The following is a 113,236-nucleotide window of genomic DNA, read 5'->3' as shown; positions in this document are numbered from 1 at the left end:
TTTAGTGATCACCATTCTAACTGGTGTGAGATGGTATCTCATTGTGGTTTTGATTTGCATTTCTCTGATGAACAGTGATGATGAGCATTTTTTCATGTGTCTGTTGGCTGCATAAATGTCTTCTTTTGAGAAATGTCTGTTCATATCCTTTACCCACTTTTGGTGGGGTTGTTTGACTTTTTTCTTATAAATTTGTTTAAGTTCTTGTCGATTCTGGATATTAGCCCTTTGTCAGATGAGTAGATTGCAAAAATTTTCTCCCATTCTGTAGGTTGCCTGTTCACACTGATGGTAGTTTCTTTTGCTGTGCAGAAGCTCTTTAGTTTAATTAGATGCCACTTGTCAATTTTGGCTTTTGTTGCCATTGCTTTTGGTGTTTTAGTCATGAGGTCTTTGCCCATGTTTATGTCCTTAATGGTATTGCCTAGATTTTTTTCTAGGGTTTTTATGGTTTTAGGTCTAACATTTAAGTCTTTAATCCATCTTGAATTAATTTTTGTATAAGGTGTCAGGAAGGGATCCAGTTTCAGCTTTCCACATATGGCTAGCCAGTTTTCCCAGCACCATTTATTAAATAGGGAACCCTTTCCCTATGTCTTGTTTTTGTCAGGTTTGTCAAAGGTCAGATGGTTGTAGATATATGGTACTAGTTCTGAGGGCTCTGTACTGTTCCATTGGTGTATATCTCTATTTTGGTACCAATACCATGCTGGTTTGGTTACCGTATTCTTGTAGTATAGTTTGAAGTCAGGTGGCGTGATGCCTACAGTTTTGTTCTTTTGGCTTAGGATTGTCTTGGCAATGCGGGCTCTTTTTTGTTGGTATGTGGTCTTTAAAGTAGTTTTTTCCAATTCTGTGAAGAAAGTCATTGGTAGCTTAATGGGGATGGCATTGAATCCATAAATTACCTTGGGCAGTATGGCCATTTTCATGTTATTGATTCTTCTTATCCATGAGCATGGAATGTTCTTCCATTTATCAAATGCATTTTTTAAAAACCAGTTCAGCATGAACACTTACCAAACCAAAGCACCTTTACAGACCTGGATGGCCTCTACTGATTAATACTTGCTGTACATCAGGCCTAGCGTTCTCTTTTGTCACAGATGAGAGTGAGAAATTCAAATATCTCAACTATTTAAAGAAGTGATATTACCGTTAACTCAATTGTCTTTCAGTGCCAAACCAAATAGAGATTCTCTTGGAATCTGATCTTACATATCCCTGATCTTTAAAATTATTTTTCTAAGTACCTTAGGTTTAATTTTTCAGAAAATGGAATTGATAGATCTACTCTGTGTTTACTGAGCTTCTGTTCACCACGTAAGAACTTAAATTTCTGTCAAAGGGGAAAAAGCGATTTATTTCATTTGATGTGACTGTTATACCCATCATAAAATCAGCTTGCAGTGGTTCAGCTCTTAAAAGGATTTTCTAAAAGAATCTTGATAAGTTAACAAGACTACTTTTGCAGTTTTGTCTTTTTAAGAATTAAAGGGATTTTTAAGTTTTTCTTTGAAATGCTCAGGCTATTTGAAGAAAAAAAATGCTTAATTATAAATTCAATTTCTGTGGGAATGAATAATACTTTAATTTCCAGTAGATAAAACTAGATCTCATATTCTTATAATTTTAGCTGATACCAACTATAAATCTAAATTTTTGATGTTGTTGCTTCAGAAAAGCAGGGCATCGTAAGGGGATGTTTTTAGGCAGACCAGAAATATACAATCTATTAAATAAACCAGAAGTTATTAAGCAGCTGCCACATGCAAATTATTGTGATAGATGCTGTTGAGATTATAACAAAAGAATGAATGTTCACAAAATTCTCCCAATCAAGTTTACACAGATAAGATTTTGCTTGCAATAAATGACTGTGAAACATATTTCATACGAGAAGTGATTTCTGAAGTTTTGTTTGGATTTCATTAAAAACAAAATTAAATCAAGAACAAGTAAACCGATTTTTAAAACATGTAAGTATAAAAAGCTTTGCTTTTTTTTTTTAAGGTATTTTGGGGTGCTGCAATGATACTTAAATATTATTTAAGACTGTGACCAAGAAAGAACTACTCTGAAATTCTTCATTTAGATGTTTCTGACACTATTAAATAAAGAATAAAACACAACAAAAATTCTCCACGTATACAACAAAAATATTCTTTTAAAATTAAATAAATCAATATATTCTGTTATTAATGCCCGAAATATGTCAACTTGGTCAATTTTTAAAAAAAAAAAAAAAAAAAAAAAAAATACAGTGATTTAAGGAACTTATCTGGTTATTTTTTGTCATGTGGTATCTCCCTGGTAATCCCCAAATAATGAAATAATAAATTTAGTCATAGTCACTTTTTAATTTTTCATCTGATTAATGTGGTGTCTCATACATGCAAACAAAGTACCTTTTTCTGTTGCCTTAATGCCTCTTTGCAATGGACCTGATGGGAGATAATCAGACATTAGACATACAGGCTGATGAAATACTTATGTAAATATAGTAAAACAATGTTGAGACCAAATATTTGAGAGTGTCATTATTTTTACTGGTTACAGCAAAATACCTGGGGAGCATTTTGGAAATTAACATTTGGTCATTGTAAGCCAGTATAGATTCCATTACGGTAACTTCCATTGTTTTGGGGCAGACGTTTCATCTATGACAGTTTAGTTGACAGTACTGAACGTATTTCAGTTTGCCAAAGTAAGATACTCCTGTTTTCTTGCACTGTCTCCCTATGTGCATCAGAAAAATATTACCTTTTTCAGAAAGTTTGACCTAATGGTGTTTGATATTAGGCATTTTTTTTACACTTAACAGTTATTCAGTGAAAACTAGTTCTAATCATTTTTGTCTCAAGATATTGAACATGAAAATTTCAATAGGCACCAGCACTCTGGTTACTTAGGTGAAATCGATTTGTGTGATTTTTATTCCTCTGTTATTATCTTCCTTAATCTATTAAATTATCTTATTATCTAACATTTAAAATATGTATTTTCTAGGGAACTGTCATGACTACTAAGTTATCAGATACTTACTCTATTCAAGGTATTTACAAATTATGTTCGTACAGTACTCACCGCCATCCCATGTATACGTATGTTCCAGAAAAGGAGTTTTCCTTCCAACTCCACAATTGAATTAGAAGGAATAGTATCTGTGAGCTTTCTGCAGTCAATCAAAAATATTGGTGTGCTAAGTGGAAACATAAAAATAGATCTCCTGCCTTCAAGAAGCAAATGGTAAAGCTAGGCAATGCTAGATTAAGTGCTACAGGGTGAGGAGTCCAGCTTCAGGTCGAAATGCCATGTGCAATATTTCTGGCCCAAACATAGGCAGTTATAAAAGTTTTACTTTGCAGATTTTAGCAGGGAAATCTTCCCTCCACACATACCACATCTGTTACACAGCCAGCACATTTCAGTCTCTGAAGGAGTTGCAGTTAAGGACTCAGCTCTCCCTGCCTGGCCATGTTCTTATGTATAGCTGCATTTTTAGCCCAAGTGCCTTCATTGGGAGGTGTCTTTACTGAGGAATTCAGCAGGGGCCTTCCTCGGTCGCCTCTATTGAGATCTCATGGGTAAAAGGAAACTTGACATTTTTAGGCTACTCTTACTCAGTTTCTTTCCACGTCTAGCCCTTTCTTGCTTTCCCTCTGCTCTTCCCTGTGCCCCCACACCATCTAGGCCCATAACACTGTAAGATCCTTTTGTTTCAGGCTCCTTCTGCAGTGGGATTACCCTCATGTCTTTTCTGCCTATGCTGATCCACCTGATCTTGAACTGGTGCTATTCCGTGGGGGAAAACTGAAACAGGGGGCAATTAGCAGTTTCTCCACTTTATCCCATCAACAGTAAGTACGGAAAAGCTTAAATGCTACTTCCATTTTGCGTGTTTGTCTTAAGCAGCTGCTCTGACATCCAGAAGCTGGGTTCTCTTTTGAGTTTAGCTGAGCTTCTGACACAGAGAAGAGTATACATGAAAAATACCTGTGTAGCCTAGAAGTCAGGGAAAATGCAGGAAATGGGGAGGAGACTAGCATATAAATTATACGTGTACATAGGTCATGAACAAATGGCGTCAAATGAAGCTCAGGGATCCTGAGAGACATTAAGAATTTAGTGAGGATATGAACCTGTTCAAATGAAAGCTTTCAGTTGGGGATACAGCAAGAAATGTTCTTAATAAATCAAGTAAGGAGATTTTTTTTCTTTTCTTTTTTTTTTTTTTTTTTTTTTGAGACGGAGTCTCGCTCTGTCACCCAGGCTGGAGTACAGTGGTGTGATCTCAGCTCACTGCAAGCTTCGCCTCCCGGGTTCACGCCTTTCTCCTGCCTCAGCCACCCGAGTAGCTGGGGCTACAGGTGCTCACCACCACTCCCGGCTAATTTTTTTTGCATTTTTAGTAGAGACAGGGTTTCACCATGTTAGCCGGGATGGTCTCGATCTCCTGACCTCGTGGTCCGCCCGGCTCGGCCTCCCAAAGTGCTGGGATTACAGGCATGAGCCACCGTGCCTGGCTAAGTAAGGAGACTTTATATTAAACTAGAATTCAAGAAAATATAATTAGTTTTTATCCTCTTTAGACAATAAGAAAGTTGTGACATGTTTGAGCAGAAGAGTAATTAATAAATCTTGTGTTTTAGAAGTGTTTTATCTAGCTTTCTGGCCAGCCTAGCCAAACATTTACTGGGGCTATCCTCTTGAAATATTGTGCAAGATGTCAAAGTGTCTTTGAATAGCTCAAGATCTAGGAATATGTTGCATGTTTAAACAAAGCTGAGAATTACCTAACAATGTGACTTAACCGAGACAGTTTACCAATATTACGGGAAAAATGAAATGTAACCAACTAACTCAGTGGAAGATATCACACAGTGAATGATGATTAAGCAGAATTTTTTAAATGTGTAGGATTATGAGAAGCGGGCAAGTACTTATGAAAAGGTACCATCAACAAAACCTATTTTACTTCAGACATTCGCTAAACCTATTTCAACCTTTAGAAACTGAAAAATTACATTTGTCCTTCAAAGTTATATAAGGGGCTATTTTGCCATATAAATGAAAGTATTTCCAATTCCACAAAAATGTCTTGAGATCAACAAATGAATCTTAGCATTTATAAAGTTCTGGTTGTTACTGATACTTTATAATCTGACATAGCTTAACTGTCCAGGTTAATTTTCCACTAATTTTCAATAGGCACATTTCATTTTGACCAAACCAGGTTACAACTGAAACTATCATATCGTAACCAATCTGTAGTAGTATTTAATTAAAAATATTTGGTAAAACAGCAAATTAAAAATTATACTTAGGTGCTACAAGCATTGCATTTAACATGAACCGTACCCATAGATATTCATTGGTCAGACTTTTCTTGTAGGGTCATTTTTCTTTGTGTATGGTATTGCTGATGCAGTTTAGTACTGCATTACTTCTAAATTTTCATAATAAGCTAGATTCTCCAATTGTGGTTTCTCTAAAGAAAAACAAACATTCTGAAGATGGTTTTCCCAGATTTATTCTAGATATCGATGATTAACTTTGGAATGTAAGACTATTATCTTTTCACACATAATTTGACTATAAAATTTTAAATGGCTCACCTTTGGCAAGTATTTACAAGTAATTTATTTATCATAAAAACTATTCATTTGGAACTCATGTAGTTGATGTATTATTCAAATTAACTACATAATTATCATAGTAATTGCAAGTGGCATAAATAGGATTAGAAAGAAAACCCACTGCTTTTGATGATACAACTTAAAATGAAAAAGAAAGCATATATACCAACGGACCTGAAGGGAGAAAAGTATGATTTAGCTAGTTGTGAGCATTTAACATGCTATGAGTACTCCTCAGTATCTTTTTTACAGTGAGAAGGTTATCAGTTAATCTGAGTAAATGGATTGGATGGATTTTCCTATAAATGTCTGCTATAATTATCATAATGTTCCAAACTCTCATCTATTTACCTTTTCACATGTTGCCCTCTCTGCTGAAATGCCTGCCCACCTATCATTCTGGGAAATTACTACTCATTTTTTAAAGCTCTAGGAGAAGCAATTTCCCTGGAAATCATTTTCAAATTATTTTTCACTAAAGAGCATCAGGCAGCCTTACATTTGTGTTCCATCTCTGAATTGCTGTTGTTACTCTTTTTACACAAGCGTTAATTATAGCTAATAATTGTTAACCACATTATTCTTTTATGCTAAGCCCCGTTTTCAGCAATTTATTAGTATCAACTTATTTAATCCTCATAACACCTTATGAGATTGATACTATTATTGTTCTTCATTTATAATTGTGAAAAGTATATAGAGTTTGAGCAATTGTATAAAGCAACATAGTTATTAGGTAGATGTGTCGGGATTAAACAAACACTCTGTCTTCAGAAGTCATGTTTTTAGGGTCTGTGCTAGTTGTCTTTCAATCATGCATTGCACTTTGGTCGTTGGTACTCACAATAAGCAATTGGTTCTTGAGATTAGAATTATTTTTCATTTACATTTTTAATATGGAGCACAATGTCTTGCAAATAGTACAGTCCTCACATTGTTTTAGAATAAAATGAGTGAGAAATCAAATGGAAATACATTTTAGCCATTTGAACTATAGAGGGCTGTCTAATCTTTCACAGCAGATATGTCTCAGGAAAAGTAGATGACAGTTGCATGTTTCTCATATTCTAGCTCCTCTGTTGATTTGTTGATTTGAACATCCACTGAAGCTTATTTTTCACCTCAGAATAGCTTCAACATTATTTGAAATTTGATTGTACTTTCTCATTACATTAATAAATCATGGAAGTTGAGAAAATTGATGTATCATTGAATGAATCTAAATGATTTTTTCTTCTTTTCTACCATTCTGTCCATAAAGTTGAAAGCATTGGTTGTCTGAGTTCATAAAACATCCACTGGATGGATTGGTTAGAGTCACTCTATAGAATCAATGTCACACAAACCATGTGGGTTGATGGATATTTTCACATCAAACTGTCATCTTGTCTCTGCTATTACATTATATTTGCTGCCTCAACAGTGACTCAAATTGTTATTTTTTACAGCTAGTGTCCCAACTACAAAATAGCCCAGTATATTTTTGACCACCCATTTAACTATTTATTGATGTCTAAAGGCTTTAGTTTTTTATCGTAAATATAAATCTAAAAAGGGTCTAGATTTTTTGATGGTGGTACATATTTAAAAACACATCTATGCATAGTATTCTCACTGTGAATAGAAATTATTTTAGAAATCAGGGTTGACTTGTCGATACAACATTTTATTTTCATTACATTAATTTATTTATACCAATTACCACTCAGCTTATTGGAATGACATTTTATGATGACTACTTCCTGATGCTCCAGGAAGCCTCTAGGGGATTGAGAATTGTTTCTAGGGGACTGGTTATTAGTGTAGGCATTTCTGGTCACAGCCAGAGGATCACACCCATATTCACAAATACATATTAGAAGACAATTTTCTGTTAAACTGAAGGATTCTGAGTTCTGAGAGATGATTTTACATTCTGAAGGATGTTCCACCTTTAGATAAGAATGCCAGGCTCTCCCAAAGATTGTTGAAGAGTCTGCCTGAAAAAAGAATGTAAATAACAGTGCAGGCAGTGGGAACTATGATTTAAGTTACAGAGAGAGAACAAAGGAAAAACTGATCTGGGAATAGAGTCATGCACAATTGGAGTTGCATGTGTGAGCAAGTGTGTCTGTGTATGTATGTGGGTGTGTGTTCCTGTTTATGTTTTGGAAATGAGGTTGAGAGATGTAAAATTAATAAAGATGTAAAAATTAACAAACATACAAAAAAGAAATATCTTCAATAAGGAAAAATTGTTTATATTTTATACAAAATCTACTAACAAATTTTTAATAGGGTATATGCAATCAAATGTCTGTTTTAGAGTGTTTAGCTGTATAAATATGGAAGGAGGAAAGAAATGGCAGAGAGACCAAATATATTATTCCTGTAACAATTGTGAGATATCTTGACCCTGTCCTGAGGCTGTAGTAGTGAAGATAAGAAGAAAAGGATTTGAAAGAATTTAAATAGAGAATTAATAACACTTGGGAAATTAATATACAGGAGGGGGAGCAGAATGTCAGGAAAAGGGACGATGTGAAGAATGATGGCCCAGCCTCTGGACTGTGCATCTGGGTAGAGAAGCTCACTGAGATAATGAAGGGAAATGTTTAAATATGTTGGTGAGATGAGGGGAGAAAGAGTTTGAGGTAGACAATTGTTTATGGCATAATTTAAGGTTTTTTTAATTATATATTTTACAATAGCAGAGCAGTACAGAGGTATCTGGAGCTCAGGGAAATATTTGAACTGATAGTGTAGATTTGCAAATCCTCACCATATACCTGGTCAGAACAATCACAGGTGCCAGGCAGATCATGAAGACAAGTCTCAGAGTTGTAAATGAACCACCAAGTAGGTAAAAAATACAGCAGAATAAAGTCAACATTTCTTGCACTCTGAACATCTCACTGTACTTCACAACACTCACTCTTTCTTAATTCCTCACTTTTGAAGATGCTGTTTCTTGTATCTGGATTTCCTACTTTAGGCTCTATCCCATTCTCTGTCTGGCATCTCCTTCACTGGCATTAACCACTTGTACCTGATATGCGAGTTAGACAAGGAATCTGAAGGTGGTACAGCATTTAATTTGATTCATCCTTAGACACTTATGAAGACCAAGTTCAAATGATAACTGTTCCTTGGCTCTCCAGGATGACATCCCTTTGTTGCTTGAGCAATCTGGCCATATAATTTTTATGGTACTCAATTGCTTTATATTCACCTATTTGCATGTCTTTTACTTCTCGTGGTGTAACAATTCTTCACTGTCCTTGGGGGTTATTTTTGGTCCTCTAAGAAACAGATCCCCCAAATAGGATTAGACATACAAGGGATTTACTGGGGAGGAATACCTATGAAGAATAAAGCAAGTGAAGGCAAGAGAATATGACAGTGCCTTTAGACCATGACACAGGTCTGACGCTTGTGAAAGGAATGCGGATAAAGTAAGCAGGATTAGGAAAGAATAGGTTCATACCTCAATGCAGTTTTCTGAAAGTCTCCAGTGGCTTTGGAATGAATGCTGTGGCAAATTTGAATGAGCAGCGATATCCCTCGTGTAGGTGCAAGAAAGAGTATGTGTGCACACACCTTGCCTGCCACACTTTCTATTTTAAATGCTACCTGGAATAGGTATGATATACAATCAATAATTATTATATGAATTAATAAATTTAATGAATAACATTGTATGGAGTTTTCTGGGAGTTGTAATGAGTTTCCTTTCTTGTACTTAAGAAAAAAAAAGGCTTTATTTGCTTGTCCTTTTAAACCCAAATGCATGTATTGGAAGATAAATGGTGAGGGAGAGGTTAACTGACAGAAAGACTTTGATTTTATTAGGATCATATACTCACCAAATGAGATTACTAGCCAGATAAATTACGAAACTGGTAGTTGTATTCTGAAATCAGTAAACATATTTTGATATTACTACATGTCTATTTGCTTCCCTTTTTACACCTCACATAGACTTAATTTAGAAGCTGTGGTTAGTCTCTGCTATGTTATGCCCTCAAATAAAATTTTTCTGTTGTTGTTAGTCATGTTTCTATTTATTTATTTATTTATTTATTTATTTATTTATTTATTTATTATTTATGTTTTTGGAAACGGAGTCTTGCTCTGTCGCCCAGGCTGGAGTGCAGTGGCACTATCTTGGCTCACTGCAATCTCCACCTCCCGAGTTCAAGCAATTCTCCTACCTCAGCCTCCCAAGTAGCTGGGACTACAGGTACACGCAGTCACGCCAGGCTAATTTTTTGTATTTTAGTAGAGACAGGGTTTCACCGTGTTGCCCAGGCTGATCTCAAACTCCTGAGCTCAGGCAATCTGCCTGCCTCAGCCTGCCGAAGTGCTAGGATTACAGGCGTGAGCCACCGCGTCTGGCCTATTAGTCATTTCTATACTATTTATAGGGATACCGCACCTGGCCTGTTAGTCATTTCTATACTACTTATAGGGAAGGGAAATTAGCCACACAATAACATTGTTATCATAACAGTAATGTCGGACACCTATTGCTTCAGTAGGAATTATTATTGGAAATGAATGAATGAACATCTTAATTATTTTTAAGAAATTTTTTCAATTGAATTGAAGCCCTTTTACTTAAACAATGCAAATTGATGGGTTTTCAATAATCTGTTATTGTTCACTGAAATGATAGAATAAATTTAAGATGTTAAAGTAAATAAAATTCGACTAAATTTTAAAAATCTTGCATTTTATTTTCACTTGATTTAAATTTTATTTAAGTATCATCCTTCATCTTGAAATAGAATAATGACATGGTTTTCTATACAAAGTATGATATAACATACTATTCTTCCTAATAACTTATTTTCAGGATTTTTTTTGTGTATATAAGAATGTGCTATTTTTAGAAATAAATGCATATATTTCTAAATGTGAGATTGTCTGAAGACATGTAAATATGACATATTTGACCAGACTGAAAGTGAAACATGATTATTAATCTGAATAATAAAATTAGTAATTTATGTAAAAGCATTGTGATTTCTTTTTGCATGCTAACCAAACATTTTACATTAAATACATCAGGTCAAAAATAAAATTTATTCGTGAGTTAAGTTCAAAATTACAGATTTATTTTAAATAAGATTTTTTTTAAGACGAAAGTATGATAACATTTTACATTAAACAGGTACATGCATTAGTGTTCTAGGGCTGCCATAAGTAAGTACAACAAACTGAGTGGCCTAAAAGAACAGAAATTTATTCTTTCACAGTTTTGGAGGCTGGAGATTTGAAATCGAGTTGTTGACAGAGCTGAAGAATTTTTTCTCTGAAGAATCTAGGGGAGGCTATTTTCTTGCCCCTTTCCAGCTCCGTAGTTTCCGGTCATGTTTGGCATTCATGGCTGGTCAATATATCACTGTGATCATTGTCTCCGACTTCCCTTGGCTTCCCTTCTTTGTGTCTTTGATCTCTCTCCTTGTAGTTATAGGGATGCCAGTCAGACTGGATTTAGGTATGTCCTCTACTTAAGTATGTCCTCCTAACCTAATTAATTGTGTTTCTTAAGATCTTATATTCCAAAAAAGTTGCATTCTGAGTTTTCAGGAAGGATTTGAATTTATTAAATCCTTTAAATATATATTTTATACTTTTTAATGGCAGGGATAAAGTGTTTAGACAGTTTATTAAATGCTGTTGGAGAAAATTATACTGTTAGTCTAAAGAAAAATAACCAAATTGGTCACTGTTGGCCCAAACTCTAATTAATATACACATATACCCACTTATGTGACTGTATCATGATTACAGAGTGATCAATCAAGTTAGTGCTCTGGGGTTGTGGGGCTGTATCCCAAACTGTATCATTTGTAATACAGACATTTCCAGTACTTAATTTTTTAACACTTGTTAAAAATTAAAACATGTAGCTAAAATACACTAGTTACAAATAATGTGATATTATTCTTAACAGTCTTCATTCCATTCTCATTGAGAATGAGAAGCAAGAATTTACCTAAAACATTTATGAAAGCATGAGTGGTGGAATAGGACTTGTGGTACAGGGAACAGATCACCAAGAGCATCAGTTGGGAACCCGGAAGGAAACAGAGAATAAGCTCCATGTGAGTTATTTGCAGAGGGTTTAACAAATGAATTCTTTTAAAAGATAGGCACAAGGCGTAGTGGAGCTTTAAGGTATCCAGTACCCAGTAGCCAAGATCTTTCCTTTCCTTGACATATATGGAGAAGGGAGGAAGCAGTTCCTTGGAACTCAGAGACAAGCTAAGGAGAGAGGATCACCTTATAGATGCTGGAAGAGTGGGTCATGTATTCAATCAAATGAAATCAACCTCAAAGAGTGGAAGCTAGAGTAATTAATATGACTTATTAAACTTCCCCCCTCCACACTCCTGCCAGTGTCTTCATTGTCAGATTATAACCAGAAGCCAGAAGCAAGAAAGCCCATTGATGTGTCCACACAGAGCAGTCTCAGAGCACAGACTTGGGTGGACAAGGATGTACTGTAGAGCTGAAAGTACAGCCAGTTTAATTTCATATCAATCCTACAACGTTGTTTGTACTTTTTGATAAAAGTTAAATAATACTTCTATTTAAACTTTCATTTTTCATATGTTTTCATCCTAATGTCAATCTTCCTTTTTGTTTTATAACTGAAAGTGGAGGTGTAGGTGGATCCTGTAATCAAAATGGTAATGGGAGTAGGGAACTGCTATGTCATTGTTTTTTTGTTACATGTAGAAGCAAGTACTCTACAATTGTCAGTGACATTACACGATGTTTGCGTAGTAGGCAGCAGGTCCATTCTAGCATGCTTTACAGCAGTTGCTGCCATTTGATAAGTAACTCTGTGTGGACTGAGGCTGAAACACTAAATCATTGTGTCTCCTTCGTGCCAAGCACTGATTCATTGCAGTGTCTTGCACTGCAACTTATTGCTACTACATTTTAGAAAATATACTTGTTTTCTCTCAAACACGTTATATTTAATTTATTCTTGCTCTGGTTGAATTTGACTGTGCTTGGTATTTTAGCATCACCATGTGCATGGTAAACTATTTTTAATCAGACATCTACTTATAATCATATCATAGTTTGAAGGGACCTTAAAGGTCATACAATCTTACTTTTCACCACATGTACACCATCCTCAAATGATAGTCATATATCTGGCTTCTGCTTGAATAATTCCAATGACAAGGAACTGACTACTTGAGATGCAGCCTTTTCTATGCTTGGCTAGCTTTCATTGCTAAAAGTTCTCCCTTATGTTGAGTAGAAATTTATTAACTCTATTTTCCACATCTTGATCCTAGATTTACTCTCTAGAACAGTAAGTTTAACTTTATATTCTTTTGTTAACTCTTAAATATTCACTACTGCAGGCTTTTTTGTGAAGCACACATTATTTGAAGTATATACAGTATTACATAAAAATCATATTGATCAAATTTATCCTGATCCCTGTTTTAGGAAGCAGTGGGCCTTTTTAAACTCTATATGACAATTCAAACTAAAAATCAAGCTATAATCATAAAAGTGTAGAACTCAAAGGACTGTTCAAATGTATATAGTGATATCATGGTTCTCTTTTGGACTCCATGATGTAAGTAGTATATGTAGAAATTTAAGGAAAAAAAATTCATTTTTATATGAATGGCATTGTTTATGAAGAATTTTAATCTCAAAGCCTAAACTTGAAGTACAAAATGACATAAAGATGGGAACAACAGACACTGGGGACTACTAGAAAGGGAAAGAAGGGAGACAATTATGGATTGAACAACTGAGTACCATGCTCACCACCTGGGTGAATGCACCCTCCAGATCCCAAATGTCAGTATTGCTGAATATACTCATGTAACAATCCTGTACATATATCCCCAGAATCAAAAATTAAAAAAAAAAAATGAAAAAATGAAAAACAGAGATAACATGATAATCCTTGTAAAAAGTCTGGTGGAACCTATTAAAAATTACTAGGAATTAGTAAGTGAATTTTGCAAAGTGTCAACAAGCAAAACTCTATTGCTTTTCTACATGCTAGCAGTGAAAAATCAGATATAGAAATAAAAAGTATTTTTATTTTCTTTTTCTTTTTTTTTTTAATTGTACTTTAAGTTCTGGGGTACACGTGCAGAATGTGCAGATTTGTTACATAGGTATACGTGTGCCATGGTGGTTTGCTGCACCCATCAACCCATCATCTACATTAGGTATTTCTCCTAATGCTATCCCTCCCCTTGCCCCCGACCCTCCAACAGGCCCCAGTGGGTGATGTTCCCCTCTCTGTGCCCATATATTCTTATTTTTCAACTCCCACTTATAAGTGAGAACACGCAGTATTTGGTTTTATGTTCTTGTGTTAGTTTGCTGAGAATGATGGTTTCCAGCTTTATCCATGTCCCTGCAAAAGACATGAACTCTTTATCTTTTATGGCTGCATAGCATTCCATTGTGTATATGTGCCACATTTTCTTTATCAAGTCTAACATTGATGGGCATTTGGGTTTGTTCCAAGTCTTTGCTATTGAGAGTAGTGCTGCAATAAACATACGTGTGCATGTGTCTTTATAGTATAATTATTTATGATCATTTGGGTATATATTCAGTAATGGAATTGCTAGGTCAAATGGTATTTCTAGTTCTAGATCCTTGAGGAATCGCCACACTGTCTTCCACAATGGTTGAACTAATTTACACTCCCACCAGCAGTGTAAAAGCGTTCCTGTTTTTCCACATCTCTCCAGCATCTGTTGTTTCCTGACTTTTTAATGATCGCCATTTTAACTGATGTGAGATGGCATCTTATTGTTGTTTTGATTTGCATTTATCTGATGGTCAATAATATTGAGCATCTTTTCATATGTTTCTTGGCCACATAAATGTATGTCTTCTTTTGAGAAGTGCCTGTTCATATCATTTGCCCACTTTTTGATGGGGTTGTTTTTCTCTTGTAAATTTGTTTAAGTTCCTTGTAGATTCTGGATATTAACACTTTGTAAGGGGGATAGATTGCAAAAATTTTCTCCCATTCTGTATGTTGCCTGTTTACTCTGATGATAGTTTCTTTTGCTGTGCAGAAGCTCTTTAATTAGATCCCGTTTGTCAGTTTTGGCTTTTGTTGCCATTGCTTTTGGTGTTTTAGTCATAAAATCTTTGCCCATGCCTATGTCCTGAATGGTATTGCCTAGGTTTTCTTCTAGGATTTTTATGGCTTTAGGTCTTACATTTAAAAATTTAATCTATCTTGAGTTAATTTTTGTATATGGTGTAAGGAAGGGATCCAGTTTCAGTTTTCTGCATATGGCTAGCCAGTTTTCCCAACACCATTTATTAAATAGGGAATCCTTTCCCCACTGCTTGTTTTTATCAGGTTTTTCAAAGATGAGATAGTTGAGATGTGTGGTGTTATTTTGGAGGTTTCTGTTTTATTTATATATCATAAAATATATTAAATAATCAGTGATGGATCTTCCAAAAATATAAAACAACTCTACACTAAAAACTGTAAACATTATTGAGAGAAATTAAGGAATACCTAAATAAACAAAATCTATATTGAATTCATGTGTTGAAAGACTAAATTTATTCCTCCCAAATTGTTTATAGATTAAGATCATCCCAATAAAATTCCAGCAATGTAGGAACTGAAAAATTAATCCTAAAATTCATATGGAAACACAAAGGACCCAAAGGAGCCAAAACAACTTCCGAAAAGAACAAAGTTGGAGAATTAACATGACCTGATTTCAAAACTTAGTATAAAACTACAATAATCAAAACAGTGATGCTGATACAAAGGCAAATACATCAGTGGAACAGAATGAAAAACACAGAGGAAGACTCACTCATACAAAAGTGATTGATTTTTCACGAAGATGCTAAAACAAGTCAGTGGAGAAAAGATGGTATTTTCGACAAATGATGCTGGGAATATTGGATGTTCTCACACACACACACATACACACACACATCACACACACATAGAGAAAATAACTTCCCTATACTTCACACTACATACAAATGTACAAAAAATAATTCAGAATGGATGTGTAAAACTTTTAGAAGTAAATGCAGGAGAAAACTTTTATGACCTTAGGTTAGGCAAAGATTTTTTACATATCACATCAAAAACACAAGCCATAAAAGAATTAAGTGGACTTCCTTAAAGTCACAAACTTTAGCTCTTCAAAAAACACTTAAGGGAATGAAACAAGCTGCAAATTAGGGAAAAAATTACAAATTGTGAATTCCATAAGGGACTTGTACTTAGATCTTATGAAGAATTTACAAAGAATTATATATTGCTGGTAGGAATGTAAAATGGTATAATCACTCTGCAAAGCAATTTGATAGTTTCTTAAAGAGTTAAACAAACACCTACCTTATGATCCATTCCTAGGTATTTTACTAAGAGACAAAAAAGCGCATGTCTACATAAATGCTTGTAAATGAGTGTCCATAGCAAATTAATATGTGATAGCCAAAGACTGAAGACAACCCAGCTGCCCATCAACAGGTGAATAAATATACAGACTAGCATATCTGCATAGTGGAATTCTCATTAATGGAGATAAATAAACCTACTACATTCAGTAGTAGGTGAAACCCACTACATCATGAATGAATATCAATATAATTATGCTGAGTAAAGAAAAACAGTCAAAAAAAGAGTGCATACTATATGATTGCTTTTTTATAAAATTCTAGAAAGTGAGAACTAACATGTAGATACAGAAAGCAGATCAGTCGTTGCCTGGGGTTGGGGCTGAGGGGAAGGAGAGATGAGAATTCAATATTACAGAGGGGCATGAGGAAACTTTGGGGCATGCTTCATCACCTTGCATGTGGTGATGCTTTCAAAGATGCATATGGATGTCAAAACTTATCAAATTGTATCCTTTAAAAATATATAGCTCGTCTTATATCAGCTAAATTTTAATAAACCGTTCTTAAAACCTAAGAAAATGAATCTGAATTTTTAGTATTGCCCATTGTTTTGCATTTTCTATCTAAATCTGAAAAATAGAAGAGAAAAAGTGAATATATTAACAAGAATGCTGAGAAAACATAATCATTGGCTACATATTGATCATTCATTAAACATTCTGAACGTATATACTTACATGCTATAGCCAAAGTGCAGTTTCCCTAAAATGTAATCCTCCAATGTTCCCTTCTCCACCATCCCTCTTTCCTTTTTATGCTACTCATTCCCCTGCTTCTTGTTCATCTTCTCTCCCAAGCTTTTCTCACCTTTGCCTGCTAGGCAATTGTCTTTTCTGCTAAGGTAGTCTTACCATGGATTCAAGGCAGTGTAGTTGATTTACTTATTGATAAATAATTATTTACACTGTCAGATGGCGAAAAAATAAAAAAAAAAAACAATTAAAAAAACCAAGTCATCGAAAGCTATGGAAATAACTTTTTTCCAGGCCTCAGTTCTGTACATCACACTCTGCCTACATTGTGTTTCTAAGCAGTAACGTCTTGCAAATAATGGTTTTAAATTGTCATCTAATATTATCTATCTTATTTGAATTTCATTCTACTAAAACTTGTTGCAGATATTTAGATTTTGGAAATGTCTCTGAGGTATGCCCTTTAATGTAGCTGGAATCTAATTTCGTTCTTAAGATAGCTAACCTTCATATAGTATCTTGTTCAAATTTCTTTTTCATTTTGTCAATTAATAAGGCAGAGTCTGAAAAGTAGAATCTTATTGAAAATATTCAGATAATTCATTTTGCTCATGTAGGTACTACTATGGCTGAGATTGTAAATTCTAAAAATTTATTACATATAAAAATTTAAATTCTCAGCTCATCCAGAATATTTAATACTTTCTGTAATGTTTCATGCATACTCTAAACTTTAAGACACTCATTTCTTTTCTTCTGAGTGATGTACTTAAAATTAATGTTTCCACATAAAATCATTCAATTTAACAAATCATATAGCCAAAATAAAAATATTATTTAGTATTATATAAATTATTTACAGTCAAATGGATTACTAATCCAGGATAATCTATATATTAAGTAAGTAAATAATATAGCTATAATAGAATTGGGTTAAGAAATAATAAAATTTAATGGTATCACCTTTATTTATATTCATAAGAATGCTTTAATGCCATTTTTACTAATTTGCATCTCTAACTAGGGCTTGTTAACAAAATATAAGGCCATCAGCAAGCATTAGGGAAAAAACATTCATTAAGGTAAAATGACATAATCATTTCCCTGTAATAAGCAATCCTTAACATACAAACTGTATTTAAAGACAATTTTTATAAAGACTATTGTTTAAGTCATTTTTTGGTACCTGTGCTTAACTATAAGGTTTCAAAACCAAAATGATTTTGTACACAAACCCTAGAATAATTAGTTTTAAATCCAATTTTGGATAATGGGTAAACATTTTTTCCTTGGAACAGAACAGCTGTGTACTTTAGGTAATGTCAACATATTTATGGAACTATTACATCATTTTCCCAATGCACTCTGTATGCTGCATTACACAAATGAGGTGCAACCAGCAGGATATTATTTATGTTGCACTGTAGTTTTGAAAGCGACACCACAATCTTTTTAAAGTTATTAATTTAGCAATGAAAATGTAGAATTCTTTTTTTCCTGACAGTCATAATATCCAGGTTCTTAAAAAAGGAGAAAAGTGTACATGGCATGCTTGAATCTTTATTTGTTTGCATTTTAGCAACAGATAAATACAGCACAGAAAAAAAGGAAAAATTTCCCGTGGTTCAAAGTGCAGACTATTTGATCAACATGTTTTCAACCATTTTGAAGATATGTGACCTCTAGATCATTTCTACCAAAAAGTGAATTGAACTGGAATAATTTAGGAGTTTGGGATTTCAGCAAGGCTTCCTGAGCTGTGTCAGTGATTTATTACTTACTGAGACCCTTTGGAGATCTGTCATGAAAGAAAAGGTTCCTCTCTGAGCTCTGTTTTTCATGTCTTGATATATAGCAGTGTTTTTATTTTTCCCATGTTTGCAAACTGTAGGCTTCAGTTACCAACTTCCTGGTCTGACAACACTGTCCCAAAGCACAAATGAGCAGCTAAAACACTATATTACCCAGCACCCCATGTTGGGTTCCTCCTAGCTCACACACATGAGAAGCAGTAATGTTTTTCCTCCTATCCTTATTGGCCCTCACTCTGTTATAGGTTCTTGGTAGTTGCAGAGTAATATTAAGCACAAGTAGAATGGGAAGAGAAGGAAACAATATTTACTGTATGGATAATTAGGCACTGTGTAGGTCTTCACATATTTTATTAATCATTTCTTTTCTAAATATAATGACTCTTTACATATCTCTACCAAAGTATTCAGATTCCTGATTAGATCTTCCAGTGAAATGTGCAGTCTTGATTGCCGGCTGGTCTTTTTTCCACACTTCATATTTGTTTTATTTTACTGGCAAACAAAAGAACTATGCATTCTTTATTTCTTTCTTTTTTGTTCATCTCCCTGAAAGCCTAAATTCCAGCCAAGTCTAAGAGGCAAGTTCCAATTATTGCCCATTTTCCTGAGTCTCATCCTGGCTGCCCTTGCCTTCCAAAGTGGAAGGTACCAGCATATTACTTGTCTTTTATTTTTATTTTTTAATATTGGAAAAACAGAAATAAATACAGGAACTCTGAGCATCACTTTTCTTTTCTCTTCAAAGGCAGAAATGAGACTTGAACTCTTAATGTATCTTAGGTATATAAACATTTAATCTTCATTCCATCTAACTTTTTGGAAAATAATTGATATTATTGGAAGGTTATTAAAACAGAATGGGTAGAGTTTTGTTGTTTTTTTTTTTTTTCAAATGGGGCCAAATTTGGTGTTTTTGATGTCATGCAATATGATATGGTGCAGCCAAGAACTTACCAATATCAGAAATTTGAGGTGAAACAGATAAGAGTAAGAGTTAACCTCCTTCGTCAACACAACCCTACAAAGTAAGCAGTCTTATTTAAATGCATAGATGACAAAACTGAGGTTCATGCAATGTTAGTGTTTATTTATTCAAGCAGTCAGAAAGGCAATGTTTGGACCCAGATCTGTTTAAGTACAGATCATAACTTTGCATTACAACATGATGTCTTCACAGCAGAAAAATTTTATAGATGAAGCTTATCTGTGATTTATAGTAATTATTCTATATTTCTGAAACAGGGCACAACCCAAAGACTTTATAGTTTATGTTTATCACACATCATGTGATATTGGTGACCTGACAAATGGCTGACAGAAACTTAATGATGTCTTTTTATATATAAACTATATTTACATAATTTTCATACAATTAAGTAACTATTTCCAGGTTACATTTCAAAAAGTTTTGATAAATGTATGTACTTATGAAACTACTATCCCAATGAAAATCTAGACTATTTCTATAACTCTAAAAAGTTCCTTCAATCACTGGTGAAGTCAAGCCACCTCAAACTCCCACTCCAGGCAACACTGATCTGATCTCTATCAGAGATAACAGATTAGTTTAAACAGGTTTATCTTTTCACTTAATCTAACATATTCCCAGGTTCCAGGGATTAAAATATGGACATCTTTGAGAGACTATTATTTTGCATTCTACAACCAGCATGTTTATGGTACATCTTAAAATAGGTAGTAAACTTTCCTCCAATTTTGCTATTTTAAATTATTTTTGTCTTCTGTGTGTGTATATGTGTGTGGGCTTTCTTGATCTTTTTATTTCCCAAACATTTTTGAATAATTTTACTAATTTCTAAAATAATAATCACAATAATGATATTAAAATCACCTTGCTGGGATTTTAATTTAGATTGAAAGTTTCCATTTAATTTTTTTGGATTCTGTTAAATTATGTTTTAGTATTCCATTTTCGTCCTCTATTCCCTTCTTTGGATATATTTCTATTTAGTATTTTCTATTTTTAGGTTTCATCCAGGATTTACAATATGTAACTTTAGTTTATCACACTGCACCTTCAAATAACACTATACTACTTTACCTAAAATGTAAAAAAGAAATCATAAAGTATATTTTTATGTGTCTTCTCCTGTCCTTTATTCTGTTGTGGTCATGTGGTTTATTTTTACTTATGTTATAAACCTCATAGTATGCTTGTATAGCTTCTGCTTTAAAGGGTCAGATATATTTGGAAGCAAGTTTTATTTTTAAAGTGTAAATATCTTTCATGTTATTCACATTCTTATCATTAGCAACACTATTTTTTTGTAAAAATTTTAGTTTCTATCTATAATTATTTTTCTTTAGAATATATAATGTTCCTTAATATTTCTTATGTTGTGATGTTTTTCAACTTTTGTCTGAAAATGTCTTATTTAACCTTTGGTTTGAATAAAATTTTTTCTAAATATAAAACTTCCAAGTTGGGGGTTTTAAAATTTTTTCTTCAGTTCTGTAGCTAATATCCTCTACTGTCTTTTGACTTAGGCTTTGTTGTTCTTGCTGTTGTTGCAAAGGAACGTTTTTGACAGGGAAGTTTTTTATTATGGTAAAATATATATAGTGTAAAATGTATGACAGTAACTATGTTTTAAATGTACAATTCAATGGTGTTAAGTATATTTCCATTATTGTATAACCATCACTACCATTTCCTTCCTCAACTTTTTCGTCATCCCAAATAGAAGCTCTACCCATTTACACTATAGCTCCCCATTTCTGTTTTGTCCCAGCTCCAGCATTTGCTATCTACTTTCTATCTTTATGAATTTGGCAATTTTAGGTACTGCATATGAATTCAATCATAGATTTTGGTTTTTGTGTCTGACCTGTTTCACACAGCATGTCTTCAAGGTTCATTCACATTATAGCATTTATCAGAATTTCATTCTTTTTAAAAGACTGAATAATATTCCATTGTGTGTATGTGTGTGTGTGTGTATATATATATCATATTTTGTATATGAATTCATCTGATTTTTCAATTGTTTAAAAATGGACAGATAGCATGGTATGTTTCTAACATGTAGAACACGATGCTTTGAAGTATTTATATGCTTTGAAGTATATATGTATATATACATATATACATACACACACATTGTGGAATGGTTAACTAGCTAATTAAAAAGGTAATTCTTCACATAGTTATGGTTATTGTTTTTGTGGCAGCAGCGTATAACATCTACTCTCTTTATATTTTTCAACAACACAACATATTATTATTAATAGTCGTAGTTTTACTAAACAATAGAGATTTTAAAATTCATTCTTCCTAACTGTAATTATGCATTCTTTGACCAACATCTCCCTATTTCTACATTCCTTCTCCCTAACCTTTCCAGCCTCTGGTAATCACCATTGTACCCTTTACTTCTGTGAGATCAACTGTTTGGCTTCCATATATTGATGAAATCATGTGGTATTTGTCTTTCTTTGCCTAGCTAATTTCACTTAACATAATGTCTTCCAGGTTCACCCATGTGTCATTAATGACAAGATTTATTCTTTTTTATGGCTGAGTGATATTTCATTGGGTATACCCAATATCTTACATTGTGAATTTTTTCAACTTTTGTCTGAAAATGTCTTAATTCACCTTTGGTTTGAATAACCAAAGGTTATATATATCTGTGTGTGTGTGTGTGTGTGTGTGTGTGTATACACACACGTATATATAATTTTCTTTACCCATTCATCCTCTGATGAGCACTTGGGTTGATTCTGTATGGTGGCATTTCTGATTAGTGCTTCAATAAACATGGGAGTGCAGATATCTCTTTGACCTAATGATTTTATTTCCTTTGGATATGTCCCTAGTTGTCGGTTTGGCAGATCACATGGTAGTTCTTTATTAATGTTTTGAGGAATTGCATACTGATTTCCATAATAACTGTACTGGCTTGGACTGTCTTTAATGAGAAGTAAGCTTTTATTTTTATATTTGCTTCCCTGTATACACCTTTTTCCTTTGCTGCTATTAAGATTTTCTTTGAATTATTAATTTCCAGCACTTTAATATGACATTTTGAAGTGATTGTCCTTAGGTTTATTTTACTCTAATTTTGCTGAGTTTCATTGATCTGTAGGTTTATCTAAAAATGGAAAAATATTTGCTCATTATTTCTTCAAATATTTTTCTCCTCACCTTGCCCCAAGACCCAATTATATACTTGTAAAGTTGCTAATGTTGCTTCAGATTAATGAAGTTCTATTTATTTTTAGATTTTGTACCAGCTGTTTCATTTTGAATAGTTTCTATTAATCTGTCTTCAAGTTCTTGATATTTTTTGTTTATATAACCTAATCTGCAATTTTACCTATGTACTATTTTTTAAATTTCAGAATAGTGTTTTCTAATGTGTAAATTCAATTTTTGTGGTTTTCTGTCGATCTCTATACATATTTACTATAGTTGTTTTTAAGACCTTTTTGATACTTATATTAATTTTTCTGATATGTGTACTAATTTTTTCCCTGGTCATGGGTGATATTTTCCTGTCTCATACATTTTTATTAGATGCTAGATGATGTAAATTTTATAGTTGAATTTCTGTATCTTTTTGTTTGCTTCCAGAATGTTTAGTTTTGTTTTAGTTAGCAGCAAATAAATTTTGTCTCAGTTTGAATTTTTTCATCTTAGAATGTGGGTCTAGACCAGGTTTCAGGGCCAGTTTAGTTACAGTCCTAAAGCATGACAGGGGATCTTCATTAAATGTTGGGTACCCTGTGTAATCTTTTGTTTCTGATTCTTTCAAATATAACCATCACCTAAGCTTATACAAGTTCCAGGAGGTTTACAGCTAAGAGTTCTTCAGTATTTGTTTCTTCCTTGGTCTAATGAATCTTACTTTATGACATATATCTTACAAAACCCAAATTGATGGAACACTAAAACAGATTCCTAGTCTTTGGCATTCTGCTCTGCAATTCCAGCTGCCTTTGACTCTCTGAATTTTGATTCCTGTCTTCCAATCTCAGCAAAGTCACTGTGGTCAGGCATCCCTACACAAGTCTCTAGTAAATGTCTCAAGACAGAAAGCTGGTTTCGTCAAAGGACTCACTTGACCAGTTTTCCTAATCAAGCTGAGACAATATCTTTAATCAAATAAAAACAGTAAGAGTAGGAATAGTAAGGTAAAAAAGAGGTTGGTGTTTTTACTTTCTCTATTTAGGTAAGCCAGTGGAACTGAATACAGATAGTCCCCGACTTAGAGTGGTCTGACATATGCTTTTTTTTTTCCAGAGTGTTGCTCTGTCACCCAGGCTAGAGTGCAGTGGCATGATCATGGCTGACTGCAACTTCTGCCTCCCGGGCTCAAGCGATTCTCCTGCCTCAGCCTCCCGAGTAGCTGGGATTACAGGTGTGTGCCATCACAGTCGGCTAATTTTTGTATTTTTAGTAAAGACGGGGTTTCACTCATGTTGGTCAGGGTGATCTCGAACCCCTGACCTCATGATCTGACTGCCTCAGCCTCCTAAAGTGGTGGGATTACAGGCGTGAGCCACCACACACAGTCTGACATATGCTTTTTTGACTATGATCATATAAAAGCTAAACTCATTCAGTGCTCATACAACCATTCCATTTTTCACTTTCAGTTCAGTATTTAATAAATCATGTGAAATATTCAACACTTTATTATAAAATAGACTTTGTCTTAAATGATTTTGCCAGATTGCAGGCTAAGGTAAGTGTTCTGAGCACATTTAAGGTAGACTAGGTTAAGCTATGATGTTCGGTAGGTCAGGTGTATTAAATGCACTTTTGACATATAATATTTTCAACTCATGATGAGTTTATCCAGACCAATCCCATTGTAAGCCGGAAGCATCTATACAATTTCTTACTTGTTTACATCAGTGTTAATGTTTTTCATTTCTACAGTTCTAATCTACTAGGATATGAATGGGCACATTTGTTCCTTTTATTCTGTGAAACTACCTAGATCTCTCCAAACTAGCATAACTTAGTGAAGAATAACTATTTTTTAAAATCAAATTTTTTCAAAAATAAAATTTTATAACAGAAGCAATACAAATTAGATATGCCATTCTAGTGATAACAATTTATAGAAGAAAGAGAGTATCTGTGAATTTGACCAAACTAACAAAAGCAAGTTATCTCAATTAATTCAAGTAAAAATATATCATACAAACTGCTAAGAGAATATATACTTTGTGTTATTGTAAATGTTTTTTTAATATAAAAGTTCAAATTTAACTGTCAATATAATTTAAAATCAACAACAAAAAGTAAATATGAACTCTAATGCTTCCAAAGCAGTGCTACATAACAATTAAAATATATCTGAAATTCTGCACCTCATATATATTTTTTTCTTTTCTTCACTCTACTAGGTAGACAGGTACTAATACAATAAAAATAATTGATAACAATGAAACCATAATATCAGTGAAAATTAAGCCTAAATAACTCTTTTTAATACCCATACGATTTAATAGATTATAATTGACATCATAGATTATATTTTTATAAGTATAATAAGGACATTTAGTCAATTCCTGAAATATAATTAAATGTAAAAAAAGAAATAATTTGGATTTACTGATGCAGACTGAGCATCCCTAACCCTAAAATCCCAAATCCAAAATGCTCCAAATTTTGCAACACATAAGTACTTAACACAAACTTTCTTTTATGCACAAAATCATGAAAAATTTTATGAAAATTACCTTTGATCTATGGGTATAAAGTGTATATAAAACAATAATGAATTTTGTGTTCCATCTCCCACTTATTTCATAATGTATATACAAATATGCCAAACACTGGAAATATCAGAAATCCAAACTTCTGGTTCCAAGCATGTCAGATAAGGGATATTTGACCTGTGTGAATCCCAACAACAAATTGTTAATACAATTATTTATCAGTATTCTAAAGGATTTTCTTAAAACTTGTGTGTGATTTACATTCACACTTACCTCTATGCTATAGCCTAAAATAATATAAAAAAATGAAGAAATGATGTCAAAGTGCCAGAACAGCTTTGATAGTCTACATGGTGTTACTCTGTACTTAGTGAGCATGACACAATAAAGCAGTCTGTGTGTTTCACATTTGCAAGTCTTTCCCAATAGCGTTACAGCGTTTTCCTTCCCGTGTGTGTGTATGAGTGTGCTTATGTGCATTCATGGGTATTATATTCCTTTTTTATAAAAAATACAAACATTTGATTTAGAAAATAAAAGAGTAAAATCCCCAAGCAACTTGACCCTAAGGAGTTAAAAACTGGATTAGTTATGTAAGAATAAATGTAACATTTTGGGGGGGACATGCAATAATTGATACAGCATTTCAGAATTATTTCTTGAATCATGTAAGTTTTTAAGTGAGTGAAGGCACAGAGAATTCAAATAATTATGTCCAAGTAACTTGTGTTAGGGCCTTGGGAGGTCTAAAAGTTATTATAAGGAAAGACTTTTAATGATCAAAGAAAGAAATGTTAGAATTTGGAAAATAACTTGAATTATCCCTCAGTTTGTCACTGTGGCATAGAAGTAATACAGAAAAGAAGTCCCTACAAACTATTTTAATAGGAGTTACTGAAGAAATTAAAGTGTTTAGCATTGGGAATAACCTAATTTGCTCACTCTTTTCTAGAGTTTCTGGGACAGTAAGCTCATTACAGCTGAAAGGCCAACGGAAGGATTTTTTTTTTTTTTTAATGAGAAGACTGTACTTGTCATGACCAGAATAATTGGTAGCATTTTATTTAGAAACTTTTTTTAAAGTAAAACAACAATAATTCAGCTATATTGCTATAAAATCTACACTAAAATTAAGCATTTAAATATATGGCATTTGATACCTTTTAATCTTAGGAAAAATAATAATATAAAAATTACCTTACTTAAGAGTAAAATTGCCATTAACCAAGATTAATAATAGAGATAAAAGTATTAAATGCTAATTTACAGAAGACATATGAGACTTTCAATACACAGATAGCTAATGCCAGATTGTTTTAATAACTTTTTAATTGTGTGTTAATTATTTATTCATTAAATTGTTTATTCTAGTACTTCATCCAGAGTCCCTGGTGGTCCTGGATGAAGGAATTTAAGCCCTTCCTTGCTTTTAAACAACCAAGCAGGCATTTTTATTGCATCTAAATTAGTTGTGATGGGAAAACATGTGAGAATAGGCATGGAATTCTATCAGACTTCATGAGCTTACACTTATCCCTGAATCATAAATCTCAACATTTAAATGTTAGCTCAAAAATTAATATGATTATGTTGACTTCATTTTTGGACTGAAATTAGATTATATGAATTTATAGTAAATGTATGTCAGAGAACTGGGCATGGTGATTCACACCTATTTTCTCAGCTACTCAAGAAGGTGAAGCAGGAGAATCACTTGAGCCCAGGAGTCCTGGGTTGTAATGCACAATGATCACTCCTGTGAATAGCCATTGCAATCTGGTCTGGACAACATAGTAAGACCCTGTTTATAAAAATACATAAATGTGTATCACTGGGAGATCAGGGCATATTATTTATTATCAGAATTTTCTATGACATGGAACCATAAGTAAACAAACAATATATCCTTTATTTTACAATTACTTACGAGCCAAGGATATGGACTAATACAACATGATCTCTTTCCTTGATGTGATCTTGATCTAGTGGAAGATATAGTGGTGAAAATAAAGTACTAAAATATGATGAGATAACGGTAAAATATTGTGAATTTACAAAGGAGAAGGCAGAGTTTAGAGATTAATATTTAAACTAACTTTTGAAGGATCACTAGGATTTAAGCAAATTAAAGAAGTTATTCCCGAGGAAATGTCCAGCAGCATTAGAAGATGTTTTAGGAGCAGCAAGACCAAAGGGAATAGAGTAGAGGGACATATAGACAGAGAAGAAGATAAAACTGAATGTAAGTGTGAATTTCACTAGTAAATAGTACTGTTCATCTATATTACCTTTTTAATTTTATTTGATAGATAGCAAACTATGACTCTCAGTTTGCTACCTGCAAAATAAAATTTTAAAATATATTGCAAAAAGTTGATAAATTGTATTTTCCCTTTGGAAAAATAGTTCTGGTATCAAAGGAAAATAGGGATGAAAACGCTGATTTCCTTGAGGATAAGGAGAATAGAGAGAATAGATAAACACTATAGATAAGAGATAGTTAAGGTCTGAGCAAGGAAATGGCAATGGGGTTGAAAGGAGCAGGGTAATTTCAGGGAACTGCTGAGGTTGTTAACTGATTCTATGTGGGTGCAAAGTGGATAAACTGCCAAGAATAATTATTAAGTTTTTAGCTTTGGGTTATAATGAAGCTATTAACTAACATGAGGGATTACACAGAGGTGGAATTAATTTTAATCATGCTGGAGGTGCTTACTTTTTTGTGTCCTAATATATCCAAGGACTTTGATGTGCCTTTTCTTTTCCAATGGATCCTGTTACACTTGGAGCGCTGGGCGGGCAGCACTAGAATTCTAACAAGGACTTTGACTAGTTTTTGGAGTCGAAAAAGTCCACTGGGTCATGTACAATTTACAGAATGGGGAATGGTATTAGAAAAAGATCTGAGATTTAGATTTTTGACAAACTTGTGAAATTACCTAACCTCAAGTTTCATAGGGAAGTTAAATTTTTCAGTATATCAATTTACATCTGAGAAAGTAGAAAGTCAATTCCAAAGAAGTTCTTCAGTCATGCAGAAAATTCAGGAAACATTCAATGTAAAGTGTATACGCAAGGGTCCAGAGATCAGGAGGTCATAGGAGGCAATGAGAAAAGCACATACCCGTAAGGTGAATGCCAGTTACCTGGTCAGTATGTTTGACCTTTGTACTGTCTGATGCTGCACTCAGCACCCAGCAGAGGTGATCATGCACTTTAGAATATCATTATGCTTGTTTTTATACACTGTGACTTTAATAAGTTATGTAGGAACTATGAAAGAAAATATTTTTAAATGTATTATTTAGTTATCAGGGAATAGAATACAACTACTTCTAGGATCATAAACTTCAGAAAATAATTCCAATTTGTGTCAATTAGATGAGAGCAACCTACATAGCTCATGAATTATTGAATAAAGTAACTTGAGAATATATAAAGTATAAAAATTCATTTAAGTAATTGCTAATACAATTTAATTTCAAAATAATTGTCATTGAAATATACTATTTTTACTATCTTTTTTTGTGTGTGTTTTAGGCATTTTATATCATCCCAGAAAACAAATTATATGTTAAGAACAGATTTTACAAAAATATGTTTTTAGATATTGTCAATTAGGTTGAGATGCTAACCTCAAATTTTGTGGAACTAAGGCATTCATTTAAAAAGTTACAATTAACTTAGGTTATTTTTTAGATTACAAGTGTTTATTAAAGTATTTTGTTCTCCTACACACACACGTGTGTGCGTGTGCACACCCATGCACAAACACACGCACACATTATGTAAGTATATAAGCAAGGTCCAAATGGAAGTTCTGAAAAACAAAATTTTAAGGAGTCAGCTAATATTCATTTAATTTTGAATTTGTAGAATCTATGTCAATGCTTTGGAAGCATTTATTTTTTCTCAAAATATCAGCCCTGGAAGAGCTCCAGATGTATGAACTAATATTCCACGTAATTTTTTGATGTAAAAGAATTAACTTTTTAATGCAAGGTGATTTATTTGGGAAAAGTACTTATTTTGAAATTAAGAATAGTTCACTACAAAGGTGTGTGAGTCCAAGCCCATTTTGCATCTAGTCTCTTGGGCATTGATGATTATTTCTTCTTTAAGCTGAAAAAGAAAAATAAAAATGAAAATTTTAATTTGATTGCTAAAAGATATTTACATTGAAAAACTCTAGGAAAAGAGTAGTTCTCCTTAAATATTTGATTATAAGTGTAATCACATTCCTTGCAAACAGGAAACTTAAAAATATAAAACAGTACTGCCATGAAAATATATCGCCATGTAGATTGAAATATTTGTCTCGCTACCAATTTGGACATTGGAAAACTGACTCTATAACTTTGTGCTTTGTTTTGTTTTCTATTTGGCCAATAGAAAGAAAAGAAACCAACATCTAGAAGTGAAATATGTTTATTTATTTCTGATCACAGAGAATATAAAATTTTTGTAATAACTTCTAAGAATGTTTTGTTAGCAGTTTCTAACTTCGTTATTTACTGCATCATTTTTAAACACTTTGGAGCTAAATGATATTCTAAATGTCCATGAATACAGAAAACATCTCAGATAAATGATTGGAGACATGCTCTCTTTCCTGTAAGTCATTTAAGTGTTTTTTGAACAATTATATAGTATTTTTATTTATTTCTTCAAGTAACAAAAAATTGTTTCTCATATTTCTGGTTGCATCACCATCAACAAGTACTACTTTGAATGTACTACAATTACTGGAACTAATATTAGCTAACATATATTGCTTCCTCTTCTGTGCCTAGGTCTTAATTTATGAAGGTGACTGAATGACAACTGGGAGAGATCAATGCCATGAAAGTTTAATGTTACTCACATTCCCCCTAGAATCTCGAGGTGCAACAGACCATGCAAGATCACAAGGGAAGCATCAGATTTTGGTCAGGAAACAGAAACACGAGTCAGGTGAAAGGCTTAAGCCAGAGCCTTTAGCGGGGTTTCTGCAGGAATACACAGTTTAGGATTGGCCACTTTGAATAATTCTGGCAGGCTTTGGGCTATGAGAGTGGTCTCTATGAGAGTGGTCTTCTATATAAAAGTGGTTTGGCACCTGGCACTGAATTGATTTACTGCAGGGAAGATAGTGGTTAGTTGTGTGGGAGATAAGCAATTGAGGGGATAAAGAGCCAGGTAGGGGCCTGGCCTTGGATTAGCTGGTTTGGTCATAAAAGGCATGCTCCAGGCAAGTTGTCTACCACCCTCAAGAATTAGCTAGGAGAGCTAGTCATTCCCCAAGTCTGGAAGGCCCCCAAGAGATGTCAAAATATCATAAAATGTAGAAAATAAAACATAATGAATATACTTATTCAGTGCAGATACACAGTACCTTATGGGAATTCTCTCTTTGATATTCATTTTAAGTGTATACTCCATTATAGTATATAAATATTACATTTCAATTTCAATTTTCCAATTAAAAACTGAGGCCCAAATAAGTTACCTTATATGTTCCAGTCTGCACAGTAAGTATGGTGGAGGAGCATGGGTTCAAATCCTTACCTATGTAGCACAAAATTCAGGCTCTTTGTCACTACACTGTGTTGCTTTCCCTAACTATGTAAACAGAATATTCTAAAAACAGAGGCAGATAAGAAATAGTCAATTTGTGGAATATCTCATAGTAAAATTAATAAATAAGATCTAGAAGAAAAACATCCTCGATTGATATTATTAAAAATCCATGCATAAATTCCTCTAGGCATAGGAACCCATGGGGATTCTCCTTAGATTATCTGTGTTTTGGAGTAGATACAGCAACCTGAAATAATCAGTTTAGACTCTGGCATACAGTTCTTTCCATGTTTTTTCATTCCTTAACCTGGCTATCATTAGTATGTTGGGAGGTCATAATTTATATAATTAAAATTGCTTCCAAAAGCATTTTGACATATGAGAAAATGATCATGGCTTAATGTTTCCCATGTTAATACATATATTTATGTTTACAGAAACACAACATATGCACACAAACTCATGCAAAAACTAAGAATAACTTGGACTCATAAGAAACTGACACATGGGGCATACTTACACAACTTTAATAAAACTCTATCTTGAAAAATATTGACATAAATATTTACAAATATGAAACATTTTTAATCCTCTCTGTTTTACTTGGCAGGATCATCAATCAATAATGACAATAAATAAATAATTACATTTCACATATTCATAGAAATTTTTCATTGATGTGAAGCTCAAGTAATTTGATTATTACATAATTTCCTGTTTCAATCAGAATAGGCTATGTTATACCAAAGTTGCTTAAAAACAAGATTTATTTATTATTTATATTGTGTGTTGATTATGAATTGTCTGAGGCCTCTGTTTTAATTCCATCTAAATGCAATGGGATGTGACTTGTACCATTTGGAATAACAGTCACCTTGGCAAGGGAAAAGGACCTGATGAGTTCTCCATGAACGCTTAAATATTTGTACTTGCAAGTTACACAGAAATTCTGCAGTTATTCCGTTGTCCAAAGAGAGTTACATGGTCTTGCCTAACTCAAAGATGTATGTTGAAGTAAGGGAGATTATTTGTGAACAGTCCTAAAAAATACAACATTTGCCTTTTCACCAAATCAAAGAAGAAACATTAATGATAAATCAAATTTAATGTTAAATTTGTTAAAACATATAAATATATAAAATTCTATTTAAGCATAATAGTAATGCTAAATCCAATGAGGAGTTCTATCTTAATATGCTTTCTGGTGACAAACAGCACTTAGGACTCAGGAAAAATCTTCTCCACATCACTTGCTTTATATTTGAAAAGGAAGTTAATTAAATGCAAATATCTTGAAATGTGGGTAAAGGTGCCACCAGTATTAGAGATAAACACTACTTCAAGTTACAAGAATGAATAGCAGAATCTTTTAAATTACAGAATTACAAATTTATGAATTTATCAAAGTCTTTCTCTCATATAGCTGAAAGACCTCTACAACTTATTATTTTTCAATATTGTGAGGCACCCTTATTTATTTATTTATTTATTTTTGCTTCTTCTATGTTCCAATTAATGGTACTAATTCTGGAAATAATATGGTTTAATGCAATACATGAAAAATTGTACCATACAACTGCAGAATACACATCCAGTAGAAACCACACTTTGAATTTTGATCTTTTACTAGACTAGTGATATGCAATATGATACAGTTTCTCAGTGCTGGGCAGTGGCAGCAAGCCATTCTCTTTTTCACTTCTTTTAGTACAGTAATCAATAAATTACATGAGATATTCAACACTTTGTTATAAAATAGAGTTAGTGTCAGTTTTCCCCAATGGTAGGCTACTGTAAGTGTTCTGAGAATGTTTAAGATAGGCTAGGGTAACATACGATGTTTGATAAGTTAGGTTTATTAAATGCATTTTTGACCTACAATATTTTCAACTTATGGATTTATAAGAATATAACTCCATTGTAAGTTGAGAAGTATCTGTGTAAAAACAGTTGATACAACCAGTTGATAATTATTTTTAGTTAAAATTTATGGAAAATTTATATAGTCAAATATCAATAAGTTTTATGTATAGATATTTATATTATTATCAAATTAATCTAAATGTGAAAAATTATTACTACATAATTATTGATTTTGTTAAAATGAAGATAAACATTTTATGGAATGCATAATGACTTGTTAAATGCAGTATTTTTTATTTGCTTATTCAATAACATGAACAAATCATCAACAGAACACAGGCATATTTTATAATAATTAATGCTGCCTTTATATTTGCTTACCAACAGATAAATCAAGCTTTACTCAAGTTTTTTTTTTTAATTTTGTCAATGTAGTTCATATTTTCATGAGTAGATAGATATGTCACCTTTTATGTAACTGTTATTTGATTTTTTATATTTTGAATGTTTGGGTATATTAGGTGATCACATTGCATGCTTTGGCATGCATCTATACAAGCTAGAAGTCAAATTATCTCTTTGCTGATGACATAATTTTATACCTAGAAAACCCTAAAGATTCCTCTAAAAGCTACTTGGGACTTGGGCTTGATAAATATCTTCAGTAAAGTTTCAGGATACAAAATTAATGTAAAAATATCAGTAACAATACTGGATATCAAATTTTGTAACCCATATTTTTGTATATTCTTAAGATATATATATAGTTGTTTTAAAAAGGAACATAAATACAATGGAAATAAATAGATATTACCTCTATTTAACAAAAAATAACAATAAGTTTATTTTTGCCTCATGATATAGCAAGATATTTTACTCTTTGTTTTTCTTTTCCAAAAACACTCCTCTGAACTGTATCATGTGTTTAGGATATCCATCTTTTTCTTGATGTATTGGGAAATTTGAATGGGGTCAAAAGTAAAATTCAATCTGACTTGCAGCTTTGCCGTTTTAAATCCTACATTACACTGATTTCTAATGTCAGTGTAATATGAGGACATTAGTTAAATCTCCTCTGAACAAAAGTGTTTCAACATGGACTACCTAGACTTTTAATTACTGGCAACTGCAGGTTTTTAAACTTGCATGAATTCATTTCTAGCTGTCCAAAAATGTCCATCCATTTAAACATAAAGGCTTTTTTTGCAGTACAGCTGTTTCTGAATCAGGTTGTTTGCATCTATGAATTCATCAAATACATTATCCATGTCTAAAATACTCACTTCTCATCTTTTCTCATATTACATAACACTTTTTAGTCTTCTATGATATATCCTTCTGTTACTCAAAACCTTGAATTATTTTAGTTCCACTAAGATGAGATTTTGAATACCATATCTTTATTTATATTCATCACCTAGAACAAGAATTTAGTCAAATAGGATCCACCATTTGTTTTTGTAAGACCTGTGATCTAAAATTGTTTGATGATCTTTGAAAAGGCCACAGGGAGCCTGGAAGATCTGCAGTGACTTCATCTAAGTTTTCTGCGTTCTTGGTATGTTTTCACAAAAACTCATTTTGTAAATAAAATGACTCATTTCTTGAAACATTACTACTTCAGAATTCAAAAAATTTACCCACAATGTTAAAGGAATTTCTCACTTTCTTTCTTTCTTTTTTTTTTTTTTAACTAAAACTGTTGCTAATTTGGAATCCAACTTTGATTTCACAAGTTCAAATTATCTCTATGATTTAAAACTATTTTCTCTGAGAATAGATGTTTTATTTATCATGACATCCAATGTGCTTCAGAATATTTAAAAATGAAGATATTTTGGACATGGATAGACTATTTGATGAATTCATAGATGCAAACAACCTGATTCAGAAACAGCTGTACTGCAAAAAAATGTCTTTATGTTTAAACGGATGGACATTTTTGAACAGCTAGAAACGAATTCATACAAGTCTAAAAACCTGCAGTTGCCAGCAATTAAAAGCCTAGGTAGTCCATGTTCAAACACTTGTTCAGAGGAGATTTAACTAATGTCCTCATATTACACTGACAGTAGAAATCAGTGTAATGTAGGATTTATAAGGGCAAAGCTGCAAGTCAGTGAATTTTACTTTTGACCCTATTCAAATTTCCCAATACATCAAGAAAAAGATGGATATCCTAAAGGCTTGATACAGTTCAGGGGAGTGTTTTTGGAAAAGAAAAACAAAGAGTAAAATGTCTTACTATATCATGAGGCAAAAATAAACTTATTGTTATTTTTTGTTAAATAGAGGTAATATCTGTTTAATTATTTCCATTGTATGTACGTTCCTTTAAAAAAGACGTGTGTGTGTGTGTGTGTGTGTGTATATCTTAAGAATATACAAAAATATGAGTTACAAAATTTGATATCCAATATTGCTACTAATATTTTTACATTGATTTTGTATCCTGAAACTTTACTGAAGGTATTTATCAAGCCCAAGTCCCAAGTAGCTTTTAGAGGAATCTTTAGGGTTTTCTAGGTATAAAATTACATCATCAGCAAAGAGATAATTTGACTTCCTCTTTTCCAACTTGGATGCCTTTTATTTTTTTCTCTTACCTGATTGTTCTAGTTAGGACTTTCAGTACTATGTTGAGTAGATGTGGTGAGAGTGAACATCCTTGCTTGTTCCAGATCTTAGGGGAAACACTTCTAACTTTTGAATATGTTGTTGGCTGTGTGTTTTTCATAGATGGCTCTTGTTATTTTGAAGTATTGTTCCTTCAGTGCCTAGTTTGTTGAAGGTTTTTATCAAAAGGAACGTTAGATTTTATTGAGTGCTTTTTTCTGCACCCATTGAGAGGATCATGTGGTTACTGTTTTTACTTCCGTTTATATGGTGAGTCACATTAATTGATTTGCCTATTTTGAAGCATTCTTGTGTTCCTGGAATAAAACCCACTTGATTGTGATGAATTATCTTTTTGATGTGCTGCTGAATTTGGTTCACTACTATTTTTTTGAGGATCTTTGCATTTATGTTCATCAGGAATATTGACCTGCAATTTTCTTTTTGTGTTGTGTGTTTGCCTGATTTGGACTTCAGACTGATATTGTATTTGTAGAATGAGTTAGTGAGGAATCCCTCTTAATTGATTTTTTGGAATAGTTTCAGTAATATTGGTACAATCTCTTCTTTGTATGTCTGGTCAAATTAAGCTGTGAATCCATCTCATCCTGGAATTTTTTTGTTCGAAGATTATTCATTACTAATTCAGTTTAGTTACTCATTATGGGCCCGTTTAGGATTTCTGTTTTTTCCTGGTTCAATTCTTGAGAGGTTGTACGTTTCCAGGAATTTATCCTTTTCCTCTAGGTTTCCGAGATTGTGTACGTAAAGGTGTTTATGGTAGTTTCTGATGGTTTTTTGTATATCTGTGGTATCAGTTGTAATGTCTCTTTTATCATTTCTATTGTACTTATTTGAATCTTTTTATCCTGGTTAATCTAGCTAGTGGTCAATTTTGTTTATCCTTTCAAATAACCAACTTTTCACTTTGTTGATCCTTTGTATCATTTTTTTGGTCTCACTTGTACTTGGTTCTGCTGTGTTCTTTGTTATTTCTTTTTTTCTGCTAGATTTGGATGTGGTTTGTTCTTGTTTTCCTAGTTCCTAGAGGTTCAACATGATGTTGTTAATTTGAGATCTTCCTATATTTTTGATGTAGGCATTTAGCACTATAAACTTTCTTCTTAGCACTCACTACTTTTGCCGTATCCCAGAGGTTTGGGTACGCTGCCTCTGTATTTTTTTGTTTTTGATTTTTTTTTTTAAATTTCTGCCTTAATTTTATTATTTATCTAAGAGTAACTCAGGAACAAGTAACTTACTTTCCATATTCTTGTGTAGTTTTGAGTGTTATTCTTGGTATTGATTTTTAATTTTATTCCATTGTAGTTCAAGAAGGTACATGATATGATTTTGATTTTTTGATTTCATTGAAACCATATGCTTTGAATGTTCCCTGTGCAGAAGATAAGGAAGTTATTTCTATGGTTGGTGAGTAGAATGTTCTGTAAATGTCTGTTAGGTCCATTTGGTCTACAGTCCAGTTTAAGTCCAGAGTTTCTTGGATAATTTTCTGCCTTGATGATCTGTATAATAATGCCAGATCTAGTATATTTACTCCCTCACTATTCTTGCATTGTGATCAATGTGTTTCTTAGGCCTAGCAGTATTTGTTTGGTGAATCTCGGTGCTCTAGTGTTCAGTGCATTTATTTTTATGCCTGCCAACACAACATTAACTCTGCAGCCCAGGAATCAAGGAGTAATTTCAATTTTCAATCTTATTATTTAGGACATACATGTTATAAGATTATAGGTGTCGTAGAGAGTTATTTCTCTGATGGATCTCAGAAAATTCAATTGAAAACCTTCCAAGAAGGATTTATGATTCTAGAGGCCATAAATAACATCCATGTTTTATGGGAGTAGATCAAAGTATTAACATTAACAAGAATTTGGGAGAAATTAATCCTGAACCCAATAGATGATTTTGAGGGGATAAAGATTTCAGTAGAGGAACCAGCTGCAAAGAAATGGAAAGAGAACTAGAATTAGAAGTAGAGCCCAAAGAGGTGACTGAGTTGCTGCAATCCCATGTGTAAAACTTGAGTGGATGAGTAATTGCTTCTTATGGATAAGCAAAGAAAGTGGTTTCTTGAGATGGAATCTACTTCTGAAGATGCTGTGAACATTGTTAAAATGACAATGAAGGACTTAGAATATTACATCAATGTAATTGATAAAGCAGTGGTAAAATCTGAGAGGATTGACTCCAGTTTTGAAAGGAGTTCTACTGTGGGTAAAATGCTATCAAATGGCATTGCATGTCACATAGATATCTATCTTGAAAGGAAAAGTCAGTTCATGTGGTAAACTTTATTTGCTTATTTTAGGAAATAGTCACAGCCACCCCAGCCTTAAGCAACCACCACCCTGATCACTCAACAACAATGAACACTGAGGCAAGACTCTCCACTAACAAAAAGATTATGACTTGTTGAAGACTCAGATAATTGTTATCATTTTTTTAGTAATAAAGTGTTTTTAATTTAGATTTTTATTTTTTATTAGACCTAATGCTATTACACATTTACATATCTATAGACTATAGTGTAAATGTAACTTTCATATGCACTGGGAAAACAAAGTATTTGTGTGACTTGGAACCAAACCTATCTCCACATTATGCCTATAGATAGATAGATATTCATGAATATCTATCTCTCTATATATATGTGTATATATACACTATATATCTATATATAGATAGCATTTATATCCATATATGCATGTTTATATATAGATATACATGTACATATCTACATATATTCTATATATGTGTTTATAGATATATATATAGCTCTCTATGTATTCAAAATAAACTCAAGTTAATATTTTATAGGTATATATGGTTGATGGATGTGTGAAAAAAATAGTAAGGAAATGCATACCACAAAAATAATATTACAGTTACCTATATGTGAAAAAAACAGAGTAGTAGGGAAATGAGTACCATAAAAATAATATTACAGTTACCTATATTGGCAAAGAGACAGTTCTCATTAATAAAGGACAAAAATAGAAGTTTCTGGTTTGTAGTGATGTTTTATTTTTTGACATGGTTGTAGATATGTAGAGTTTTTGCACTATAAACCTGCATTTATATGTTTATGTAATTTTGTATATATTTTCCACATTTCTGCATATCACATTTCACGTAAAATTTTCGTGACAGAAAAAGAAGGAGTCAAAAGTAGTCCCTTGGAAGCCAAGTAAAGAAAGTATTTCATAAAAGGGAGAGAGGTGTAATTATTGATTATCTGTAGGTTATATTATATTGCTGCTATTTATGGAAAACTGTACTTTCTAATAGAAAGCACGGAATTTAACATATATATTTATCTTCCCTGAATGTGGGTAGGTCTCTGCCACAGACAGACCTATCCCTGGAGAAGAAAGAAACAAATTTCCCTCTCTGTGGGCATAGTATTTTAGTAATACAGAGCAAGGGGTTCCATGCTTAACATATTATTCCAAACTTATTAACCTCTTACCCAAAGAGAGAGAGTGGGCACTAAGAGAACTACAGCTCATGGTAGCACATTTTCAGGACAGTAACTTCCTAAAATTAGTTATTAAATCAATAGTCAATGGAAAATATGGCCAATCTCTCAAGAGAAAACAATGTCAGAAGGTCATGGGAACCCTTAAGATTTATTTTTATTTTATTATCCTCTGAGTAAAATCAGATGAGCTATGACTTTTTTTTTTTTTTTTTTTTTTTTTGAGACGGAGTCTCTTTCTGTTGCCCAGGCTGTAGTGCAGTGGAGCAATCTTGGCTCACTGCACTAGAATTCTCCTGTGTTCAAGAGACTCTCCTGTCTCAGCCTCCCGAGTAGCTGGGACTACAGACGAGTGCCACTACGCTTGGCCATATATATATATATATAGAGAGAGAGAGAGAGAGTATTTTTAGTAGAGACAGGGTTTCACCATGTTGGCCAGGCTGGCCTCGAACTCCTGACCTCAGGTGATCTGCCCACCTCGGTCTCCAAAAGTGCTGGGATTACAGGCGTGAGCCACCATGCCAGGCCCAGATGAGCTGTCACTTTGTCAAGGCATAGATTTAAAAACATGAAATATTTTAATATTTTTTTCTGATTTTTGTTTAGAAATTAATTGTAAATAATGTGTGTTTCTTAATTAATTTTAGGTCTTATTATTATTAGCATTCCTAATCTACCCCATATACAAATCTGTTAAGCAAATGGTTACACATTTAACTGTATTATTTTTTATTCAATAATATTTATTGAACTGCTAATATAGGTCAAGAATTACTCTAAGTATTGATATAAATACCACCAGCTTTTTCTTCTCAAGTCAACATTACCTTACTATAAATTATACCAGCGCCCTTTTGCTAACACATTACTGCTTTAGGTTTTGTGATTCATAAAACATATGTGAAAAAAAATCAATGTGATTCTAAAGGTGAACAATGCCTCTCAATCTAAGCTACCATCACCACATGAAACCCATCCTTAAAGCACAAGATTAAAATGTCATGAAACTAGTAAGTCTTATTTTATTTTTTTCTTGGGACACAAGGAAAATAATAGAAAGGATTGAAAAGCCATGATTTCTTTTGATAAGTTACTGCTTTTCAAATTAGGTTCATTCTCCTCTGATAGTCTAAAATGAGGTGATTATTTTTACTGTTATTTTAAATTGTTTTAATAGAAATGTTCCCCACTATATCTCTAGAGAGATGAATCAGTATTTTAAAATATGAATAACTCTTGTTACATAATATTTAATGCTTTACATGCTAGCCAAGCATCAGATTGCCATTTTCTGAATCCTATCTTATGAATATTGTTTAAACTTTATATTTGGACATCATAACAGTTAACGTAACAACACCTATGTAGTAATAAAACTTAAATAAATCAGTGTATTAAGATTTGTTAACTTTCCCACAGTTGAGTAAAAACACACTGTTTACTATAAAGGACCAATAACTCTAAATATTTTGAATAGATTTTTTTAAATGACTTTACTTAATAACAGAATCTAGAGCTGCTCTAGATTTCTGAGCCAATATTTGAGTTCCATATTCCTACATTTTTATTTCATTACTCTAAGACTGAAATCTGCATATTTAGTAAACATCACAGGTGATTCAGTTGCAGGTGTCATTTGGAACACAACAGGAATGCAACCTTAATTATAATTTCCTTTCTATTCAACAATTTTACATAGAAAATGATTGGTGCAGACACAATGGAGGGGATGGATTTGATGTGAGATATATCTTATAAAAATAGTTGCTTTATAAAGAAAGGAATCACAATAGTATATGTTATAGAAAATCTTGATTTCATCTTTCTCAACATCCACCTCAATTTATAACAAACTTTTCTAATCTTGCCAAAAAATTATTTGCTCACAAATTACCAATCAATTAGCTTATCCTGAACCTCACCTGCGGTGATTATCTATGGAAAACTTCTAAGGTTATCTTTTTAAAGTTTTGTCACCTGAGAAAATAATGTGTTCTTTGACATAAATATTGATCTATGCCAGATATTAGGCATACTGAAAACAAGTAGGTATAGATGCAGAGAAAATATGTAATTATTTGTCTGTGGTAAAGCAAAATATCACACAAATGTTTACTCAATAACAGGAAAAAGCTGTTAAGCCTATTAGAAAACAGTTCCAATTATGTTCACATCTATAAATTAATCATAACTGGTGATTTGATCCTAATTTCATTTACATGTGTCAATATGGAAGTTCAAATTCTGAACATGTACTACAGATTCATTAAAAAATCCATGTTCATGAAGCCTCTTATCATTGTAGACTCCTTTCCATTTATATTGACACATGCTTCCACCTGAATCTATAGGCATATTGAATGATCCACCTGCTTACAGTGCCACATACCTACAGAACTAAGTTACACTATTAAGATACTCATAGAAATGACCATATTTATAAGTAAATATGCAAGCATATTTTGAAAACCAATCTATGAAAGTCTAAATAGAAAGGAATAATAAATGTACATTAAATTATAGTTATGTAATTTAACAACAATTTAGAGAAAGATTATATAAAACAATGAATACACTGTTCGACAGCAGTGGTTCTCAATTTTAACTTGACTCTGAGTCACCTGTAGAGCCTTTTAAAACCGGATTCTTCATCTCACCCTCAGAGTTTCTGTATCTTTAGTTCAGGTTTGGGGCTCAAAAACTTGCATTTCTAAAAAGTTCCTAGATAAGGTTGAAGCTGCTAGTTCAATAACTGCATTTTGAATACCACTGCTTTAAAAAATTCAAACTGTGATTCTATTTTTAAAATGTTGCTTTGCATGCAACTGTATATAGAACATGAGCCACGAAAAAAAATAACTTACAGATAATCCTGAATAGTATTCCATATTCTAACTTTCATTTTAGATATTTGGAAACTGAGACACAAGGTTATTAAGTGAATCATTGAGCACATAACTCAAGGCATTTTACACTGAAAATGAATTGTTGGATGTATGAGAAGATTCATGGCTATGTGGGTTGAAAAGCAGAACAATTTGTAGTAGATAAGAGAAATATCTTGGGAGACAAGAGAAGAGTCAGTGGGCTACTGTAACTACAGAATACCAGTAAATAGATTCTAAATTAACAATAAAAATATTATTTGAAGCTGACTTTTAAGTTTCAGCTTCTACATGTAACAAGATTGAAAACATCAACTGCATCCTTACAGAAAGACAAAAGCTGAGCGAACGAAAAATCAAAGACGTTTTCTTACTCACTGGAGAATTGAGGACTCTGGACAAGCCACCACCCTGGGATCTATAGAGACAAGAGAATATATAAAATCACAGTCAAAATCGGCTTATTTGGACCAGAATCCACTGGAGTCCTATACTAACTGGAACACTTACATGATTCTTTTCATGAATTCTGAGGATTGTAAACTCGTATGAGAGTAAGACATTTCTGGGGACCACAGTCTTTGAATACATCTACTTTCATGAGTTCACTTTCAGGAAACCGATCAGGTTCTTAAACCAAGTAAAATCAGAAGCAGAGGAATGAAAACAGTAACCACAATGAAATAAACCTGTATACTCTCGATAACAAAGGCTTGCCCTCTAATGTAAGCACTATAAGAGCCTTATTGGACATAGGCTGAAGGACAATAATTCTGCTTATCACAATGACAACATCAGTTCCTGGGGAGCATATGGAGCACTGAAAACTCTTAATTTATTGTAGGAATATAAAATGGCCTAACCACTGTGGAAGACAGTTTGGTAGTTTATTCAAATGTAAACCAAGTTTTACCGTATAGTCTTGCAATCGTGTTCCTAGGCATTTACTTAAATCATTTGAAAACTATGTCTACACAGAATATATACAAGAGTGTTTGTAGAAGCTTTATTCCACCAAAAATTAAAAGCACAAGATGCCCTTTAATAGGAGAATTAAGAAATAAAGTATGGTGCATTCATGCAAGAGAATAATTTTCAGCAATAAAAATATGAATTATTAAGCCATTAAGATACATAGGAGATTCAAAGTTCATATTTCTAAGTTTAAAAAGCCAGTCTGAAAGCCTACCTACTGCATATTTCCAATTATATGACATTTGCATTCTGGAAAAGGCAAAACTATAGAGACAACAAAAATTGGCTTAACTTCCCTATAACATCACCTTGGAGCTTAGGATATCAACATGAATTTTGAAGGGACACGAATATCCAGACCATGGCATTCTGTAAGTCTGAAACTGTTTAAAAATAAAATATATTAAAAATGTCTTAAGCCTTTAGGAAATGGTTACATTTCATAAATATATTTTTTATCTGAAAATCTTATTACTCATGTCAAGGTTAAATTGAAATCAGAATCTCACCATTTCCCTAAATACCTGCCACAAATGATTGTAAAACCTACACCCAGATTCTGTAATGCATCTTTAAATTCTCCTGTATTCAGGAATGAATGGTTAATGGCTTTGCTTTGTGTGGCTCAGTGTTTTTTAATCCTTTCTTCTTTCATCCTAGTCCTCTAACCCTTTTAGAAGCTAAATTTTGTCATTTTAATATGATGGTAATTGCTATATGCTACTCTATTCAGCATCAGACAGGATTGCCTCAGGGAAAAAAAAGAGATAAGTGCCCTGTTGAGTTTAAATAGATTTGTTCTGCAGATATGCCAAACTACATTTTATTTTTAAATCTCTATCAAATGAATCTGAATCTATTTCAATTGTTGCGTTTTATTGATGGTAAGACTTTTGAATGAGACTTTTTTCTGTTCTACATTTTAAAAAAATGAGAAAAAACAACCTTTTGGTATCAACTACACACATTTTATGTCTAATTTTACTGGAAAGTTTATTTAACTAAGCATTTGTGCAATCATTTTCCTGAATTAAATGGCGATATCCAAATAAAAAACATTTGTATGGTGACCAGTAGCAATTTCTTCTCTAAAGAAAGATGGTCACAAATTTCAAAGATAAGTATATGTGTTGCAATTATTGAAGCTGTATACTATGCTAGATTATTACATTAACAGAACATATATTTTAATATATTTAATAATTGAAAATAGTAGAAACAGAAATGAAATCAATGGAATATACTCTCTTTTATTAAAAAGTTGGTTAAGATTGAAACCAAAGGCTTTTAATCTTAATTATGGGTCAATTTCACCTAATAAAACCTTAATAAAAATAAACAGGAGAAACTAGTTATTGGATTATACTTTTCGTAAAATCTATTTTCTTCCAATGTTGTTTTATTTTTTTAAATTTTATTATATTTTATTTTATTCAATAGTTTTTGGGGAACAGGTGGGTTTTGGTTACATGGGTAAGTTCTTTAGTGGTGATTTCTGAGATTTTGGTGCACTTGTCACCAAAGTAGTATATACTGTACCCAATGTGCAGTCTTTTATCCCTTACTCCACTCCCACACTTCTCCCATAGTCCCCAAAGACTATTATATTTTTCTTATGCCTTTGCCGTATCATAACTTAGCTCCCATGTATAAGTGAGAACATACAATGTTTGATTTTCCATTCCTGAGTTACTTTACTTAGAAAAATAGTGTCTGACTCCATCCAGGTTGCTGCAAATAACGTTGCTTGTTCCTTTTCATGTCTGAATAGTACTCCATAGTGTGTGTGTGTGTGTGTGTGTGTGTGTGTGTGTGTGTGTGTATCACATTTTCTTTGTCCACTTGTTGGTTGATGGGCGTTTAGACTGGTTCCATATTTTTGCAACTGCAAATTGTGCTGCTATAAATATGCAGGTACAAGTGTCTTTTTCATATAATGACTTACTTTTCTTTTTTTTTTTTTTTTTAATAAAAGAATTTTAATTGACTCACAGTTCCACATGGCTGGGGAGGCCTCAGAAAACTTACAGTCATGACAGAAGGCAGCGGGGAAGCAGACACGTCCTACATGGCTAGAGCAGGAGGAAGAGTGAAGGGAGAGGTGCACACATTTTTAAACCAGATCTCATGAGAACTCACTATTATGAGAGCAGCAAGGGGGAAACCTGCCCCCATGAGCCAGTCACCTCCCCACAGACCCCTCCTCTAACACTGGGGATTACCGTTTGACATGAGATTTGGGTAGGGGCACAAATCCAAACCATATCAACTTCCTATGGTTTTAAATGTTTATTTCAATTCAAATACATAGTATTTCTCAAGAAGAAATGACATTAACGTATTTCAAGGGTTACTAGCATTAGTCCTGACAATGATTTCCTTCCTTACTGAGACAATGATCTCTAATAAACAAAAATAGAAGTATAATTAAGGACTAAGTTATGTGTGTTAATTAGTAGGCATATGTCACTGTATATAGACTGGTCAATTGTTACTGTCCCACTGTTCTTTAATACAGATGCCTCTGGTACCTTGCTTGACTCTGTCATTAGGAATGTCAAATTGTACAAAAGTATATACCTTGACATTATTCTTTCACTTTTCCTAGACTTTCTTATTTTAGATCATAGCTGGCCATTTGATGACTTCTTGTAGTATTGCCTACTAGCTTTATCTACGGGTTCATATCAGGCAGACCGGAGCTCTCTCCCTAGAGCTGTCACATATATTGCGTCCTTGGGTAAGTGTATTAGTCCATTTTTATACTGCTGTAAATAACTGCCTGAGACTGGGTAATTTGTAAAAGAAAGACGTTTAGCTGACTCACAGTTCAGCAGGGCTGGGGTATTTTTGCCATATTTTTAAATGATGCATTTATTTACTTCTTATGGATTAACAGAACTGAAGAAAGTGGTAGGGCCTCAGAGCTGTGGTAGTGAGCCTCTGGAAGAAAGACGTATGTGTCCTCCATGAATAAATATGCAACTCACAAAAAAAAAAAAAAAAGAAATTTTTTTTTAAATGCAACTGAGTGGCACATTGGGAAGAAAAAAGTGAAATAAGGTACATCTTTCAGTTCCAAGGTTTCCAGATATCATAATAATTTCTTTTTATGTCATATAAATTCCCACATATATCTTCCCCTCCTTGTAAACAAATTTCCCTTTTTTTAAGCTTTTCTTGTAACAAATCTGTTTATCTCCCTTGCCTTGCCACTTCTGTTTTGTATTTTACATGCTAATCTCCAGTTCAAAGATTCCTTTAGTATTTTTTCCCTGTGTTCATCCTGTTCACTTACTTGTATTGAATAAAAAGGCTCAGGATAATAGATTAGCCATTTCTATCATGCAATGCATCCCCCTTTATCTGGAGAATTAAAACATTGTTGTTCCATATCAGTTTCTTATTTACATCTTTTGAAAAAGCAATGAATGATTTCTGCACAAATTAGATGTAGGTTAAATTTTAATATGGCACTTGGCATTATTTCAATTCATAAGAAATTAATTCCTTTACTGCAAACCTCAGAATTTGTTCCATGTTTGATCATGTTCACTTATGCTGTAATAGACATATTTATGATGACCTTTTAAATTATAATGATAATGAAATAGTTACAATTGGGTACTTAAAATGTGGCAAGGTTTGTGCTAAGTGTTTTAATAGCATTATCTAAAAAAATCCTTAAAATAACAACTTAAAGTAAACACTATTGTTATTTTCTTCTTGTGGGTAAAGAATGTAAGTCTAGATAGGATAGGTAATATCAGTAAATAGTCAGGCTTTGTGTCCCCACCCAAATCTCATCTTGAATTGTAATCCTCATAATCCCCACAATCCCCACGTGTCAAGGGAGAGACCAGGTGGAGGTAATTGAATCATGAGGGTAGTTTCCCTCATGCTGTTCTTGTGATAGTGAGTGAATTCTCAGGAGATCTGATGGTTTTATTTTCCCTTTGTTCAGCACTTATCCTTCCTGCCACCCTGTGAAGAAGGTGCCTTGCTTCCCCTTCTCCTTCTGCCATGATTTTAAGTTTTCTGAGGCCTCCTCAGCCCTGCTGAACTGTGAGTCAGCTAAACGTCTTGCTTTTACTTTTCTTTGAGTAGATAGATACCCAGTAGTAGGACTACTGGGTCAAATGGTAGATTTACTTTTAGTTCTTTAAGAAATCTCCATACTGTTTTCCATAGTAGTTGAACTAGTTTACATTCCCACCAGCAGTGTAAAAGTGTTCTCTTTTCACCACATCCACATCAACATCTGTGATTTTATTTTTCAACTGTGGTCATTCTTGCAGGAGTAAAGTGGTATCTCATTGTGGTTTTAATTTGCATTTCCCTGATAATGGGTGATGGGCATATTTTAATATATTTATTAATATAATTAATATATTTTTATTTGTTTATATTTTTATTGTATTTGTTTTATGTCTTCTCAAAATTGTGTATTTATGTCCTTTGGCTATTTTTTGATGAAATTATTTGTTTTTTCCTTGCTGACTGAGTTCCGTGTAAATTCTGGATATTAGTTCTTTGTCAGATGCATAGTTTGTGAATATTTTCTCCCATTCTGTGGGTTGTGTTTACTCTGCTGATCATTTATTTTGCTGTGCAGCAGCATTTTATTTTCATTAGGTACTACCTGTTTGTTTTTGTTTTTGTTTCATTTGCTTTTGGATTCGTGGTTATGAAGTCTGTGCCTAAGCCAGTGTATAGAAGAGTTTTTCCAGTGTTAACTTCTAGAATTTTTTTATAGCTTTAAGTCTTAGATTTAAGTATTTGATCCATCTTTAGTTGATTTTTATATACAGTGAGAGATGAGGATCTAGCCTTATTCTTCTACATGTGGCTTGCCAGGTATCCCAGCACCATTTGTTGAATAGGGTGTCCTTTCTCCTCTTTTTTTTTATATTTATTTATTTATTTATTTGATTTGATTTGTCAAAGATCAATTGGCTGTAAGAATTTGGCTTTATTTCTGGGTTCTCCATTCTGTTCTGTTCATCTATGTGCCTATTTTTACACCAGTGCCATGCTGTTTTGGTAACTGTAGCCTTCTAGTATGGTTTGAAATCAGGTAATGTCTCCAGATTTGTACTTTTTGCTTAGTCTTGCTTTGGCTATAGGGGCTCTTTTTTAGATCCATGTGAATTTTAGGATTTTTTTTTACTACTTCTGTGAAGAAAGATGATGGTATTTTGATGAGAATTTGTTGTTTGCTTTTGGCAATATGGTAATTTTCACAATATTGATTCTACACATTCATGAGCATTGTATGTATTCCCATTTGTCTGTGTCATCTATGATTTCTTTCAGCAAGATTTTAGTTTTCCTTATAGAGATATTTCATCTCCTTGGTTAGGAGTATTCCTAAGTATTTTATTTTATTTTATTTTATTTTATTTCATTTCATTTTATTCACAGCTGCTGTAAAGGGATTAAGTTCTTATTTTGACACTCAATGTGGTTGCTGGTGGTGTAGAGAAGTGCCACTGATTTGTATACATTGATTTGAATCTTTTCCGAATTCATTTGTCAGTTCTATAAGCTTTTTGGTTGACTCTAGGGTTTTCTAGGTATACGATCATATCATCATTGAATAGCCACAGCTTGATTTCCTTTTTACCGATTCAGATGCCCTTTATTTCTTTCTCTCGTCTGATTGCGCTGGCTAGGACTTCTAGTAATATGTTGAATAGAAGTGGTAAAAGTTGGAATCCTTGTCTTGTTCCATTTATCAGAGGGAATATTTTCAGTTTTTCCCTTTTCAGTATAATGTTGGCAGTGGATTTGTCATGTGTGACTTTTATTACTTTGAGGTATGTCCCTTTTTTGATAATTTTGCTGAGGGTTTTTATTATACAGGGATGTGGATTTTGTCAAAAGTGTTTCTACATACACATATCCAAATAATCATATGATTTTTGTTTTTAATTCTGTTTATATGATGTATCACATTTACTGACTTGCGTATGTTAAACCATTCCTGCATCCCTGGTATGAAACCCACTTGATTATGATGTATTATCATTTTGACATATTGTTGTATTCCATTAGCTAGTATTTTGTTGAGGATTTTTGTATCTATGTTCATCAGGGATGTTGGTCTGTAGCTTTTTGTTGTTGTTATGTCATTTCCCTGGTTTTGGTATTAAGGTGATATTGGCTTCACAGAATTATTTAGGGATGATTCTCTCCTTCTCTATCTTTTGGAATAGTTGCAGCACGATTGGTACCAATTCTTCTTTGAATGTCTGTTAGAATTCAGCTCTGAATTTATCTGGTCCTGGACTTCTTTTTTTTGGCAATTTTTTTTTTATTATGGTTTCGATCTTAGCACTTGTTATTGGTCTGTTCAGAGTTTACAATGCTTTTTTGTTTATTCTAGGAGGGTTTTATACTTCTAGGAATTTATCTTGCTCTTCTAGATTTTCTAATTTGTGTGTGTAAAGGTGTTCATAATAACCCTGAATGATCTTTTATATTTCTGTAGTATTGGTTTTAGTATCTCATTTCTAACTAAGCTTATTTGGATCTTCTCTCTTCTTTTCTTGGTTATTCTCACTTGTGGTCTAGCAATTTTGCTTATCTTTAAAAGAAATAGATTTTTGTTTAATTTATATTTTGTATTTTTGTTTGTTTCAATTTCATTTAGTTCTGCTCTGATCTTCGATATTTCTTTTCTTCTGCTGGATTTGGGTTTGGTTTGTTCTTGTTTCTCTAGTTCCTTGAGGTGTGACTGTAGATTGTCTATTCGTGCTCTTTCAGACTTTTTGATGTAGGCATTTAATGATATAAACTTTCCTCTTAGCACTTGCTTTTGCTGAATTTTATAGGTTTTGATAAGTTGTGTCACTGCTATTGTTAAGTGCAAAGAACTTTTAAATTTCCATCTTGATTTCATTGTTGAATCAAACATCATTCAAGAGCGGAGTATTTTATTTTCCTGAATTTGTATAGTTTTGAGGGCTCCTTCTGGAGTTAATTTCTAGTTTCACTGCATTGTCTTCTGAGAAGATACTTAATCTGATTTTGATGTTCTGAAATTTATTGAGACTTGTTTTGTGGCCTATAATATGGTTTATCTCAGAGAAAGTTCCATGTGCTGCTGAGAAGAATGTATATTCTGCAGTCATTGGGTAGAATGTTCTGTAAATATTTGCTGAGTCAATTTTTTTCTGTGGTTTAAATCTGTTGTTTTTTGTTGTCTTTCTGTCTTGATGACCTCTCTAGTGCTATCAGTGGAGTACTGAAATCCCCCACTATTATTGTGTTGCCATCTATCTCATTTCTTAGGTCTAGTAGTAATTATTTTATAAATTTGGGGCCTCCAGTATTAGATGCATATATATGTAGGATTGTGGTATTTTCCTGTTGGACTAGTTCTTTTATCATTATGTAATGTACCACTTTGTCTTTTTTAGTGGTTGTTGCTTTAAAGTCTGTTTTGTCTGACATAAGAATACCTACTCCTGCTTGCTTTTGGTGTCTATTTGCATGGAATATATATTTCCATCCCTTTACCTTAAGTTTATGTGAGTTCTTAAGTGTTAGGTGAGTCTCTTGAAGACAGCAGATACTTGGTTGGTGAATTCTTATACATTCTCCCATTCTTTGTCTTTTAACTGAAGCATTTATGACTTTACATTCAATGTTAGCAGTGAGATGTGAAGTACAATTCTATTGATCGTGCTAGTTGTTGCCTAAATACTTTGTGGGGCTTTTTTTTTTTTCATTGTGTTATCATTTTATATATCCTGTGAGATTTATGCTTTAAGGAGGTTCTATTTTGGTGCATTTAGAACTCCTGTTAGTAATTCTTACAGTGCTGGCTTGGTAGTGACAAACTCACTCGGCATTTGTTTCTCTGAAAAAGATCGTATTTTTACTTCTTTTATGAAACTTAGTTTTGCTGGATACAAAAATACTGACTGAATATTGTTTTCTCAAAGGAGGCTAAAAGTAGGAACCCAATCCCTTCGGGGGATTCTGCTGAGAAATCTGCTATTAATCAGATAGGTTTTCCTGTATAGGTTACATGATGCTTTTGCTTCACAGCTCTTAAGATTCTTTCCTTCATCTTGACTTTAGATTAGCCTGATGACCATGTGCCTAGGTGATGATCTTTTTGTGATGAATTTCCCAGGTATTCTTTGAACGTCTTTTATTTGGATGTCTAGATCTCTAGCAAGGCTGGGGAAGTTTTCCTTGATTATTTCCTTAAATATGTTTTATAGACTTTTAGATTTATATTCTTTCTCAGTAATCTCAATTTTTATTTGTTCTGGTCTCTTGTTTAAACTTTCCATGCATTTTGCATTTCTCTAAGTGTGTCTTCCATTTGCAGAAGTTGTGATTGTTTTTTCTTCATAACATCTATTTCTCTGGAGAATTTTTCATCCATATCCTCTATTTTTTAAAATTTCTCAAGTTGTTTTTACCTTTCTCTGATATCTCTTTGAGTAGTTTAATAGTCTACCTTCTGATTTCTTTATCTGATAATTCAGAGATTTCTTTTTCGTTTGGATCTATTGCTAGGAAGACAGTGTGATGTTTTGGGAGTGTCATAGAATCTTGTTTTGTCATAACCAGAATTACTTCTCTGGTTCCTTCCCATTTGGGTAGACTGTTTCTTCAAATTGTTCTTTAATATAGTTTTAATTGAACTGTTTTTCTCCACTCTTAAGGACCAGACTAATATTTAGCTTAGCCTAATTTGGTTCTTGGTATTTGTAGGGGTGAAGATTCTGTATGAATTTCTTAGTCATAGAATGTCTTTGTGTGCCGGCTTCCCTTAAGCTGGTTGTGGTTGTTATATTCTTGGTATGCAAACTACTTCACTTCTCCTATTGTGTTGGAATAGCAGGAATCTCTTGAATCTTATTTCTCTTGTGGTGTACATTTTATTTGTTTATTTAATTTTTTTCCAGTGTTTTATTTATTTAATTGATGATTCAGGGTGCAGCACAATTGGGGTGGTAGCCCTGGATAGGCACTGGTTGTGGCTAAGGCAGGCAGATAGATGTAATAACCAACAGTGGGCTGAGGTCCCAGCCTTGATGAGGATGGCTGGGGGAGATCTCAGTTAGATGTGCTGAGGTTTTATCAGTGTGATGAGTGAGAACTATCTCAACTCCCCTGCCAGGTCAGCAGGAAAAATCTGTTCACCTCTCAGCCTCGCTCTCGTAGCATGTCAGCTATTCAGATCAGATAGGCATCTCTTTTCATCTATAGTGAGAGAGGAGAGAAGGAGACCCCTATATTGTTGTATAATGTTTCAAGAAGAAACAAGGAAACGAAATCAAAGGCAGGCAGCCCGACGCCAGGCATCAGACCTAAAAACCAGGCCTTGGCCTGCCTGACCTTAGCCTGATAGTTAAAATTCAACCCATGACGTAGCAACCGATGTTATCCATAGATTCCAGACATTGTATGGAAGGACATTGTGAAACTTCCCGTTCTGCTCTGTTTCACTCTGATTACCTGTGCATGCAGCCCTGTCACATACCCCCCTAGATTGCTCAATCAATCATGACCCTTACATGCAAAACTTTTAGCGTTATGAGCCCTTAAAAGGGATAGAAATTGTGCACTTGGATTTTTAAGATGCTAGTCTGCCGATGCTTCCAGCTGATTAAAGCCACTTCCTTCACTATCTCGGTGTCTGTGGGGTTTTGTCCACCTCTCATCCTGCTACAACAGGAATGTTGGTGCTCCAAGTAGGGAAGAATTATGACTCTGCCTCTCGTGCAGGCCTGAATCTGGGATGTGCTCCTCCTGTGGAACTGCTGTCACCCTGGATTTTTCCAGTAAGACTGTAACTGCTCTCATGCTGGATTGTGCCTTCATGCTGCATTGCTTTGGGGGAAGCCACACCTGTGTCTGCAGTGTAGTACCAGAGGGGAACAAGGACCCCTTCTCCAAAACCCTTAATGTTCACAGAGGCTGCCTGCGTGCTAGGGTGTAGGTACAGACTTCGCCTACTGCACCCAGCACTGCAGTTGTGTCTCTGCTGTAATAAACCACGCACCAATGGAAAGATCTGGAACTCAAGGCCTGCTGTTCAGATTCTTTTGTTGTATAGGGTAATCCCTTGATGTAGTGCTCTTCCTCTTCCCCTAGGGATGGGATTCTTGACAACTGCACTGTAGTGATTATTATTGCTTTTCTCAGGACAGTCACCTAGCAGGGCTACCAGCTCTGGACTGATTCTGCGGAATGTCTGCAAATAGTCTTGTAATGTGATCTGTCTTCAGGTGTCCCAGCCATGAATACCAGTACCTTCTCTGGTGGGGGTAGCAGGGGAGAGCAGCAGACTCTGTGAGAATTCTTGGCTGTAGATGTTTAGTGTTCTGGCTTTCTTGAATGATGATTATGCTAGCAGTGAAATTGTCACGTGGACAGATATAGCACCTCTGGTTAGTTAGGATGTTGCAGTTGGTGATATTACCTGTTGTTTTCTCTTTCCTGGGAGTAGGATTATTCTGTAATAAGTTGCTATAAAGACCTGAGTTGATTGGCCTCTAGTCCGGAGGTGGAGCTTACAGGAGAGCAGCAGCTGCAGTATTGCAGTAGGGTATAAGCTTGCCCTAAGTTGGCTGCAGGAAGTATTCTGGTTTCTCAGGAATGAGCAGGACCATAAAGGATTGTCTTTTGTGTTTGGCTACCAGGGTGGGTAGATAAATACCATCAGGTGAGGGCAGGGTTAGATGGATCTTAGCTCAGACTCTCCTTGGGCAGGGATTGCCACAACCACTGTGGGGAACGAGGGTGTGGTTTTTATGTCAAGGGAGTTATGTTCCAGAGGGGACTATGGCTGCCTCTGCTGTGGCATATAGTTTGCTAGGGAAATGGGGGGATAGCCAGTAGTGAAAGGCCTCAGCCAGCTCCCACACTGTTGGCGAGTCTGGTCTCACTCCCCTCGTCCCCCGCCAGCAACGGTTTAGATCTCGCCAGCCTGAGTGCGGAACTCAAAACTGCCACAGGCTATAAGCTTCCACACTGCGCAAGAATGCTCAGCTTTTAGGCCTCACTCCTCCCTGAATGTCCATAATATCAACCACAGTTCTTGCACTGATATCTGCAGCAATTCCTGTTCACCCCTCGGATTCTGCTCGAAAAACTTCATGCCCGTTCAAAATTATTACAAATTTCAGCTGGAAGCTTCTTACACCCTGTGACCCCTCCCTAAGTCCGCTGGGTGCCTTCCTGGAGGACCTCTGTGGGGTGTAGTCAGAGATGGCTTCCCTGGGCTCAAGCTGGAGAATGGAAGTGCCTATAAGGCTCTTCCTGATGCTATTTCCACTTTTATATTTCATGCAGGTCTCTAAATACATTCCAGCTCTAGGTAAGGTTAAATCCTTCTCCTGTAATCTGGATTTTCAGATTCCCCAGTGTGAGTGTGTGTTCGGAGGCAGGTTTTAACTCCCTCTCACACTTTCCGAATGCATAGTTTTTGCCTGTCTCACGGAATTTGCAGTGGCGTGCTGTTTCTTTCAAATAATCTGTGAATTCTTTCAGTTTTTCTGGTATGCTCCTGTGATGATTCTTGGAACAAAAGTTCATGGTGTGAATCTCCACACATTGTTCTGTCCATCCATGTGGGAGCTGCACATTAACCCTGTTATCTGTCATCTACCCTCACATCTTTTTCTAATTTTAAAGCAATTTATGTTTATCGTGGACAATATAAAAATATTTAATGATATAATTTTTAAAAGTATCATTACCCATATACAAACATTATTTTAATTTTAAGATACAGCATCTCAATATATTTACAAAAATGTACACACATCTATTTTATACATGGCCATATGTATGTTACTATTTACACACAATTTTTCTTTACCTAAGTGGACATTTTTCTATGTCAATAATTTTGTAAATGAATGAATTAATAAACAAAAAAGTAAATGAGAAGACTCATGATTCTGAACTTTTATACCTTTCAGAATTATAGGTAACTATTGACCTGGCGACAAGGAAATTTAACCACTGTCATTAACTGCATCCATTGGTATAATCAGAAATTTTAAACTTTTTTAAACCTCAGATTAGTGTAAAATGAGGGTGTTGGACATATAATCTTGAGGTATGGAAAGAACGGAGTTGACCAATAAAGATTCATGGTGACAAGTAATAGAAAGCAATTCTGCTATAATAAGCAGAAACTTAATTCAAAGGCTATCATTAAGCTCTGAGAATTCATGGCAATATTGGAGAATCAGTCTAAGAATATGGGCAGAGCTAAGGAAACCTGGGTAGAAAATTTGTATGTATAATGATTGTACTGGTCTGTTCTCACACTGCTATAAAGAACTACCTGAGACTGAGTAATTTATAAAGAAAAGTGGTTTATTTGACTCACAGTTCTGCAGGGTGTACAGGAAGCATGGCTGGGAGCCCTCAGGAAACTTACAGACATGGCGAAAGGCAAAGGGGAAGCTAGCATGTCATACTATTGCAGTGCAGAAGAGAGAGAGAGAGAGAGAGAGAGAGAGAAGAGGGAAGTGCTACACACTTTCAAACAACCAGATCACATGAGAACTGTTATCACGAGAAGAGCAAGGGGGAAGTTCGCCCCCACGATTGAATCACCTCACACCAGACCCTTCCTTCAACATGTGGGGATGACAATTTGACATGCGATTTAGGTGGGAACACAGAATCAAACCGTATCAATGATACAACTGAAACGTGTGTTTAGAATTCCATTCTAACCTCTATTGCTATCACTGGATTCTTGCTGCCTCTGAACTCTCCCAGTGCTGTCACTATGAATGATCTCCCCACTTTGAATGAAGTCTTTGTGTTAGCTTAGTGGAAATTCAGGTCCTGGGAGAGAGCATCTAATGGGCTAAGTGACTATGTCCACTTTTAAGAGCTAGGGAAGCAAAGTGTTGTACATTCATTCAATGTAATAGCACTGAAATATCAAAAAAAAAAAAAAAAAGAAAATAATAAAAAGTTTTCAATAAACAGTATTATATATAAATTCAACCCAGAAAAAAATACTTAAAACAAAAGCTGTAAATTAAAACCCTAGAGTAGCTAAAGGTTGTTATTAAGATTATTTCATTTCTTGAATAATTATACTTTTCTTCATCAGAGATGCACTTTTATGATTTCTATGTCTTATGTCCTTTCTTCATGCATATATGCTTCCTTATCCAGACAGCTAATATTTTTATAGAATGGTACATTTTGTTTCTTTATCTTAGGAGAAATGTGATTCTTTGTCCTCAACATCACAGAGAAATTTTGTATAATGTATTCCAGATTTGTCAGTAATTGACATGTAACCTTGCACGTTAACATTTCTGTATTTCAGCTTTTTTATCTATAAAATTGATAACATATCTCTTTCTAGATTTATTGTAATGTTGCAATAAATCCTTATATGTAAAGTACTTACAATAGTACCTTGCACATAGTAAACATTGTGAAATGTTAGCCGTTGTCATGATAATCACGATTGTTCTTATTATTACAAAAAAACTCCCATGAGGCCGGGTGAGGTGGCTCTTGCCTGTAACCCCAGCACTTTGGGAGGCTGAGGCGGGCAGATCACAAAGTCAGGAGTTTGAGATCAGCCTGACCAACATGGTGAAATCCCGTCTGTACTAAAAATACAAAAATTAGCCTGGCATGGTGGCGGGTGCCTGTAATCCCAGCTACTCAGGAGGCTGAGGCAGGAGAATCGCTTGAACCCAGGAGGTGGAGGTTTCAGTGAGCTGAGATCGTGCCACTGCACTCCAGCCTGAGTGACAGAGCGAGATTCTGTCTCAAAAAATAAAAATAAAAAACAACAAAACAAAACAAAAAACAGAAAACAAAAACAAAAACATTAAAACCTCCCATGAATGTTTATATTTTATAAGAGAATCTCATGGAAGAAAATTCACAAGATTAAATGGGAAACATCTAGATTTGAAAATGGCATTTTTTTGGCATTGACTTGAAACAGAATGCCAATTCATATCCTCTATTCTATCTATTCATGAAGCTTGGCCTATATAAACTAAACGTATTCTTTATTGTCTATGCAGTGGACAGGATAAAAGAAAGTAATATTTATAGCCTGAATTGCTAAATTCAACTCTAATTATTTACTGCTTTTGTCAGCTTATCTCAAATAATATTTTAAAAATTAGTATGCTACACTTCTTTCCCATCATGTGTATTCAGGAGCCATAGGGAGGCTGCAAGATGTAAGCCAAAAGAGCTGTTATCTAATACTTAAATTATTTTGTATCCCAATCTTTCTATTAATATTCTTGGATAGCTAACACAGATAAAAAACACTTTTTAAAAATCATAAGGCACATTTCCAAAATTTGATGGACTACTATATGAAATAATATTTTTAGCAATTCAGTTACCTGATAGCATCAGAAGTTTTCAATTTGGTTTATATTCAAAATGTGATTTTTTAAAGTATAAAACATATATTTTTGGGGATAAGTCAAAATTCACCCGTTTTAAACTTAATATTTGAATCACAGAAATCTAAAACAGCACTTTTCTTATATACTATATTAAACTTAATTAAATTAAGTTTGATTACATTTTGCATGATAAACGAATAGATGTTGCCTTTTTTTAAAAAAATAAAATAAATATAGATAAAATGTGCCAAAAATACCAAACTTTGTCATTTGGTAAATTCAGTACCCACTATGAAAAAGTTCAAATATTAACTTTTACAAACCACATTTAATAGAAAAATATTAGTAACAAGATTTTAATTTTTTGCAACTATTTTCAGAAATTTTATTGTATGAATAACTCAGGGTTCAGATCTTGAAAAGTAAACATTAGACTTCATAGTTAATATTTCACAGTCGATGCAATATCAAATATAATAATCATAAATTTTTGTCCACAGCATTATCAACTTAGTTTCTCATTTTGCATCAGAGAAAATATATTCCTTTTTTATACCAATAGTTGAAATGAAAACAATTGCATAGAATTACAAAGAGAAACTATAACGGGTAGGTTTTGAGGCAAGAAGTAAAGAATTTTCTTTGTATCAATTAATACAAGGGTATGCATGTTTTGAGAATATACTTTGTTTCGCACATTATGATGCCATCATTGACTCATAGTCACTTTTGATTATTAAGAAAAAGACAGGGTTATGATTTTGATGTGTTTGGTGATCAAACATAGAAAATGACAAGTAATTTACAAGTTATGGGATTTCCTCTGTTGGGAAGCAGAGGTGTTTTAAAACCAGATATTGCATATCAATATATGAGATTTATCTTCATTTTTAGATAAATGGGCCTTATTCTGTAGCATCTGAATTGGTCACAGGGAAAAAAGTAAACAAATTGACAAGGAAACACAAATTTAACTTTCATAACTTCTTTCCACCTAGTCCTGTCATTCTGGTATGCTCCTTCTTAGACACTGTACTTTACAGAACACCTGCCTCTAATCTCTCCAAATTATGTTTAGGTTCTTCGGAGAAGAAAATTTAGTTACATTTCTGAATATCAAACGTGAAAGTTCCTCCGTGGACAGTTAATTCATTCTATTCATAACTCCAGTTTTTCTAACACTACTGACATTTTTGGTGGTTTGTTTATACTGATCCAAAAGCTGCGAGAGTAAACAAACAGCCTCTTTTCTGTTAAGACCCAATCTTATGTGTGAAATTCATTCATTAACTCAAGGTAGAGATCTGAATCTTCAACCTTGGATATTTTAAGATTATTGTTGAATATTTTAAGATTATTAAGAAGAATCCAGAGTTATAGCATCATCTTAAATAAAAGAAGATGCTCTAGGAGGTTTGAGATGAACTGTTTTGCCACCTACTCACCTAGGGGCTGAAAGTCCAGAACTAAAACGTATAGAAAGTAAAGATACTCTGTTTTTAGGCACTTGAGTTAGAAGGATGTAATTATATTCTTGATGTGTATACATGTTTCTAAAATGTTATGTTCCTAGAGAAGGAATTGACTACACAGAATTGTCTAAGTTTAATTTATTGATTCACTTAACAACTTTTTAGCCTGCTACTATATGCCACACCTAGATCTTAAGATTAGGTATACAAAATTAAATGAGGCAAATTAGATGGGATCATTTATACTGAAGGCAGAACACTTTCTTTGCATGAGAGTGCACACACATTATGGAACATCTTGGAAAAATGAATTGAGGTTTACTATAACAAGTCAAGAAACCAAGGAATATTTATGGAATAATACTCTAACTACAGTATTATTCCAGGTACTGTAAACTTTGTCTTTGATAGAAAACATCAAATTTATAAACTGCACTGTTTCATTCTTAAACATTAGTTTTTGTCTTTTGCTATTACTTACTTATTTTTCCTTTTCTCTCCCCCTTTTTTGTCTCTTTCTCTACCCGTTTCTGTCTTCCTGCTTCCCACTTCCTCCTCTTTCTTTCTGTGAAGACTTATGCAATTGCTTTGAATTAAGTACCCTTAGAGAGTTTGTTTGGGGAAGCACATCAAAGAAAAATGTGAGAAAAAAATTGTTCTTACTGATTTCTTATAACCGTAGTTATTCTATACAAATTGGATTTCTATTAAATTCATTGTTGTATTAGCTTATCATAGTGCAAATTTTATTTGACTATAGTATTTGAAAATAATGTTTAATCTAATTTTTAGTAAGAGTTGGGCAATTAGCATTGAATCATTATTTTCCATTTTATAAATCAATCTCATTTCTAGTTCTGAAAAACTTGAAAGCTAATTTTATTTTCTGTGTTTAATAAAATATCTTATTCAGGAATCTGCAAGACTGCACAGCAGCAAATACTGTGAACTGTATTATAATGTAGAGGGGTTTTTTTACCCTTTGGAATTGAAGCCATACAAAAACACTGTGGGATACCCCTCTTTGCATACACAGTGTGTGGCACAATCTTAGCAGACTCTTATTCACCAGAAGTGACAGACTGAAAAGGAGATCTTGCTGAGATCAACTCCTCCTATGCTTACCTGATTGATTTAATAGAGTACATATTTGGCTTAATTGCTCAATAATAGAAGCAAAATAGATGTCATTATACATATAGTGCTTTCCACTTAATAACTAAAAATCAGAAAAAAGGTTTATTTTTCTAAAACTTTGTAAACATGCTTCACAGTAAATTCTGAAGAATAAGAAGTACTTAAAATGAAAGCAGATACATCTAGTTTTTATGTGTGTGTGTTTATAGGTTATATAGATATGAACACATATATATAGAGAGAGTGATATCTCTCTAACATTTTATTTTTAAAATATGTGGAATTTTCCCCCATTGCCTACTTTGGAATGTGAATACTGGTTTCACATGAGTTTTTCTTCATCCTTGAATGTAAGCTTCATGAAGGCAAGAATAAATTTTATACTTTAAATGTGTTTATAAAATAAGTTAGCTAGCAGACCAGGCTCAGTAAACATTTACTCAAATAATTCTTTCTTCTCCCTTACCCCTAGCAAATTATCCGTGCATTGTGATATTTTCTCCATCCGAAATGGACTGTAAAGAGATTTCTTCCCCTCGCCCCACGCCGTAGTTTGATTTTGAAAAGGGCACTAGTAACTTCCTATAGGGAAATGGGTCAAGTGACTATGTAACAGTCACTGCCTTTCCCTCAGTCAGGGAACTGCCCGCAGGTATTCCATGGGGAGGTGGAGACTGAGATAGTACTTACATGTTGTTCTCAGACTTAGAAACCCTTCTTTGGAGTTCTCCAGTTTGGGAGTGACACGGCTTCTGGGGATTTCCATAACATGTGTTTAAACCACTTTTCTCTTCTCTGAACATGTAGAATTTATTTCTTATTTATATAAAATTCCACATCAGTCTTTCTAAATCAAGTGACATTTTGTTTTCATATTTAATGAGATAGAAATTATCTGGAGGAACTCAGTCTCCTTGATGTAAATTCATATTTTGTCTTTTGTTTCTGTTACCCAGTAGTTTATTTTTAATTTGATTTAAATTATTCATCATATGTCTCTCAAATATTTTTTTCTTTATTTACTCCTTTGTTTTTCTTTATTTTTCAATCCTGTATAATTACTAGTTTTGTGAAAAAGAAAAATTAAAGTGCTAAGTGCATTAATATCTGTTTTCATATAATCATATTTAATTCTCGATTTTTAAAAACTGAGTCATAATGTGATACAAACACCAACTCCTCTTTAAAAAATACTACTATGTTTAGAGATAATCCTGTTATTATATTTTCATTTTAAGATAACTTTTAGTGACATTAGATATTTCAGCAAGTATACATAATGCATGATTTACAAGTAGAGCAAAACAAATCCATTAACAGTTGAAAATTGTAACACAAATTTAAGTAAAAATTTTCCTGCTAGTACTCATAAAATAATTGTAAAACAGTCTTGAAAATAAACCTTATTTCTATAATTAAGGAATTCGAAGAAATATCAACATTTGCTACTAGCATGCTTTTATCAAAACATACTAAATCAGGAGTGAAGAAGAGATTCCCTACTATAATGAATTAACATAGGCGGCAGAAGGTGCTACAGGTTTTAAGAAGAATCAAGAATAACAATAGCCCTGGCACAAATGGAAAGTAAAATATTTTACATCATTGACTGTTGGGTGCAGAGTAATCTGCAGAAACAAGAAGGTCAAAGTTTGCTAATAGTAAGTCAAAAGTTTATTGCAGTGTGAGCAAAGTATGCCAATTCCCAGAGGAAATGGGATATTGACAAAATATTATTCTTAATCCCTGTTGTTAAAAGATGTCTATGTTGTACAATATTTCACATAAAACTAGATAGAATTCCTTGTATGAGCATTCTTGGGTATACCACTGTTATCTCATGCTTGTCTGGACAGATGAAAGAAAACATGTTTATGTGGGAAGAAGGAGATCAGGAAACAGACTTGCCATAGTGAGCCCCTTCTCTTGGAACTAATTATGAAAACGAAATTTTGTATGTAAGTTAAAAACAGGTAGAAATTCGTCAAATTATTGTCCTTGAAAAGATTCTCTTTTGTGGAATCATTATGATTCTTTTACACATTAATTAATTATTAAAAATAGTATCAGGAGAGTTATACATGTGTTATATGGCCTCATTCCAAAATTCTTCAATTTTCTGAACTCTAGTAATAAAACCAGAAGTGATGAATCTGTAGAAATATAATTTGTAATATTTGTCATAATTTTCAAATATATAAGGTCATAATGAAATATAAAAATGCCACAAATTTATAACCAATTTAGATACCAAAGAAAGTTAAGTCATTGGAGAAAATTCATCTACTTGGCCTAAAATATAAGCAACAAGATTGTAGTATTTAACTCTGTCCTGTCTTTTTTAGTATCTTTGTGTCAATAGAACTGACTGATTATTTAACTTAATCTACCAAGTAATTCCTTCTAAATATTCTATACTACTTTATCCTATGTAAGTATTATCTCACTTGATTGAAATTAATAACACCAACTTTTTTGGATCATCTACTCTATTAAAGCACACATTTTTTTTTTCAGAAATTCTAATTCTTTGAACATCCTTACAAGGTATGATACATTATCATCCTCAATTTTTAATTAAAAATAGTGATGAATATAGTTTGCAGATAAAGATAGTTCAGTTTGGTTTCTTGATATTACATAGTTTCTAAGTGATATAGGTAAGATAGAAACCCCTCTGTGTCAAACTCCAAAAACCATATTTTTTTCTTTACCACAGACTGTCTTGTTACATTTTTTTTAGTTTAATTCTTGACCAAATTTAACTAGATGACAATTACTTTTCACCTCTTCAATAGTTGAAATAGATACCAATCTCTTAACTTTCTATCTTGACATCATTTTTTCACTTAGAAATATCCGAATGAAATGCTCATGAAAGGATTAAGAAAGTCTGCAGGTGAGCCTGGAGCCAGCAGAAGACATCATCGCTAAAAGTATATGCATAACCCGCGTTCGTTACGTTCATTACATTTATGGTCCTGATCCAAAACATTTGAATTCACCAGAATGGTCTTAATATGGTATTGCACGTACCTGGATCTGAAAACCATTAAGTATGAGAGTTCACTGTATTGGTGATGCCAGTTTGTGAACTTCTTATGTAAATACATGAAGGACAAGTTAAAAACTTCAGTCACCCATGTGAAATATAAAAGACTGTCTGAATCCAGCTAAATGTCAAGGTCTAGCCCAATGTGTGAGATTTAGATAAATCATATATTCCAATAAAATCAGAGATTCTCCTGAAACTATAAGAATCAATTATAATTTTACTAATTGGGTTCTTGTGAACCCAAATTCCCACGTAGGAATTTTGCTGGCTTCTATCCATAAGGTCACCAAGATTAAATCTAAATTGGAAATGGGTTTTGGGCAGAAATATTAAAAGATTAACTAAAGGCAGTTGTTCACATACTCTCAGTGGTACATTATAACTTTATGGATCATAAGATTTTAAATGTGCTTGCAACTAGAACTTAATGCAGACTGAACCCTTTGGCAGGCAATAAGTACCACTATTTTCATCCAAAACCTCTTGTGTTTATGCTCTAAAACTGCTGGATGCAACCACTTGTGGAGCCTATTGGAAGACAATTTCTAACTTGAAATTGGACATTGAAAGAGACTTTTCCTGCTACTTAAGGATATCAGATAATTTTGAGACTAGTAATATCTACTATGTCTTTGGTAATGTTGGAGAAAGAGTCCCAAAGAGAGAGAACAGCACAATAATTCTCACTGATAAAGTAGAGATGATATTCCAAACCATATATCAGAGAAATTTCATTATGCATTCCCACATACTGGACAGGTTTCTCCCCTGCCTGCACAACTGATGACAGAGCTCTTGAGGGATCTCCCTGACCCCTACTCAGTGTGGTCTAAACCCTATGTTTTCTTTTCAGCAAAGCAAATCATGCTGATTGGGCCACAATTAATGTCTAGAACTGAGAGTCGAATGGCTATTTTGAAATTGATTGCAATATACTTGGTGGATAGTGTAAAACCCCAGGGGAAGAGGAAACTCCACATTTTTACACTAGGGAAAGCTGAAAGCAGTTTAAATAACAGGTGCATAAGGAGTGAGGGGCCAGGCATGGTGGCTCACTCCTGTAATCCCAACACTTTGGGAGGCCTAGGTGAGTGGATCACGAGGTCAGGAGATCGAGACCATCCTGGCTAACATGGTGAAACCCCGTCTCTACTAAAAAATACACACACACACACACCAAATAGCTGGGCGTGGTGGTGGGCACCTGTAGTCCCAGCTACTCAGGGAGGCTGACGTAGGAGAATGGCATGAACCCGGGAGGCAGAGCTTGCAGTGAGCCAATATCGTGCCACTGCACTCCAGATTGGGCAACAGAGCGAGACTCTCTCTTAAAAAAAAAAAAAAAAGAAAAGAAAAGAAAAGAAAAAAGGAAAAGAAAGAAAAGGAGTGAGGCTCCCACTCTGAGAATAGTGTTTGGACATGTACTAACCCTTGTGCTGTAGCCATTGTCCTTACAGTATATTGAGACAGGGAGGTCCTAGCTGACTGTGTGACAAGTACGTCTTGTGTTTGAGTTACTCAGTTATGGAAGTCTTTGTGGGAATTTACAGAAGCAATCAGGTCATTCATGTAGATGTCCTCCAAAAAGACCATGCAGGCAGCTAAGGGATTGGAATGCTATAGAGACTACCTGAGTCAGATACTGAGAGTTAGCTTCCTGAGTTCATGAAATGAGTAGGCATAATACGCTCAGACTGTGCACACACAATTGGTCCTCAAATCAGATGAAACCACTAATGTGGTAAGAAACTCTGCTTGTGCCAGCAGGAAACCAATCTCCTTAAGATGGCTGTAGATGGAATTCTTAATTCTCAGGGGGCCAGCACCTTGCCGGTGTACTTGAACTACTGCCAGTAGCCCCGGGGGGGTGGAGGGTGGCTACCGATGGGTGTTCCAGCGTTTTTACTCTATGCTTCGTTTATTCAGTTTCAAAAACAACTGTAAAAAATACAATTAAGGTTTGGAATAGCAAACAGGCTGTTAATCCGGCTCACCAAAATATATTTATTATAATTAACCTACACACATTACTCCTACCAATGTACAGCAAGCAAGCAAGAACATACACTTTTAAACATATATATATATTACATTTTTTAATATCCTCAGAGTAGTTGTTTCACTGAATCCACAATTTTGAATAATGTACACTTATAATAAAATGGGTGGTAAGAAAATTTGAGAGGCTGGCTGAATCAATTAAATGAACATGTCCTGACAGAATATGACAGACATAAAGGAAGAACTTCATCGGAACAGTTACTACAATGAGGAGATGAGAATGAGGTCTTGAGCGATAATGCAATAATACAACTTCATATCTGTCCAATTTTAAAAATGTCTTCTTTGGATTTGCCTGATTTTGTTGCCCTAAGGCAAGGACTGCATTTACATGTGTCAGGCCAGAGAACAATGTTGATGCATAAGATGTAATATCTATTAGCTAACTTTGTCAGGGAATAGTCTGAAATAAACTTTAGGGTCAGACAAAATTTTAGCCCTTCTAGCTAATTTAGGTATAACTATGACTGTGTCCTGATTACTAAGTGGCAGAAACAGTCTTACAAGTTTTTACCTATCAAGTCGTAAAACTTCTTCCTTAGAAATGAGATAACAACAGGATATGGTGAGGCAATTATCACTGCTGTTTCTGACTATGGGTAAAGCATTATGTCCAAGCCAGAACGCCCCTTCAAAAAAGGAAGAATGTCAGTTAAACAAGTAATAAAGAAAGAAGAGTTCATGGCAAATGGGAAAGGAACCATATGTCGGTTGTAATCCCAGTGATGAATGCAGCAACTTTAATCCGATAACAGTATCTCAGAGCAAGAAAATAATAGTCTTAGCTATGATTAAGATCTGGTGTTAACCAATGGCATGTGTGGGAAAAGCCACGTGATCTGTAAAAATAGCCATTTGCACAAAGAATGGAAATTGACTTGCTGATTTATAGGTTCTGCCTAAATACTCAATCTGGAGAATATAGAAAAAAAAATGTGTTGCAGTGTCCTCTGATTCAATCAATTGGAACTAACATTGGATTCATGATTTGTAGACTGTTTACTATTTTGTTTTTATTGAAATATATCTCGAGATAAATACTGCACTTGGATCATGTTGCTTAGCTTCTGTCCAAGGTGTGGATTTGAAACAACCTGACAAATTGAGACTGCTGCCAAGGGATGATTGGAAGCCAATTTATGCCACCTTCCCGGAAGGTCAGCGCTTGACTTGCTCCTTTGAATATACTAAAAGTGAATGAAGATTAAATGCCTTTCAGAAAACTGGCATGGTAGCTGAGTAGCTTCAAGAGATGGGGACTTTGGATTGATACTGTGGCCAAATATCACAAATAATTCTCCTTTTGAGATGCAGACATGCTATTCACGACCACTCATACCAAGCTGTATTTAAGACAAGACAGCCCAATGGACAGTTTAGTGGGCTACATATTTTATCTGCATGCTGTGTTGTACCCATCCTGTTTTATGCTACAAATACCCTGTGGCAAGAACTTATGTAGTGACTTGATTAGAACTGGACATGTCAAGCTAGATGTGATGTCAGAATTTCAGTTGTCTATTTTGATCATGTTTTTAGGGATCTAATAGATGCACTATTCCAGGAGAATCACATCAGTTATCAGTCAGTTAGGAAAGATAAAAAATAACCTGTGTGTTGGCTAGGCTTGTCGCCAAACTGATGAAAACCAAACCTAGCCGGGCGCGGTGGCTCATGCCTGTAATCCCAGCACTTTGGGAAGCAGAGGTGGGCGGATAACGAGGTCAAGGGATCCAAACCATCTGGCCAACATGGTGAAACCCTGTCTTTACTAAAAATACAAAAATAAGATGGGCATGGTGGCACACATCTGTAGTCCTAGCTGCTTGGGAGTCTAAGGCAGGAGAATCACTTGAACCCGGGAGGCAGAGGTTGTGGTGAGCCAAGATCATGCCACTGTACTGCAGCCTGGCGACAGAGTGAGACTCCGTCAAAAAAAAAAAAACCACAACAACAACAACAACAAAAAAAACCTATTAGTAGTTCTGATAGAGGGCTTGTACCATGACCCAGGAAGGACAGCATGGACTCTGGTGTTGTCAAAGATCTGTAGTTAGTAAATAAGGCTAGTGACTAAGGCTAACTTGGTACATTTTGGGGTATACTATGAATAGCCTAAACTATGACAAGATGCCACAGGGTAATATGTCATTCATGTTGCTTTCCAATGTCCCAGGTAATAAGATGAAAACAGAGAAGTCCCAAAAACAATTGGTTTCTGAGAATGCTTCTGTATACATTGTTCAGAATTTTGTACATTTAATCCAAACCCCAAATAAATAGTAAAGTGATAATAATATTTTCCTGAAATCATTTATGAAAGATTCAGGTTGCCGGGCGCGGTGGCTCAAGCCTGTAATCCCAGCACTTTGGGAGGCCGAGACGGGCGGATCACGAGGTCAGGAGATCGAGACCATCCTGGCTAACACGGTGAAATCCCGTCTCTACTAAAAAATACAAAAAACTAGCCGGGCGAGGTGGCAGGCGCCTGTAGTCCCAGCTACTCGGGAGGCTGAGGCAGGAGAATGGCGGGAACCTGGGAGGCGGAGCTTGCAGTGAGCTGAGATCCGGCCACTGCACTCCAGCCTGGGTGACAGAGCGAGACTCAGTCTCAAAAAAAAAAAAAAAAAAGAAAGATTCAGGTTATTTCAAAATACAGTATATTGATCTGTACCATTTGAATTATCATTTATGTTTTTTTGTTGTTTAAGGACGATGATTTGTATGAGTATTTAATAATTCACCATCTATCACATCATGAATTTAAATATTCTCTATGTACCAAATAATGCTGTCTTTTCCAGCTCATATTTATATGCTTTGATGCAGAGTCATACATTTTGTTTACTTGACATATACACTTGAATTTCTAACTAAACTTAAAATTTCATCACTTGATGTGTATCTTCCCAATTCATCTCAATCTTTATTCTTTCTCCCCATTTTATAATGATGCTTCTTCTTATGAGTTGATAATTTTCATTTCTTTCTCCCTTGCTGTTATCTAACATACACAAAATCCTATAGGTTTTCTATCCAAAATGTTCTAACAGGAATATTTTTAAATATCTAAATTGCTTATCTGAACTTATACTGTAAAATATGATTATCTCTCAGATATACCATCACAGGCTATCAGATTTAAATTTCTGATTTCCTTTTGTCTCTATGTTAATTTTTTCTCTAAACATTGTGATAAAAATTAGAAAACTTTAAAACATGTTTATCCATTTAGTAACTATGTCTGACCTGAAATAGTACCCTTCCTATCCCTGGGATTGAATCAGATCACATAACTGTGAAATCTTTAATCTTCTTAGGTCGATAGAATCTTAGATAAATGGAGTAAGAATCCAAGATAGGAACAATAAGAACTTTAAGCTTACTATCTCAATGTTTGTCACCCTCAAACCTGTCAGATACTGTTATTATTCCTATTTTATAGATTTGAAACCGAAACACCTAGAGGGCAATGGGCATACCAGAATGCAAAACCATGGCAGAAACTGCTGTCAGACATAGTGGTGAAAGTAATGTGGAAACAGCAAGAAACAGGAGGGTAGAGAGATTCAGGAATCTAAAGCAGAAGATGGAGTAACAGAGACAGGATTTATCTTCTCAATTAGAGCAACCAACAAATAGACAAATATATGGAACAACGGCTGACAAGACAGTAGGCATCAGGAAATGAAAGATACCCCCGAAAGAAACAAATGACATGAGTCCCATGACTGTCCCAGCATGCTGACTTAAGAGAGTTTCCAGGCTGCAGTGCAGGAAGAAGAAACTCACATGGAGCACAGTAGAATCCCTGAGTTAAGGAGATGATGATCCAGAGAGACAAAGCAAGAGTTTACAGGACAGAGTACAAGAAAAGCAAGAGTTGCATAGATAGAGAAGCAGAAAAATCTTCAGTTGACATTCTAAGAGTATTCAACTAAATATTGATCTGCTCACACATGTGAGGAAAATACCAGAGACCAAAGATAGAATCATGTGAAAGGATAAGAGTTAAGGGTACCTGGCATGCACAAAGAGTCAGGAATCATGCCTGTTTCTCCAGTAAGGTTGGAAAACAAAAATCACAGGGAATTTGGGACGATTCATGGAAGAGTCATGTCTTAGTGATATGAAATAATTAGTTCTAGAATGAGCACTGCTTGGGTGAGGTCAAACAAATTCTAAAAGCAAGACCCAAAAGCATCACTCTGTTTGCAAGTAAGTTAACTGCATATCAAAGCAAAGCTAAAAAATAGAAGAATACAAAATTATCCTGCAATCAACAGGTAAAACTGATAATGTCTAGCGTTCAGTAAGTGGGTTATTAAGCCAGCCAAGAAACAGCAACATACAACCTATATGTGATAAAAAAAAAAATAAAAGCTGAAAACTGACACACATATTAGAATTAGCAGACAAAGGTGGTTGAATAACTATTAAATCTGTATTTCATATATTCAAAAGTAAAGTAGAAACACGAAACTTATGAAAAAAACCTCTTGAGATTCAAACTGTAATGTATAAGAAGACAAATACAGTGGGAATATGACATAAAGCTTGCGGAAGCATAGGTAGATGAACTTGAAGACATATAATAGAAACTAACCAGGTGAAATACAAGGAGAAAAGAAAACAAAAACATGAACAAGAAATAAAGAAAACATTAGTGAGTTATAGGACATCAAAAGTCACAAAATTAATGTTCTTGGATTCTCTGGAGGAGAGATAAGAAAAGGCAGAACAGAAAACATATATGAAAAAATGATGGTTGATATTTTTTCCTAATTTGAAGAATCTATAAGCCCACAAGCTCAAGAAACTCAATGAACTTCAAGCACAAGGTAGTAGAAGAAATCTACACCAACACACATCATAATAAAACTGAATAAACAGGCCAGCGATCCACAAAAAATCCTAAAAGTAACTAAAGAAGAAAATGCATGTTTCATAGAGAAGTAAAAGTAAGAATGCAGTAGATTCCTGGTTAGAAACTGTGTGTTCAAGGGCCGGACACGGTGGCTCACTCCTGTAATCCCAGCACTTTGGGAGGCCAAGGCAGGTGGATCACGAGGTCAGGAGATAGAGACCATCCTGGCTAACATGGTGAAACTCCGTCTCCACTAAACGTACAAAAATTAGCGGGACGTGGTAGCCGGCTCCTGTAGTCCTAGCTACTCGGGAGGCTGAGACAGGAGAATGGAGTGAACCCGGGAGGTGGAGCTTGCAGTGAGCCGAGATCGCGCCACTGTACTCCAGTCTAGGTGAAGGAGTGAGACTCAGTTTCAAAAAATAAAAAATAAAAAAATTGTGTTCAAGGAAACAGTAAAAGAAAAAAAAAAAGAAAACCTGTCATCCATGAATTCTACTTTAATAGAAATACCTTTCAAAGTAAATACTTTTTTTTTTCTGAAATAGACCACATGAAATAATCACTAGCATACAAACATCTGACAACAATGTGAAAATCCTGTATGCTGAAAATTATAAAATATTGATGGGAGATATTAAATAAGCCTAAATACATATAAATGGACAGACATACTATTTATGAGTTGGAAGAATAAATCTTGTTGAGATGTAAATTCTTCTCAAGTTAATCCACAGATTTGATGCTATCCCAATCAAAATCTCAATGGCTTATTTGTAGAAACTAAACCTATTATAAATTTCAGATGCAAAAGCAAAGGACCAAAAATAGCAAATCAAAGAAAAACAAAAATGGAAAAGCAGAGGTTGGTGAACATGCATCCATCATAATAGAAATGACGTGAAAGAAACACAAACAGAAAAGCGACAAAAGAAAAAAAAAAAAAAAAAGCAAGCAAGCATTGATGAACCCATGAGACCACTTCAGGAGCCAAAAATATATGTAGTATAATAGAACTTAGATTCAAGACAACATAGTTTAAAGATAGACAAAGTGGTCACTGGAATAGAACAGAGTCCAGAAATATACACTGTTAGGGCCCAGAAACCGATACTCTAAAATATGACACTTTCACATGCTGAGCTGAAGAAAGTCTCAAGGCCTCCAAGATCTCTCCCCTAATCCTGTTTCTCAGTCCTCTGTCAATCTCTAAGCACAGGATGAATTTATTCTCTAACGTCCTTATGTACATATCATCTAGACCCATCAAAGAAGAAAACAATTCCTCTGGTCTCTTCCCTGAGTTTTCATTAACTGAATGAACTCATATAGCAGGAAGAAAGACTGAAATCTGTCAATGCACATGGACAGACTTTTGTCACAAACCCTTCTCTGCTCTGTGGGCCCAACAGATTTTGTTCCAGGCCACTGTATGTTACTCAAGCCTACAGAATTTCCCTAAAAATTATTTATTAACCCCTTAAAATTATCCACACTTACCCATCATGCTTTCCCCTAAAATGTAGGACTTATAACCATTTGTACCCCATTGTGTGGTGAGGCAGTCACTATTTGATTCTCCCTCTTGCACAATAATAAATTTGTTTAACACTTCTCCTATTAATCTGCCTTTTGTCGGTTGATTTTTTTCAGTAAACCTTCCAAGGGTCAAAGGGACGGTTTCCCTTGGCACCTACAACCCACATATAAATATACAACTACAACCAATTTTTGACAAAGGTTGAAGAGAAACTCAGTGGATGAAAGATTGTCTTTTTACAAAAGGCACTAGACCAACTAGTGTTCATATAAAACAAGTATACTTCAATCATTACTTTGCATCGTACATAGATATTTTATTAAAAATAGATAATGAATCATAAAAATGAAAATTGTAAAAGTTATAAAATAAAATATCTGAGAAAACCGTGACCCCAGCTAGGCAAAGATTTCCTTAGTAATGCACAAAAATAATAGTGTTTTGTCAAAATTAAAATAGTTTGCTCTATAAAACACACAAATATGGAAAGACAAACTATTCCTTGGGTGAAAGTATTTACAAATTGTATGTCCCACAAAAGGACATGTATCCAGAATATAACAGTAAGTTTCAAAGTTTAATTTAAAAATAAGGCAAATATTTGAAAGAGTCACTTGATCAAATAAAATATACACAAGGAAAATAAACACAATAGTGTTCACTGTTGTCACTTCTTAAGGAAATGTAGCATAATACCACAAAGAGATACTGCTACACACTTACTGCAGTCATTAGATTAAAGAGACAAAATCACACTAAACGTTGGCAAAGATGTGAAAGATGTAGAATCTTCATATACTGCTAGTGGGGATATAAAATGGTACAATCACTTTGGACAAAGGCTGGCAGTTTTTTAAAAATTTCAGTATGTATGTAACATATGTTCTAGCTATTCCAGTATTAGGTATTTACTCAGGAGAAATAAAAGAAAATGTCTATAGATGCTTATCTATGAAGGTGCATTAGAGTTTTATTTGCAGTAGCTAAAATCTGGATACAAATAAATGTTCGTCAAAATAAATAATTATAGTGTGGTTTATCTATTCAACAGAATATTAATCAGTGCTTCTGTACATTTGGACTATTATAACAAAATACCATAAACTGGCTGACTTATAAACAACAGAAATTTATTTCTCACAGTTCTGGAGTCTGGGAAGTTCAAGATTCAGGTGTCAGCAGATCAGGTGTCTGGTAAGGCTCCACTTTCTGATTCTTGGAATGGCACCTTCTTGCAGTGTCCTTACATGGACGAGACCAGCTAGCTCTCTGGGTTCTGTTTTCTGAGGGCACAAAACTAATTCATAAGGGCCGCACTCTCATGACCTAATCATCGCCTTGGGGGTCCGGATTTTAACACATGAATTTTGGGATGAACACAACCATTCAGAAATATTTAGCAATGAAAAAATGCAAGAATTATTGATACATGCTATAACATGGGTCTCAGAATAATTATATTAAGTGAAGAAATACATACGTATAACTCCAGAAAGCAAATCAATCCTTGTCAGAGTATGGTGAGGGTAACTGAGGGGATAGCAGGGAAGGATTATGAAGGGGTATGGAGAAATAGGGTATGATGATTATATTCATTATCTATATTGCAGTGATAGTATCACAGATGTTGCATCTGTCACAAATGGTACACACACACACACACATATACACATTTCCTGAGTTCAGAACTTGTACTCTACCCACTGTGCTCTGCTAACATTTTAAATCTGCAAAGATGCTGTCTTTCACAGCTGCATTCCTCCCTAATGGAACCTACGTCGGAGTCAATATCCAGAGAGGGCAGTTATTTTCTAAAGGGAAGCTTATGTGATTCACCACTGCTTAGATTCCATTATTGAAGTGACAAGCAAGGTTGTCACTCACAGCTTGAGATATCTGGAAATCCACTTCATTTAAATCAGTACGTGAATTTCTGCAAGAGTTTTACTGGAAAGACGTTATAACAGTGTTCTCTTTTGGTCAGAACTATTGTTTACCACTTCCCTGCTACCACTCCAAATTCTATGTTTTTCTACTTTCCATGATGGCCAAGAGCCATATTGAAAGAGTCTGAGCAGCCTCCGTCCCAATCTATAGGTATATGTTAGCATGTTTAGAGAAAGTGATGGAAAGGTTCAACTGACTTTTAATTACAAAGGGATACTTCCAGGATTTGGAAGATAGAATTCATTAAGATGGAAGGAGAACCCAGGTAGGTAGAATGATTCCTGACAACCCTGGCGCTTGCAAAATTGCTCCCTGAATGTGAACAGGACTGTGAGAAATCAATCCTATGAAACTTTTTCTATATTTACATGAATTTTTGGCAGATGTAGTTAAGGTTATTTATCAGTTGACTTTAGGTTAATCAAAAAGGGGATAATTAGGATGAGTTTGAACTAATCATATGAGCCCTTAAATATTGGTCAGCAGATCAGAGATGGAGAAGTCAAAGATTAGGAAAAACAAAGCATTCCCCCGCTGGCTTTGCATGCATAACCACCACATTATGGAGAGGGCCATGTGGCAGAAATGGTGCACATCCACTTAGAGGCAAAAACAGTCCCTGGTTCATATCCAGCAGTAAAATGGGGATATCAGTCCCAGCTGTAGGAAATTAAATTTTGCAAACCAACTCTATGAGCTTGGAAGAGAATCCTGAGCTTCAAGTGAAAACATAGCCCTAGACGACAACACAATTTCAACTACGTAAGACCCTGAGCATAGAATCCAGTCATGAAATGCCGGACTCCTGACTCATGGAATCTATAAGATAAAAAATTTTGTATTGTTTTAAGCTTCCAAGATTGTGATAAATTTTATATAGCAACAGGAAACTAATGAAAATGGTGATTAAACTACAATAGTAGTAAGCTGAGACCATATGACCTATCTGAAAGTAATATCACATGTGGAGTATCTCCTTGGGTCTCCTCGAGGCATGGCAAGACTTAATTCTCAAAATACTAAAAATAAGACCCTTATATGTTTAGTTATATATGGCTGAATTTAACTTAATTTGTTAATACTGGAATAAGCAGGGCAAAAAACAAAAACAAAACAACTGATTTAAATGAGAATATAAACAAAGCACAAAGAATGCTAGAATGAGACGATTGTCAATAAAATACAAAACTGGCTAGTCTCCTAGAAGATCTGGTGTCTGGTAACCTTCAGAGACACCTTCTCTACCAGATGAAGAATCATTTTCACATTATCAATTTTCTACAAATTAACCATGAATATAGAGTTTGCTTTCTAAACAATAGTAAATAGCAAGTCAAAAAAATTGGATTGTTCTAGTTCATTAACCCTAAGGAGATTTTATTAGACAGTGTTCTAATATGACATTGAAATGACATGCAATCCCTTTTCTCCTTTATTTCTAAGTTTTGAGTATGTCGTATTAGTGGATACTTTGAAGGTAGGACAAAGTGATGACTAAGAGCTTGCCCACTAACTTTTTTATAGTCCTGTGTATTATTATGGCTCTGAAGATTAAAGTGACTGCAGATTTTCTGTAAGCTGAAAGATGTCTAGGAATATTCAGAACTTGTAATAATCCACAACATAATTCACTATGTTATAATCTACTTGCGATAACTAAATACAAATTGCATTTCAATAAAAACTCTTTTGAAATTAGTTTATTTGTGCACTTAACAAATACATATTAGTAACAACAATAAAGACTTTCAATTTAACTCTCAAATTTAATGAAAATGTGTAGAAAAGTGATATTCCATACTACTTGTCTTAGAATTATAGTGAGGAATCTTTACCCCTTTAATGTTTTAAGATTTCTACCAATTAATTCATCATTCCCTTCAAGAACTGTTGTCTCAACTTTCATTTAATGTCTTAATGATCTCAATTTTCATCCACTTACTGTGATACCACAATCAAAGTTTCGGTTCAATTCAGTAATATTTCTCTGGGAAAGTTGCCATCAATTAATTAATTGCAAAACTTCATCAAAACTAAATAAAAATCAATTCTTAACCGATTTCCTTTCTTTGCTCCTATAATATATTGTACTTACCTCCATGAGGACATAAGAGTACTTGCCTTTTACTGTTTTGTAATTGTTTCCTAGGATATTTACTGAAAGTAAGGAAATATGAATTGCTCATTTTTATTCACAGAATCCACCAGAACATTGTTACCTACCAGGCAGTCCTTAAATGAATGGGAGCAATTAAAGAGACAAGCGAAAGGAAAAATCTTATATTTCAGTGTGTCATTTTTGGCCACGTCTATGAAGAAAACAATTTCTTGAGAACATTGGAACACCCTACGTTGAACTAACTAGCTTTTGAGTTTTATTAAACTTGTGAAGCTTCTGTAGTTTGCTTGTTTTACCTAGTCTTTCTTTTCTTCTGGTCTTAGCTCTCTGGAAATCAAAGGCATGTAATTAAGCAATGCTTAGGGAATGAAATACAGTTACTTACTTTCCCCTTTGTTTCTTAAATCAACATTGTCATTTCTCATTTTAACTCAGTCTAACCCCAATTGATGTACATTTTATACTTATAATTTAAATACAATAAATGAACAATAGATGCCTGTATATTCTAATAGAAATCTTTAAATAGTATAAACAAGTCACTAGCTCAATAATGATAAGTTGCTTACCACAAAGAATGTAGTGTAGAAATTGTAAAGCTTCATCTTTGTTTACACGTATGAATTAATATTTCAAAATTTGCTCTTGGAGGATTTTGAACCAGTGTCCCTTTTTAAACTCCTTCACCTTGTACTAAATGAGAGCATCATCCCTAATATTGCTTTGCTCATCTCTATTTTCTGTTGAATGAATAAGCCTACCCTTTTTCAAATATGATTACCCTCTTCTTCAGTTTTACTATTCCTGTGGAATTAGATCTCCTTATCAAGTACAGCAGTTCAATAATAACTTTCCTTAAATAGGTACATGAAGGTCAACTTGAGACTTCCTTCTCCACAGGGATCAAAAAGGTATGAAATGCCATTACAGCCTAAATTCTGATTGTCTCTAACCAAGCGGAAGGTATTTTTATAAATAAATCTAGATTTATAACAGATGGCTTAGCACAAGCAAAAAAGGGAATCAATAAGAAAAGTGAAAACAAGTATCAGTCAATGAATATTAACAGCTTAATATTAAAAAGACCATATGAATTCATAGCAACTGTATATACTATTATTTCAGAACCTTTATTTTTAATAAAGGAGAATATATTATTGTCATATGTGGTGCAGTTGGTTCTTTCAGTAGATGCTTATCTCTAACATCTGTTTTCATACAACTTAAACTACAGCAATTTACAGACATAACTATAAATAAACAGCCTGCTTATATGTCTGCATATTTTGTAAGCCCTGTGAATACACCATTTATTGCTCTTACAATGATCAGAATGCCAAGAATTTTCAGCTCTACCACCTGCAATAGAATTTGTGTAAAATTATCTTTATAATTTCCCAGATGGTAAGATAGCGAAGTCTTTTGCACATGTTTACAAATTTTTATGGCCTCTGATGTTTTTCTTTAAAAATGGATTGGATTTTTATCTTTGCATTGAATATCTTAATGCCAACAAACAGCTTAATGATAGAAAAGCTCCCTTGAAAGTGAATTAGAATTCAATTATTTTCCATCTCTATTTATAGGTTATGATAAGCTTTAGCTAAAAATATGATAGGTGGTCACATATTTCTGTAGGAACGAATGTCATATTGGACTGGCTGCTTTTGTTAATTTTGTGAAGATGGTTGCAGTCACATTCTGTCTTTTTCATATTCCTTGTTTGTCTCATATAATTAATCACTTAAGTGAAACCTGACTCTGTCTCTGAAAACATCTTTTACATGAAAATCCCACAGTGAAATGTATGTAACGTGAGCTGTAGAGCCATGATTAAGTCATCGGTTAGACTCGTAATATCTAATCTCAACAATGCAGCCAGAGCAACATATTTCAAATATATCAGACTATCCTCACTTTTTTTCTCAGAACCCACCAGTGGTGTCCTGAATTATTCAAGCACAAGTCCTCGGAAAGACCCTCTAGGATCAGATGCCCTTTCCCTCTCTAAACTCGCTGACTGGTCTTTACCTTGCTCATTCAGTGCCAGCCACAAAAGTGTGCGTGAGTCTTTGCTCTTGTGGTATGTGTGTTTGTTTATTTTGTTATTTTGTTAGTGTTTTTTTCCTCGTGTATGTGTGTGTGTGTATGTATATGTGACATGACAAAACCCATGTCTAGATCCATCATCTCCTCTTTTGGACCTTAACTGAAATATCACATTCTCTATGAGGGCTTCTCTGTCCACTGCCCTACCTAAAAATGCAACTTCTTTCTCAACATGTTATTTATTCCTTTGCCACTTAATGTTTTCCTTATCACTTATTATTTAACATAGTGTGTGTATGTCTGTTATGTTTCTTAATTATAGTGTTTAGTTTCTCTCTGCCCACTTGAATGTAAGCTCCAAGAGAGCAGGAATATTTGATCTGTTTACAGTAATAACTACTACATGGTAAGACTTTGTTAAATACTTATTGAATGAACTAATCAATGGGCGTATAGTATATTACCTAGTGTGCTCTTATTTAAAGGAGTATATAGAGGTAATCTTTAAAATATTTTAATGCAAATACCTGTGTGTATGTTCTAGTGAAATTAAGCTATAAAGATGCATTAGTCCTTTGGTTTCTGAATAAATCTAATGTTAAATATAAGAGTAGGAGATTGATTCAGCATTAGTTGGTAACACACTAAGAAAATTAATGGAAATTTTTATTCTTCTTCCACCAGTGATTCTATTCAAATTAGTTATGTTTTTATCCTAATTTTGATTCTTCTCCTTTGATTTAGATATATTTTACATAATGGAAAGAAAATCATTTTATAGATGAATATTTTCTTTTGTCTTTGCTTAAATAATAACATTAAATTTGGTGTCCAGCTAACTATAAACATGTTAAAAATATTTTTCTTTTCTTCAGCTACATATAAAATTTTATTATAGCCTAATCACCTTTTTAAATTATAACAGCATTTTCTTCCCTTTATTTATGTTTTCTAGAATCTAGAGTGCATCCTAACTTTTCATAAACGTCTATGGATTTGAGCTACTAGAGAAACCCTGAAGAAAATAAATGTTAATACAGTTTATGTTTTCTTTGTTTATTAAGGACGATTAAAATCTGACATGCCTAAGTGGAGGATAAATTATAGAAGAATCTAACAGTAGACTTCTTTTTTCTTTGCAGTGGCACAATTATAGCTCACTGCAACCTCGAATTCAGGCACAAGTGATCCTCCTGCTTCAGCCTCCGTAGTAGCTAGGAGTACAGGTGTGTGTCACCACACCTGGCTATTTTTTTTTTTATTTTTATTTTTTTGAAGTGTCAGGGTCTGGCTATGTTGTTCAGGCTGGTCTCAAATTCCTAGCCTCAAGCCATCTTCCCTCCTTGGCCTCCCAAAGCATTGGGATTACAGGGGTGAACCACGGTACTGGGCCTAACCACAGACTTTTAAATATAGCACAGCCTCTGTATATAATCTAGTCTGACATCTTTCCTGCAAAGAAAACAATCTGAGGCCCCTGAATAATAAAATTAGTTAGTAGCACATGCAGGTCTAAATCCAGGTACTCTGATAGCTTGGTCCTGCACTTTTTTCATCTGATATAAAAGGGACTCAAAGAAATGGTTCCCTAAATTTGTCACATTCAACACTTAGAAAGTAACAGGTTAAAGTTTTTGTTTGTGTATTTGTTTGCTAGCATGAAGTCTTAGAACAGAGTCAAAGCCATTGAAGGTTTTAGAAAATTAGCTAAAGTTTTCATAACACAACAAATAATTAGATTAAATGAGAACTAATGTTTAAAAAATAATGAAAGAAAAATAGGAAAATATAACATTTACTGTATTGACTATATTTCTCCTTTCTTTTTTCACTAAAAATATGTAATTCTTTTCTCAGTATACATTTTGTTTTAGGATTTTAACAATTACACAACATGATATATTTTCTTTGTACATATATACATGAATCTAGAATCAATTAGCAAATTTGTTTCATGTATCTTCTCCAGCCAATGTGTGAGTCACAATTCTACCATGGAATTCTACCATACACTGATTCGAGCAATGAATTTTAAAAGCCATATGAATCGTTATAAAGGTAGAATGTGTAAAAATAGTCCTGATGTGAAAGTCAATATTGCAGATATAATTTTAAACAAAAAATACAAACTACAACAAAATCAATTTTTAAAGTTATTTATAAAGGTAACAAGAAAATAGATTTTTTTTTTTTTTTTTAGTTAGGATTTTACACTGTCACCCAGGCTGGAGTGCAGTTGTGCAATCATTTCTTGCTGCAACTTTGATCTCCTGAGCTTGAGTGATCTTCCTGCCTCAGCCTCCAAAGTAGCTGGGACTACATTCATGTGCCACCATGCATGGCTAATTTTTTCATTTAACTTTTTTGTAGCCACAAGGTCTGGCAATTTTGCCCAGGCTGGTCTTAAACTACTGGCCTCAAGCTGTCCTCCCACCTCATCTTCTTACAGTGCTGGAATCACAGATGTGAGCCATCATACCTGGCCAAGCACAATAGTTTCATCAGTATGCAAATGAGAAACTGTTGGAAGAGTTATTTTATAGGTCTTTAATAAGTAATAAGAAAACTATAGTATTTCAATTTATTCTTAATATAAAATTGTCCTATAAATTTTAATATTAAAAATAATACATAAAATATTTATGTGAGGGTACCATCAGCAAGATGACAGAAGAGGAAGCCTTGGACCCTCCTTTGTTCCATGAATACAACAATTCAGGAAATTCATGGAAGCATTTTCTTTGTAGAAAATCAAGGACTTGTTAAGAGGCTTCTGCACCCCAGGTGAGTGTGAAACTAGACACATTAAGGCCAATATGGAAATTTGACACATCCTCTCACGAGAATCCCTACCCCTGTTGCGGTGTCATATAATCAATAGAACCAACCCTCAGGTCTCTGCTTCTCCCTGAAGAGTGAGAGAGATGACCTGCATGTCCAGTGCTTCAACTTTTCCAGGGTCTCCACAGAGGAATGATTGCTGTCTTGCCAGTCTCAAAGCTCTGATGGGATCTGAAATAATCTAGCCATTGGGGAAAATAAAGATGGTAGTTTGGACTGGTATTTGCCACAGTCCCTCCCCTGGGCTCAGCAGATAGCTAGCAGATGCAAAATCCCAGCTCCCAGGCTTTCCTTGGAGAATTAAAGATTTGGTTTTAATGAAAAATGCCCTAATTTTTCAGGAGCTTCCCAAAGGAGTAGTTTCTGTCTTGCCAGTCTCCCAGTACTACAACACTTGGCATATTCTAGTTACCTTGGGGCCAGTGACAACAAAGATGATGGTTTGATCTAGCTTGCAGCTAGTTGCCACACCCTCCCCCAAGCTTAGCACAGAGCAAACAGGTAAACACCAAAACAAATGAGATCCCAACTTCACTCCAGGAGGGAAAGAGTTGTACAGGGTGCAAATGACCCAACTTTTCTGGGGGCTGACTGAAGAACTGTTCTCAGTGCTTGTCTTGGAGCACTGACAGGACCCGGCATACTGTAGGCCTGTGGGGGCCAATGAGAACAAAGAAAGTGGGTTTGATTAGCACAAAGGAATGAGAGGCCTGCAAAATCCCTGAACAGGCTTATTGGTGAAGACCTTATCCCGTATGAGGCCAGTCTGTGAAGGCTACAAGAGGTACCTTCTTTGTCTAATGTGCAGACACCAACACAGAGAGACAAGGATAAAGAAAAAACAGAGAAATATGTTTTAAATAAGGGAACAAAATAAGTACCTGGAAACTAACTTTAGCAAAGAAAGGTATATAATTTACCTGAGAGAAAATTCAAAATAACTATCATAGATGTTTACTAAGGATAGGAGAAAAATGCATGAACAAAGTGGGAATTGTCTACAAAGAGAAAATGTTAAAAGCACAAAATAGAAATCACGGAGGTGAAGAATACAATATCTGAACTGAAAAGAAATCCCAGAGGATTTCAACAGCAGACTAGGTAAAGCGATAGAAAGGACCAGTGAAGTTGGAAACAGATTATTGCAGAAAGAGTGAAGAAAGATAAAAGAATTACAGGACACCATTGTATAAACACACACACACACACACACATATTCATTTTTTTATATATATATATATAAAATGGTAGTGCCAGGGGGTAAAAAAGAGAAGTTACCCAAAAGATTATTCAAAGAAATAATGACAGAAAACTTAACCAAATCTTGGGAAGAAAATAGACATTCAGAGAATTTAGGAAGCCCAAAGAAACCCAACTAAAATAAACTCAAAGAAATACACACTGAGCCACATTGAAATCAAATTGTCAAAAATTAAAGACAATGAAAAAATTCTGGAATTAGCAGAAAAAAGTGACTTGTCACATACAGGGGAACCCCTTCCTCTCATAAGACTACCAACAGAATTTTCATCAGAAATCTCACAGGGCAGAAGGGACTGGGATGATACTCAAGAGTTTACCTCTTATCCATGATCTTGCTTTTTACTGTTTCACTTATACATGGTCAACCGCAGTTTGAAAATATTAGTCTTCTGATAGAATGAGAGACAGGAAGACCACAATCACATAACTTTTATTACAGTATAACATTTTAATTGTTCTAGTTTATTGTTAATTACTGTGCATATTTTATACATTAAATTTCATCATAGGTGTGTATGTATAGAAAAAAACATAATATTTATAGGGTTTGGTACTATCTTCAGTTTCAGGCATCCAAGAGATGTTGAGATAGATATCCCCAGTGAATAAGGGGAAACTACTACATTCAAAGAGCTAAAAGAACAAAACTGCCAAACCAGAATACTATACCTGGCAAAATTTTAATTCATAAGTGAAGGAGAGATAAAGATTTTGCCAGGCAAACTAAAGCGGAGGGAATTAATCACTAGACCTACCTTATAAGAAATACTAAAGGGAGTTCTTTTTTTTAAATTTTAAGTTCCAAGATACATGTGCAGAATATGCAGGTGTGTTAGGTAGGTGTATATGTGCCATGGTGGTTTGCTGCACCTATCAACATGTCATGTAGGTTTTAAGCCCCACATGCATTAGATATTTGATCTAATGCTCTTCCCCCTCTTCTCCTCCATCCCCAATAGGCCCCACTGTGTGTTGTTCCCCTCCCTAGGTCCATGTGTTCTCATTGTTCAGCTTCCACTTACGAGTGAGAACATGAGGTGGTTGGTTTTCTGTCCCTCTGTTAGTTTGTTGAGAATGATGGCTTCCAGCTTCACCCATTTCCCTGCAAAGAACATGATCTCATTCTTTTTTATGGCTGCATAATAGTCCATACTGTATATGTACCACATTTTCTTTATCCAGTCTGTCATCAATGGGCATTTGGGTTTGTTACGAGTCTTTGCTATTGTAAATAGTGCTGCAATTAAGATACTTGTGAATATGTTTTTACAGTAGAATGATTTATCATCCTTTGGGTATATTCCCAGTAATGGGATTGCTGAGTCAAATGGTATTTCTGGTTCTAGATCTTTGAGGAATCGCCACACTGTCTTCCACAATGGTTGAACAAATTTAATACTCCCACCAACAGTGTAAAAGCGTTCCCATTTTCCCACAGCCTCGCCAGCATCTCTTGTTTCCTGACTTTTTAATAATTGACATTCTGACTGGCCTGAGATGGTATCTCATTGTGGTTTTGATTTGCATTCCTCTAATGACCAATGATGATGGGCTTCTTTTCATATGTTTGTTAGCCACATACATAACATGTCTTCTTTTGAGAAGGGCCCGTTCATATCCTTTGCCCACTTTTGAATGGGGTTGTTTATTTCTTGTAAATTTGTTTAAGTTCCTTGTAGATTCTGGATATTAGACATTTGTCAGATGGGTAGATTGCAAAAATTTTCTCCCATTCTCTAGGTTGCCTGTTCACTCTGATGCTAGTTTCTTTTGCTGTGCAGAAGCTCTTTTGTTTAATTAGATCCCATTTGTCAATTTTGGCCTTTGTTGAAATTTTTTTTGGTATTTTAGTCATGAACTGGCTAGCCACATGCAGAAAACTGAAACTGGACCCCTTCCTCACACCTCATACAAAAACTAACTCAAGATGGATTAAAATTTAAATATAAAACCCCAAATCATAAAAACCCTAGAAGAAAACCTAGGCAATACCATTCAGGACGTAGGCTTGGGCAAAGGGAGTTCTTTAAGTTAAAAAATATATATATGATACTAACGAATAATATGATAGCATAAGAAAGGATAAAACTCATGGGTAAAATTAAGTATAAAGATAAATACAGAATACTACATAACTCATGGTGGCTTGTAAATCACTTTTAGAGCCAGTGTAAAAGTTGGAAGACAAAAGCATTCAAAATAGCTATTAATAAAAAGAAAAATTAATGGTATACAATATAAATAAATATAATTTTGTCATCAGTAACATAAAGTGTATGAATAAGATAACTGAAATTGTAAAATTTTTTGTATACAAGCTTAAGTTGTTATCCGATTAAAATGAACTGTTAAAACCATAAGATATTTCATGTAAGCCCCACAGTAACTATGAATACAATACCTATAGAAGATGCACAAAGGAAAAAGAGAAAATAAAACATACCAATAAAAAATATGAAACACAAAAGACAAGAGAAAGAAGAAAGAGAGGAACAAAAAATAAGAAAAAAACAGAAACAGGTTAACAGTAGTAGCAATTACCTATCAATAATTATTTTAAGTGTGAATGAATAAGACTCCCCTATGAAAAGATAGAGAATACTTTCTAAATTGCTTAAGTTCCTTATAGATTCTGGGTATTAGACTTCCGTTGGATGAATAGTTTGTGAATATTTTCTCCCATTCTGTAGGTTGATAGTTTATTTTGCTATGCAGAATCTCTTCAGTTTAGTTAGGTCCCACTTGTCAGTTTTTTTTTTTTTTGTTACAGTTGCTTTTAGGGATTTAGCCAAAAATCATTTGCTAATGCTGATGTCAAGAATGGTATTTTCTAGGTTTTCTTCTCATATTTTTATAATGTGAGGTCTTACATTTAAATCTTTTATCCATCTTGAGTTAATTTTTGTATATGTTGAAAGGTAAGGGTCTACTTTTACTCTTCTGCATGTGGCTAGCCAGTTATCACAGCACCATTTATTGAATAGGTTATCCATTCCCTATTGCTTACTTTTGTCAACCTTCTCAAAGATCAGATGATTGTGTATGTGTGGCTTTATTTCTGGGGTCTCTATTCTGCTCCATTGGTCTATGTGTCTGTTTTTATCCCAGTACCATGCTCTTTTAGTTACTGTAGCCTTGTAGTAGGGTTTGAAATCAGCTAGTGTGATGCTTCCAGTTTTGTTCTTTTTGCTTAGGATTGCTTTGGTTATTTGGATTCTTTTTTGTTACATATGAATTTTAGAATAGATTTTCCTAATTCTACGAAGAATAATGTTGGTAGTTTGATAGGAATAGTGTTGAATCTGTAAATTGATTTGGGCAGTGTGGACATTTTAATGATACTGATTATTTCAATTGATGAGCATGAAATGTTTTTCCATCTATTTGTGTCATCTCTGATTTCTTTCAGCAGTGTTTCATCATTCTCCTTGTACAGATCTTCAACCACTTTGGTTTGCTGTATTCTCAATTTAAAAATGGGCAAAGGGTCAGGTGCAGTGTCTCACTTCTGGAATCCCAGCACCTTGGGAGGCCAAGGCAAGTGGATCACATGAAGTCAGGAGTTTGAGACCAGCCTGGCCATGTTTTGATGACAAAACACCATCTCTACTAAAGACACAAAAATTAGCCAGGTGTGGTTGTGCAGGCTTGTAATCCCAGCTACTTGGGAGGCTGAGGCAGGAGAATCACTTGAACAGGGGAGGCAGAAGTTTCAGTGAGCCGAGATTGCACCATTGCACTCCAGCCTGGGCAACAGAGCAATGACTCCATAAAAAAAAAAAAAAAAAAAAAAATGAGCAAAGGGCATGAACAAACACTTCTCAAAAGAAGATATACAAGTGGCCAATAAACATATGAAAACCATGCTCATCCTAACTAATCAACAGAGAAATGCAAATCAAAACCACAATGAGATACTACATCACACAAGTCAGAATGGCTGTTACTAAAAAGTTGAACACACACACACCACACAAACACACATACACACATAATGGTGAGGCTACAGAAAAAAGGGAATACTTCTACACTGTATGTGGAAATGCAAATTAGTTTAGCCACTGTAGAATGCAGTTTAGAGATTCCTCAAAGAACTTAAAACAGAATTACCATTCAACCTAGCAATGTTATTATTGGGTATATAAACAAAGGAAAATAGATCATTATACCCAAAAGACACACATACTAGTATGTTCATCACCTCGCTATTTACAAAAGCAAAGACATGGAAGTAACCTAGATCCCCATCAATATTGAATTGGATAAAAAAATTTTTACATATACACCAAAGAATACTATGCCATAAAAAACGAACAAAATCACATTCTCTGCATCAAGAAGTATGGAGCTGGAGGTCATCATCCCAAGCAAACTAATGCAGGAACAGAAAACCAAGTAGCATATGTTCTCACTACTAAGAAGGATACAAACATTGACCACAAATGGACAAAAGCATAGGAAGAATCAAGACTGCAGTCTACTAGAGGGGGTAGAAAAGAAAGGGGCATGATTTTGGGGTGCAATTGGTTTTTGGGTGCAATATGCCCTGAAGCAAACCTGCAAATGTAACACTGGTATCTAAAATAAAAGTTGAAATTTAAAAAAAAAAAAAAAAAAACCCAGAGTGGTGGAATGGAATTTTTTTTAAGCCAACGACAAACAAGACAAAATGAAAATCTAACTACATGTTGTCTACAATAAATCTGCTTTAGGTTTAAGAATATACATAGCCTAAAAGTAAGGAATAAAAAAAATATATACTTCATGCAAATAGTAATCAAAAGAGAGAAGTCACATAAGTGGTTTTACTTGTATCAGACAAAATGGATTTCCAGTCAAAATTTGTCACAAGAGACAAAGAAGGACATAATGGTAAAGGGGCCAATTTACTGGAAGATACAAGAATTATAAATATATATGCACTCAACATCAGAGCACTTAAATCTGTAAAGCAAATATTGACAGAACTGAAGGGAGAAATAGATAGCAGTATGATAATAGTGAGAGACTCTAATAGTTCATATTCCATAATTAATATAACAACTAGATAGAAAATCAATAAAATAGCAACCTTTAGCAGCAATATACACACAAACTTCAACTTACAATGGTTCTACTAATTAATTTTTCAACTTACTATGTGTTTTTTGGAACTTAACTCCATAGTAAAAAGAGGTGAATCTGGTCTTATGATGATTTGACTTATAATGCTTTGACCTCATGGTATACTTATCAAGGTAATAAGTGCATTTTTGACTTACAGTTGGTTGCTCAGGGCATAACCCATCTTAAATCAGGGAGCATTTGTAGACCAAATGGACATACCAGATCTTTGCATAACATTCTACCCAACAGTAGCTGAATATACATTCTTCTCAAGCACAGGAAAACTTCTCCAGGATATATCACATGTTCAATTACAAAACAAGACTTAATATAATTATAAAATCTGAAGTTATACCAAGTTATCATTTCTAACCAAAATTGAATTCTACTAGACATCAGTAACATATGGAGAACTGGAAATTTTCAACTAAGAAGAAATTAAGCAACACATCTTCACCCCTGGATAATCAATGAGTCAAAGAAAATCAAAAGAAAAACTAGAAAATAACTTGTAACAAATAAAAGTAAAATAACAAAACAACGAAACTTATGAGATGCAGGAAAAGCAGACTACAAGGGACATTTATGCAGATGTATCTACCTTGAAACGTAAGAAAGATGCTACATAAGCAATCTAACTTTATACCTCAAAGAATTAGTAAAAGAAGAACAAAGTATTCACAAATCTAGCAAATGGAAGGAAATAATAAAGTTATAACAAACGGAGTACAAAGAGAGTAGAAAAAATAAATAAAACTAAGAGTTTGTTTTTGAAAAAGATAAACAAGTTGACAACCCTTTTTCTAGACTAACTGGAAAAGAAAGATTCAAATAAAATCAGAAATAAGAGAGGAAAATTCAGACATTATAACTGATGCCATAAAACTTAAGGATCGTAAGATACATGTATGAACAATTATACACCAAAAAACTAGATAATTTAAAAGAAATAAACTTTTAAAACATACACCCTACCAAAACTAAATTTTCAAGGTATAGAAAGTCTGAAAGACCTGTATATAGTATGAAGCTTATAATAGTAAATAAGAAACTTCCATTTTAAAAAAGCCCCGGACAAAATGGCATCACTGGTAAATTCTACCTAACATTCAAAGATTTTCATTCCTTACTGTTTGAGGATTGTTTTTGAACAATCTCAAACTTTTCCAAAAATTCCAAAATTTCAAGAGAAGGGAACACTTTCAAACTAAATTTATGAGGCCTGCATCACCCTAACACCAAAGCCCGACAAAGACACTACTAGAAAATCAAACAATGGGCCAATATCCCTGATAAATAGAGATGTAAAAGTTCTTGACAAAATACTAATAAATAGAATTCAACAGCATCTTGAAAGGATTATACACCATGACCAAGTAAGGTATATGCCTAGGATGCAAAGATAGTTCAGCATATCAAAATTAACTAATGTGATACACCATATTAACAGATTGAAAGATAAAAATTATACAATCATATCAATAGGTACAAAAAAGTATTTGATAAAATTTTACATCTTTTTTATGATGAAAACTTTCAGCAAAACTAGGACTGGGAGGAAATTACTAATGAAGACCAAATATGACAATCCCACAGCTAGCATTTTATTCAATAACAAAAAGTTGAAAGGCTTTTCTCTGAGATCACAAACAAGGCAAGGATGCCCACTCTCACCACTTCTATTCAACATAGCACTGAAAGTCTTAGCTAGAGTAGTTAAGCAAGAACAAGAAATAATGTCTACCAAATCAAAAACGAATAAGCGAAATTGTCCCTTTACACATGACATGACCTTGTATATAGAAACCAGTCAAAACCCCATTTAAAAACTTTTAGAAATAATAAATGAATTAAGAGAACTTGCAGGATATACATTCAATATTTATATATCAACTGTATTTAGATACACTAACAACACATTGAAAATGAAACTGTGACAATAATTCCATTTACAATAGCACAAAAAAGTATGATTAGGATTAAACTTAAGTAAATGAGAAACTCATAAACTAAAAACTAGAAAACAGTGATGAAACATTAAACAATCCAAAGAAATGGAAAGATATATTTTTGAATTGGAATTTTTAATATTGTGAAATTGTCTATGCTAACTGAAGCAATTTATGGATTCAATGCAATTCTTATCAAAATCCCAATAGCAATTATTTATCTAAAGTTCATATGAAACCAAAAAAGGATGCCAAATAGCCAAATAAATCTTAAGAAAGAGCAGCAAAGCTGGAGGCATCACATTTCCTGATTTCAAGCAATACAAAGCTACAGCAATTAAAAATAATATGGTACTGGCATAAAGACAGACACGCAGGTCAGGGGAACAGAATAGAGAGCCCAGAAATAAAACCACACATATACAGACAACTACATTTCAACAAAGTTACCAGGAGTACACAATGAAGATAGGATAGCCACTTGAACAAATGGTGTTGGGGTAACTGGAAATCCATATACAAAAGAAAAATATTGGACCTTATATTACATTACAAAAAATTAATTCAAAATAAAGACTTAAAATCTGAAACTGTAAAATTTATAGAAGAAAACATAGCATAAAAACTTTATGACATTGGCCTTGGCATTTCTATGACCTCACATCTGTTAAGATAGCTATTATCAAAACAACAAAGGCCCAGTGTTTGTGAGGATGTGGAGAAATTGGAAACCTAATATACTGCTGGTGAGAATACAGTATGTGATTCATACAGCTGGTGAGAATGGTTCAGCCACTACTTAAAACAGCATGGAGGCTTCTCAAAAAATTCAAAATGGAACTACTATATAATACAACAATTCCACTGCTTCTGGGTATTTATCCAAAAGAATTGAAATCAGAATATTCAAGAGATATTAGCACTCTCATATTTATTTGTAGCACTATTTGCTATAGCTAAGAAGTGAAAGCAACCTAAATGTCCACTGATGGATGAATGGTGACATATACAAGAAATATTATCCAGCCTTAAAAAAGAAAGAAATTCTGCAATATGTGACAACATGAAGAACCTGGTGGACATCATGTGAAGTGGAATAGGTTAGTCACCAAAGGACAAATATTGCATGATTCCATTTATACACTTAAATTTATAGAATCAATGGAGTGGAATGGTGGTTGACAGGGCTGAGAGGGGGAAATGGGAAATTGTTAATTAGCATAAAATATGATTTGTACAATATAAAGAAGTTATAGAGGTCTTCTGAACAACATTGTGTGGATAGTTCACATTATGTTTTATACACTTACAATGTATTAGTAGGGGAGCTATCATACTGTGTTTTTTCCACAATGAAATAAATTTTTTTAAAAATTTATGTTAACTGTACAAATTTATATGTCTAATCATAGTAAAGTGAGAGGATATTGATCTATTGATCCCAGTTTAATGACTATCTCATATGAAAGTATATACAGTGAGATCTACATATGCATATATGTGTATGTTTGCATATTGGTTTACATATCTGACATTTCAACAGTTTTAGGCCTTTAGGTATATGACAAATTAATCTTCCTGAATACATGTGGAAAGCCTCAGTAATTTTGATGATGACAATAAGTTATTGGTACTCTTTTGGTAGCTTGGTTTTAGATTAATTTGAACCTAGCTAGGTGCCGTCTTTCTGAAACACAGAGGGTAGTTGATACAATGAGTAGCTCTTCCGTGTAGTTACAGTTATAAATTTGAAAGTAAGCCTGTTTTGTATATTAGAATAATGTCTCTCTACAGGTTCCCTTTAGTTCATTTTAAAGGTTCCTACCAAACATATCTATGTTAGCATCGTTTCGAGTTTCTATCTAATGTGCTAAAATAATAGAAAAACGGGAAAATGAGGGATTTGTTTCATCTGGGTTCATAGTACTTCTTGTGTGACCTTGCTGGAGGAACTACTCCTATTTTTTCATATTCTAGTACTTCCTCCCTTTTTATTACTACATCATTGAGAGATAAACATAGGGATATCACACAGATACTTGTATCTTTATTTTTGTGGTCACCTATGGAGATGAGCTAGATCCCCTCCCAATTAATAAACTGAAAGTTTAGTCTGATAACATTGCACACCAAAGAAATACACGGCAAAGTTTAGTACTCACACAAGAGAAACCTAGGGAGAGGAGAACAGGCACAAATAAGTCCAGGCTGGCTTGAGTTAGGTGTTTTAGTAGTTAGAGAGTACAACTAGTGAGCCAGCGCCAAAGGAACCCTAATGGACATTCTTACCAGCTTGTCCAGCTGCCAGCGCCTGGGCGCAGTGGCTCACCTCTGTAATCCTAGCACTTTGGGAGGTGGAGGCAGGTGGATCGCTTGACCTCAGGAGTTCGAGGCCATTCTGGGCAACATGGTGAAACCTCATCTCTACAAAACATACAAAATTATCCAGACATGGTGACTCATGCCTGTAGTGCCACCTACTTGGGGGACTGAGGCAGGAGGATGGCTTGAGCCCAGGAGGTGGTGGTTACTGTGAGCCAAGATTGTGCCACTGCAATCCAGCCTGGGGACAGAGTGAGACCCTGTCTGAAAAAAAAAAAAAAAAAATTCTGTCAGCATCAAATATTAAAAGTGGAGTCAGATATAGCAATCATATTAATAATATTTAAGGATGAATGTACTTTGTAAAGGTATAATAGATAAATAAAAATTATTGTACTTACCTGTTTCCTGCCTGTAAATCAATAAAGGTATTTTACAGAATGAAGTAAGAGGAAATCAAGATCTCTATTCATTAACAAATTACACATATGCTTCATTATATATCCAAGTATATTATGATGCCAAGAAAAAAATAAAGAAGATGGAGAAAAAAAAGTTATAGATGTTGAAAGACAAGAAGCCATCTGAATGGAATGTGAAAATAGTCAACACAGCAGGTCAGACAGGAGAAAATTGAGTCTAAATGAAATTAACACAAGAGGCTTAAAGTTCATTCAAAAAACAAGAGTAATGACTGTCATTAGGACAGATAATGTATTCAGGAATGTAGAAATTAGGAATCGAAGAAATAATGTGTTGCAATTTTTAATTCTGAAGGTAGGAAACTCACTGATTTTATAAGAAGAAGTGGAATACGAATGGTTTATTCTTTATGCAGCAAAATTCAAGGACTAAGTTTTCCTAATGGCATATGACTATTACAGTGTATTTGTTTTGGTTTGTTTGACAGTCTGCAAGTATGTTTACTCAATTTTTCTATATTGGAAGCTGTCATGTTATAATGTGAATGGATTTTCTGAATACAGCTATCTCAATAGAATGCTGTTAGCTCTTGAATAACTCTTGACCTGGGTCTTTATATAAATTTGCCATTAAACATAATTCAATGTTATCTAACTTTTGGTAGCATGAACACATTCTCTATAATCTGTCACCACTAAATGGAAGAATTAGTAAGGTTCTTGACTTTGATGATATGTATGTTCTTGTCTATGGTGACCTCACTGAATCTGGCAACCTTTAAAGCTAGTCATCACAAATATTGAAATGCATTTCTCATATCAACTTTGCTTTAAATATATTAAATGTAGGCCAGGGGGATGATGAAAAGTTACTTAATGGGTACATTGTGTGTTATTCAGGTGATGGATACACTAAAAGCCCTGACTTCACCATTACACAATATATCCATGTAACAACATTACATTTTTGTCCCATAAATTTATTCAGATAAATAGAAAAACTGTAGACTAGGATTAGATCATGTCTGCTTATTTGATTTCTGCCACTTTTTAAAACATAGAAACAACCAGTAAAATCTGGGAAAAACTGAGTTTATATAGTTATTGATCATGATGTAGGGACAAAACGTTTTGTCATATGGTCAGTAAAAAATAAATGAAGACCATGAATTGAAATAACATAACATTCTTTCAAGGAGGCAATGAATAAAATACAGTATTATGTTTCAAGAAATTTGCTTTTGGGGTAGTTTGCAGCCAAAGAAAATTAGCCTATATTTTTACACAATGCACATGAGTCCAGGTCAGCTTTCAGGGCTCACCCTTTGAATAATATGTAACAAACACTATCCAAGCCTCCAAACTGACTAACTGCAGAATTTTCCACTTTTATTTCATTCTTCTTTAGCATCACTGATTTCCTTAATAAATTGTTCCTTAATAATTGTTCACAAGTTATAAAAGTCTGATATAGTTTTCTCCTTGTTATACTTTCCTAAGAACCAATGCTCCATATTTCTCCCTTCACCTCTTTCCTTTTTGTAACTAAGTACTTTTGTGTGTACTTGTAGCCCGTTTGTACTGCTATAAGAAAATATCTGATACTTGGTCATTTACAAATAATATGAATTTATTTCTCTGAGTTCTGAAGGCTGGGAAGTCTAAGATCAAGGTGCCAGCAGAATTAGTGTCTGGTCTGGCACTTTCTGGTGAGGGCTGCTCTCTGCTTCGAAGATGACACTTTGACATTGCATCCTCAGGAGTAGGGGAACACTATGTTCTTACGTGACAAAAGGGACAGAAGGGCCAGAGAGTGCTCTCTTCAACTTCTAGCCATTTTTTACAAGGGTGTTAAACTCATTAATGAGGGTAAAGCCCTCATGACTTCATCACCTCCCTAGGGCCACACCTCTTAATCGTGTTGTATTGGGGATTAAGTTTCAATATGAACTTTGGAGGGGACACCATCTGTCAAACCATAACTCTGCATTTTGCTCCAACCTAACTCCCTAATGCCTAGCATATTCTGAGCTGAAACACTATTGATAGAAAGTTTAGGAATACTGTAAGGAAATCACAGTGATATCACAAAGTCCATTGGATTCACATGTATACACACTCATAGATAACTTGTATCACACTCCCTAAGAACTATGGATTCCTTATCTCCTTAATAGTATATTGTCAACATTTCCCACATTATTAAATATTCAGAAACATTATATTAATCCCTACAAATTATTCCATGACATGAAAACACCATAATTTTTTAAATCATCCTCTAATAGGAAAACTAAATATTTTCTTTATTATAATAAGCGCTGAGACAAGTCTTATATACTTTACACATATTTTTTTTTACTCTGAAAATTTGGGAAAAAATCACTTTATGAAGAAATATAATAATAGAGATAGTCTAGGAAACTTTTCTGTTAACTATGGTTTAATATTTAACTAATGCATTTGATATCACCATTTTCAATTCTACAAAAAACTAAAATTAGAAATCCAGACTAGTGTAATTTTTTCAGAGTCCTTGATTGGTGTACTGGTTCTTGTTCACTTTTGTGTACAAAGAATACTAAGTGATAAGAAATGATTCTATGTTGATAAGTATTTACACACAAATATCAATAACTCATCACCAAATCAAATGTACTTTTAACATCTGTTCATTCATCTGGCTATATTTGTGTAAATAATATATAAATAAAGAATTTAACAGAAGCTTAGATATTGAAGGTTTATAATAATAAGAAGAAAATGAGTCCAGTATTGCCATGTTTAAATCAATTGGTGGTGGAATCTGACTTTTCTATCTCTTAGTTTAGCATTGTTATTTTATTGTACAATGATGTAGATACCAAAAGTTTGGATACATATGCAGATGTTTAACCAGCAACTAATAATTCAAAATATCTGGTGAATATCTGGTGATTTCCTTCACTTGTTAAGACTATGTGTTTTTTTTTTTTTTTTTGGTATCCGTAAATTAGTCTAAAATTTGCCTTGCCCCAAATCTTCTTTTCTGCGTTTCATTATATTCAAAGAGCTACAACACTTGGACAGAGAAGTTTCCATGACTGATGTGACCTGAAGCAGGTTTTCTGAGGAAGTTCACGTATTTCTCTAAATACTTTTTAAATTCTCATTTTTTTTCCATAAGTGCATTTATTTCAAATATGCAGATATTTTTGTTAGAAACATTGTTGGCTGATTAATGTTATTTAGTAGTCACACTGGAGTTTATTCCTTATAAAATATTTATCTAATTATATTGCTTATTGTTATCAACGAGTTTACAAAATGGATAAAATAAGTAAACTAAATGAGTAAATTTCACATTTCAGCTTAAGTTTACAATGTGAAGATTTTTAAGCTTTCTTAATGGAAAAATAAAGCATAAAATCTCAGTTTAATCACTAGAATGAGATGAGATTTGCTGTGACAGTCACTTCAGAAAAGGGAAAAAGCATAAAATTCCAGCTGTTTGCTTAAAAAGGTTTATCAGAACTGCTTCAAAATCAGTCAAACAAAAAGCCAGAGTTCTTCATGGAGCTTGCTTTGGGTGATGTAATTAAGAGGTTATTTCCAGTGTATATTGTCCATTTGAAAAGCATACGTGGAAGGGATCCCAAAGGTATTATTATGGCACTGTGGGAAGGCTAGCTAGAGGTTCAAAATGCTCAAAATCACTAATCAGAAAAATGCAAATCAAAACCACATGAGATATTGTCTCACTCTAGTTACAATGGTTTATATCAAAAAGACAGACAATAACAGATCCTGGCAAGGATGTGGAGAAAGGGGAACTCATATACACGGTTACAAGGAATGTAAATTAGTATACCCACCATATAGAACAGTATGGAGGTTCCTCAAAACATTCCACTACTGGGTATATATCTGGAAGGGAAATTAATATATTGAAAAGATATGTGCACTCCCATATTTATTTCAACACTATTCACAGTAGCCAAAATATGGAGTCAATCTAAGAGGCCATCAATGGATAAATGGATAAAGAAAATGTGGTGTATCTACATAATGGAGGTACATAATTATTCAGCCCTAAAAGAATGAAATCCTGCCGTGGGCAGAAACACAGACGGAATTGGAGGCCATTATATTAAGTGAAATAAGCCAAGCATAGAAAGACAACTATTCCATGTTCTCACTGATATGTGGGAGATCAAAAAGTGGAATCCACGAAGACAGAGAGTAGAATGGTGCTTTCCAGAAGCCTGGAAGAGAAGCAGGGAGCGGCAGATGAAGGGAAAAAAGAATATAAATACATTTATTGCCACTGAACTGTACACTTAAAAATCGTACAATGGCAAATTTTATACGTATCTTTTACCTCAATAAAAACAACATAAAATTTGTTTAAAAGTATATGTGAAAATGAGAATAGTATTTTCTTTCTCATTCTTGTATATGATGATAAAGGAAAAATAGAGTACCACCATTATTAAAAATTAAACATAGTGTCCTTTCTATTCTTACTTTTTCAGAGTTGCTTGTTACCAGGCAAATGTTTTATTTAAAAGAATACAAAGTATACAATCAGTCAGCCTTAAACCTGCACTTGGAGTTTGGAGAGAAAGCTATAGTTTTCAGTAGGAAGGACATGGCTGGGCATAAGAAAAGCTTAAAGGTAGTAGAATAACTGTCTACACTGGGCCGAACGCTGACTTTAACCAGATTTTTTGTTCAGAACACCAAAAATGATACATACTTATTTTCGGTCGACATCCTAAAATATAAAATATTTTAGAGAAGAAATTATATTACTCAGAAACTTCAGACATGGGAAAATGGGAGAATGCTTGTAGTATCAACCATTTTGATTGGAGGAGAGAAGGCAGGAGTTGGGAAGGATAAAAAATTGGCAAGAGAACTACTGATGGAAGCCTGCTTACTTTCCTGTGCTCACACTAAGGTTGTGTAATTTGCACTGATATTTTTGATGATAAAAATCTGTATGTTAGAAGTTTTACACTAAGCAAAATTTACACTTATCTCTTAAGTAATGACAAAAACAGTGTGTAAATCATCAGTCCTGTTTTCTACCCTTGTTTCACAGTGGCACAAATCCAAATTAAAACAATTGGGTCAATCAGTGATCAAAAAGAGAGAAACAGATAATTGTATTGAAATATTTCTCTCTCACACACATACACACACAATTCACATCAGTGTCACATCCAAAAAAGAGATGTGGTTTTTGCTTTAGCAAATGCATTGTTGCATTCATTTCCACAACTTGAAAGGAGACAAAATTTGTCATAAAGCCAGAACTATTGAGAAATTCTGTGCTCAATGTATTATCTGCATAGTAAGATTGAGCTCCAAAGTTCACAGTCATTTATTTAACCTGATGTGTGTGTGTATGTTATGTGTCTGTCTAAATTTTCTGTGTCATTTGAGATACCTTTTGCCTACTGATTCTTTATAGTAAATCTGTATACTATTCACATGGCATTCCATTGTATTGTGCTATACAAAGTAAATAAAACCATTACTCATAATAAATTCTAATGTCATCTGAACTATAAGCAATTAACTAGCATTCAGATTTTTATACTATGGTAAGTGAATAGCACTATAGACTCTTCAGTGACTCATTTTTTTGTGTTTAATCAAGGGGGACATTTAGAAGCATGCATATCTAAACCTCAAACATTGACTTAATTTTTTGCCTTAATTTTTTTAAAGAAAAATAAATCATTTTAGATAGGGTGTAAAGAGGTGAATTACAATGCTTGATGGCTACATAGAAAAGTCAATGGAAATAAATTTTCCAGGTGAGGGAGTCAAGCATAGCTTTTTATTTAAAATACTGAAAGAAAGGCATTAAGAGTAAGAAAGACTATGGTTCATTTTTTAATGAACCATGTATTATGGTTGACATCTTGAAAAAAAGGGAGTAACTTTGTTGTCAATTCGAGAATCACTTTAAAAGTGAAACACTGTGCACTTAACCTTTACAAAAAGTATATAATGTAGAGGGCATTTATTTTTTAAATATTTTCGTGAAATGCCAGCTTTAAAGTTACTGTTCAAAATGCCAACCTGAAATGTTGGGTTAAATGACTTCACTAAACAATGTAACTCAGCGACATTTCCCTTTCATTTAATCACTAAACTAATGCATCACCAGATGCACAACTAACATAAAAATATCTAAACATGTTGAAAATAATAATGATGAAATGTGAACTCCTTCCTCAATGTTGTTTACATCTGGACAAGTAACATTAATGTTGTCTTTAAAAATGAATTGATTTATTGGAATGTATGTTAGTTGTTTTAAAAAATCAGTAGCAAAGGATTTCTTCAAACAATTCCTATGAAACACCCTCAATAAAATGATTAAGTGAGGCAGTATTTGAAAGACTTCCTCACCTTTATCCTCTTCCCAGTTACTTTTCTTAGCCAAACACAAGGAAATATGTTTGGGATTTGGGAACCCCTGGTGTTCCACTGACAGTAATGAGAGAAACACTGACTTTGATAAACTTCCTTAATGTCCCCTGACCAAAAATCTGTCCCCATATTTTGCCAAACAAAACATGCTTTTCAGTATATTGTTGAGGTTAGGTGCATGACAAGTATTCAAGACACTGTGAAAAAGATTACTGGGGATGCTGGAGGGAGACTGGAGTCTTGTGGTTGCCTCTTGTAAGATACCTTCAATGGGAGGCTGAGAAGGTGGCCTTGGAATGTGCAAAGGAAGTCGATGCATAACTCTGAGCCAAACAGTTTCTGAAAAAAAGCCTAAGGTATACTGTTGCTCAAAGGATTGATCTCCACATGTCTGACCTCCACATGTCCTCTTCCATCTGAACATAAAGAAGGAAGTAGAAAGTTTAATACTAAGACTGAAGTTGGAGGAATACTGTCTTAAGTTACTTTTCCCCTTGAATCCAGTTGTAAAATGCAAATGAACGTTAGGAGCCTCTTGGGAAGCTGCATCTAAAAGAAATAAGCTACTATATAAGAAGACAGAAAATCCCAAATTGTCAGGTAGGAGAGGCCACATGAAGGCACATTGGTCAACAACCCTATGAAGCAACCAGTTTGGAGTAAATCATCTTGAATATTCAACCACACCAAACCTTCAGGTGGCAGACCTGAAGTAGAATCTGACTACAGTCTGATGAGGAAACTCAAGTATGAACTTTGCGGCCCAACTTTTACCAAATTCTTATCTCTAAAATTTTGACCTAAAAATGTGGTTATTTTAAGGCATTGAGTTTTGAGTCAATTTGTTTTACAGCAAGAACCATTGGAATAACATTTTTTGGAGTCATATCTGTTTATATGAGCATAAAAATCAAACTCTGTTCCACATCAAAATAATGATTATATATATAAATCCAATTAAAGTAAATAATGAGCAGATTATTTGATTGTGAATTTGATTTAATACAGATTCTAACAATTGTATTTAATTTCAAACCTCCTACTTGATAAGACAAAAAGAAGTCAAGATGCCAAATTTGGTTTATAATGCCTGACTGACAGCATTGAACAATGTGCATTCATTTATTCCGCAAGTATTTTTAAGGCCTATTCAAAGCCAGACATTATCCTGGTAACTTTATGTAAAATAGACATTGTCCTGTTCCATGGAAACTTATAGCCTTGGAGGTTATGCGCGTAGAAATTCATTTAGTTTTTAGTTTGAAATAGTTCAAACCCACTATGGAATTAAAAGTATAGTGCAATAAACCTCCATTTATCTTACCTCCTCTGTGTACATTTATAAATTAGTATTTTGTTAAACTACTTTCTTTTCTCTTCCTCCTCCTCCTGCTTATTTTTCCCTTCCTTTCTTTTTTCCTTCATCCTCTCTCCCTGGCCCCCTACATTTTGGCGGATGTGTATATAAATTCTAAATAGATAAATTGTAAGTCCAAATATTTTAACTCATTCTACATATTAATTAATGGAGTAGACATTGAAAAGTATTTTCAAATGTAAAAATATGCTCAAAATCTTGGTTAATTTTCAAGACAGAAAAGAGAATTTAAAATGGAATACTCAATTAAATTACCACCCCAAAAAGGAACTTCATATACATTAATTACCACTCAGCCTTAGGCAAGAACTACTCTACACCATGTATCTCTAAATTTACACCATGTCTCTATCAATGTTCTGAACATTTCACATGAATGGAATCATATGTGGTTTTTTTGTGACTGGTTTATTTCATTTAGCATAACGTTTTCAAGATTCAACCACGTGACATTATGCATCAATTCTTCTTTCCTGTTTATGTCAGAATAATATTTTATAGTACATATAAACCACATTTTATATATCCATTAATTCATTGATAGGCCTTTGGGTTGTTTACTCCTTTTGGCTGTTTGGGTAAATTTGTTATAACACTCATGCAAAAAGTTTTGTGTAGACATCAGCTTTTTATTTCTCTTAGGTACATACTTCAGAGCAAAATCTAGGTCATACAGTAACTCTGCGTTTCATCATCTGAGAGACTAACTGACTGCTTTTAAAAGAGTACACCATTTTACACTCTCACCAGCAGTGTTTGATTTCTCCACGTTCCTGATGATACTTTTTATTATATGACTGTTTTAGTCTGGCCATCTAGTGAATGTGAAACGATTTGTTGCTTTGAATTGCATTTCCCTGATAACTAATGAAGTACCTTTTCATGTGCTTATTATCCATTTGTACGTTTTGCTTGGAGAAATATCTACTAAATCCCTTGCCCATTTAAAAAACAACCATTTTTTAAATTTTTGATTTATGAGAATTTTTTAGGTAGTCTGGATAGAAGCCCTTTATGAGATACATAATTTTCAAATTTTTTTTTCCATTTTGTGAGTTGGTGTTTTCACTTTTTTAAAATTTATTTATTTATTTATTTATTTATTGAGGTGAGGCCTTACTATGTTGCTGAGGCTGCAGTACATGGGGGTCATTATAGCTCACTGCAGCCTTGAACTCCTGGACCCAGTGGATCCTCCCATCTCATCTTGTGGAGGTTCTAAGCTTATAGGATTGAGTCATCACAGCCAGCAGTAAAGTTTAGCACAAATTTGTCAATTTCTACAAAAAAGTTAGCAGACACTCAGATACAAATTGCATTGCATCTGCAGATCAGCTTTAAGAGTATATCTATTTTATTGTCGTGTTCTAATAAATGAACATCTGATGTTTTTGTGCTTATTTTGATCTTCCTTAATTTCTTTCCATGGTATTTTATAGTTTTTAAAGTGTAAGTTTTCACTTATTTTGCATATACATTCCTGTTTTATTCTTTGGGATTCCAATGTAAAAGAAATTTTTAAAATTGATTTTAAATTTCTCCCAAAGAAGATTCACTCCACACCTCCACCCCACAGTCCCCCAAAATAAATTGATTTTTATATTTATATTGAAAATGTATAAACATACTACTTACTTTTGTATACTGATCTTGCATTCTGTAGACTTGCTGAACTCATTTAATAGTTCTAATAGTTTTTAAGGGGTTACTTAAAATTTTCATATACAAGATCATGTCATCCTGTTACCTTTTGTTTCTTTCTCTTACTAATTGCCCTGGTTAGAACCTCAGTTACAATGTTGAATAGAAGTGGTAAAAGTGATATCCTTTTCTTCTACCTGATACTAGAGAAAAGCATCCTGTCTTTTGGCATTAAGTATAATGTTACCTATAAGCTTTCCACAGATGTCAAGTTGGAGAACTTCTCCTCTATGACTAGTTTGTTGAAAGAAACATATCATGAAAGGGTATCAGATTTTGTCAAATGCTTTCTGTGTGTATATTGAGAGGATCATGTAATTTTTTTTCTATTTTTATTCTATGAATACAATGTATTACTTTAGTTGATTTTTGAATGTGAAACCAACCTTGCTTTCTTTAGATAAATCTCACTTGCTCATCATTCATAATTATTTACATATATTGCTGTATGTCATAGAATGAAATTAACTTTGTGTCATTGGAAGGTTATAGTTGTCAATCAAAAATTAGGATGTTATGGATGGTGGATGGTATACAGAGTATCTATCTGAGGATAGTGATCACAAGGTAAAATAAGAAAACAAAGAATAATAAAATGATGGCAAAATTATAAAGTCAAATAACAATAATAGTGATTGCTACTATTTAATGCATATTTCCTGTGTTCCAAGGATTGTGTTAAACATTTTATATTTATGAATTCATTTATTCCTTATATTAACTCTATTAAAAAACTGTTATCATTATGTTCATCTAACAGATGAAGCAAAGACACAGAGAACTTAAATAACTTGCTTAAGGCCACATAGCAAGACCTGCAACATCAGTATATTTGGCTTCTTACTGACGTTAAAAAAAAGTCTTATAATAGAAAGTTTTAATGAGCTATTCAGGAGATGGTTCACTTTGGATAATGAAAACATGCACAGTATCAACATGATAGGATAAAGGAAAAGAACATTTTTGGAGCTTAATATTTAAGGAGTTTGAAGAGTGAGATGAGATATACAAAGAAAATTTAAATATCATAGAGAGGAAAGGAATGGAAGATTAAGGAATATGGGCTAGCTGGTAATGTCTGAGTCTAAAAGAATAATGCCTGAAACTTTGATTGCGGACCACTAAGAAAAATTATAGAGCAGGTATACAGTTAATTGTTGAGAACTCCGAAAACTAAGAATACGCATATATTTGGAAAACAAGAAGGATACAAACACTGCTCTCAAATTTAAGATATTTGACACATGAAAATAAAATAAAGCCTTTCCACCTTAAGAACTGAAGAAAATGGTATATTAAGAGAAAAAAAAACTACCTCCAAAAAACAGATGTAAAGGGGAAATTCAGAAAGTAGTTGTAGAATATATGGAACCTAATGACTAGGCATTCCAGAGAACAAAATGAGAAAGGAGTTAGGGAGGGGAGAAGACTTTAATCAGCTAAGATCATAAATTGGACAGATGGAAATGAGAGTTTAGAATCTAATGGATTAACAGAGAGATTTTTCATTCTCGCATTGACAAAGATTAAAAAGAGGATGTGAAAGATGGTAAATTTCACTTTACATGTGTATTTATGTATGTCCTTAAGCAAGAGGGTATTGGTCTAAACACTCTGGGTTATGGATATAATTGCTTTTTTCCTTTCAAATGGAGATGAATACCTTAATATGGTAAAAAGTGGTTTTATGTGAGATGTCTCATTTTACCTTCTCCCTGCTAATAGTTCTGACTTTTATTCTATTAAATTACGGAAAGAATATCAGGTTTTTAGTCAAATTTGATTTTAAAACTTTAGAAAGTTCCTGGGAGAATCAGAGGATCTAAATGACTCAGAGGTCATCTTTAGAATTGTCCTATGTCAACCTAACAAATGATATTGACAAATATTAGAAATAGAATAAATCATTTATCAAAAAAATACTAATTTCTACGTCAGCAAGTCCACTTCTCTTTACTTACTTCGTGTGGCTGCTTTTTGGCCCTATTACATGGGCAATTCAGCTTCTAACATGTAACTGAGTGGGAATATGCTGGTTTCTTTCATTTATTATTAGGTTTACAGCTAACAAATTATGAAGTAAATAATGCCAAAGAACATTCATTTATACTTTGTATAAAGAGGACCATAGGATTGCAAGTAAATTAATTATTGGCTAAAACAGTATATTGATTTCATGCTGTATTATAGATATGCCAACTTTATGATGACCACAGTGTTTTTTATTAAATGTAAAAATAAAAAAGAGCAAGAATATTTGAGAGTCATATTTATCTTAAAATTTTTTAAAAAAACATCCAAGCACATCAATGCAGTGAAGTTCTTATGGTGAGAAGCACTTCTCACAATGTTACAAACTGTGAAAATAACACATTTCATTAAAATAGGCATCTGTGAGCTAAGCACTAAGTCACACAAACAAACATAAGAGGGAGAAAGGGAAATCTTTCAAAAACAGTATTCTCCGTGATTTGGTGTCAGCTGCAAATATTCCCTGTTCTTAGTGTTTTGTTATCCTAAAGTCCCCTTGGCTGCCATTAAGTAACCAACAATGAGGCTTGTAACTTTGAAAATAGATTTTTAAATGCATGTACATATATATATGGGGATTGTGAGGTGGAGGTATGGAGTGAATCTTATTTGGGATACAGCAATCCAAAGAGCCGGAGAACGATGAAGAGACTAGAATTGACCTTATACCAAGAACATTTCCATCAGAAATGTAATAAATAAGCTGTCTCTGAAAGATTTAGGAACTCATGCAGAGGGACTGGAACCAAACTTGAAGGAGCACATGAAGAAAAAAAGAAATTTGCTTTAAAAAATATTTGCAAAATTTTTTCAAAAATTTAAATAAAGTTATTTTTCTGCCTATAAAATTAAAATATTTCTTATGGAGGAACTACAAAAGAGCTGAAAACTAAAATGATGAAAATTAAATGACCTGTAATCCTATATCAGGTGATATTTAAATATTGAGGAGTATTTATTTCATGAATGTATTATCTCTATAAGTTCATATTTTGTATACATATAAATGACCGTATGTAATCATGGATAACTGAATATATCTCTAAGTGTGTACATTACATATACACTTAAATCTCCTTTTACATATGTATATTGACTGTATCCCAGGTAAATGCTTAATTTAGTAAATTCAGTGTTCTTTTCTTCCTCAAATCATCCAACGAGAAATACTGCCATGTTTTATAAAATATTTTCCATTGTATTGTAATTATAGTTACTATTCTCATTTCATTATCCAGTACCTGTCATTTAGTAACACATTTCCTCGCATTCTGTTTTAAAATTTTTATTTGTATAAATTTATGGGGTTCAAGTGTAATTTTGCTACATGCATAGATTGAGGAGTGGTAAAGTCAGAGCTTTTAGAGCATCCATCACATGAATAACATACATTATACCCATTAAGTAATTTCTCATCATCCACCTTCCTCCCACTTCACCTCCATTTCAAGTTTCCATTTTCTATCATTGCACGCTCTATTTTTCTGTGTAGACATTCTTTAGCTCCCCCTCATAAGTAAGAACATGCAATATTTTGCTTTCTGTGTCTGAGCTGTTTCACTTAAGATAATGGTTTCCAGTTCCATCTATATTGCTGCAAAAGACATGATTTTATTCTCTTGTATGACTGAATAGTATCTCATTTTCTTTATTCAATCATCCATTGATGGACACTTAGGCTGATTTCATATCTTTGCTTTTGTGAGTAGTGTTGTGATAAATATACCAGTGTAAGTGTCCTTTTGATATAATGATTTCTTTTCCTCTGGATAGATACTCAGTATGCTGAATCAAATGGTAGTTCTATTTTTAGTTCTTTGAGAACTATCTATACTGTTTTCCATTAAGGTTGTATTCATGTACATTCTTACCACCTGTTTATAAGTTCCTTTTTTATAAGTTTTTAAGTGTTCCCTATTTTTCTGCATCTTTGCCCATATGTGTTTTGTCTTTTTAATAATAGCTATTCTGACTGGTTGTTTTAATTTGCATTTCTCTGATGATTTGTGATGTGAACATTTTTTTTCATATGGTTATGGGCATTTGTATGTCTTCTTTTGAAAAATGTCTAATCAAACCCTTAGCCTACTTTTTAATAGTAGATATGTTTTTGATGGTGGTGGTGGTGGTGTTAGTTGCTTGAGTTTCTTCTAAATTCTGGATATCAATTCCCTGTCAAATGCAGAGTTTGCAAATGTGCTTGAGCTGGTTATTTTGATCAATATTTCAGCAGAATGCTATTTTCAAGTGGTTGTTTTAGAAAGATAAGGTGGTATATTTTCTAAAACTTTGTAATATATGTGTAATGTCTTCATCAAAAGTTAACAAGTAAATGTTTTGATTTTTAATATGTGTTGGTGAGACAATTTTTCAACTGTAAAATTTCAAATGTTGTTCCTTCATCTCTTTCTAGCATTACTGTTGAAGAGGACACTGAAAGGTCTCTGAGAACAATTTAATTTTTTTCATCAGAGATAAAAATATTACATTGGTGCAAAAATAATTGCGGCTTTTGCCATTACTTTTAATGGCAAAATGATTTTACTTTTAATGGCAAAACTAGTGATTACTTTTGCACCAACCTAACATAACATTTCTTTTTTCTTTATGAGAAAAGTTATAGACTGAAAAAAAAAATCTTTACATGCAAAGTTTCTGTATTTCTTCCCTCTTTCCTTTCTCACCCTCAGGTCTAGGTTAATCGCAGGTAATTGTGACAAGTCCAGTGTGGGTTACTGGTCGTGAAGAACCCATTGTTGAAGACATCCCAGGAGAGAACACTAAGTCTTATCTTTCATCTTACCCCTGAACTTCCCCTCCTCTGAAGGTAAAACACATAATATGTGCAAAAGCATAAAATGTTTACTGTGTTGGCTTGTGGTTTGAGGCCTAAAGTTATGGTTCAATGCTATATACTGCTTTGATATCTGGTAAAATTGAGAGAGACTAGAATGACCTAAAGCAAATTATCTTCCACACTGCTTCTGCAGTTAATGTTCTGCAGCCAAACAGCCCTTCCTATCAAAGAATTGTCAGATGCTCTGTTTACTCCTGAGGAGTGGGTTTCGGTTCCCTGACAGCCCATTGAGTTATTTAAATAAGGCGATCGTATTCTTCCTTGGGAACCAGGGAGCACTTCACCTTTCTGATAACGCAAAGCCTGCATCCCTCTGCCTCTTTCAGTTCACTGTAATCCCAAGTGCAACCTCTATGTGGGCTTGTATGGTACCGGGCGCCCTTCTCTCACAGGCTATAAGTATACGTAACCAATAAACCGCTGGCAATCTCATTTTTCTTGTGTCTAGTGTTGTGTGTTTGGCCATCCCTACAATCCAAGGGCAGGAAACTCTCTCCTATTAATGGGGTAAATAGGACATGTTTAAACCTTGGCCACTAAATGGATCATCATAATTTTGTTTTCATTCCTTTGATTTTTTTTTCTTAATGCCTTCTAATCTCCCCTCTGATTGAAAGTATTCATTCACTTAACAAATCTTTATAGAATAATTTTATGCTAAGCACTTTTCAAGGTATAATGAGATAGTAGCAAATTGAAAAATACAAAAATTATATGTTCAAGCTCAAAAGTAAATTTCAAAAAGAAGTTAAAATAAATGAATTACAAAAAAACTAGGAAACGGGTAAAGTGTTTAAGAATTTGACTATTACTGAAAATATAGAAAACAAATCCTTGCCAAAAAGCCTAAAATTAGAGCTCAAAATTAGAATATTATATGCATGTTGGTTTTAAAGTCTTCTCCTGCAAATGTGGTATTATAAATAGAAGCTAATAATGATAGATTAACCTAAATTTGTCCCCGGTACAAAGTTATTTGATGCAAAATGCCTGTATTTAACAGACTAAAAGAAATCACGACCTTGTAACTTAGCATGGTTAATGAAAACAAATCACTTAAAATGCCCATCAACGTATTTAACTGTATTTCATGCCAGTACTTCAGGTAATTAATATCCTGCAACCTTACAGAAATTGCTTTTACTTCTCTGCCCATTCATCCTCATTTCAGTTTATGTTCTCATGTATTTGTCTATGAGTGTCAAATTAGATTATACTTTGGAACTTGTTTCTATTCTTACTAAAGTATATTTAAGCATCACTAAAATGAAGAAATCGATGCAATGCTTATGTGTTTCATTATATACACTAAGCTTTCATTCCTAAGGTTTTCTTGAGAAATCATTGGGCCTTGATATTTTGTAAGTCTCACTATCTTCTGCACAATGGCATTTCTATTGTCCTTTTCATCAATATCATTTGGGTTTATTAACCATCAGTGTTTTCTGGCTTTTTCTGCTTATGTTTCCCTGACCTACATAGATTCTTGACTTAAGGAGAAAATGGGTTGCTGGATAAAATATAGGACACTTAGTTGGATTTGAATTTCAGTTAAATACATTTTTAAAATATATCTATATAGGTATATATTTATATTTGTATGTTGCATGCAGTAATTGAGACAATTATATTTTAAAAACTGTATTTTGAACTGAAAAAATATTCTTTTTCCAATCTGAAATTCAAAACTGACTGAGTGCCCAGTGTGCATCTATTTATTTATTTATTTTTTTACCAAATCTGACGAAAGAGTTGAACACAATGCGATAAACTATCTATGCACAACAACAAAGATTTTGAAAAGCAAACAAGAAAACACTGCTTTTAATGCAATGTAAATAAGATGTCTATGCGCACACAAACTCATTTCTATATTATTCTGAACATATATATTCTTATCGTAAAAAAGATTGAATCTGGCCATTATTTTACTAATAAAATTTCTTATCAATCTGAAAGGCAGGATATTGGAGACAGTTGATTTATATCACGATGCATAAAGCCATGTTGTGTTGGAGACCCAAGAAACTAAGTTTATGTGAAATAAAAATGAATTAAAACTTCTAGAAAATGAGACTGGCATGTAGGTTGTGTGAAGAAACTAAAGGAAAACACGATTCCCACTGAAAATAGCTCAAGAAGCCACAACTCATTCATAAAATGCATTTGCTTAAAGACATCAGAAACCTACTAAAGCTATGAGAAACAGATAGGCAAAAATTCTGGAGAAGGGAGAAATATGGAGGCATGAGCTGAAGTTCTGCAGCTGGTTTATCCCTGGGCTTATTACTGAACTGAACCTGGGTTGCTTACCTGTCACACAGAAAAGTCAAATACTGACACCAGGATTTACCGCAAGAGAAAGTAAGGCATTTATTGCAGGGCTCCAAGCAAGAAGAATTAACAGCTAATATTTAAGACTCGAACTTAATGATGGCTTACAAGCAAGGGTCGTTCAAGACAGAGGTGAGGGGATCTTCAAAATGAGTTAAGGGCTGGGAAATTTCTGGAACTTCTTTATCCGTTTTCTGGTTACAGGCTGGCAGAGATCTATATGACAGCAGTTGCCATTTTCCATCCGGTTTCTGAAAAACTACTCGGGTCCATATGTCAAGATGTTATCTTTAGTCTCTACAGAGGACTGAGCATCTTATGACTGATTTACTTGGGTGACTATTATTTAAGTTAAAATTATCTTCTTCCTTAGCAGATTATTAATTTACTTCCCTAATTGCTGGTCATAAGACTAGCTAGCTGCCTGCAATTTCCTTTGAAGACACTTAATTTTTTTTTCCTTTGTTTCCATGCCAGGGCAGGGTAGGGGAACCCAGCAGGCTTCTAAGAGGGGTCCCTGATCTACCTCAATTACAGTTAAAAATGGCAAGAAAGTCATTGTCCAAATTTGAATACATACTACTAGAGTCTAGAAACTCAAATTTTGTCCAGTTCGATTGTTGCGGTTGGGGAGGATAGAATAGCAGGAATTGTCTTGGTTACATGGGGATGGAGAAATAAAATTAGTGGTTTGTGAGGCCTAAAGAATTAGATTTTTCTTTCAACACATATACTGATCTAAATATTTAAGTTAAACCGAGTTAAAATGGCAGGCAGAAAAGCCTCTGAAAATTTAAGAAATATGTATTTTTTGTTTCTGCAAAATTATCATTTTAATTATGATAATAGTCTGTTCGTTTATTGACTCTTATAGCAAATTCCTCACCTATTTTCTCTTAATTTCCTTGGACCACTTGGTTTCACTGTAAAGATAGTGTCCACCATCCTCAAACCCTTCAGTATTTATTTCCTGTAAATGAAGACAATTTTCTACATATCTCCCACACAACCATCAAGATCAGGATATTAGTATTGATATATCATTTACTCAAGAAGAATTTGTCTAAAGACATTAGATGAGGCCACACAAGGTTACTAGTTATACTGAGTTTGAGGGAGATGTGATATCTCACTGCAGTGGCAAAACTGAGAAGGCTGAGGAAGAGATGTACAAGTGGTAACAGTGCCCGATAAAGGACAGAAAACCCCAAGCAGAGTGAATAAGTTTGTGCCCAGTTGAAGAGGTAGCTTGGTATATGGAGTCAAAGATTAAGTGGAGTAAGCCATAAAAAAGAATAAGCTCATGTCCTTTGTAGCAACATGGATGAAGCTGCAGGGCATTATCTTAAGTGAACTAATTGAGAAACAGAAAATCAAATACTCAAATACCATGTGTAGTCACTTATAAGTGGGAGCTACACAATGGGTATACATGCACATAAAGATGAAAATAATAGACACTGAGGACTCCAAAAGTGGAGAGGGAATGAGGCAGGTAAGGGTTGAAAAAGTACCTATCAGGTACAATGTTCAGTATCTGGGTAATGGCACTAAAAGCCACGTCCCCACCAGTATACAGTATACCCATGTAACACGCATGCCTATGTACCTCTTGAATCTAAAAATTAAATTGAATTTTAAAAAAGTAAAAAGTCTTTTTCAGGGCAGGATGGCCCAGCTTAGGATAGCCAGGTTAAACAGGGCAAGTAATACACACACCAAAAGATAGGGGTGAGGGATAGGCCATTGCAAGTGTCAGAGGCGGACTTGGCTGGGGATGGTATCCACATGATAGGGGAAGCACTGCTGCAACGAGTCAGAGAGAGAGCAAAGTGAAGAAACTTAACCCCTGGAAGGAGATATGAGTTCAAGCGAAGTAAGGAAGTTGTCTCCACAGAGCAATAGCTTACATGGGGTGTTAACATTGTTGTTTATTTTATAATAAGGTTCAAGTCATGTCCAGTCTGAGTAGGTTTGAGTCTCCTTCTTGTTTTTAAATTTGATAATTTTTCAACTTTTGTTTCTTTAGATTCAACTTGGTTTGGGATAGAGATTTTGGTAGATCAATAATTAGCTTCTTACCATATTTACAAAGTAGATTATATGTTTTATAATCTAACTATTTTTGATTAATTTATTTGTGAGGAAATTTTTTACATTTTATTTTTAAAAGTGTATATCATATATTTCTGTGATACAAGTTTCACGTCATTGAAAACGTGTAATGCCTTGAATATTTTTCAACTCAAAAAATGTTAAGATAAATAACATAAGATAAATAAAATGTTAACATATGTTATGTAGGAAATAAATCATAATTATGAGTTTTAATTTTTATTTTGAGATATTTTAAATTCTAATAATTAAAATTAAATTTAGAAAGTGCTGAATATTGTGAACTAGGAACAATCAGGTGATCAAACTCATATTTCTAGAATGCTCTCTATACAATCACTTCATTCTTTCTGTACAGATAAAGAACAGAAACTATATAACTCTTTACAGACTAATGTTTAGTAACCAATGTGTATTATATCAAATAATTTTTTGATTATGTGGATATTTCTGAAGAGTATTGCCAACTCTTATCTCTGTTAACTAATGTGCAATGTTAATTTTCTAATTCAGAAGACAGCATTTCAGGTGGTTATATAAATCCATTTGATTCCATAAAACTCTCACAATTGAAATGAACATGTGATACATTTTTTAGCATTTCCAGTGAGTTGAAAATAACAATTACTCATGTATTCTTTGTACACAATTAATACTTTCTAACCTAATAAAAAAAGCATAAAGATGAAAATATAAAATATTTAGAAATGTTTATAAAGAATTATTCATAGGCATTCCAAAAGCCAAGTTTATATTTATGCACAATTAATTATAATCTATTAAGGAAAAGCAAAATTAGGGGAAATAATCTCTACAGTGATTTGTTTTAAAAGAAATTATATGAGAATGAAACAATAAGAACTAAAAAAAATACAGTTAAAGAGTCATATTTTGGCAGGGAAGGAACAACATGGGAGATGAAAACAAGAAACTCAGATGGGTCCATAGATAGTATTGTCCACCTAACAACTGATGTGACATGTGAGGCATGGGAAAAAGGTCTCATGTATGGGTAATTGGAGTCTCAGAAAGAAAACAGAGAAACAGTGAGACAAAATAAATATTTATAAAAATAGTAGGTAATGAATTTCAAATGCTAATGAAATACAGCAAACCACAGATTCAATAAATTATTTGAACCCCAAACAGGACAAAATTAAAGGAAATCACATATAGGCCCAACATAGTCAAACTGCTGATAAATTAAAAAAGAAAAGATTAAAAGCTGTTAAAGAACAATAATCATTAGTTTTAATAGGGTTGGAAAATAATCTGCTAGCCTTTAATTCTATACCTAGCAAATATGCTTTTTAAATATAAATGTAAAATTATTTTCAGAAAAAATTTTTCATGACGATCAAAAATTAAGATAGCAAATATATGTTGAGACTATTAAAATGAGTTCTTCTGACAGAAGAAAAATAATCCCAAATGCAGCCATAAAAATACATAAATTAAAGAAGGGCAAAGGAAGAATGAAATAGAATAACTTATCAAGCTAATGATGATAATGTCTCAGCACTGAGTTTAAGATATGTGTGATAATAAAATACATTACAGCTGTTTCAGGAGTCCCCAAACCACCCACATCTTCAGCAATTTACTGGGACTCACAAGCTCAGCATATAGTTTCTTCCATGTTTCAAATTTTTACAGTAACGTGGTCAGGATACTCAGTTTGTTCAGTTAGGGAAAAAGACACAATCAGAGTCTCAAGTAATATATATGCAGGTTTCCTATACCCTATTCTTCCCATGAGGGATCACACAGAAGGTACCATCTTTACAGCAGGAAAAATACAGCACATATGCAGGGCTTCTGCCTAGGGAATCCTATTTGAGACTGAGAGTTTAGGGTTCTTTATTGGGAGCTAGTCATGTGGACATATTCTAATGAACTTCCAATAGTCCAGACTCTGAGAAGCAGTTGTTCACCATAAATCATATTACAGACATAAAGAAACAATACATCAGTTAGGAAATATTTCAGAAACTAACATTCCAGACACTAGCTAAGGGCCAAACTTGTAAGTAGGTACTTGCAAAGATCTCAGCCTCAGGCCTGCTGTAATTCATGTTGTTTTGTATTCCATTTTTTTTGTCCATTCATCCATTATTGGACACTTAAGTTGCTTCCATATCTTGGCTGTTGTGAATAATACTGCAATGAACATAGGAATACAGGTATCTCTTTGATATTCTGATTTAATTCCTTTAGATTTATACCCAGATGTGTCTTTTCAATTAATACTGCTTGATCAGGTGACTGGAAAAGGCCATATGGGAACTTCATATAAGATGCAGAAAATGTTTCTCATTTGACCTGGATTATAGTTACACAAATGTATACACTTGTAAAAACTTGTCCAGCTGTCCACTTAATATTTGTGTACTTTATACAATAAAACTATTCCTTATGAATTACCATATATTGAGGTTAATATATTTAAGGGTATTTTTTTCATGTGGAATGAATCCAGCAGTAGTAACATGTTCAAAGTTAAATCTCAGAGAGAGCCTCTGTCACTTGGTCCCTAGAAATGGGCTCACTGCGCACAATGAAGAATTAGTGTCCCAAAAGACAGTGATACTGACATAAAACAACAAACAATACATATTCAATATGTATTCTGTCTAAAAGGGAAGACTAAAAGAGTATTCAGATTTTCTCTTAGGAGGAACTATTTTGTGAAAATTCTTGAGACATATTTGGGACCCATCCCTTGAGCGAGAGTCATAAGTGGTAACTCTCAAGTGATTGGGGTCTTGGCAGAGTGTCAGAAACAACTTTGAACATGTAGAGGTAGAGGAACATAACAAATTTACATGCTGTGAACAGCCAAAGTGTTAAAATTGAAATTCTAGGATAACAATCAAAAAGCTTAACTCATTTCTACACCCAGATGCTTTAGGAAAAATTGAAAAAAAATAAAAGAGACAAAGGAGATTCTTGGTGGTGTAGTGCTGTTCTGCTTTCTCTCCACTGTGCATTGTCTTTGAACTATTTTACAAGATTGTAATCATAGAAAATGGATAATAATGCAAATTATTCTTCCTAATAAAAATATAAGTGAATTTCATCCAGTTAAATGCAATTGATTATTGGATAGAGAATATTTTGTATCTATTGAAAATTTGTTTCACCTTTCATGACTACCTATTTGTGTT

The 113,236-nt window shown here is 33.8% G+C and overlaps 1 long non-coding RNA gene across 1 annotated transcript; it reads left to right on the top strand.

Moving 5' to 3' along the window:
* Positions 1-2,273: 2,273 nt before the first annotated feature.
* Positions 2,274-78,406, top strand: LOC116272992. The gene is made up of 6 exons (XR_004181505.1): positions 2,274-3,860; positions 45,293-45,424; positions 62,201-62,230; positions 62,537-62,582; positions 75,352-76,183; positions 78,277-78,406. It is a non-coding gene; the product is annotated as an uncharacterized LOC116272992 (long non-coding RNA).
* Positions 78,407-113,236: the final 34,830 nt, after the last annotated feature.

This window comes from Papio anubis, unplaced genomic scaffold (assembly GCF_008728515.1).
Source record: "Papio anubis isolate 15944 unplaced genomic scaffold, Panubis1.0 scaffold299, whole genome shotgun sequence".
Classification (NCBI taxonomy): domain Eukaryota; kingdom Metazoa; phylum Chordata; class Mammalia; order Primates; family Cercopithecidae; genus Papio; species Papio anubis.
Note: the sequence above shows the minus strand (reverse complement) of the source record. Positions and strands in the feature narration are given on the sequence as shown.